Here is a 118,606-nt window from a genome sequence, read left to right as displayed (position 1 = left end):
CTCACTTCTCCCTATCCCTCATAGATGTAGCACAGTCTCCTCATCCTTCCCTACTATTCCTAAATGACAAGGAGGTCACCCCAGGGGGAAAACCCTCCAAAACCTTGCTTTCCAGTAAGTAAAAAAGGCAGCATGACTTGGATGGCAGTTGGAAACTGGTCAAGTTATATCTCCTTAGACTGAGGTGTGTGTATCTGGGAGTGTTGGTGTGCAGATATACATATACAGTGAGAGTATGAGCAGGTGGGGCTGGGGGACTCTGAGCTACATCCATTACCAAAAACGGCAATTGTCAGTGGAAGAACAGGATGCAGAATCTAGGGGTCAGCTAGTGCCCCTACCCAGCCCCTAATAGGATCCTGAAACTTTACCAGAATGACTAAGTTAAAGAAAATGTTTTCCTAGGTACCATATGAGATAAATACAGGGGGCAGAGGGGCCTCTTAACAAACTTAGATCAACTTCAACATTACAGACCCAGTTTAGCATAGCTAATCTCAGTAACTCAGAAAGGAGAATTCAGGTTTTGTGGGCCAGGTGGGCCAGGGGAAGGTGGACAGGAAGGCTGCAGAGGGCTAGATTGAGAACATTTTGCAAGGAGAGTTGCACATATCTCCAACAGCAGCAGAGCAGGGAAAACGTCATGGGGTAAAGGGCCAGGGGAAACCAGGGACAGTCTTGAGGGAAGGGAGAAAGCACATCCTCTTCCTAGAAGGGGAGAGGGCAGTGGCATTGCCTCCACCTCCTCTGTCTTGCAAGAAAAATGGGGAAAGAAGCTAGACAGTATGGACGAGGGCCCCAGGGTGGAGTCCATGGGGTGAGTTCAGGTCAAGCCTTTCACCCTAATGTGCCTCAGTTCCCTCCCAGCTGTTACACCAGGCTCTTGGTTCTTCCCAGGCAGCTAATGAATGTTTACAAGAGTTTGGAGATCCTCAGATCTCAGCTGGGCCACCACTACAGTTATAAAGCTCAATAAGCACTGAGTGTTATTTGGGGAGGGGAAGAGAAAGCCAAGCGGGAAACAGACTACTCTCTTACAAACTAAGGATACAACCAAACTCAGAGCAGCACAGTCCTCAGCTGCCACAGGATATCCTTGTGCCCAGGGATGAAGGTCACACACCCTGGTACCTCCAACCACCACCAAAGGCTGGTCTCCAGCTAACTGCAGGCAGAACCCAGACTAACAGCTGGTCTTCATTAACTCCAGCTTTTTTCACCCCCCACTGTGAACCCACAGCTTCTACAGGCCTAGGCCAGAGGGGGCTGCCCTAGCTGACCTTGCAGCTGACTCCGGGTTGGGGGACACTGCACCAAAGTCCAAGTTACCAGCTGAAAATAAAGTTGAAGTAAGTCTCCTTTTTCCCACTGGGAGCAAGAAGAGAGGAAAGAAAGGAGTGTGGGGGTGAGAGGGTGGAGGTAGGGGAATTTAGGGCAAACAGCAGGCAGTGAAGTCAGCTGGATTGAGGCCCAGAAACCCCCACACTCTGGGGCCAAGTCTTACTCTAGCTTTGCTTTCAGCTTGAGTCTTGGCTAGGCCCCAAACTAGGGAAGGCCCTGGCTGCCCCTTTCCACCTCCCTACCCCCGCCCTTATTAAATACACATTTTATCTCTCAGCATCTTCATTATCTTAACTGAAGGAGACAAGCGGTGGATGGCGGCAGCAGAGCGTCAAGAGGGGGGGCGGGTGTGGGGAGCAGGCGCACCCTTGTTATGAAGTGCTGATCTAGCTCTTTCAGGCGGTGTGGGAAACAGAGGAGGGATCAAAGGGAGCGAGGCTGATTCAGAACTCAATTAGAGCTTTTTAAAAAAGGAGCTGGCTCTCTCCTTTCGCCAGTCTTCAGACAGCCTTTACCCAGGCCCCTTGCACCCAATTAGCTTCTACTGCCAGTGCCTTGGGGCTGGGGTTGAAAATGAAGGGGAGGCCAGAGGGCACGCCTTCTCCCCTACAGAATGTACCTCTTCTGAGAAGAGGGAGACCTACCCCGTTGGTAGCTTAGAAGACAATGTCTTAGAGGGCACCTTCCTTATCTTTTTAGGAGGAACCTGAGATCAGAACTTTCCCCAAAAGTGAAAATGTGGGACATCAAAGGTGGGTTCCTCCTTAATCCCTTGCCAACTACAGGCACAGCTCCTGGCCAATCTCTAGGGACATAGGTAACACCCAGACAGGCACCCCTCTTCCCAGCAGGTAGGTCTCTCTCTCCATAGCCAAGGCTTCCTGGTAGCAACATGGAAGTTGCCTCAAGCAAAATACCACTACATCAGAGGGAGCGATTGGAACGCATCTGTGAGGCCAATAAATGCTCCACATTTTATAAGACAGAGCACGCTTCTTTTACAGGGGCCTGCTCCACCTCAGTGCAAAAGCATCAGCCATGTCTACCCCAGATCAAAACTGTCCTCAAGACGGAGGGAAAGGCAACATCTTGGTTCATTTATTAGTTCATTCAACAATTGCTTATTGAGTACCTACCAGGTACCAGGGGCACTCTACTAAGTGCTGGGGACAGATACAAATGTAAATAAAATCTCAGTCTAGGGGCTGGCCTGGTGGCACAGCTGTTAAGTTTATGTGTTCTGCTTCTCAGCAGCCAGGGGTTTGCTGGTTCGGATCCTGGGTCTGCACATGGCACCGCCTGGCAAAAGCCATGCTGTGGTAGGCGTCCCACATACAAAGTAGAGGAAGACAGGCATGGATGTTAGCTCAGGGCCAGTCTTCCTCAGCAAAAAGAGGATTGGCAGTAGTTAGCTCAGGGCTAATCTTCCTCAAAAAAAAAAAAAAAAAAAACCTCAGTCCAGGTTCTCTCCTGGTCTTCCTCAGTAGTCAAGCTAACACCTTTCAAAAGATATTTTTAAAAATCTCCAAGTTGTATCTCATTCCTACTTCCCAATTCTTACTGGTGTATCTTAAAAGGGCACTTAATAAAAGCAGGGAGCAACGAGGGGAAGAGAGAACAGAGCTCTGCCAACTTTTTTTGATCTCTGGGTAGCTTGGACCTCACACACTCTTGCCAGTTATCTAGCCACAGGCAAGTCTTCATTGAGCCAGAAATGTTAGTGGCAGCTCTGGGGTTGAAAATCACACCAATTTTATTGTGTCTATGTTCTTTCCATAGCAATACCCACCAAGACTCTATGGAGGCTTCTTTGAAGAAAAATAAATAAGCCAGGATACAGACACACACCCCACCACCTTCAAGAGGAAGAATGTAGGTCAGCATCTTTGCCACTACTCTATGTGAAACAGCCTATGATCTTGGCAAAAACTAGTAACCACAAGCCCATCCCATCCCACTAAAAATCCCACCACCTTCCCATAGCTCTCAGCTTCAGTAAGAAAAGCCAGCAAGAAAAGGACTTTCTTCCTCCTTTCAATCTGCTCCCCGGCTGTTTGAATTACACTTAAGACTTCACTGACAAACATACATCAGCTTTTGCTCCCACAAGGGCAGCGGAAGCCAAGCAGGGACTCTAAGTCTGCTTCACGCATCATTGACAGAACCAACCCTGTTCCAATTGCTGAAGTCTTAAGAGCAGCAATGACCTAGAAATTGACAGTGGGGGGAGAACTGAAGGAAAGGAAACTGACAAACCAGTACACAGAAAACCCTATTTCCAAATACCAGGGGAAAGAGAGAGAAAGGAGGTAGAAAGGGAAGAGATTTGGCCCCTTTGAATCTGCAAATGTGATCTTGGCTCAGAGCCATGGAGGATACACAGCAGCCCCATTGCGAGTCAAGCCATGTTCCTGACTCAAACCCTACAGTTAAGAGGAAGGCGCCAAGCCTCAAACACAACGAGGTGGGGAGGCCGCTCCTTTTTGGGCAGGATCCTACTGTGGACACAGAACAGACAGCAGCTGCCCACAGTGTGGAAACAAACTGTAAAGCAGTCACGTCTCTTAAGGCTGCAGCATCCAATAAAATGTAATTTAAATCAAGCCTTGCATCTGTTCTCAATCCCATTCAGTCTCTGCTTTCCATCAGCCTTCGGACAATCTTTGCAATTATGCTTGTTAACCCTTATAGCCCCGGACACTTTCCAAGCTTCTAGGTATAGAACTGTGTTCTCCACTCACACATTACCCTCTCTCCATAGCCAAGGGAGGGAATGAATGCTCTAATAAAGGAGTGTGAGGGTGAGAATGACATTCAGACTCCTGTCTACAGACTATGCTCAGCTACACACACCAGTGGGTAGTTTTCATTTCAGAGGGCTCTGTGTGCCCTTCTATCCCACACCACCTGCTGTAGCCCAGATCACATTGCAAGGATACAGTGGGCAGCATGAATGAAACAGTGGCCAACAGATCATTTGTACATGTATCAAGTTCCCAAACTCAAGTCCATATCAGAAAGACAGGAGTCAGAAGAGCTCAGGGAGAAGCACAGACTTGGTCACTGGCTCTCAGACCATTCAAATCACACATAGTTTACATTCCAAGCATTTGTTTGAGTTATAAAAGTACAGCAATCTCCCAAACAAATCAAACTTAAGCTTTTTTCCCTTTCCTCAAGACTACCCCAGCCCCATGTTTGTGCTTTCAAGGCACTCAGTGCCCTCTGGTGTCCCCGTCAGTAATTGCCATTTAATGCCACTGGAAACCAAACCCAGAAAAGGGGACTTGAGTAACCATATGGATTGATTTATCTATTAAGATTGGAACAATATGAGGTTTAGATGAAAATCCAACCCCAAACTAAGGTGTCTTGAAACAAGTGGTTTCATCTAGGGCAGCTAAGACTGTGGGACAGTTTGGGGAGGAATTTTCACATTGCCTTTTAAAAGTCTGAGCTCTCTTGAAATGTGATTGCTTAAAAAGACAAAGAACACAACTTAAAAATAAATATATTCACAATCTGAAGAATTACATTCTCCTTATCACCCCCACAACTTTGGGAGTACCCAAGAAACTGAAGTAGTCTTTAAAATGTCACAATGTGGAAGTAAGTGAAACATGAACACAGTATACTCCAAAAAGAAAGAAATTCTTTGACCAAAGTGTCCTCCAAATCTCCATGTGGACTTGCTTATTTTCCTGTCATCCTTTTTCATTCTTCTTACTCTAGCCTCAAACTTCTTTAAAATACACCAGTGTTTGAGGAAACTAAGAGGTAAACATATGCACATTGTACAAAATAATCTGTATACTTACAAGCATATTGGTTAGCGACACTGAAGTGGTAGAAGTAGTGAATGTAATTAAAAAGGGTCTACTCAGTAATTTTTAATGCATAAAAATAATAAGACCCAAACATATTATGCTGTGCTAATATTCATGAATCTATAGATTAAAATTTACCAGTTTCATGTAAAAAAGATCATATTTGTTTTCAGACCTGAGTGTATAAAGCACTAAAATGAAGACTCCACAGCTTTCTAAATGCCAGCTGGATGCTTTCAGATGGGGCATTAGTATAAAAGAATTTAAGGCAATCCAATAGCTAAGATATTTCCAATTAAAGCTTTGTCTTTCAGAGCACGCTCTATTTCCTTCTCTTCAATCTTCAAAGACACCTGGAAAGAAGAGAAGAGGACTTTTCACGGTAGAGAACTCACAAAAGCAAAGTTTTTATTACATAAACTTCTACCATGTTAAACTTTTGTTACAAGAGGCTAAACACTGCTTTTTCAATGGCCTGCAAAAAATATCTCATTCATACTGCAGTCCCGTCCTCACAGATCTTAAATCCTACCTAACAAAAAACAAATCAATTGTGGTCATTTTTAAATCTTTAGCAAAAGATAAGCTCTCCAAAACACGACAATTAAAAGCAATGTCACAAAGAAGCAGTTAGTTGTACCTTTGTGAAGCGGGTTTCCTTGTTTTTCTTTAATCCTAAAATGCCCCTGGCCTCCAAGAGCCCTGAAAGTGATAAACACTCTGACTGGTCCACAGCTGCCACCTGCTGTTTGCGACAGACGTTGCTATAGGCTTCATATAACTGAGAGGAAACAAGGGAGAACAAATGTTGCTTAAAAGTCATAGCGCTTGTCACCTTATAATCCCTTTTAAAATGTGAGTTTGGGTTTGCAAAAAAGATATCTGAATACTCTAATTCTCCCTCTTTTCAATAAAATCCTTGAACAGGCATTCTGTAGATATTGCCAAAACCCTAAACTGTAATGCAGGAAAGGGACTTTATATATTTCACAGGGAGAGGCAGAAATGAAGGGGAGAAGATTAATGGTAAATTCTCAACCACAACCCAAGGGAAATAGAGTCAGCTGCCTTTTATATGGTACCAGTATTTATTCTTACTGTTAAAATCCATTTTTAATTCATATCATCTGGAGCTTGACAGACCTTTTGGAAAATATCTGCTCTGCAAAGCAGATTCTCATCTCCACCCCAGCTCCATCTGCTAAGATTCCCAACTAACCTTCCCCAGAGTGACCTCCTTAATCTTCAACTGCCTGGTCAAGAGCAACAAAGAGCAGACCAAGATCTTCTGCTGAAGAGGGAAGGAGTCTTGTGCTCCTTCTCGGCTCAAAGTCATTCTGCTACCATCAACTTCTGAAATGACTTGGGATATGTGAACAAGACCAACTTGCTTGGGAACCAGTGACTCAGAGGGCGATTTACCTATAAAGTAAATAAATCAAGCTTAATTAGATTTTAAGATATTGTGTGTACTGAGACAGGTGATACGAAGTTTTAGCTGAAGGAAATTCAAGTGCAGTCATGTCGCACCAAAGCAGAGGTTCCAACTCTGTAACAGAAACTAAGGATGAGAGAAAATGCTATCCTCAGAAAGATGCCCAAATAATGTGGATAACTTGTAAAGCAGGGTTATCCTTTTTCTGGCAGAATGGTGAACTAGTCTGTCCTATAGAATGCAACTTAATGTCAAAGAGTCAAAATCCACGTCAAGAAAGAACCAGACAGAGAACTGAGTTCTGCCTTGGAAGTTCCTCATATCTCAAAGGTAAAAAAGAACAGAATCTTGAAGCAAAGACAACCATGCTTGGTAATTAAGAAAGGAAAAAAAAGTTGGAAAAATTACCTAATGTTTTGAATCAAATGAGTGGCTAAATGTGGACAGGCAAGTCAATCCTACGTAAGTCCTCTAGATAGCCTCCCCAAATGACCTTTGAGCTTTCGTTCACTTGTCCAAGCTGATCTACAGTAGAGCAACTTGAGAAAATGTCATTGGATATCTTAGCAGATAGTACCATCCCAGAGGCCGGAGGTTGGGAAGCTGCCAACAGCCGCACAGGACTATGGACTCATTGTTTGGAGATGCATGAATTGCAAGACAGAGGAGGGATTTGCTCTGAAACAACCTTTGCCTAAAGTTACTTCCTGAGACCACGTGCAGTAGCCCCACAACAATTTGCTTCTATTTCATTACCACAAACAGGATGCTGCAGAGGACTAAAAGTGGAGAAACTAGAGATCACTGATCAAGTAGCAGAGTCTTAAAGTTGGAAGGAATGTAGAGGTCTGTTCTTGCTCCCTACCCAATGGCTGAATCTCCTCTAAAACAATCCCAACCAAATGGTCATCTATCCAGCTTTTGTTTGAATGTCTTCAGTGCTGGAGAAGTCACTGTGTGTCAAAGAAGCCCAGTTAGTGCTATTTATTGAAAGTGTCTTCTTATATTTAGCTGAAGTCAGTCTCCCTATAGCTTTCTAGAGCCATTAAAAGCTAATCACAAATACCAGAGATCAAATGACAAAAATTAGGTTCTGTCTAGTAATTTATGGCCGGAACTTAAAGCCTCTTTCAGCTATGTGTGCCAGTGGTGCTCACAGGGACCACTGACAAGCCTAAATGTTATTGGGACGGGGAAAAAAGGGAATAATCTGAAAAGCTGAAGAGAAACCAGTATCTAATCTATGCATTGGCATATATTACCTACCATCAGCCTAAGCACTAAGTGCGGCTACTTCTGAAAAATTTTTATTTATTTATTTTTTATTAAGATTATGATAGATTACAACCTTGTGAGATTTCATTTGTACATTATTGTTAGTCATTTTGTGGGTACACCACTTCACCCTTTGTGCCCTCCCCTACTCCTCCTTTTCCCTGGTAACCACCGATCAGTTCTCCTTGTCTATATGTTAACTTCCACCTATAAGTGGAGTCATATAGAGTTCGTCTTTCTCTGTCTGGCTTATTTCGCTTAACATAATACCCTCAAGGTCCATCCATGTTGATGCGAATGGAACAATTTGGTCCTTTTTTATGGCTGAGTAGTATTCCATTGTGTATATATACCATATCTTCTTTATCCAGTCATCAGTTTCTGGGCATTTAGGTTGGTTCCACGTCTTGGCTATTGTAAATAATGCTGCAATGAACATAGGGGTGCAGGGGACTCTTGGGATTGCTGATTTCAGGTTCTTAGGATAGATACCCAGTAGTGGGATGGCTGGGTCATAGGGTATTTCTATTTTTAACTTTTTGAGGAATCTCCATACTGTTTTCCATAGTGGCTGCACGAGTTTGCATTCCCACCAACAGTGTATGAGGGTTCCTTTTTCTCCACAACCTCTCCAACATTTGTCACTCTTGGTTTTGGATATTTTTGCCAATCTAATGGGTGTAAGGTGATATCTTAGTGTAGTTTTGATTTGCACTTTCCTGATGATTAGTGATGATGAACATGTTTTCATGTGTCTATTGGCCATACTTATATCTTCTTTGGAGAAATGTCTGTTCATGTGAAATATTTTTATTAATTTTCTTTCAATAAGTTGATGAAAAAAACAAAGTGTGTTCTGTGAAACTACAGTGCTAGAAACAATTTTAATAACTCTCAACCACTGCAGGAGTTAAGGAAGAAACAATCAAATCAGACTGTCCTGTTTCTAAAGATTAACGCTGGATATTAAACACTGACAAGATAAGTATGTAGTTCATGGCCATTTTACATCTGGGATAACTAAGAGAACAAGGCTGAGGGAAAGGAAAATTAAATGTTGTTTTTCTAACAGCCCATAGTTTACTGTAGCAATATCATCTTCATACCTTGACCCTCCTAGCATTGTTTAAAGTCTTGAGACATGGCACATTGAACTCAATTCTTTCACTGTCTGACTCTCTCCTATTTACCAGGCTTTGCTTTCACCCATACGGAGACCTGAAGTGCACTCAATATAAACACCCAAAGAGAAGCTGATCCAACCTTATTGTCTACAGTTTTCATTCCTAGAGCTTGGAAAGAAAACTTACTCTGTCCCAGCCATTTATGTAACACCCTGGGGAACTCATTTCCAGTAATGGATGGACTATAGTACTGGCAGGCAAGATTGAAATAAAGTAGATAAAATTGACCAAAAACACAGGCACACACACAAAAATGGGTGAGTGTGGATTTAACTATGTTCATCTTTCTCCCTCTTTCCTAAGAAAAGTTAAGCTTCTAATTATAAAGGAAGATGGGAAGGAGATAAACTACTTACATTCAGACAGTGGTTTGAGGATAGTCTGGCTTTTGACATCCGACTCTACAATTTCAATAGCTCTCCTATAAAAAAATATTTCTAAAATTAATTTAGACTGAGTCACACCAAACACTACATCAAACCACCAAGTTCAAAAACAGATACATTAACAAAAAAAACAGCATGTTTTATAATTTTAAAGCCACCAAAACAAAACCGGATTATGTCTCAGCTAAAGGGGACTTAATTGCCTTGAAATAATTCATGGACCAGGGAATCTGAGAAACTTCAACACTACATGGTTTCCTGTAATAGATGCCAAGTAGGTCATCACACATCAAGCCAATGATAACATTTTGGATGAGGAGAAAATGTCATGGATAGGAGAGAGGTTATGTAATGTGGGCGACTGACTAAAGAGAGCCAGTACCACCCATCTACACCAGACCTAAAAGGGGAGTCCTCAGTTTTATATACATAGAATATGTGTAGGCTAAACCACACCAGCCCACATGACTATTGCTCATAGCTGCAGTCTTTACCCAAGTAGTTTGCAGACTAGGGGAAACTTTCAAATCCAGGATCATGCCATCTAGCAACAGCAAGAACTTACTCTCCCACTGCTCTCTCCAAAGTACTTTGCCCACAGGAAGCCATAAGCCAGACCTGGATCTTGTGCATGGCAGTAGGGGGAGGTTAGACCAGCAGGCCAGCACAGCAAGTATCATTTTAATGGACCCAGTGTCCCTACTGGGAAGGAAGAAATTTCATCAGTCAGCACAGAGGCTTTCCTCAGCAGGAGGGGCTGGGGGATGGGAAGGGAGAGAGGTCTGGAGTACAACTGTGGGGGACCACCAAGTGGAGGAAGGGGTGCTCACAAAAGCAAAGAAAGGGGAAAAAAGTCTCAAGGCAAAGATGGTTCAGGTCCATAAATAAACCTGCTTGAGACCAGCTAATGGAAAAGTAAACTGGAGTCTTTTTTAATACAAATGTAATTAACCAATCTATAATCACCACAGGGAGTGCCAGCAACATCTCATTTGTTTCTCCCTCTGTAGGTAATGGACTGATAATGTTTCAGACATTAACACGGTGGAAATGCAGAGCTCCCCACTGAGAAACAAGTCCTCCTTTCTGAGTGTAAAAAGTGGCAGAATAAAGCCTCTTAAGTTACAATCATTTGAGTTACAAGAGACAATTAACAGCATTTCTTTTTTTAATAAAAACAGCCAATAGTGCCATAACTCACCTGCAAACATCTAGCGCTTTGCGAACATCTCCTGAAACAGCAGAGACTTTTCGGGCACAGAATTGAATTGCAGCATCGTCCACAACCCAATCTCTAGATACCTTTGGACAAGACATAGCAGATGACAACTTGAACTATAAGATTCCCCCTCTCTGTAATTTAGGTCCCAGACATAAATATTTTCACACTTAAGTCTAAACTTGATGGGTACCCTTTAGGGTCTAAAAGATACTTTTTCTACTCATAAGTAAAGGGAGATTTCACATATTTAAATATTTTGTAGGAATGTGGTAGAGGTTCATAAACGGGAAAAAAGTAATCAGAACTTAAATTAGCAAAATTAAACTAAACTAAACTCTATCTGGTCATTTTCAAAACAGAAAGTTTTTTTATAGGCCCTATTTTAAATGCCATTAAAGAAGCATTTGAGTAATTCCTCTAACTTTTATTTTTATTCCAACACTGAGGCATCCAATAAATGGAGCCATGGCTGGAAATTCACATAAGATATTCTCACTATGGCCCATAGGAACTCCCTGCTTAGTAAAGCAATCAAAGCAAAATATTTTAGAACTATTCTTACATTTCCCCAACACAGGTGATCCAAGGAACGCATAATTTGGTACAATGGTTGGCACCTACCTGATTAAGTCGATCTTGCAAGATAGTGGCTATCTGATTTTTGGTATAAGGTGGGAAGTTCAACAGCCGTGGCTTACATTTTTCTCTAGCTTGAAGCCTGGGCAGAATTCTGTCTGTGAGATCCAGGGTATTAGCAATACCTGAGGAGGAAATAACACTAACCATCACTGGTCACATCACCCTAAAAAGAAAACTAAACTAAACTAAAGCTGAACAGAATTTCCAGTCATAATCCAGCATTGCAATTGTTGCTTCCCACTTGCCACCCCCCCCACCAACACTCATCAGGTAAGATGTCATCATAGAATGCTTTTTTCAAGTTAGGTTACAACTGTTGACTGATAAGCAAGACAAGATACTCTCAAATTCAATTGTCTCTGAAATGCAATACTATGTCATTTCTATTCAGACTTAAAAAAACTGATTTGCCTTAGATTAAAATTATTATTTTATAGCAACTTTCTTATTTTGACAAACAGAAAGCTGGTTAAAGATAAAATAATAGGTGATAAATAAGCTGAAGAGATGAAAGAAAACGAATTCTTTAGAACCACCACGTAACATTAACAGTTGAGTACTAACCAATCAGCACCAATCGAGAATTGCTTAGCCATGGCCATTCAAACAGTGTGTACAATACATCTTGCCCTTTGCTGTCCAGCTGATCCATCTCATCCAACACCAACACACTACACATAAAGAGAAACAATTAGTATCCATGTTCACCTTCTAAACTCTCCAATCTGTTTGATCTGGGCTGACTGTAGGTCACATTCCTACAAGTGAGACCAGTTTGAAGATCATAATGTGTCCTACCTCCATTCACTATTATGTAATACCCCCACCATTACGAAAAAGTAACACAATCAAGCAATTCGTTTAAAAACATTTTTTCCAATTTAAAATTAGAAGGTGTATTTTTCCTTTCTTCTTTCCCTTTAAGTTTATGTAACCACCTCTCATAGAATATAGGAATTGTTCTCTTTATGAGCAAACTGATAAATTCAAGAGATTAGAATGTGAGTTTGTGGGCAATAGATCTTGCAGATTTTCACAGAACAACATGCAACAGAGCAATACTTACATCATGGGGCCCTTTTCCGCAGTCATATGGTTTTCTAGTTTTCTCATCATGTCCTTCCCAGCTGGCCTGGATACTCCTTCCTGACAAATCTCCTGAGCAATAGCTGGGAATACAGCCTGGGCACTCCTCAAGGACATGCAATTCAGCATGATAGTTTTAAAGCCTTTTAATTCCTTCTAGAAAAACACAAACATGGGCATTATTTTGGCTTCAAATAAAGATTTGATGGAACCTGAAGGGTCATTGAGGAATTAACAGCACATAAAAGAATAAGCTTACTTTCATTTGGGAAGATTTAGACAATGAAACTAAAGACGTCTTATTTTGGGCAAACCTTCAATCCCCTAAGCACTTCTACTCTTTCTTAACCCTTAATAACAAAGTGTCACTTTAGCAAGAGCATCATAATTCAGACTCAATGTACCTTGAGGTCTTGCAGAATTCGGCTTAAGCAGGCAGTTTTTCCAGTCCCAGGAGCACCAGAAAGATAAAGACTTCCAGCTTTTTTCCCACAGATGTGCTCTCTCAGGAAATTTCTGATGACGTTCATCTCCTTTTCCCTGGCAGGTAGCCGATCTGGGACAGCCGTATTCAGGACCAGCTTTGCTTGCTGGTAGCAAGTACCTGTGCCAGATATAAAAGGACAATAAGACACAACAGTGGTGACTGAGAAGACTCACTGGGTTTCATTTGGAGTCACCAGCCTTCTTTATGAGGCTGCACTAACAGCTGCCATGTAAGAACGAACCTTCTTGCTTGAACAGTCTTACACATGCAGACTCTTTCTCCAGTGGACATCTCTGCTCAGAATTTGTTGTGATGTCTTGACCTTTTTGAACTGAGGAATGAATTTTGTTTTGGCGACCTCTGGCTTGTTCTCTTTTGCTAGGAGACTTAATTGTCAGCTGATTGTCAAATACCAATCTGCGCCCCTTAGGTACATGTGAGCGAGGGGGACCATTCTCTTTCTTGCCTTGCTTTGGTGGAGAACAGGGAGGTAAGTGGGGAGTGTTGCACAGGTTGTCATCACCTGAAACATTAAAATCAAAATATGGTAATTCATAGCAAAGGATATTAAAATGACTGGTGAAGATCTCGCAACCCCCAGAAAGGTGAATTTCTAACACTTCAGAACCACCAAAATAAAATGCCTCTCATCTAGAAGCAAATATTGGCCACCAGATGGCACCACTGCCTCTTATATGGTAGAAACCAAATGGGTTTTAGTGGGATGAAATTCTGTGATTGTTCTAAAACAAGGTTTCTCAATCTTGGCGCCACTGACATCTCGGACCAAATAATTCTTCATTGTGGGGACTGTCCTGTGCATTGGAGAATATTTAGCAGCGTCCCTGGCCTTTATCCATTATGCCAGTAGCACCAGCTAAGTTGTGACAACCAAAATGTCTCTGGATACAACCAAATCACCCCTCATCAAAAACATTTGATCTAAAACAAGAAAGGATTACCAACCACTGTTCTAAAATAAGAATGTCACCTGTTTCTCTTATTCACAATTACTGAGGCAAGTTTCCAAATACTTTATAACTAACCGCAAGGTCATTTAAAACACTGACAAAACCAAGTTCAGTGTTTAGAACCGAAGATCAAATTTACGAAGTAGTTCAGAAAATCATCTCCATAAGTGGCTTAACTCTGAAGTTCAGTTAGCACTTAGCAACCATTCTGAACATAACCAAAGCGAATAAAGTGGTCTTAGCTGAATTTAGAAAGCTGCTTCAAAGGCCTAGGCATCTTATTGAGGAAAGAGAAGTCGAGAGCCACCAGGCAAAAAGTTGTACTTATATAATGGATAGCTTACCCAGACGTTTTCTGGGGCTGAGAGGCAGAATTTTTACACAAGGAGGACGGGGTGTGGCCTGGACATTTGTCAGTGCTACCTTGGTGTCACTAGAGTTTTTAGCTTTGTCCAATGTCCGAGACAGCTTCTTTTTTGGAAAACTGATTGTAGCCTGTGACTGGGATCGGGTTTGAGGCATGATGGCAACACAGCTGGGTACAAAAGAGAGAACAGGACAGCCGGTCAACGGGCAAAAGCGAAAGGAAAATAACTAACATGGAATTTATACAGATGATCAACACTCATTTCATGCGAAAATTATGCTATAACAATATTTTCGCATTCAGTGCTGCTTCACATCCTAATCTTTGCAATAACAGGGAACACCTGTTGTCTACCTACTATGTGTAAGACACTGTTATAAGCATTTTAGGCATTGACTCATTTAAGTTCTACACCCACCTTAGAGGTAGGTCCTACTAGTACCCTCATCTTCCAGATGAGAAAACTGAGAACACAGCGGCCCAAAGACACAGCAAAGCAGGGATATAAGCCCAGGCCTTCTGGCTCCAGAGCCCAAGTTCTAAACCAGCTGAGCAATGAAATAAGAAGTTTATCTTAATTGACTTCTAGAACACTCCTAATGCCCTCACTCCAGGGACGGGACCTATCTTTATCACCAGCTTAGCCCAGCAACCTTCCACATTCACAGTCTGCCCCAAGTCCTCACTCTGCACGGAGTCCCCACTCCACACAACTTTCGGCCCCCGCCCGGAACACCGCCTTCCTACCACATTGAGCTCCTTTACCCCACGCACACTGCCAGACTACTCCGAGGGCGCGCAGCCCCCTGCCCTTGCCGCGACCCCAGACCTCCCGCGATGAGCTCTCCTCCCCTCGCTTCACCTCGGGCCTCGTCGGAACCCGCGGTCCTCGCCGCAGGCCCTCACCCCACTCCGCTGCCTCCTAGACCCCAGGCCTCCCCGAGCAATGCTCTCCTCTCCACCTCCCCGGGCTGCGTCACCTCGGCGGGCTGCTTCCTGTCTCTCGCACACGGCTTCAGGGATTCTCCACGACAAGCTCCTAAGCAAACCACACACCCGCAGCGGCAAAGCCCAGACGCGCTCGCGCCAAATCTCCACAGCCGCAGCTTTCCCGCCTCCCGCCAAGGCCCGACCAGGCTTCTGATTGGGTGTCGCCAGAGCGCCGCGCGCCTTGGCCAACGCCCCCTCCTTCGCGGCCAATCCAGCTGGAAGGCCCACAGCCAATAAGAGAGCCCCAGGTCTCAGCGCCACGGGGAGGCCACGCCCTCCAAGCAAGGAGATCATCTACATCCGGGGCCTCGGCGGAAGGACGCGCGGTTGCGGCTCTGGGTAAGGAGGCACTGCTGCGCCGCAAAGCCCGGCGGGAGATGTAGTCTTTGCCGCACACGACTCTTATTTCCATGCCCTTCTTTCGAGGGGAGGTGTAAAGATGTGGGTTGCCCCTTCTCACGGGTGCTGGAACCCATGTTTACTACCCTAATTGCCTAGAATATCAAAGAGCTACCACATAGTACCTACCATTTTGGGGGTGGTGCAGGGCGCCAGGCACCATGCTAGGCGCTTTACTTCCTTTTTTTTTAAAGATTTTGTTTTTCCTTTTATCTCCCAAAGCCGCCCCCCCCGCCCCCCACCGTACATAGTTGTGGGTCCTTCTAGTTGTGGCATGCGGGACGCCGCCTGGCGCGGCTTAAAGAGCGGTGCCATGTCTGCGCCCATGAGCGAACCGGCGAAACCCTGGGCCACCGAAGCAGAGCCCCCGAACTTAACCACTCGGTCACTGGGCGGGCCTCAGGCGCTTTACTTCTCTAATGCTCAAGCCTGCAAAGCTCAAGGCATATGTGCGGAGGGTTAATTAGAGGTTACAGCATGTTGGTAGCAGTGACGGGCCAAGGACCCAGACACCCTGACAGCCAAACTAATGTGCTTTTGTAAAGTTCTACACATGCATAAAGAAATAGACTACACTTCATCACAGTATCCTCCCTGATTTGTATTTCGAATATGAGAAATAGAGCTAGACCTTTGCTTTTATTTTGTTAAAGGTTAAAATATTATATTCTGTGCACCTTATCATTAATCCCATTAATCCACACACTGGGGGGGGGGGGTATAGAGAATTATGACCCCTTAATTTTAAAATCTTTTTTATGGCTAAACACCAGGGTTTCAGGGCCAGAGAAGACTGCTATAGAAGAGGCAAGCTGAGCTTTTAATGAAAAATATAAATTAGAGCAGTAATTTACAGGCCAGTATCCAAAGCTAATAACCTAGTTAAGCCTCAAGTTCTGTTAAAGATCAGGACCCAGCTCTAGGTAATGGTAAGCATTTATCTTTCATCCTTCAATATCAAATGAAACAGAGCAATAAAGCTAAGAAGTAGGAAAACAATATTACAATTGTCAGTCAATTTAGTTAGTTCATACAGGAGATAAGAGCCAATATTGAGTACTTAAGTGTATGCCAGGGGCTGAGTTCAAGTATTTCACCTATATCAACTTATTCTCACAAGCACCCCATGAGGTTGGTATTATTTCCATTTCACAAATGAGGAAACTGAGAGAGAGGTGGTTGAGTAAATTTGCCCAAGGTCACACGACTAGTAAATGGAAGAGCTGTAATTTAAACTCAGGAAGTCTGACGGATCACTCTTGACCACTTAAACAAAGGGGAAGGATTAGACAGACATAGGTTCTAAAGTGGCCTATAGGCCTTCCCTAAAAGAGGAAGAGATGGTAAAGGAGCACATTTTGGGAAGGCTTTGCAGGAGCTGAAAACTACATCCTGAAGAGATTAGGCTGCTGTGAATGGAAAAAAGGGTTACCACAGAATGAAGGCTTTTTGACCAAATGTTATTTCTGACTTTTTTTAAGGAAGATTAGCCCCGAGCCAACATCTGCCACCAATCCGTTTTTTTTTTCTTCCTGAGGAAAGCTGGCCCTGAGCTAACATCCGTGCTCATCTTCCTCTACTTTTTATGTGGGACACCTAACACAGCATGGCTTGCCAAGCGGTGCCATGTCCATACCTGGGATCCGAACCGGCGAACCACGGGCTGCCAAAGCAGAACGTGCGCACTTAACTGCTGTGCCACCGGGGCCAGCCCCTATTTTTGACCTCTTAATAGGACAATAGAACCCAGGAAGCAACCCTTACTGTTCATATTTATTTTTATAACCTTGGCACCTCAGCTTTAAGGGATGGAGGTGAACCACCTCCCTCACTTACGGTGGGATAGAGGAAGCAGAGGAAACTATGAGAACTTAACATGTGTGTTGGAGCCTATGAACACATTCACCAGGAATACAGCACTAGTCCAAGAGAAGCCTACCAATGTAAATGACCACTATAAAAGCAGGCAAAGAAATCAGAGAACGTCGGGATCAAAACATCTCTAAAAGGTTACCTACTTGAAGCTTTCCCTTTTCAAAACTCCAGTAACATGATGCACATACCACCAGACTGTTTCTTGCTTCTCTTCCTCTGTCCTCGCTGTTTCCTGTCTGGAATGCTACTCACCAAGCTCTTTCCTTGGCTAATTACCATAAAGCCTTTTAATACCCTACATAGGTTTCTCCTGGTAGCTGTCCTGAAGTCTTCTACTAGACTCTGAGTTCCTTGGAGGCAAAGACCGTGTCCTATTCATCTACATATTGTAGGTACCTGGCACAGAGTAAAGTATGCAATAATGCTTGCTGAATGAATAGAAAGGACATTCCTGCCAAGTGGATATCCACCTTTTTCACGAACACTTTTTGTGGTCGGATAGCATATAGTCCTTTAAATCTTACACCCCTACACCCAGGAGTGGAGTATGAATTCAATTATGTGTAAAAACGACCCCAACTGGGCTCCAGCGGTATCAGAGGCAAAGCATTTCCCCACAGTGTATCCTCTGGTGTGGTCAGGATCCTGAAGTTGACGTTTTAGTTCTCTTACCTCTGTCTGCAGAGTAACAGGAAGTCAGAGAGGGGCAGCTTCCTCGAAGTGAGTCACACAGTTTGTGGCTGGGGTGGGCCAGGAAATACTTAAGAGGCACATTCACAATAATGAGCTGCTATGTTCCAGTAATAATTAGAGTGCGTAAACTGGTGCCCTTATCAGCTGCTAATTCATACGAAGTATCATGGGGGAAGGAATCAAATCACACTGGAAGGACCCATTCAGCATCCTTTTTGTGTGTGTACACACACACACACACGCGTGTGCAGACTAGCAATACCATCCCAATAGGGCATAGAAAAGCTTATAGGGTTAGGAAGCTGAGGGTCATTTAGGCAAGCTCCATTTGAAGGCTATTTAAAGTCACAGGAGGAACAATTAAATCAATAAATAGGTAGTTTATTTATCATATTAATAACAATGATGGGTCAAATAATCAGGAATTCATCCAATCTGGCATGTACGGATGATGAAAATGAAAGGGGGCCTTTTTCCCCCCTCCCTCCCTCACCTTCATAAGTTTATATCTAAATTATGTGAGAATGATTCATACACACACCCATTATGAATCAGTATGGGAAATAATTTCAAGACCTTTGCTAGTCATGAAAGTGCAAGTTAAGCTCATGAAGTCTTAGTGGTGATTAAGTCAGCTGACCACAGTAAGCAGAGAATGTCTGGTTCAATTTTTACACCTAAAGTCAAAGTTCAAGAAAGCCAGCTAAGATTTCAACTTAAAAAGCAGTGAAGACAGAAAGGCAACATACATAAAAATAGACACACACAGTCTTGTATGCTCTGCCCCCCAAACTTCACTTTCACACCCCAGTGTGAGAATCTGCCATGCAACACGGAGAAAGAATCATAAGGGATATAAAGAAAGGACACAGGCCAGAGGGTCTCCTGGGTTCCCTGAAATCAGGAGCAAAGGAGAGTTAGGTGGCAAATATAAATAATGACCAAGTCTATCAGAATCACCCAGTCAGCATGGCTAACTAGAACTGTGATTTTCAAAACACAGCAGGAAGGAAGGAGAAAAAACCCTCAGGAAGCTACAGATGCTTCTGCCCAAGTCAGTATATCTGCTTTCACAGAGGACCTGGAGACAAGCCCCTACACTAACCTGAGGCAACAGATTTTCTCCTCTCTATGCCACCACTTGGGGTGGTATTCCAGACAAGAGTACACAGTTTTCAGTTTTGTGTTTTTGTTTTTAAGCAAGATTTAATTAAACTGCACGGCATCCAGAAGAAATGTAACCAAAGAATCCAACCTGAGACCAGATTATACATTGTAGAGGGGTAAAAAAATCAATGCTAACTGGGAGAGGGAGCGCTGTAATCAGAAATATAACTCCAAAATAAATCATACAATAAATTATTTTTTTAAAAGAAAAGAAACTGATCCACATGCAAAGATGGGCACACACATACGCACACACGCTCTTCACAAATGTCACTCTGGTCTTTTATTCAGTGTTGACTATGACTTCCATGCTGGTTGCCATGGGGAAGGACAAAGGTTAGACGTGAAAAAAGAAGGCTCAGCCCCTCTGTCACCAGAGGAATGAGATTTAAGACAATTAAAGAGGGAACCCACTAGCTTGTTGGAAACAAAAGCGGAAAGAAGGAAACAGCAGTTATCAAGGAAGATTTTAATTGCTTTAAAGAGGGAGAGAGGAAGAAAGCACAGAAATCTAACACAAGTAAAGGCACAATGAACGCGGAGTTGAATGGAACCAAACCCTTCCTTCGGTTAAACAGTTACCCTTTTTTTATATGTGTTTTGAAGGTGGTTGTAGTTTTGTTTCATTTTGTTTTTAAGAGATGAGTCTTGAAGGCAGAGTTGTAATGCCTCCTATTCCCTAAATTAGGGTGGTTTACAGAAAACCATCTTGACCACATAGCCAGGGACTGAGATTCAACAGGGAAAGAAAGACTACAACTGGAATGTGAAGAATTTGATTTGCAGTTGATTGTAGGTTGGGTTTCCAGAAAGACAGACAGCTCAGTGTAGTGTGATCAAAGGGCCTCAGATGCCCTATACTCCACCCCCAGAACGTCGAAGAAGGGAAGGACCCTGGAGTCACACTTCTCCCCCACTCCCATAAGCACTCAGCCTACAGATTCAAGTGATCAGGAGAATTAAAACACACCCCAACCCTGAGTTGCTCCGTAGCAAGTCTATTTACAATTTTTTCTCACCTCTCTCTGGAGGTAAATCTGGGTTTCAAGTTGGGAAGCTATGGGGTGAGAGGATGCCCCCAGTGCAATGGCCAATGGCTAGTCTCCTTGCCTCTGCCGGTTGGGAGGGCTGGGGTGAATTGCTGGAGACAGCAGCCTCACATCCATTGGGTGGGGTAGCCCTAAGTGCTCTCACTCTGCGGGCCCAGGCTGTGAAAATGCCATCATTTTCTCTGCAGCAGGAGTAAATCCCCACAATAGAGAAAATCACACCTGGAATATCAAAGTGTTTTGATCCAGGTTTGGTGACTAGAGAAGAGGGGGAAGAGGGGCATCTAGCTCATTTAAAAACTTGGAAGCCACTGCCCCCCTTCCCAGAAAGGGCGGTAAGAAATAATTAAGCTTTTTCCCACTGGAGAAAAACATCATAAAACCAAACCCACACAAGGGCTTTTAACACAGCTTCCTGATGCTTAGTTGGGCAATGTCTCTTCCTTCTAGGAAAGGATAAGGGGATTAATGGGACTGGGCAACAGCCTCAACATGAGACCACCCAATCTGCCACTGAAGAGACGATATTCCCACAAGCAGATAAAAAGAGCAGTTTAAAAGGTGAGAAGTTTTAGTGCTCTTGCAGCCAGCCCACCTTAAACCTATATTACAAGCTTTTTACAACATACAAAATAGATCAATAACTATGAGGATCACATTCCCATTCTTCAATAGTAAATATACATGACAAATCTGTTACTAACAGAGGGACCAAATAATGTATAAGGCAAAGACATTTAAGTAGGTACTGTGTCATCAACATGTTCTGAAGAAGAAAATCCACCTGACTAGATCTAGGCTAGGCCTTTTCTCATGAGGCCCAGAAAATGAAAATACAATCAATACCCACTGACACAGTCCAAATGTAGTGGAGTATGAGGAGCAGCAGGTCATAGGGAAGATAGCCCCAGTGAAAAGCTGGGGTTTGGCTTTTACTTGTGATACTTATTTTGATGCTCTATGTCTGAGTAAAGGGGGAAAAAAGATACACTTTGATAAAATTGTACAAAGGCATCAACTCCCATTTAAAAAATAAATGGGAAGGTTTCACAGTCCAAGTTCAATAACTGGTCAGTATCTACCCTGGAACTCTGCTGCACTATCAACTCTGTACTCTCTCCTTTTCCCTCCACCAGCATCCCCTCTCACAGCTCTACTGGCTTCAGGATGCTGGGGATACTGCTGGAAGATAACTGCTAACGGATTTTAAAAGTAGAATAATAAATAAAGAATGACTGGAAAAGTTTGGTGACAGACCTAATCATGGTTTGCCCCAAGAGTCACTGTGGTCCAGGGGATGGCAAAGGATAGCAGCCCCACACAAATAAGCCAAGGTGAGCCCTCTCTCATCTAGTATTGGGAAGACTTGGGGTTCACCGGGCACCGTGCACAGATCCTTAGTCTGCAATCCAATAGACTGGAAAAGTGCCTAAGGTGGTTTAAGCCTGTGATGTATCTGGCGAAGTTTTTAAATTGACTTTCCCTACCCATTTCAAGGAATAGCCATGTCCTCTCTGCAAGCTTGGAGCAGTCTCTACACTTGGCAAGAGCTGTAGCAAACCAAACCATCTGGTGTGTGGAGCTCAGGAGCCTCATCCTGCTTTTGGAGAAGGAGAAGTCCTTGTCCCATCATTCAAGCTCAGTTCCTACATAGGGAACCTCCATTTTCTCTGTGCTCTTTACCTAGGAACTTGGAAGATGAAGAAACAACATACTGCTGGCTGCCAAGGAAGATCAATTGGACTAGGCACACCTCACCAAAGTCTCTGTGCTTCTTGGCACAGAGGAATCTTTGACTACCCCCATAGACTTCCTCGCCCTTCTCTATTTCTGTGTTGTTAACCCCTGCAGTCTTGCGAAGGCAAGGGTGGTAGAGAAAGGAACAGCAAGAGCCCGCCCAGTCAGATGGGCTGTGAACTTCAGAATGAGCAGGCCTTAGTTAAAGTCTTTCGTAGCCCACAGAGCTGCTCCCTTCCAGGAGGTGCTTCACTCTTCCCTTCGTTGTCATCCTGGAGCACCCACCAGGGGCTGAAGTTTCTAGACAGGACTGAAAGGGCCAGTGGCCTTCAGGGCCAGTCAGAAAAGACTGAGGAAGGCTCAAGATTAAGGCCAAGGTCCTCTTCCTGTACCCCACTGGAGGTTTTTTGGATTTGTGAATCTGGAAGGAATGAATGAATGAAAGTGACTTTTCTCTTGGGAGGTGAGGGGAAGGAGGAAAAAGATCCCTCAGTCTCAGCACCCTGAGGAAACGGGGCAGGGAGGCCCAGAGGACTCAGATGGCCCCTGGTCCCTTTGCTTCAGAGGAACTGACTAGCTCCAAAAGGATCCCCAGTTTATTTCATCCTCTCTTTTTATTAGATGTTTAGTTCAACTGATTAGTATTTAGTGTTTATATCCAACTTATCCCTGGGGTGGAGTCATGGGGTGAGAGCAAAATCAAAACACCCCTAAAAATAAAGCAGACCCATTTCCTTGAGCTTTCTTCAAACTTGACCTTTAAAACAGATCACTTCTCTGCAAACTCCTTTCCTGTTTCACTAAAAATGCCCACTCCCCAGAAGTCCTGGCCATGCCAGCCTCCAGCCTCCCAAATGATGAAATCTAATACATACCCACCAAGTTCCCCCCACAGTGGTAGGAGGATGTAGGAGTACCATTCTCCATCCTGCCCCAACAATGAGTTAATTCATCACAACAAGGCACCTTTCCCCAAGAGGAAAGCAGGAGACATGGAAGCTTTTTCCTCATCTGGCTAGCAGGGCTTGCTAGAGGAGGGATGGAGGCAGGGTTTGAGACCCTACTGTCAATATAAAGAGTCCGATCACCAAGTCGAGAGACGAGATGCATAGATGGAGGTGAGCAGGGAGGAAGCCTGGAGTCTAGAGGTTGGCTGCACTGGAGAAACACGTTAGGAGCTCTCATGCAGGTTTCAGGGGAATGGAAGGGACCATCTGAGAAGAGGAGAGGGTCCATCCTTTTCCTGAGGAACAGGACCAAGCCAGGCTTCACCTGAGAATGGGTGGCAGAGGCGGGGCTCCACGGGCAGCTGAAAAAAATAAAATAAAAATAATGCACACAAGGTCACTCACCAGACCCTGAATAACCCAAACATTCCTGAAATGAGCGACAGGCTCTTTATGCTAACCTTTACAACTTGGGGACTATGTTTTGTTGTTTTTTTAAGAAAATGAAGATGAGGAAAAGCAATTTTTAACCTAAGAAAAGGACACCAATTCTACATTCTATGCACTTATGGAAAAATTTTCATCACTACTCCTCTCACCTCGGTTTGTTTTGCTGGGATATATTCTCTGAAAGTGTTTATATTCTTCTGGAGCAGGAAAGTCTTCTACTGGGTGGAAAGAATACTTTGACTCAAAATCATCTGTGAAAGGAACAGAATATTAATTCCTATCACCCTTTCTTGTGAGCCCACACGCCTCTGTACCACTTCTGATCTTCCCTTTACTAGTCTCTCATGCATTCGGATGTACTATGAGGGCCTGCCTTGCCCTGTAAACCAAGGTGCCTGAGGACAGTAACAGCATCACTCCATGTGCCTCATATGCAAAGAGGACGTGCTCAAAAGCTCTTTACATTAAAGAATGAGTCTTTGAGCTGATTCTTTAAATCCTCCTATCAAAAATCAGGCACACAACAGGAAAGGAGCCCAGCTGTTTGCATGAGAGCAGAAAGAAATTATGGTTCTGTGTTTCTATAACATAGTCATCTTACAGAATATCACCATGGGAAACCAAATGAACTGAATCCACAAATTTGTAGAAATTAACCTAAAATGGGAATATTTGTCACCAGCCAGTGAGAGATCTGATTAGATAATTCTCTTTTTGGCCCAGGTCACTCTCATTTAGGTCTGCAACACAGTTGGGAGAGCCATCCCATGACCCCCACTCGCACTTTCCACAGCTCCTCTACAGGAAGGCTCAAATCTTCTAGTTGTATAGCTCGATCACATTCCAAAGGACATATCTTCAAAGCAAAAACTCTGGTCCACCTAATAGGAACAGACTAGAGCAGGGGCAGAGAAGAGTCAACTATAAAAGAATCTAGAGTGTTAGGGCTGACAGAGGCCATATAGATCTTTCCAGGGGTCCTCAACAGAGGGTCTAACATACCCTCTGGACAACCTTTGCCTGGGGCTCCATCCAGGATCTAATGAATTAGAATCTCTTAGGTGTAGCCCAAGCTTCATTTACAACTTTGGAAAATTTAAGCTGATACACTCATAATCTAGTCAACCTCCTTGTTTCACAGATAGGGAAGTGACTTCCTCAAAGTAACCCAACTAGTTAGTAGCTTTGGATTACTAGATAAATGTTGTGCACAGTGTTTAGTTTTGTTTTTAAAGGGTCAGAAAGGAGCTCTTCTTCCTAAGAGAATACATAAGTCCTATCTGAATAATCCTAAAGAGGATAAGTCTCTGACCTAAAAGCTAACCACAGATATGGGTGGCTTTAGAGTTAGCACGACACTTGCTGATTTTACTTCAATCTTTTCCAAAGCCTATTCCATGCCTAGAATTCGCATACGGAAAGGGATGTCAATAAACAGGGCCTGGAAGTCTGAGGTGAAGTCAGGAGAGGAACAGCTGTGAATGGAGGATACAGAGTGATCATCCCACTCTACAGTAGCCACTGGAATTAGCAACGTCACCACTGGAACTATGAGACTAAAACAGCGAACTAGCTACTCACCCAAGAAAGATCGAACAGTGGTAATTGAATCTCTGTGGCCATTCCTCAGGGGTGGTGGAGGAGGAGGGGGTGGCCCAGCTGGCGTCCTGGAGGGCGGAGGTGGGGGCTTTCCTCGGCTCAGGGGCTCTGACCCATGCATTCGGTATGGTGGCGGGGGAGGAGGAGCGTCCCTGGCACCATTTCGGATCATGGGTGGAGGGGGTGGAGGAGCTGCAATTAAAATCCAGAGCAGTTAAGTTTGGATGTAGAGATGGTGAGGAGTAGAGGGATTTGAGAGACACGGACTAAAAGAGTGCCTGGGTGCTTTCCCAAAGAACTGGGCTCTGTGAGCCTCTGTGCAGCATGTTAAATAGCGTATTCACACTCCTCTCATCCCCACTTCTTTAACAGCATCACTATTCTTCCAGAAACCGAAGTTCAGAATAAAGGTATGACCCTTTTTCATTTCCCATGAGAAGTCAGTCAGGAACTCTACCTATGTTTTTTTTTTTTTTGCTTTTCCTCCCCAAATCCCTCCAGTACACAGCTGTATATTTTAGTTGTGGGTCTAGCTGTGGCACGTGGGACACCGCCTCAACATGGCCTGAAGAGCAGTGCCACGTCCATGCTCAGGATTCGAACCAGTGAAATCCTGGGCTACCGAAGCTGAGGGTGTGGACTTAACCACTCAGCCACGGAGCCGGCCCCTCTACCCATTCTTGATGATTTTTTTCCTGCTTTTCCATGCCTTCCTCCACAGTTCAGGGTCTTCTCATATTTAGCCTGTTCCACTGCAAAAAGCCTCCCAAATGTTCTCTTGGCTTCTAATCTCTTACCTTTCCAATCCACTCTGCATACCACCAACTCACTAATCTCCCCAAAATAACTTGCCCAAACTTTTTCAAGGCCTTTGCATTTCCTACATCCCCAACTGGGTCTCATCCAATTATCCTCCTTTTTTACACTGTAACCTCCCCATCGGTCAGCCTGATCTCACCTTCTCTTATTCCTTTCTTAATTCCTAGGCTGGGCTGGGTAGCCTCTTCTGCACTTCCACTGTCGCCTCTGTAACTCTCTACCACTCTGCTATACTGAATTATAATTATTCATTACATGTGCTTCTTTCCCAGTACACTGTGTGTATTCCTTAAAGTCAGGGCAGTGTCCATTCATTGGTGTTCCCAAGCTTAGCTGAATGTACAGCACAAGGGAAGTACCCAAACGACGTTTGCTGAATAAACCAAATTAGATATGTTTTGCTCTTGTGACTCCCTCACAATACTCTGAAATAGCGTGCCTCTTCCCTTACTACCAAATCCTACCTATCCTTTAAGGTTCAACTCAAGTCCCATCTTCTCCAGGTTTTCCCAAAGCAATCCACTCTATTCTGAGCCCCTCCTTCTTTGCTCTCCCACAGCATATATAGGTTACGTCACTTATTCTAGCATTTAATAGCACAGACTAAAATGAAATACATTTGAGGAAGTTACGTATCTCCAAGGAAAGTCATGTTGCTCAAAAAAATTGGCAATACCTCTTTTGGAACTGCCTCCAAACCCAGTTCATCAGACAGATCCATAAATATTATTATATGATAGCTAGACATCTCTGAGGTCGCCCCACCAACAACAACAAAAATATTCGTACCTACGTCTGACTCTGCTTTTTGGCCATTTTCAAAAGTCACATTCATCCATAAAAGAGAAAACTTTGCCACCAAGTTGGAGGTAATGTCAAAAGCCTATTTGAAGAAATGGCGGCATCATTGGAATAGGTTCTAATGTGTTTAAGTTGTATTACTTCTATGCTCTACATTAACAATAACAGTAGCTACCACTTGTTTGGTATCCATTATGTTCCAGGCACTCTCCTGGGTGCTTTATATGCATTAAATCTTAAAAAATTCTGGGGCCTGCAACGTCGGACTGAACGAGGGGACGCAAGAGAGGCAGGCCGGAGCCACTGCCGTCGCCATGACGCGCGGTAACCAGCGCGAGCTCGCCCGCCAGAAGAATATGAAAAAGCAGAGCGACTCGGGTAAGGGAAAGCGCCGAGATGACGGGCTTTCTGCTGCCGCCCGCAAGCAGAGGGACTCGGAGATCGTGCAGCAGAAGCAGAAAAAGGCAAACGAGAAGGAGGAGGAACCCAAGTAGCTTTGTGGCTTCGTGTCCAACCCTCTTGCCCTTCGCCTGTGTGCCTGGAGCCAGTCCCACCACGCTCGCGTTTTCTCCTGTAGTGCTCACAGGTCCCAGCACCGATGGCATTCCCTTTGCCCTGAGTCTGCAGCGGGTCCCTTTTGTGTTTCCTTGCCCTCAGGTAGCCTCTCTCCCCCTGGGCCACTCCTGGGGGTGAGGAGGTTACCCATTCCCAGTGTTTTTTATTCCTGTGGGGCTCACCCCAAAGTATTAAAAGTAGCTTTGTAAGTCAAAAAAAAAAAAATTCTTACAGTCACCCCTGCAAAGTACGTGGTATTGTCTCCACTTCACAGATGAGGAAACTGGGACTCAGGTTGTCTAAGGTCACAGAACTAATACAAACAGACTCAGCACATGTCTGCTCTTCCCCTCCCCCACACTGCTCTTTCCATAACTGCCACAAGTATTATGTATCTTATCTCCCCAACAAATTTACAGCCCAGTGAGAAGGCAGTGCATCTTGTGGTACCTAGGCCATGTCCAATAAATAGTTGTTACCTAAATAGTACATGGAGAGACTACTTGGCGTAACAGACAACACCATTTTAGTAATAAAAGTACATCTTATTATTCTTCCTGAATTACTATCAGAATCTCTACAGAGTGACTACAGTTAAGCATGTAACAGTAATGGGATGATGCATATATATAACGGGTCCAGCACTGCAGGCTAAAAAATTTTAGTTTTTGCTTCCTATAAGACACACCCAAAATGTCAACTCTCCCTCACTCTTTTTTTTTTTAAAGATTTTATTTTTTTCGTTTTTCTCCCCAAAGCCCCCTAGTACATAGTTGTATATTCTTCGTTGTGGGTCCTCCTAGTTGTGGCATGTGGGACGCTGCCTCAGCATGGTTTGATGAGCAGTGCCATGTCCGCGCCCAGGATTCCAACCGATGAAACACTGGGCCGCCTGCAGCGGAGCGCGTGAACTTAACCACTCGGCCACGGGGCCAGCCCCTCTCCCTCACTCTTTTTAAGGTCTCTTTAAGTATGTACAGTGGCCATTAGAGGCAATAATTAAAGAGAAATCTCCTTAACACCTCCCAGCAGCTCTCTGAGCCTTGTTTTCATTCCAAATCTGCCCAAACCAAAGGTCTTTCAGGTCATCCTCAAAATATCTCCCTAAAACCCAGATTTCTCAGGATCCTAAGAGCTTGTCTGTATTGCCAGGGCAGGGCAAGACAGAGTAAGGCAGACAGAATTAGCTAGGCTCAAAAGGATACCAGCTGGACACTTGGCAGGTGGCAGTGATTAAAGCCAACCTGGCCTGGCAAAACAGAGCAGGGCCAGTCATCCCAACCAGGTTCCACCATCTCCAATAAGTTTCTGAGCTCTTTGCCATATCCAGTTTTAAGACTGTTTCAAGTGACAGAATCAGAACCCAAGACCCTAAGAAACCAGTTTGTAAAAAAACCTTGGGGTGGGAGATCACCTTTTGTACTCTAAGATAAACCCAATTTTGAGGAAAGCATGATGGTATTGATTCTTTTGGAAAAAAAAAATTCCTTTAAAAATAGACAGTGTAGGAGCTGGCCCAGTGGCATAGTGGTCAAGTCCGCACGCTCCACTTCAGTGGCCCGGGGTTCACAGGTTCGGATCCCAGGTGCATACCTAGTGCTGCTTATCAAGCCATGCTGTGGCAGGCGTCCCACATATAAAATAGAGGAAGATGGGCACAGATGTGAGCTCAGGGCAAATCTTCCTCCGGAAAAAAAAAAAGATAGTGTTTTACTCTCCAAAGGAAAAAATTCAGGAACCAATTCTATGAACCAATAATGTGGGATTTCTTTGGTCCCTACGTACCCTGAAAAGACAAAAGACTCCCTACTCTTTCAAATGTAAATAATTCATATGAAAACAAAAGTATATTATCACATAATATTGTCATAACATTATTTAATAACAGAGATAAGTCCATGAACTACCTGGAAGTCCTTTGCATAAAACCACTCACATTCATCAGTATACTACAAAGCACTTTCATATATACTTTGATTTACAACCACCTCTGAAAGTACTATGAACACCATTTTACAGATGGGGAAACAAACTCAGAGAATCAGAGTGATCTTCCCAATGTCACACAACAAAGAGAGCCAATACTCAAAAGATCTGACTAAAATAACTCAATTTCTTTCCAGTGTGTCATTCTTAAGAATTGCTGCTCTGGTTACTGACGAGGAAGCAGACTGAGGCCTCTACCAGCCCTCAAAGTTGGAGATGCCCAACAGACAGAAGAACAGGGTTCATAACTTCACATTTTCCTAAAGAAACCACAAAGAAAGAACTGAGAAATGGAAAGCAAGAAGTACGCAGACATTTAAAACTACTCAGTTCAATGCAGAGAAATTACATTTTTCTCCACTTCTAGTCCTGGATAGCGTTGGAAAGATATGGGCACTGCTCGGATAAAGGGTCTTTCAAAAATCCCTAAGTTAAAATCAAAAAACTTGATTTTAACTTTTTTTTAAAAAAAGTTAACAAAAGTTAACAAAAGTTAAGGTGGTGCAGTGGTTAAGTTTGCACATTCCACTTCAGTGGCCCGGAGTTTGCTGGTTCGGATCCCGGGTGCGGACATGGCACTGCTTGGCAAGCCATGCTGTGATAGGTGTCCCACAGATAAGGTAGAGGAAGATGGGCACAGTTGTTAGCTCAGGGCCAGTCTTCCTCAGTAAAAAGAGGAGGACTGGCTGTGGATGTTAGCTCAGGGCTAATCTTCCTCAAAACGAAAAAATAATAATTTTAAACCTAAACTTTGTAGAATCAAAGTCCACTTTAGGACTGTATCCTTACAGCTAAAGCCAGGGAGACACGGGATCAGGAACACAGCAGGCTACTGCACAAGTGCCTTATGTTAGACTGCCAGCTCCTACACTACAAATCTCTATGTACCTAACCAAGCAGCAGGACAAGTTAATGCGCTTTTAATACAGGCTTCTTGAGGACAGAACTTCTTAATCAATGATCTATACCTGCAGTGACTGATTGTTTAAAATAAAAGCTCAAAAGCCATTTGTGGAAGGTGTGGCTCAAAGCCCAATGATACAAGAGGATATGGAAGCCAAAATTCCTGGTTCTAAGAAGGTCCTAGACAGCCGTCATGGTCTCCTTCACCCTCTAATTTGTCATGCTATTTTGTAAAAAGATTATACAACCTCGTCTACCTTTTCTAGGGTTCCTTAATCCCCTCCTCACCCATTTTAGGGCTATGGCCCATTGTTACAATCACTCCCTTACACACTCCCTTGCCCAACTCTCCCCTAAAAAATGCTAACTCTGGTTAAATACAACTCTGCCCCTACTCAGTACCTGCACATGCACAGCTGAACACACACCTCACTTTAAATGTATGGTCCCTAATCTCGAGTGGCCCTTCCTGTGGCTGGTTATCCTAGTACACTTCCCTACTCCATTCACTCTCGCACACTTCCAGATGACCACTTCATGCCCTTTTCTCTCTCTCACATCTCCCTCTTCTTCCCTTCCCTCATTCACAGCAGATGTCTTTGCTATCACACCAAGAAAACAGAAGCAAATCAGAAGAAACTTTCCACATGCTCCTATCACTACGTCCACCTACCCACTTGCTTCTATGCCTCTATGCTTTGCCTTCCCTCCTGTTACCACAGAAGAACTGTGTTCTTATCTAAGATCAACCCCTTATCTATGAATCAGATTCCATTCCTTCTTGCCTCCTCAAGGACATTACTCAGGAAATTTTCCCCCTCTCTACTGGATCATTCCACCAGTATACAGATGGTGAAGTCTCTTTCCTCTTGGAGGGGGGGACCCAATCTTCAATCCCACATCCTTCTCCAGCAACCATTCATCTGCACCCCCACTCCCCTCTACAGCAAACTCCCTAAGGGATGTCTATATTGCTATCTCCAATTCCTCTTCTCCTATCCCTGCGTTCTTGAGCCCATCCCAATTAGACTTCCACCATCACCCTTCCTCTACCATTCTACTAAAACTACTCAAAAGGGTCCCATGTTGTTTGGGGGTCCCTCAAAAAGACTCCCCTGTTGCCAAGATCAATGTCATTCTTAGTCTTCAACTTACCTGACTCATCTGCAGCACTGGACACAGTTGATCACTCACTCTATCTTGGAGTTTTTCCATCACTCTCCTGGTGTCCCTCCCTCCTTCCTCACTAGAGACTCTTTCTCAGCTTCCTCTGCTTGCTGTTCTTCACCTCTGTGACCTCAGGTCTCAGATCTCCTCTCTATTTATATTCACTTCCTAGGTGATCTCACCCAGTATGTGGCTTTCAATATCATTCAAATTTCTCTCTCTAGCCAGACCTCTCATCTGAACTTCCCTTCTGAGTTTGATAGCCAATCACCAATTCAGTATTTCCTCTTGGATGCCTAACAGGTATCTCAAATTTGACTTGTTCTCCCTTCCCCCAAACCTGCTGTGGTCCTACCCACCTGCCCAGTTTATTGCAACAGCCTCCTAAGTGGTCTCCTTTTGCCACCTTTGTCCTCCTGCAAGTCTGTTCTCAATGCAGGAGCTAGTGATCTTTTGAGAAGGTCAATCAATCCTACTCCCCTATTCCAACCCTTCCAGCGGCTCCTTATCTCACACAGAGTACAACCCAAAGTCTTTACAAAGTCCTACAATGTTCTCCCATGGAAATCTAGCTCTTTGACCTCCGAGTCCCGACACTCTCCCTCTCCCTCATTCTAGTCCTGCCACAATGGTCTCCTTGCTGTCCTCAGTCTCATGGCCTTTGCGTTTGCTTTCTCGATGCCTGCTTAGCTTACGCCCTCACTTTCTTCAGGTCTTTGCCAAACTGTCACTTTATCAGTAAGCCCTTCCCTGACCCTACTTCACTCCCCACCTCTGCAACTGAAAATATCATCACTCCATCCCCACCCTAGTATATCCTAATCCCCTTCTCTGCTTTGTATTTCTCTAAAGCACCTACATACTATGTATTTACACATTTTTTTACTAATTTATTTGCTTGACTGTCCAAGAGAACAGGAATTTTTTGTCTTTTCTATTTATTGCTGTTTCCCTAACAACACAGTCCAAACACATAAAAAGGCACTCAATAAACCTGATGAATGAGTAAGTGAATTCTTATTCTCTTCAGTCACTGAAGGAGAGCTTTGGGGAAAAGGTTGAAGAGAAAAGATAAACTCAACTTTCTGTAAGAAAGGGAAAAAAGGTGTCTCCAGGCACTTACCTGCTCCCCGACTGGGAGGGTCTCGGGCTGGAGGAGGAGGCCTATTACTCTGTAAAGAAGGGGAAGCTGAGGTGGGTGGAGGAGGTGCCGGGCCTCTGACAGGCCCTGCTGTCTTCCTATGCAAAGAATTGTGTCTCTGTGGCAGCTCAGGGGCTGACTCATTAGTGGGACTGGAGGGTCCATTGGGGACCCCAGGAGGCTGGCGGTAAGGCGGAGGAGGAGGGGCCAGAGACTGGCCACTTGGTCCCGTTCTGATATTCACAGGGGAAGGAGGTGGTTTGACTGGGGGTGGAGCAGGAGGTCCCTCTCGACCAGGGTGAAGCCTTTGTCCAGGCGTGGGTGGCAAGGGTTTCTCTCTGTTGTAGGCTGGGGCTTTGTTGCTGTGCATAGGCAGAGGTGTAGAGGGTGCATTGGCACGCCGCCCTGGGGGTGGCGGAGGAGGAGCAGAGGAGCTGTGCTTCATGCCCGTACTGCTGGTAGTATTAGGCCGGGAGAGGTCTGGTAATGAGGGTCTCTGCATCCGGGGCAGTTCTGGGAGAGAGGCTCGGCTGTTGTCAGTATCATCTTGAGGGCGCCCGCTGGCTGTAGACACTGGAGGCCTTGGAGCAGCAGCTCGAGAACTGGGGACCTGTAGAGCTGGCTTACCAGCTAGGTTCTCTACAAACACACCAGACAGCACTGGGTCAACAGAGCCAGATATATGTTGGTCAGTATCCCTACTTCACCCAGCCTCCTAGAGCAATCAGCATGGTAGCAGGGAAAGTACCTGTATAGTTCTGGGTTTTAATCTGGTTTTAGGCTCAGGGCCCATTAACAAATACTGCTGATATAAGCTGAATACATTTTTATTTAATTCCTCAGCTTTTGCTTTATTCCATTCTATAACTCCTCCCCTCCTTCCTTGCCTCCTTCCTACCACCTCTACCACACTCCTCAACCCCAGATGGCTCACTTGGGACCAGTCAGAAATTAATGTGCCAAGAAAGTACTTATGAGGTACCTGAAACATCCTTGGCTCCCACAGGTCGGAGCTTTGGCACCCCTCCTTGGAAGAGACCTCCCTTGGGCTGCAGGGCAGCTGTTCCAGAGCCGTAACCACCACTGCTTCCTTTGGGTTCTGGAAAGCATACCATTAGGGTTTTCACTTCATATGCTCTGAGCTGATGACCAAGTCAATTCTGAGGAGAAATCCCTCCTCTATCTGGGCTTTAATTTGCAAACAAAGCAATCTTGCTTCTGCCTTCCCATTAATAAATAAAGGCTAGGCCACTGCTCCACAACTTCACGTGGAGATGAAACTCCTCACTGTGATGAAAGAGAGACAACAAAAGAAACAAGAGCCAATCTTCCCTTTTTAAGGCAGAGGGATAACCAGGACAAAGACATGTTCGACAGAGTTCTCTGGGCTCTCCTCTCCAAGTACCAGTTGGTAAGGGTGCCAATGACTCAGGGGACCCAGGTGTGAGCAAACTCTCCATAGGCCTATCAGAATGGACACTTGTAGCAATTAGAAAATCATCATTGGCTTTAGCTTAGCAGTTTTTGGGAATGTGGTAGTCTCCCCAGAGAACAGCCAAAGATGTGCCCTAAACAGCACTAATTACAGTAGGAGATAGGAGTCTTCTTCCTGAGAATGCTTCCAAGGTAAAAAAGAAATTTCTAAGGTATTCAAATGAACAGATAAGAAGACAGGCAAAGAAAACTCTCCCAAAGCACAAAACTCTCCCACTCAAGCCCCAACAATAAATATGACAAGCCAGCTAAGTCTCCAAGTCAATCCTGGGATGCTGGTGGTTCACTAGGAAATGAAGCTTAGACTCACTCTCAAGGATGGGAGCACTCCGATCGTTAATGTTGGTCACCTTCTTCAGCTTGGTTCCTTTGCAGATGTCCTGTAAGAGGGCACCTCGACCCCGCTGTTCCTCTCTACTCAGCTTGGGCAGCTCTGTGTTTGCCTGGAGGAAGAGGGAAATATAAGTTCATCCTAAATAGTTCCCTTCATCAAAAGCTTGGGATAAATACCTTAAGCCAAACTGGATTCCATGAGATGCTTCTCTAATCTAATCAGATATATGTGCCAAACGACAGTAACAATGTGCACTATCGCTCTCTATCCTTTTTCTCCTATTGTACCTTCTGTGAAAGTGATCAGTCTCCCTCTTAATCAGCACCTTCTGATAGGAGGCCTATACTACTATTTACTGAGTACCTACGTGCTGGGCTGTGTGTTACAGGCTTTACATCTACCATCATCATCATGATCATCATCATCAGGACAAACATTCATTGAGTCCCTACTATGCCTCAGGCATTGTGCTAAGAACATTACTTGCATTATCTCATTTAAATCTTGCAATATTCCTGTGAGAAAGGTACTATTATCATTATTCATTTGGAAAGTGTGGGCCAAAGGCTGACAGTTTACTAAAGCCATGAATCCAGTAAATAGTAAAGAAAGGATCCAAACCCAGACAGTGACTCTAAAATTCATATCTTATCCCAACTAACACACCTGATTGCCTCCCTATTACTTCAATTTATCCTGTAAACAATGTTATAAAATAGACTGTATTATTCCCATTCCAAAGATGAGGAAACAAAGGTGAGGAAAATTAGCCACATGATTAGTAAACGCAGAGCTGAGATCTGAAGGCTGGTCTGACAACATCAAAGCCCATGTCTTTTCCACTTTCCCTACTGTCTCTTTCAACAACATTCTGTTTCTTTTCAAGTTCTTCATCCTCTACCTACCTCTTAAACGTCATTTCACAGAATTCTATCCTCAGCCTCCATCTAAATATCCCTAAGCAAGCTTATCCAGTCTCAGGGTTTGAATACCACCTATAACCCCCAAAATCTCAAATCTTTATATCTTTTCCCCACTCCTTGATCTGAGCTTTATACCAATATATGCCAATGCCTATAGGACATCTCCAAATGAATATCCTATACATACCTAAATACAACACATCAATACCATGTCCCTTACAAAGTTTTTAAATGTAGAACTTTTTAAATTAAAACACCCAATGGAATCTTTTGGAAACCATTAAAAAATTCCTCTAGGGGCCGGCCCGGTGGTGCAGCAGTTAAGGTCCCACATTCTGCTTTGGTGGCCCGGGGTTCGCTGGTTCGGATCCCAGGTGCGGACATGGCACTGCTTGGCCAGCATGCTGTGGGAGGCGCCCCACATATAAAGTAGAGGAAGGTGGGCATGGATGTTAGCTCAGGGCTAGTCTTCCTCAGCAAAAATAGGAGGATTGGCAGGTTAGCTCAGGGCTAATCTTGCAAAAAAAAAAAAAAAATTCTTCTAAAATCCATCTGGAAGACTAAGTATTTGGAAAAAACTATGAAAATGGTACTTGCACCACTAAAGGCTAGGACCAACTACAACAGGAGCACAGGGACAGACAGCTAGATAAATGGAACACAGCAGGAAGTCCATAAGCAAGCCTAGGTCTATATAAGAAATAATAAAAGTATATTTCATCAGTGCAGAAAGCATAGATTACTAAAAACAAGCTGTTAATAACAACTTATTAATTTTTGGAAAAAAACAAAGTTAAATCCCTACCTCATAGCTTACTCTGAAATTCTAGCTGAATTATAAAATGTAAATTAAAAATACTCCAGTAGTCCCCCTTATCCACAGTTTCATTTTTTCACAGTTTAAGTTACCATGGTCAACTGCAGTCTAAAAATATTAAATGGAAAATTCCAGAAATAAACAATTCATAAGTTTTAAACTGCATGCTGTTCTGAGTAGTGTGATGAAATTTCACGCTATCCCACTCTATCCTGCCTAGTACATGAATCATCCCTTTGTCCAGTGTATCCATGCTGTATATGCTACCCACCCATCTTGGGTTATCAGATCGACTGTTGAGGTATTGTAGTGCTGGTGTTCAAACAACCCTTATTTTACTTAATGATGGCCCCAAAGTGCAAGAGTAGTGATGTCGGCAATTCAGATATGCCAAAGAGAAGTTATTGTTGTTAATCTCTTACTGTGCCTAATTCATAAATTAAACTTTACCATAGGTATGTATGTATAGGAAAAAACAGTATATAGAGTTCAGTACTATCGTGATTTCAAGTATCCACTGGGGGTCTTGCAACATATCCCCTGCACATGAGGGGGGGATTAATGTATATTAAAAAACTAGGTAAGGGGAAGGACACAACTGAAAGGAAAGCATGACAACTAAAATACAGGAAAAGATTGACAGACTTGCCTATTACAAACTATTTACTTAGGAATATAAGTAAATAAGCAGATGACATACAGGAAGGAAAAATCACATGTGACGAATGTAACATACGACAGACACAAAGGCAGTGTCCTAAATCTGTAGAGCATTAACATATAAATATGACTTATGAATCAATAGGATAACAAGCAAAGAATATGAACAATACTGCATAAAAGAAATCAAAGAGCCAGCAAATATGAAAAAATTTTTCAATTACAATAAAAAATGCAGGCTAAAACACAGTATCATTATTTACCAATGAAACTGGTAAAAGTTAAAATTGTAACTAAAGAGACTGCTAGCTTCATGAAGGCAGGGTCCACCGATCACTGTTGTACAGTGCCTAGCACAGTGAGGATATTAAAAAAACGTGTAGAATAAATAACTGTCCTACGGTAGTCAATAAGGATCCAGGGAAACAAGTACTCTTGTACTACCTGGGGTAAGACAAGTTGGGTGATCTTTCCAGAAGGTAATTTATGTATCAAACACCCTTATAAAAGTCTAGCACAAGAATTCTACTTCTAGGAATTAACTTTAAGAAAACTGCAGGCGGCCCAGTGTTTCCTTGGTTTGAATCCTGGGCGCGGACATGGCACTGCTCATCAAGCCACGGTGAGGCAGCGTCCCACATGCCACAACTAGGAGGACCCACAACGAAGAATATACAACTATGTACCGGGGGGCTTTGGGGAGAAAAAGGAAAAAAAGAAAATCTTTAAAAAAAAAAAAAAGAAAACAATTGGAGCAGTGCACAAAGATGTTAATAATAGCAAAAAGTTTATAATAGCATAAAACTGAAAATAATCTAAAAGTTCAACCAAAAGGAACAATGATGGTATAACCATACAATGGGATGCCAGTTAAGTTCTTAAAGATGTACAAGTAAATATCTTTACGTAGCAGTAAATGTTTAACACAATCAAGTAAGCATAAAACAATATATGCAACATAATTCACTTTCTATTCTATAGAACAGGACCATCAAGAGAACCTATCAAAACTATCTAGGGTAGTTTTGAGAATAAAGTGAAATATAACACTTTTCAAGAGCTTAATTAGCACAGTGCCTGGTGTATAATAGGGGCTCAAAAAACAATACCTAGGTTATTATTTGGAAGAAAAAAGGTACACACATATAGAAAATTTCTGGAAGGATATACACTGATAATAGCAAAAGTTAATTTCAGGTAGTAATTCTTTACATTTATTTGTATTTTCCAGTTTTCCTACAATAAATATATATAACATCTAAAATGTTAACAAAGGTTATAGATAGTTTAACATTTTCTATTTTTATTGGTATTCTCTAATTTTTTCCACATTTTCAGTACAGTAAAAAATGTTCTAATGGTATCACTAACCATTTAATGATATGAGAAGTCATTCACGATGTATTGAGTAAGAAGAGATTAGAAATCAGTATGTATATATAGCATAACCTCTTTTTTAAAAAAGTAGATAGATAAAAGGGAGGGAGGAGAGGAAGGATACATATAAAACTGTTATGAATGGTTGGATTATGGGTAATTGCTCCCTTTTGCTCATCCATAGTTCATAAATTTCTTGAACATATTACTTTTGTAAAGAGAAAAATATTATTAAAATATTACCAAACGTGTCGAAAGTTGAGCTCGTATTCTCTTTGTAAATAGCACCGTCATTCAACCAATCCCCCAAACTAGAGTCATTCAAATCTCCTTCCTCTCCTCACTCTTCTAGATAGTGCCATCAAACTCTAAGATAAGTGTTTCTCGTCTCCACTCTCCATCCTCACTGCTTTAGTCCAGACCCTTAATTTTCAATTGCAATAGGCTTCTGTCTCTAGTTTCGGCCTCCCTGTCTCCAGTCTCAACCCACAACCTACTCTCCACACTGTTAAGAAAGATCTTTCCAATACAAACTCAACCAGGTTACTCCTGCTGCTGAAATACACACCTCCCTATCATCAGAAGAAGAAAAATCCAAACTCCAGCCCATTCCTCTCCAGCTTCGTCTCTCACCATAGCTCTTCAAGCAATAATCTAAACCTCTAGGTGCTTTCTCACAAATCAGCACCCTTCCACAGGCTACTTCCTCAACTTCGAATGACCTCCCTCCCTCTTCTCTTTCTGGCTAAACTCTACCCACCTTTTAAGACTCAGCTCAAGTATCACCTCCCTACTGGAAGCCTTCTCTGACTGCCTCCTCTCCCTCCAACCACTAGGTGAGGTGCCCTTCTTTGTGGCCCTCTTTATCTCTGCATAGCAGAGAATTTGCCTGTTGACTTGTCTGTCTGACCCACTGCACTGGGAGCCTTGAAAACAGAAACTGTCTCATTTCTGGTGATGGTATTACAGATGATTTTTATTTGCTTCTTTTTGCTTATCTGCATATTTTTCCTCTCTTTAATTATATAAATAAGTTATCACTGTAAAAGAGTGAAGCAATATGTAAGCACAGAGTAAAATTACCTGGACTTTCTAACTGTATGCCTAGCCAAGTCCCTGACACATAGTAAGCCCCCAGTAAAAGGCTGTTGAGTAAATCACAATGTAGGGCAGTAATCCAAGAAGTTATAGAGATCGAAGCACAGTCTTTGGGTCCTTGAATGCCACTATAAGTGGAGCAGCTATGCTTTTATCTACTTCACTTATTGCACTTCCACATAAAATTTCATCCAAAAAGGGGGTTCATACATATCCTCAAACAAAATGTCTGAAAACCAGAAGTTAAGGGGAAAAAACAAGTTGGTAGACCTGAACTCTAGTCCTAGTTCTGAAATAAATTAGCTATAGAAGTCACTTTTCTTCTTTAGGGAACCATTTCTCATCTGTTAAACACCTCACACACACACAAACACACACTTCCAGGATATTCATTCTCTAAAGTTACTCTTGCTTCTAAATTTTACAAAAATGAGAAAAAGCATCCAGGTTGCTTCTTTTTCATGTGACACTAGATATCACAATCCAGATATAGTACAGTTGGCCCTCTGTATCTGCCATTTCCGCATCAACAGATTCAACCAACCGCTGACTGAAAGGCCTATGAGGGTTGTGTCTGCACTGAACATGTACAGACTTTTTTCCTTGTCATTATTCCCTAAACAATAGAGTAGAACAACAATTTACATAGCATTTCCATTGTATTAGGTATTATAAGTAATCTAGAGATGATTTAAAGTATATGGGAGGATGTGCACAGGTTATATGCAAATACTATGCCATTTTATATACGGGACTTGAGCATCCTTGGATTTTGGTATCCACGGGGGTCCTGGAACCAATCCCCTGTGGATACGGGGGGACAACTGGAAAAGTGGCTACCTCCTTGGTTCAGAAGCCACACTGCTTTTTTTCCGCCCATTATCGAACCTTTAAGTCTTTTTACTAATATGTTCCATAAACTCCTTTCTTTCTTGATGGTGTATTAGACTTGATGGACTTGGCTGTAAAACTAACTGATCTGGAGTAGAAGAAAAGGAGATGAAACGGCAGCAAGAAACAAACACCAGGAATTGCCATACCTTTTCTCAAGGATGCCAGAGAAATGACACACTGACCTTTATAAAATAGTTTAGGGGAGAAGCACTAGTTCCCACTCTGATATCACCTGTACAAATCTCCCTTTAGACTGAACCAGGACGAGAAAACTAGATAAGCCACTATGGTTCTAAGATGACCTCTCAGGAATCACAACCTAGTTGATGAGGACAGACTTGACTTGTTAATTCTCCATCGTCCTACACCATATGTCTTTGAGTATGCTGTCTTATACTAGGAAGCCCCAAGTATTCATTGAGGTTTTGAGACAGCCAGGTGGAAGGATTACCTACCTGGTTAAAAGTGGGAGGTGGAGGAGGACCAGGCGGGGGTGGAGGGGGAGGAGGAATTGGCATCCTTGCCCTGCTTGCAGTTGGCACTGCTCTCTCTCCCTTTTAATCTGCAGCTTTAGGTCACTCATATACCTGCAAATGAAACAGAAATTCATGAGAACTTTCCCATTAGAGACACTGAGTACCTAGGAGAACTAGAGGACCAGGCATGACAGTAGAGAGAAACTAAGCACCTCATCTCCTAGTTCCACTGGGATACAGTCCAGGGTTTGGTAAACTTTTTCTGTAAAAGGCCAGATAATAAACATTTTAGGCTTTGTAGGCCACATATGGTCTCTGTCACATATTATTGTTTTATTTTGACAAAATTTTTTAGATTAATAAATGTTTATTTTTTAGAGTAGTTTTAGGTTCACAGCAAAATTGAACAGAACATACAGAGGGTACCCATATACCCCACACACAGACACAGCCTCCTCGACTATCTATATCCTGCAGTAGTACATTTGCTACAAGCGATGAATCCACATTGACACCTCATTATCACCCGAAGTCCACAGTTTACATTAGGGTTCACTCTTGGTGTTGTACATTCTTTAGGTTTGGACAAATGTACAATGACAACTACCCACCGCTGCGGTTATCACACAGAATAGTTTTGCTGCCCTAAAAATCCTCTGTGCTCCGCCTATTCATCCCTTCTTCCCCCCTACCCCTGGCAACCACTGATCTTTTTACTGTCTTCATAGTTTTGCCTTTTCCAGAATGTCACATAGTTGGAATCATGTAACATGTAGCCTTTTCAGGTTGGTTTCTTTCACTTATAATATGCATTTAAGTTTCCTCCATGTCTTTTCACAGCTTGATAGCTCACTTCTTTTCAGCCCTGAATAATATTCCATTGTCTGAATGCACCACTGTTTATCCATTCACCTACTGAAGGGCACCTTGGTTGCTTCTAAGTTTTAGCAATTATGGATAAACCTGCTATAAATATCCTCGTGAAAGTTTTTGTGTGGACATAAGTTTTCAGCTCACTTGAGTAAATACCAAGGAGCATGACTGCTGGATCATATGGTAAGCCTATATTCTGTAATAAACTGCCAAACCACCTTCCAAGTGGCTACACCATTTTGCACTCCCACTGGCAATGAACAAGAGTTCCTACTGCTTCACATCCTTATCAGCATTTGGTGTTGTCAGTGTTTTAGATTCTGGCCATACAGGTGTGTAGTGGTATCGCATTGGGTTTTTTTGTCTTTGTTTTTTTTGAGGAAGATTAGCCCTGAGCTAACCTGCCAATCCTCCTCTTTTTGTTGAGGAAGACTGGTCCTGAGCTAACATCTGTGCCCATCTTCCTCTACTTTCTATGTGGGACACCTGCCACAGCATGGCTTGACAAGCAGTGCATAGGTCTGCACCCAGGATCCAAACCGGCGAACCCCGGGCCACCAAAGTGGAACATTCGAACTTAACTGCTGAGCCACTAGGCCGGGCCCTGGTATCTCACTGTTTTAATATGCAATTCCCTGATGACATATGAAGTTGAACATCTTTTCATAAGCTTACTTGCTTGCCATCTATATATCTTCTTGGTGAGGTGTCTGTTCAGGTCTTTTGTCCAGTTTTTAAATGGGCTGCTTGTTTTCTTATTGTTGAGTTTTAAAAGTCATTTGTGGGGGCCGGCCTGGTGGCACAGCGGTTAAATGTGCACATTCCGCTTTGGTGGCCCGGGGTTTACTGGTTCGGATCCCGGGTGCGGACGAGGCACCGCTTGCCAAGTGGTGCCATGTCCGTACCCGGGATCCGAACCGGCGAACCCCAGGCCACCAGAAGCAGAACATGCACACTTAACTGCTGCACCACTGGGCCGACCCCAAAGATGCCTTCTTAAAATAGGCTCAATTCAAATGCCAATTTCAAAATAGATCCATCCAAAAAAAAATCACCTTCATCAGGTGATAGACTTTAGTGTTGACAACCGGCAATGGCCTTCAATCTTTCTTCTGCTTCTATAAGGACTGCATGTATGACACGCTCCTATCAGTGACATTTAGCATACAATGGTACACAACAGAAGAGTATTATCATTTCTCATTTTACAGGTGAGGACAACAAAGCTCCAGGAATGGCAATGCACGCATGCTCATTAGAAAGACTGACTGAGGGGCCAGCCCCATGGCCGAGTGGTTAAGTTCACGCACTACGCTTCGGCTGCCCAGGGTTTCACCGGTTTGGATCCTGGGCACGGACATGGCACTGCTCATCAGGCCATGCTGAGGCGGCGTCCCACATGCCACAACTAGAAGGACCCACAACTAAAATATACAACTATGTACCTGGGGATTGTGGGAGAAAAAGTAGAAAGAAAAAAAAAAAGACTGACTGATCTAAGGGCAACCGCCCAAGAGCGCTCAGGAGTAAACTGCAGTTAGGACTCAACCCTAGGTCTCCTGATCCCTTTCTATTTCGCTAACCACTACGAACAACATCTCTACTAGAAACTGGTTTGGTTTAGCAATTTTCTACTATTTTTCCCCAAATGGAAATTCACCCCATTCCAAATTTCTACCTTAGTGAGGGAATACAAACAGCTCTCTTTCTGTTCCAAGAGCAGCCCAACTTATGTAAATTTAAATTCATACAACTTTCCTTTCCCTTTATTCAAACCAATTTAGTATTGATACTTAGAATCAGTAATCCAACGCAGAGTGCTGTTTCGAGAACTGCTTTTAGTTAAAGACAAATGAACCAAAAATAGTTTATAAAGTTTTATGACAGAAAGACAAATTTTAGTGACCAATTTTTAATCCAAAGACAAATTCAGGCCTTCTGGAAACACTGTCTATTAAAATTGTAAGATTCTTACATTCCTGAGGTTAAACCTGAGATTAAACTTAAAAAGAAAAAAAGAGGACCAGCCTCGTGGCCTAGTGGTTGAGTTCGGCACCCTCTGCTTCAGTGGCCTGGGTTCGTGGGTTTGGATCACGGGCACCCTACACCCCTCATGAGCCATGCTATGGCAGCAACCCATATATAAAATAGAGGAAGACTGGCACAGAAGTTAGCTCAGGGCTAATCTTCTTAAGCAAAAAAAAAAAAGCGGGGGGGAGTTCTCTACAGAATTGTTTTTCCTTTCTGATCTATTACATCAGAACTACAAATCTCACCATCTGTGCTCTTCAGAGTCCTTGATTTTCAGAAATATTTTGGGTTGCCTCTAACATCTGCCACTAATCCTCCTCTTTTTGGCTGAGGAAGACTGGCCCTGAGCTAACATCCATGCCCAACTTCCTTGACTTTCTATGTGGGACGCATGCCACAGCATGGCTTGACAAGTGGTGCATAGGTCTGCACTCAGGATCCGAACCAGTAAAGTGGAACATGTAAACTTAACCGATGTGCCACCAGGCTGGCCCCAAGCCCTTCCATCTTAAAAACCATGATATAATAAGCTTTTCACATCCTCAGAAGTTAGTTTCTTTGAAATAAAGATCAGGGAGCATTATTTCAAATCTTCTTGACGTCAAATTTATCACAAAATTCAGAAATAAGTCTTCACAAAACTCAAGCAATGTACTTTTAACAAGTGCTTTCTTCTGTTCTTCAAAAGGCAAAACCTATTTTTCTATTCAATTTCCTAACATTTCATTCCAAATATTCCTAAATTTTTTTAAAGTTAATTTTCCAAATATTCCTAAATTTTAAGAGCAAGAGACTTTCTGAATGCAGAGACATCGACTATTGCTTTTTACATTTAATAAATGAAAAATCGAATTTAGTTGCTGCTTTTTTTCATATATTTAAAAATGATCTAAGAGACATCATAGTTACTACTACAATTTGGGGCCTCTTTTCAAATAGCATTCTGCTGTTAAAAACTCAGGTTTCAATTGCAAGTTATTAAACAAAATTTTTCTTTAATTCTAAATTTTAATGCCATCTACTTTCATGCTAAGAGACCTCAGGTAACTACACTTTCTTTTGATCTCAGCTTTGATTACAGAGTAAATTACAGGTTTTGTATCGAAGTATCCAACAAAATCCCACAGGGGAAAAAAACTGAACTTAAAAAAGTAGGCTGCCTCCCTCAGCAAAGTCTCAAGGGCCTTAGTTCCGCCTTACAAGAACCAGTCATATGAACAGGAATTTGGGGTGTCAACAAAAAAATTACAACTTTCTTAAATACATGTTCAGTTCTTTAATATCCTATTAAACCTCTTCCCAACATAAAGAAACAGAGAGAGAGGTAAAAGAGACATTTCAAGATCTTCTCTGAAAGACCAATAGCTCTGCCCACCCTGCCTTCTAGATAATCTAGACAGCTGTGTCTTCAAGAGGAAATGGTTCCAGATATTCTCCCAACGGAATTCTTCTGATCCCACAGTTCAAATCAAAAGAAAGCTTTCTAACAGTATCAGAGATGGAACATAAAATGTTTGGCAGAAAGAGAAAGCCAGTTGCTCCAGGACAAAGAAAGTCACATAATAGAGAATGGAGTTTTTGTTTGGTATATTTTAATCCCAGCCAGAAGGAACTCCAGCCTTGCCTAATGTGGCTTCAATAATCCAGGTAGGTGGGGTGGCAAGACTTTCCAAGCACGGACATTAAAAACTCATTGATGAGTCAGCTGTTCACAATCATAAATAAATAAAACCACCAACCCTACAAACCTTCACATCAGACAAGCTCAAAATGAGCAAGTCCATTTTGTACATTTCTCAACCAGGTTTTAGACAAATAGAATGAACAGCAAGAAACCAAGGGTAACTGCAACAAATGAAAATAAAAAGTGAGTGGGTAGGTTTTTGTTAAAACTAGACTCCAAATTCAACAGCAATTTCACCCCATTCTGATGAGCACTTAACGACTACTGACTCAAATACCCCATGACGGCCCATTAGTATAGTTTAGACAGTACCCGGAACTAAGAATTAAACTTGAAAGGAACATTTCATTTATCTATGTCCATTTAACCCAATGAGCTCTTAAGCACAGACTGGACCGTATCTTTCTACAGCTTTTTCCTATTATTTTACAGCACAGAGTAGTTGCTCAATAGTCACTTGCTGAACTGAACAAAAGTAAATTTAAGCTCAGCACTGTCTGAAAGAGCAAGCAAGTCTGAGTGGAGTAAAAAAGCAACAAAAGAAGGATCAATGTGCCAGAAACAGAAAAGACAGAAGAATGGATAACTACGAAAAGAGGAAAGGAAGAAACACAGGGCTACGTGCAAAGTTCAGTGTTCCAAGAATTTTTAACTTGCTGAGGGGCTGGCCCTGTGGCCGAGTGGTTAAGTTCACATGCTCTGCTTCAGAAGCCCAGGGTTTCACCAGTTCAGATGCTTAGCACGGACCTAGCACAACTCATCAAGCCATGCTGAGGTAGCGTCTCACATAGTAGAACTAGAAGGACCTACAACTAGCATATACAACTGTGAACTAGGGGGCTTTGGGGAGAAGAAAAAGAAAAAAAACAAGATAGGCTACAGACGTTAGCTTAGGGCCAATCTTTAAAAAAAACTTGCTGAATTCATTCATTCATGAATTCATCTACCATGCAATAAATATTTATTGAGCACCCACCACTTAATCCATTCAAAAATATTTACTAAGCACCCACTAGGTGCCAAAGCATTGTTCCATAACAATAATTCTGAGCTGGGGTGATTTTGTTCCCCAGGAGACATTCAGCAATGCCTACAGACTTTTCTTTTTTTTTGAGGAAGATTAGCCCTCAGCTAACTACTGCTAATCCTCCTCTTTTTGCTGAGGAAGACTGGCCCTGAGCTACCATTCATGACCATCTTCCTCTACTTTATATGTGGGACGTCTACCACAGCATGGCTTTTGCCAAGCGGTGCCATGTCTGCACCCAGGATCCGAACCAGTGAACCCTGGGCTGCTGAGAAGCAGAACGTGCGCACTTAACTGCTATGCCACCAGGCCGGCCCCCTACAGACATTTTTGATTGTAATGACTGGGGCTGCTACTGGCATCAAGTGAATACAAAACAAGGCTCCTGCTAAACATTCTATAATGCATAGGACAGCTCCCTATGACAAAGAAATTATCTGGTTCAAAATGTCAATAATGCTGAGGTTGATAAACCCTGTTCTAGAGGCTGCACAAGACAAGTTTCTTGTCTTGTAGCTTACATTCTAGTAGAAGAGATAAACAAGGAAACATATAATCTCAGTATCTCAGTTACTGATAAAAAGAATTTAAGAAAGAGAATCATAAAGGGAGAGTGCAGGAGTATGGTGGAGTATTCTTTTAGATAGGGTTGCAGTGAGGGGGGCTTGCGGGGGGAGGTGGCTCTCCAAAGAAGCCTCTCCATGAGCAGAGCAAGCCCTATGAATATCTGGGATAAGAACATTCCAGAAAGAATGAACAAACAGCAACTGAAAACCCCGAGATGGGAAAGAGTTTGATGTGTGAGAGAACTAGTAAGAAAGTCAGGGTAGCTGGAACACAGTGAGAGGGAGAGTGGTAGGAGATGAAATCTGAGGCCTTACAGGCCAGCCTCCAAATCCAAAAGCAGTATCCTTCTCTATCCAATATGCCTGTAATACCAAAGAAGTCTAAACCAACGAACAGCTTCACACCCAAAGTAAACAACTTCAATCAGTTACCTCATTAATCCCACAGACTTTACTTGATCTCTTGGCTTAAGCACAGCTAGGGACCTAGGTACTAACTGGAAGCCTTCCAGGGTTAAAAGTCACCTGGATAATCTGCCTGCCTGTCCACCTGCCCATCAACTTTGCTCCTGAAAAGAAGTACAGTATGGGGAGGTAGGAGCTCATTATCCCAGTGGCATAATGGCATCCAGTTCCTAGGCCAAAGAATCCCAACATGGGAGAAGAGCCAGGCGCTAAGAGTATCCACATGCCACCCCAGGAGACTACCAAACAGCAGGAACCAAACAGGTTCCTATAATTACGTGGAAACTGATGTCAACACATAATTATGAACACACCTCCATGTGTTGTAGGACAAAATACAGCAGAGGGTTTCTACTAAAGCATTTTTGGTTTCTCTAAAATACAAGGAAACAGATGAGAATAACTTTCATGTTAAACATATTTTACCATCGCCCCTAAAGGCTGTATACAGTTTAAAAATATTCCACAGCCCTCTTCTCTCAATGGAGAAGGTGCTACCCGGCCCCCGAAATTAAATTCAGTCAAACCTCTGGTGAAACAGATTTCTATCATGTGTCAAGATGGAATGAATTAAAATTCCAATGTTACTCCATGAACGGGAAAAAATGATCTTTCCAACTACAGGCATTTTCCATCATGGAAATTCAACTATGCAGCAAATCTGATTGATCCAACAAGTAATAAAAAAATTACATACACACGATAAATATTTAAACTGAAAATCCTAGGACTTCTACAACTAAACCTGGATGTTTTACTCTTTACATCAATGATTGTCCACTGTAATAGGCAGCACACAACCCTGGAAGAGAAAAGGAAGGAGGCAGAAGAAAAATATATAACTATATGATGAAATCCTTTCAAATATAATTTCTCCCAATACAACAGCTTTTCCCTCAAACATGACTCTTTCCTCTTGTCCCAGATTATTTTTGAAAAGCCCTAAAAACATAAACCCAGAAGTCTACTTATTCATATACTACTTGATGTGGTAAATATTAGGTACCGTGGGTTATTCCCAGATACAGGGTAACCAGGAAGACAAGTCCTCTCATCTAATGATGGCAAATCAATGAGAAGTCTTCTCTTGTGGTCAATTAAATAACCACAGCTGCAAAGAATGGCTTCATAAGAAAGATAATGAGAGATAAATGCAAGAGCAACTGTAAATTAAATGTCCCAAAATCATGCCAAACAGAGATTAGGGAATGACCTCACCAAACATCCCCAACCTCTACCACATCTCTACCACACTTAGAGCAAAGAGAAAATCCTGTTATCCTGAAAACTGAATATTGGGAAGGTAGGGAAACACGTACAGCAAATAGATAGCAGTAAATCAGTAATAGTTCAAATTTGTGCCTTATAACATAGTCAGCGATCAATAATCAATGACACAATAACTTCAGATTTAGCATTGTTTTGTGACTTAATATGCTCAAACCGTTTCAACGGAACATGTAAAAACATATTAGGGCTATTTCTATAGAGCTGCTCATCTTAGAACGCAAATCAGCTCTATGTCAGAGCCAACACGGTTTCCTCAGGCTGTACAGTCAAGCTCCACATAACAACGTTTCAGTCAACAATGGACTGCCTATACGACGGTGGTCCCATAAGACTAGTACCGTATAGCCTAGGTGTGTAGTAGGCTAGACCATTTAAGTTTGTGTAAGTATACACAATGATGTTCTCACAACGAAGAAATCGCCTAATGATGCATTTCTCAGAATGTGTCCTTGTCATGAAGTGACAGACGACTGTACTTTAGTTAATAACAGCCACAAGACTTCCAAGAACTAAGAACTAGGGTCCTACACTTGGCCTCTACATTACTAAGATAGGTACCATTTGGCTCCTGACCTCCAAGCAATTTATAGAAACCAGGGAGCAGCTGCAAACGTCTCATTTCCAGATGCTTCACAGACTGGCAGTAGAATATACAAGTTTTCCTTTCTAGGCCTAGGGATCTATAATACAAAAAGGAGAAAAGAATATGCCCTTTCATATTGTCAAAGTTAAAAACAAACTTCAAATCACAGTACTTTAACATCGCCAAAAATGATGCTGCACAAAGCCAAGGCAGATAATTAGTACATCTGTTTCAATTTTCCATTTCACCAAAAAAAATTAACAAATTCCTGGATTTGGATGTGAAATGATGCAGAGAGTAGCTCAATGTTCATAACTAATGTTTCTGCCCCACCCACACTTCTCAGGAACCAGTGGATTTAGAAATGTTGGCTAAAAAAATAAAGTCACACAAGGCCAAAGTTATTATTACCATTAGCCAGCATTTAACTAGAGAAGAGAGTTAATCAGATGAAGGACACACATTCTAATTTAAAAATCCAGACCAAAGCTACACAGACTAAAACGCAGTCTGAATACAAAAGTGCTATTAGAGGAAGCCTAAAGAGTCTGCCTTGCAGACTTACGACAGCAATAAATGGTTTAGAAGACTCTTCTAAAACAGAGTTTCCAAATTTGCCTGAAGATAAGACATATCCCAGGGCATTTGTTTAAAATACAAACAAACAAACAAATACAAAAAGACTCCTGGGCCCTAATCCAGACCTACTAAAATCAGAAATTTTCCAGGAGAGGGATCTAGGATTCTACATTCAACAAGCACCTTAAGTGATTCCCGGTATTAGGGAAGTCTGGAAAACACTGTTCTAAAGGAACATTAGTAATCAACTACAGAGATATTATCCGAATGGATATCAGCAAGAAAAAGCTGATGAATATGTTGGTTAAACATGAATATGATGCATTTATCAGTGCCCCCTCATAAAATACCATTAAAATTACAGCAAAAGGACTTTTTTTAAAGACATAAACCTAAAAAAAAAGTGAAGAAAATGAGAAAGGAGAGAACAGCAGAAAGAGAGATGTCAAGAAAATTTTGGAAGCTGGAAAGCAGATGCACTAGTGATAAATAACTTCACAGAAAGGAAAAGGCTAAACGCATGCAGTGGAAAGAAGCAAGCTGATTCCCATCACAGAATCTCAGAGAAGGTTCAGAAATTAGAGGCACCTGGTACCTTTGTACGAAAGAGTGTAGGAGGAGCTAAAACAGGAGAATCGGTTGAAAGTCTGCACAAGAAATAGACTCCTCCATCCCTTCTTTCCCCTCCCCATGCTGCAGGCAGAAGACTGGAGAAGACGAACCACAGGGGAGGGCCTCTGAACCAAGAGATCAGTCACAGCTAAGGGCAGGAGTGCCATACTGAAAATAGGGTATCAAGTGAAAGTCTAACCTTTACTCACCTTACTCACCAATGAGACTTCTCCCCGCTCCCCAGTTCTTTTCTCCCACTTGGCTCCAAAAACACCTGCTGCCAGACTTACACTCTCTAAGCAGGAGACTGGAGAAGTCCTCGCTGAGGAAGCTGACCAGCTGCCAAGTCACCCTAAAGTGGTGCCCACCACTTGATGAGCCAGGGCTCCACACTCAGAGCTTTTTAGTGCCTCATTCTTAAAAATGAACAGATGGGGCCAACCCAGTGGTGTAGTGGTTAGGTTTGCACACTCTGTGCGGCCCAGGGTTTGCAGGTTTGGATCCCGGGCGCAAACCTAGCACCACTTGTCAAGCCACACTGTGGCAACATCCTGAATAAAATAGAGGAAGATGGGCACAGACATTAGCTCAGCAACAATCTTCCTCAAGCAAAAAGAGGAAGATTGGCAACAGATGTTACTTCAGGGCTAATCTTCCCCAGGCAAAAAAAAAAAATAGCCAAGAACTATCAGACACTTGAAGAAAACCTCTAACACAAAAGACAGGAATAAAAGTAAACCAACAAAATAGAATTCCTGACCAACTGAAAATTTACACATAAAATTCTGAGAGTAAAAACAGCTCTTGGGGGGCCGGCTCAGTGGCCAAGTGGTTAAGTTCGCACACTCTGCTTTGGTGGCCCAGGGTTTCACTGTTTCAAATCCTGGGCACGGACATGGCACCACTTGTCAAACCATGCTGAGGTGGCATCCTACATGCCACAACTAGAAGGACCCACAACTAAAAATACACAACTATGTACCAGGGGTCTTTGGGAGAAAAAGGAAAAATAAAATCTTAAAAAAAAAAAAAAACTCTTGAAAATCTAAAAATTGATAGCAAATATTAAAAACACAAAAGTCGAAAGAAAAAGCTAAGGATATCTGAAAACTGAATGAGAAACAAAAAACAAAAAATTCGCAAGGAAAAACAAATTAGAGGACCAGTATAGGAATTTCATCATCTGAATAATAAGGATTCCCAGAAAGAGAGAGGAGAGAAATAATTATCAAAGAGGGAATACATTATCAAAGAAATAGCACAAGAAAATTTCCCAGGATAGGTGGAAATAAGCTTCAGACTGAAAAGGCCCACTGAATGCCAAACATGATGAATTTTAAAATATCCACACGGAGGTACGACATTTTGTATTTCAGAATACTAGGGGTAAAGATAAGACTCTAAAATCTTTCAGAGAAAAAACAGATCCCATACAAAGAATCCAAGTCAGAATAACATCAAACTATACAATATTACTATTGAAAGTTACAAGACCAGAGAGCAAGACTTAAACTTCCAAAGAAATATGATCTCCAACATAACATTTTATTTCTAGTCAAATTAGTAAGCAGCATAAGGCTAGAAAACAGACAATTCAAACCTGCAAGACCACAAAAAATGCACTCCCTCCAATGGACTCTTTTCCATAAGGCCTGTGGAAGAAGTGCCACTAACATGTTTGTACTAAAAGGAGATTTAGGGGCCAGCCCCATGGCTGAATGGTTAAGTTCCCCATGGCCCAAGGTTTCGCTGGTTCGAATCCTGGGTGCAGACATGGCACCACTCATCAGGCCATGCTGAGGCGGCGTCCCACATGCCACAAATGGAAGGACTCACAACTGAGAACATACAACTATGTACCGGGGGGCTTGGGGAGAAAAAGGAAAAAAAAAATCTTAAAAGGAGATTTATACTTCTATCAGAGTTTAGGGATGAATCAAGTGAAAAAAAGAAAAGAATAGCAATTATTATATTTAGGGGAAAAATTTATAAGGAAGGAAATATAATCATAGTACACACAGTCATTATATTAGATGCTAAATTTTTTTTTCTTCTTTTGGTAACAATCACCTCTACTCCCTTCTGGACTCATGGGGGAGGGGAGAGGAGGCTGGAACTAAATTTCCCAGAATCCCCTGTCAATAGGATTGTGGTTTAAATTCCACCAATATGAGTCATTCACTCAAGATCTGGAAGATGGTAGAAAGGTAGATGCCATTATTGCTCCTCCAGTAGCAAGGAGCAGGTGTGTGGGCTCCAACAGATGGCAGACGTGCTTTGCAGCATTTTCCAACAGTCTACAAACTGCCTACTTTGGTGTTTAAGGCAGCCAAGATTATTAATGGTAGCAGTTTCTTGTAACCCCTTTAAGGTGGCTTTCCCTGACCTATGCTCCCATTGCCTTCCAATGGTTTTGTAAGTATCTAATATTCTCTTTGAAATATCAAGAATGGTTTGTTTTTCTGATTGAACCCTAATATATAACCTAAAAACACACAACATGTTGATTTAATCAAAATTGTGATGTATGTGTTTTAGGAGGATAGCAGGAAGGGTTGAGGGTAGACAGTAGTATAAGAACGCAAAATCATTTTCCATAGTAGAAATTCAACAGATAATATCTAAGACCAGAAAAATCAAGAAATAACAGTATAAATATACCATGTAGAAATATGGAGATAATATACATCAGAAAAAACACCGAAAGTATTAAAAGTGATTGAAGACAAATAAGGAGAAATGGACCAGCTGGTTTTTTTAATTATAAGCCCCAGAGTACTATTTGACTCTTTAAACTCTGTATTCTCACTATTTTTTTCCTTTTTTTTGAGGAAGATTAGCCCTGAGCTAACATCTGCCACCAATCCTTCTCTTTTTTGCTGAGGAAGACTGGCCCTGAGCTAACATTTGTGCCCACCTTCTTCTACTTTCTATGTGGGACGCCTGCCACAGCATGGCTTGACAAGCAATGTGTAGGTCCACACCCAGGATCTGAACCAGCCAACCCTGGGCTGCCGAAGCGGAACGTGCGAACTTCACCGCTGTGCCACTGGGCCAGCCCCTCTCACCATTTTCATAAAAAACATTTAATTACCAAAACCCAAAAAATCCTAACACTGCATAAGCAAAACCAAACTTCAGACTGACCAAAATTTCAAAAAATAAGGTCAATACCAGATCTGTTACCAATGCAGTTAAGGACAGTAGAAAATCCCAAACAAACCAAAATAACTACAAGGCCATTACGCTTGATTCTAGAACCTGTGTCTCAGATTCAATTCTAATAGGAGCAGGCTATCTAATATGACCCAAATCTCTGCCACAGCCTGGGTGTAACCAAACAACGTTCACCACCCCAGAGCTTACTCTACCACAGGTCAAATACATGAGAAACTTACATGCCACCATAAGAAAGCACAACCAAAATTAATTGCAAAAGAAAGCACAAAAATAGAAGGAGAAGGGAGCCAGCCTGGTGGTGCAGCAGTTAAGTTTGCACGTTCTGCTTTGGTGGCCCGGGGTTCGCTGGTTCGGATCCCAGCTGGGGACCTATGTGCTGCATATCAAGTCAAGCTGTGGCAGGTGTCCCACATAAAACAGAGGAAGATGGGCATGGATGTTAGCTCAGGGCCAATCTTCTTCAGCAAAAAAAAAAAAGGAAGGATTGGCAGCAGATGTTAGCTCAGGGCTAATCGTCCTCAAATAAATAAGTAAATAAATAAAAATAAAATAAAGAATTGGATCAAATAAATAGAGAGATAAATCTTAAAATCAACTACCTTAGCTCCTTTTTAGGTCTTGTTTTCAATTTAATGCAACTAACCGAAAAACAAAAACAACCAGGGGCCAGCCTGGTGGTGCAGTGGATAAGTACGCACATTCCACTTTGGCAGCCCGGGGTTCGCCAGTTCAGATCCTGGGTGCGGACCTACGCACTGCTTGTCAAGCCATGCTGTGGCAGGTGTTCCACATATAAAGTAGAGGAAGATGAGCATGGATGTTAGCTCAGGGCCAGTCTTCCTCAGCAAAAAGAGGAAGATTGGTGGCAGATGTTAGCTCAGGGCTAATCTTCCTAAAAAAAATAAATAACATTAATAGAAAAACAACCAACATCTATTGTCAAAACATCTTCAAAAGTTCTAAGACACTGTTAATTAGATTAAAAGGTGATTACAAGGTAGGCTGAAACCTAGTCACTGATGACAAAAAACAGCTCTTCTCCCTCTAGGCTAGCCATATCTAATATTACTAACCCTCAACTTCCATGTGCCATCTGCACTTACACACCCCAAATATAAAAGTAGAAAAGCATACACAGAGAACAGTCAGAAGTAAGGAAAATCCAGTGATGACAGCTGCCATTAAGAAAAGGCCTGAAAGATAACTTAAGCAGATGCTCCATAAAATGTTGATCCAGACTTCACATGGAGAGAAGTGTCATGCTTCATTTCAAAGATGATATATTAAGTCCCAACACACCACAGATAATCTAATAACAAAGCTGTGACTTTCATTGTCGAGGAGTCCCTTCTTTCTCACTCTAATACCCTTAAGCCATCAGATACACAGATGCTCCTTGCTGAAATGCAAGAAAAATATGCACATTTTCATTCCCTGATCACCAGTGATGGGCTGCTAAACCAGAAGTCTACTTTAAGTTATGAAAACAGGGCAAGCTGATCCAATTACACAAGAAAGGTACTAAATCAAACAGGACCATCTGGCTTTGAGGAAGAGTGCTGTGATTTCTGAACAAAAGTCAATATACTTGCAGATAAAAATGCTTTCAAATATTCAGAGTTATACTGGCCCTTAGGCTACTGATTCATTTGCATGTCCAACAAGAGTTACACGTTGTGTTAAGACATATGGCCTAGATGGCGGGTATGAAAGAATATCACATTCACCAGTTCATACAAGAACATCTGTGCACTCTCTCTAGCCCTATGAGACTTACAAAAAACAGTCAATATTCCCCAGAAGTGAAGAGGTTTTCTGTTTCCTGAATAGCAGTTTTGGTAAACTAACAATCCACCATCCCCCATAAACTAAGAACTGTTCCCCAACAATCACTAATCTCCAAACCAATTTCCAAGATCCTAAAATTTTAACACCTAACCCAACCATGTAAGTTTAATTTGCAGGACCTATTTTAAAATAGCCTTTATTCGGGAAAGTTCGTATAGAAAAGACGTTCCATTGTACATGCATCAAATTTCTTTATGATATTGATGGTTTCAGCATCAACACTAATACATTAATATCTGTGGAAAGAACTGACAGAAAAAATCTCTACTGTAAATGTTGAGCTCAAAATTCACTATGCTTTTTACCTGGTTTTTGGGAGAGCTCGCACGCTCTGAAGCCTTGCCTCCTACCTCTCTGCTGCTCACTCCCTAAGCTCCAGACACACGGGAACTTCCTTCAATTCTTCAAAATAGCCATGTTCATTCCCTCCTCCGGACCTTCACCCATGCCATTCCCTCCATCTGGAAGAGTCTTTTGTCCTCCCCTCTCATCCGTTCGGCTTCAGCCTAAAAGTCAAGTCCTCAGGAACCTTCCCTGACTGCTCTCCTTCCCAACTGACCTGCGTTAGGCTTCCCATTAGCTGTCTCCACAGCATTTAGAGCAACAATAATTAATTACTCGTTTAATGGACGTCTTCCCCACAAGACCATAACGGCATGAGTGCAAGGACTGAATCAGCTTCTTTCACTGCTGTATTGCCAACACCTAGCAGTGCTCAGCACAGAGCAGCAGCTCAAAAATTCTTGTCAAATAAATGAATAACAGGGCCAAGAGAACCATCAGCTCCAGCGACTCTACTTATAATTTACCCTACAGATACAGTCACACATGCAAAGGGCCAAATATATATGGTTATTCACTGGAGCACAGTTTCTAATAGCGAAAGACTGGAAACAATTTAAAATGTCTACCAGTATAGGGCAGGTGTCAAATCTCTTCATTGCTTATACAGAATGATTGCCAAAATAAGTTTAAAAAAATGCAAATAGTGAAAAAGCAAAAAATATACATATATTTACTTTACAAGTACATGGTATCTTCAGAAAGAATCTTTTTTTTTCCCTGAGGAAGATTAGCCCTGAGCTAACATCCATGCCCATCTTCCTCTACTTTATATGTGGGACACCTACCACAGCATGGCGTGCCACACGGTGCCATGTTAACTCCCGGGATCTGAACCGACGAACCCCAGGCGACCGAAGCAGAATGTGCGCACTTAACCGCTGCGCCACCGGGCTGGCCCCATGAAAGAATCTTAAGAAACTGATCATTTTAGTTACCTCTGAGAAGACTGGCTTGAAGAACTTCTCTGAGAAGAACTGGATTGATAAGCAGACAAGGGTAGAAGGTAGACTATTCACAGTACACCCTTTTTATCTTTCGAATTGTGAACTATGTGTATTTAAAAAATAAAATTTGCGGGACTGGCCCCATGGCTGACTGGTTGAAGTCTAGCTCTGCTTTGGTGGCCCAGGTTCACAGGCTCAGATCCCGGGTGTGAACCTACTCCACTCATCAGCCATGCTGTGGAGGCATCCGACATATGAAATAGAGGAAGACTGGCACAGATGTTAGCTCAGGGCTAATCTTCCTCACCAAAATAAAAATTAAAAAATAATAATAATAAAATAAAATTTGCTGAAGACAGTCCTGTCCTTATTTCTAAGACAGTGATGAAGAGTTTAAAAATCTCATACCTGGATCTTTAATGACAAACATCCTGCCTACAAGCTGAACACTGGGAAGATGGAAGTGGAAAGAAGAAAAACTCACCTATCCACAAAACTCAGACAGCTTACCCCATAGTAGACTGTACCATTTTAGAAGAAAATTCCTTTTTTTTTAACTACCAATTGTCCCAATGTGGACATATGGAAAATGTTTTCAAAGTCGGGATTATTGGGAGGAAAAAACGGAATTATTGGATTCAGCATTTCTATAAGCATAGAAAGCAGGTTGATGAATCTGTCCTGAAGAAATATCATAAATACTGACTAAAAAAAAAATTACTTCCACTGAAGGGCCACAAAATCTAAATGGAGCTTAATTTGGCCACAAAGTGTAAGAAACTAAAATTTTTTTGAAAACCAATTATAAGAACAGGGAGGAAATCTACACACATTCCTTAGATATACAGATTTGCCAAACTTTAAGACAATCTTCAGGAAAGAAAGATCTGACACTAAACACAACTCCAGCAATCCTATTTGTTACCACAATCAAAGCCCTGGACCAGAATCAAAACCTTTACATCTGAATCTATGAGGTTCCCAAACCTGCACATCAGGAACAGAACACTCTGGACTAATGATGGCCGGAGAAAGCTGAATCCAGGGCCACCAACGAGAGGATCTGTGTCGGGGTTATCTCCAACATCACACTGTCATATAGTGCAAGAAATGATCTTCATAATCCATCCCAAGACCTACTGGAGACACACTTATCTTCAACTAATTATCCCCTGAAAAACAAAAGACTACTTACTAAGTAGAACACACTGGAAAGCGCAGTTACTAAGTAGAACTAAGTATTTAGTGTAGCCATTCTAAATTGTTACAACTTTACCAAGCCCGAATGGCAAGTCAGAAGCCGATTCCTGGCTCCCCTATTTGATAACTTATTTGCCTCTCCTGGCTCTCTCCTCTTAAGAGATCTAAGACTGACACAGACATTAGCAAACTTACGGCCTTTTTCCCCTGTAACACTATTTTTCTCCATAAAGTTCTATTCAGCATTTTTAAACACCCCTCTATAATAATACCGAGAAGCGCTCATGAGTTTAGCCTATGGCTCCCAAGGCTCAAAAACCTGGGGGGGGGGGGGGGGGGGCAAGAAAAAAGTCAAAAATACTCTCTCTCTTCCTCAATGCCCTGGACTTTCAAAGCCAGGTAAAGGCAATGATTCTGCATTTAACCACCAGATGAATAAGAAACAGGGTTGAATTCTGAAGAACCATAAAGGAGTGCACACACATTCAGTAAAGAGCACTGCTTCTATTTCCCTGCAGGGCAGCTCTCAGGATCTGCCAATGAACCTCATTTTGACATGGAACACCCCATCCACTCTAATCCGGGGCATATCCCTCAAGAGACGGTCAGTCAAGCGGAACTCTGCCAACTCCTGCTCGGGTGTTGTGTGAGGAACAGTAGCAACAAGAGCCTACTGGGAGAAGGAGATCAACAATCACGCTCAAGAAGAAAAGAAGTTATTTGCCAAAGGGAAGCATGTTGCCAAAATGTTAGTCACAGCTTCAAGGTCCCAGTTCGTGTCTCTGCAACTATTCTTTGCTTTGACAGAGTCTATTCTCTGGCCCAGGAAACCCAGCTTAGCTTCTGTTACTTTCCCCATTTGAAGCAGTCAAAAATCCTTTCAATTTGGTGGTATCAAACTGTGACACAGACAAGATGTCCACCAGAAACTAAAAAGGAGGAAAAAAAATGTGTAATTTGCCGTTTCCCACTTAGGACTGGCTCAAGTAGAGCAATGGAAAAACGTGACAGGATAGGAAAAATGGAAAGTCATTATGTTACAGAAGCAGGTTATATCAAAAGCTTGCCCAGAGCTCTGAGCCTCCATAATTTATTTCAAAACCTTCTTGAAAACAAACCAAAAAGACACACTGTAGGTTGAAATGACGGCAAAATATTAAGCAGGTTTTTACCTCCAAATAAGTGTCTATACTTCATAGCCTAGAGCTCTTCCCGGGATTCGTATGAAGACTGTGGTTGCTGAAACAACCGGAACCAGCAGCCCATGATTTCCAGAATTATTTCAGAGCGACAGGAAAAGAGACTCAAGTGAACCAATCAAAGAGCCTAAGAAGTCAAGAAAGAACATCTGACAATTTTCTCTTCAATAGGAACAGCACTCCTCTCTTCCCTTCTTAAAAGCCATCAGTAAAACCTGAAAATTCCACTGTTCTCCACCCCTTCCACCTTCCCCTGCATTTCATCTTTGTGCTGACATAACTAATCACTACCAACTAAGGTAAACACTACTCTGATACCAAGTGCGAGGCAGAATTAGAAACTGCCCCCTCTTAAGCAAATCCACGTCAGACCTCAGAAATGCCAAGACTTTCAGGAACATTTCTTCTAAGCTAAACAAGTTCACCTATGTCCAAAGAAAAGCTAGAACAGTCAAGATTTCAAAAGATTAACAACAAAAAAGGTAAAACTGTCCACAAGCACACTGGTCCTCCCCAACTGGCAACTAACTGGTCCAAAGTGACTGGACCAAAGCCAAAGGTTCAACTGTCTAAGACACTACTTTTCAGTGAATTCTCAAAGAGTTCACGAGGAAAGTCAGTGTTTGTCAAGAGTAAAATACTGTGGTGGCTAGAAAACAAAACACTGCATTCTTCCGCATTCTCTATCAACCGACCTCATTCACCCTGAACTCTTAAATTCCCTATCTCCATCTTGTTGGCTACCAATACAAAGTAACACAATAATATGAAATTTTTGGCTACTAAAAGTTGACTCTCAGAAAAGTTAAAAAATTGGACATGTATCAAATCAAAATCAAGTATTCCCTGATACAAAAAAAAATGCAGCAAGGCTGAGAGGAGGAACCTGAGAAAGACACATCTTCTAAATATCAGTATCTCAGTCTTGTTTTCGGGGATCACCTTTTTGCAACCACTTTAAATATTCCCTTTGGTTAACAATCTTTTAGAGGCAGAGAGGGACCAAACTTGTATTTCAAAGGTGAAAAAAATGAGATACGGGCGGCCCCCTGGCAGAGTGGTTAAGTTCGCGTGCTCCACTTTGGCGGCCCAGGGTTTCGGAGGTTCGGATCTTGAGCACAGACATGGCACCGCTCAACAAGCCTTGCTGAGGCAGCGTCCCACATGCCACAACTAGAAGGACCCACAACTAAAAATACACAACTGTGTACCAGGGGGCTTTGGGGAGAGAAAGGAAAAATAAAATATTTTTTTAAAAAAGAGACAGTTTAATGATTTGCCTCAAAGTAAGTAAATCTATAGGTGGGCTAGGACGGTCCTTATTCCCTGAGGTTCTCTTTTGGTTTGTAAAAGGAGAAAAAAGTCACCAAAACATTCAGTAAGTCATTCAGAAACAGAAACTGTAAGGCAAAAATAACCACATGAAAAAGGAGGTGGATGCTGGGGGTGCCCAAAGCAGTAACAGATTGTTCAAATCCCTTGAAAAATACAAATTCCAGTACATACCAGTTTCTTCCAGTTCCTCACTCTAGTATTATTTTTTACAATGTTTCCTTCCTGATCAGCAACTCAACGACACACTGCCCAGGTTTAACAGGTTAAGATTTCCATCTTTCCTCACTTCACACCACTCCAACCTGAACTCTCAACTCTAGGTTGCTCCCATGCGCATCTCAACATTTCTCAATCCGACCTTTAACTCGACTCTGATTCCTTCTCAACCGACCCTCTTAAGATTCCCTCTAGTGTAAGCAGTTGTCCCGAGTTATCCTCTCCACCATCGGTTTTCACTCAACTCAACCCCCAAAATGTCACAGTGGCCTCCTCACCCGGGGCATCCTGTTAATCACCTGTTCCCAACAGGTCCTCCCGCCCCATCTCCCTTTTGGCGCACGGTTACCTCGTTCCTTAGCCTGAGTTGCCGTCTTACTCACCTTACCCAACCCTCCAGGATCCCTTGTTTCCTGTCTCTCATTAACCTCCCTCCCCATTTTCACAGTCAGCGCTCGCCCCACACCAATTCCCGACCAGCCCTCCCTACTTAGATTCCCCACGCCCCCTTTCCTCCTGGTTCTTCAGACTCAGCCCCAGTCCCCTCACCCCTCACGCCCCGCCCCCAGGACCCCTCGCTCCCTCAGGTCCCTCCTCCAATGTCCCCCCCTCTCCTCAAACTCCGCCCCAATCCCCCCTCCCCTAGCTCTCCCTCCCACTCGGGTCCGCAGGTCATCTCAGCGCCAGACCCAGCCTCCTCGGCCCCTTTCCGACCTGGCCGCAGCGGCTCCGGGAGCGAATCCTCCGCCACCTCCGCTCCGGCTTCTGCCGTCCTGCTCGCCCCCCAGCAAGCTCCCTTTCTCGCCGCCGCCGCCCCTTTTGCCAACCCGGAAATGGATCTGCTCCCACTGTCCCCAGCGTCCGCGAACAAAATGGAGGCGGGGGAAAAAGGAGGAGGGAGCTAGGAGCGAAGAGACGCTACACGCATGCGCCCCTGGAAAGCCCGCCCCCGGCCGACGGACGTTAAGGCGGAAGTGGTCGGGTGGCAGCCATCTTGGGAAGGTCACAAGGGTTCCGTTTACCAGCTAGAAGCAGACTTCTGGCTACAATTGAAATCATCTAGGAAGACTTAAATAAATAGTGATGCTTGCGTTCCACCCTCAGAGGTTCTGATTTAACTGGTCTTGGGTACGGCGTAGGCATCGGAACTTTTAAAATTGCGCAGGAGATTCTAACACGTTGTCGAGGTGGAGACTCGCTGAGCTAAAGATTTCTTGAGTACGCCTCTTTTTCCTCTTTATTCCTCCGCGCACGAGCGCGCGCCCACACTCATCCTAAATGTCTTTCCCTAGTTTCAAGTTAACGAAGAAGGCCTCAGTCAACCTCGTAAGGGCCGGGTAGTCAAGTTCCGGTTGTCATAGCAACCGAGAGACAGGCCCCTGCTAACAAATCATCTTTAACGTCATGTTAGCTACCTAAGCTGAACACCCGTGAACACCCGTCTTTTTGGCGGCCGGGGGCTCCCCAGCTTCCAGGGCCAGGGGATGGTGCTGTGGATTCCTCCAGCTGCTTGGGTCAGGGAGAGGAATCCTGTGCCCTTCCTGGTGGGGCTGCTGTTACCTTTGTCCCAGCTGACTAAGGGTCCCTCTCTAGTCCCCCCACAAAAGCGATTTTCCGCTGCAGCCAATCTCACTGCCTTATATCCTCAAAATGCTCTTCAGGTCTCTCTATCATCCTTCCTTGCGCTGAATCCAGAGTAAGTTGACAGGTTTGGGACTTAGTTCCCATTACTTAGTGTGTACCATCGGGCCTCAGCCACCCTATCTGTAAAATGGGGCTAATAGCGCCTGTCCCGACTGTTTCATAGGGTCGTTGGAGGGCTCAAATCAGGTAATGAATGGGAAAGCACGTGGTAAGCCATAAGTTGTTATTATTTTTGTTTTCCTTCTGCCATGAGTAGTGCTGGGCACCACCCATGAGTCAAATAAATGTCACAGTGTTCGTTGAGTACCTGCTGTGGGCCACCTACTGGGCTAGGCACCAGGAGATGGCTACAGAGGTGACTAAGACAGAGCCTCTGCCCTCAGGGAACTCACTGTGTGGTGGGCAGACTGGCATGTAAGCAGCTAGCTAAGATACAAGTCAGCCTGTGATTAGTGTCATGGGGACATATCTGCTGTGGGACATCAGACAAGGGAGTGATTAATTCCTGCTAAAGGATGGGAGAAGGGGTGCTGGCCCTGTTGCATAGTGGTTAAGTTTGCATGCCCCACTCCGGCAGCTGGGGTTCATGGGTTCAGATCCTGGGCACGGAGCTACACAATACACCATTCATCAAGCCATGCTGTGTCAGTGTCCCACATACAAAATAGAGGAAGATTGCCACCAATGTTAGCTCAGGGACAATCTTCCTCAAGCAAAAAGAGGAAGATTGGTAGCAGATTTTAGCTCAGCGCTAATCTTCCTCACCAAAACAAAATAAAAAAAAAAAAAGAAGAAGAAGAATGGGAGAAGTTTTCATAAATGGTTTTGAACTGGGCCTTGAAGGATGAGTAGGATTTTATTACCAATCAGAGAAGGCCAGAAACACATTCCAGACATAAGGATCATAGATGCAGAGGTGAAGATTTTCAGGTATGTAGTCCCGTGTATGTGAAGGCAGGGTGATTAGGCCAGGGAGATAATGGATCTAAACTCTCAGCTCAGGCCAATCCTGGTTAAGTTCAGTGTGCTCCACTTCAGCCGCCCAGGTTCAGTTCCTAGGCGCGGACCTGTCAGTGGCCATGCTGTGGCAGTGGCTCACATACAAAAAGAGGAAGATTGGCAACAGTTGTTAGTGCAGGGCAAATCTTCCTCGGCAAAAACAAAACAAAACAAAAAAAACACCTCCTAGCTCTTCAATCTCATCTCCATCCTGTCCACTTCCTCACTATACACTGTGTGGACCTGCTTTCTATCACTGCAATGCACCAAGAGGTTCTTGAAGGCCTTTTTATTGGCTTTACTCTGTGTCTTCCTCATTTGTCAGCTCTTAGCTCAAATGTTCCCTCCTCAAAGGGCATTCCCTGCTCACGTTAGTTAACGTAAGCCCCCCATTCTCTATAACATCACTCCATGATAAGGGCAGCGGATGGGGTGGAATACAGGGACATCTCAGCCAGACTTGGGGAGATAGGCATGGGCTTCATGAAGAAAGTAATATCTAAGTGAGGGCTGAGGGCAAAGTAGGAATTGGCCAGAGGCGAGGGAAAGCATGCAAGGGCAGAGGCAGAGTATATGCGAAACAGAAGAAACATGGCACGTTCCAAAACCTGAAAGCATTTTGATGTGGTTAGAGCTAGAACTTATGGGAGAAGCAAGAAATTAGGTCAAAGAAGTAACCATAACATCTGACATTTATTAACCCTTTCCATGTGCCAGGCACTATCATAGCTTCACATGTCATAACTCATTTAATCCTTGCAAGAACTTTCTGAAGTAGATAATATTACCCTCATTTTACAGATGAAGAAACAGATGCAGCAAGGTTAACTGTTTTGCCCAAAGTCACATACCTACGAAGTAGCAGAACTTTCTCCGGAGTCTGTTCTCCTAATGCCCGTACTGTGACTCTGCACCCTACCAGACCCAATGTCCCTTTATTATAACAAATATTCTGTAACTTAGTTTCACCATCCTGAAGTGAAATTAACAGATAATAGAACCTATCTGATTTCAAAGAAACAAATCAATAGAACGCCCTGACTATAAAAAAGACAAGAGGGAGGCATTTCAATATGGCAATGCTCAGGCACCACTATGCTGGAAGATACACAGTAAAATAGTCACATGCTTGCACTCATGCCTAGAATCAATAAGAACATGACAGGGACAAAAGCAGACTGACCTAAGGAGTTATATTGGGCAGTGTTGTCATTTGTGATTTTCCAAAATGGTGAACGACTCTTGTTAAAGTTCTGAACAACGCAGTAGTTGTATTCCTAAAAAAAGACAGTTTATGTTAAACACGTGCAAAAAATATTTGGTGTCTGTACTTTCCTTTTCTGATAATATGACAGGCTAAGTACCTGGGAGAACTTCTCCCTAAAAACAACTAAAAATCCTGGATGCAACACTAAAAAGTCTTAAATGCTTTGACGAAAAAAGTAAGGAATTTTCAGGGCAAAACAAAGTAAGTGAAGGCAGATGATGCAGAGAGAGGTAAGTGGAACACTGAGGCAGGCTTTGTTCTGAGGACGCTGCCTAGCTGGGTGAACTTGAGCTTCTGTCAGGGTCTCATGGGAAAAGGAAATGCCCCATGGAGCTCCTCCACAGGGGAGTTTAACAGGAGAGTCTCCTTCATAAAGATGGGACCTCAGGGGCCGTCCCAGTGTCCCAGCGGTTAATTTCGCATGTTCTACTTTGGCAGCCTGAGGTTCACCAGTTCGGATTCTGGGCGTGACCTACACACCACTTATCAAGCCATGCTGTGGCAGGCACTCCACGTATAAAGTAGAGGAAGATGGGCATGATGTTAGCTCAGGTCAACTCTTCCTCAGCAAAAATAGGAGGAATGGCAGCAGATGTTAGCTCAGGGCTAATCTTCCCAAAAAAACAAAATAAAATAAAAAAAGATGGGACCTCAAAGAACTACATCCTCATGGGAAGGGTGAACCAGAAATAAGCCTGTCCCCTTTTCCCTTAGGTGTAGGGTTAATGGAGACAGATTCTAGGCTCAGATGTAATAAATACATTTTTCATGTAGAATGTCCAGTGGGACATTGAAAGTCATGTGGAACTCAGATTCTTGGTTGTGTGGAACCATCTCTTGCCTTGCAGCCTCTAGCATCCCTGCCTGCTAAATCCTTTATCGTTGTGATCAGCAAAAAGGCCTCCACAAATTTCCAAAATGCCCCCGTGGAGAACCACTGCCCCATGCTACACTGTCAAGGTGACAGGGGACAATTTGTGAAGGACTGTATCATGTATCGTGAAAAGTTAGATTTTATCTTGAGGACAAGAGAGAAACCATTGAAAATTTTAAGCCAAGAAGTGCCATGACCCACTTTGCCTTCTAGAAAGATTACTCTGAGTGCAGCAGGGAGGATGGCTCAGATGGGGCCAGGTTGGAGGCAGGAATGCCAGGCAGGAGGCTGCTGTGGAAGTCTAAGTGTTAGATGATGGTTGCCTGTACTGACTGAAGAGCCCAAGGCCTCAAGTCTAAGTTCTCCCCACTACTGAACAGAGTGAGACTTTGGGCAGGTTATTCAACCTCCATCAGCCTCAGGCTCCTCATCTGCAAAATGGAGATAAGACTAAATAGAATGCATCAGAAGTTGTGTCCAGGGGCCAGCCCGGTGGCACTGAGGTTAAGTTTGCACATTCCGCTTCTGCAGCCTGGGGTTCACCAGTTTGGATCCTGCGTGCGGACATGGCACCGCTTGGCAAGCCATGCTGTGGTAGGCGTCCCACATATAAAGTAGAGGAAGACAGGCACAGATGTTAGCTCAGGGCCAGTCTTTCTCAGCAAAAAGAGGAGGATTGGCAGCAGTAAGCTCAGAGCTAATCTTCCTCAAAAAAAAAAAAGAAGTGTGTACATACTTGGAAAGCACTCACTAATCTTAGCCATAATCATTATTAGGGTATCAGCAGTAGAGATGGAGAGAAGTAACTCTAGAGATAGTTAATAAATGGAAATTGAGGGCTGAAGAGAAGGAGGAGCCAAAAATGATTCCCAAGTTTCTGGCTTGAACTCCTGTGTGGAGTTCAAGCTTGGCTGGAGAGAGTTGAAGAAACCTGAGGAGCCTGGAGGGGAAGGGAGGGAAGAGAGGTCCAGTAGGCCACTGGATGTTTGGGTCTGGAACTTAGAAAAGCAATCCTAGTAATCTGGGACTCAAAACTGCGGTAGCTAGTCTCCAAAGACAGCCCCCGTCAACCCGGGACTCCTTGTATTCATTGAATCTGGGCTGGCCTGTGACTCCCTTTAATGCAGTAGAAGCTTCCACTCTTTTGCTTTTGGGACCCCTAAGCTCCCATGTGAGAAATCATTTACTGTGCTGCAGATACCACCTGGAAGGAGCGACCTTGACCTGAAGAAAAGGAAGTCCAGCTGTGCCAGCATTCCAGTTGTTACCACCAGGGTAAGCCAGCCATCTGGGACATTCCAGCTCCAGTCACCTTCTGAGTGCAGCCACATGAGACACCCCAAGTGAGACAGCAGAACTGTCCAGCTGAGCCCCAATCAACCCGGAGGATCATGAGAAGTTATAAAATGGTTGTTGTTTTAAGCCACTTACTTTAGAATAGTTTGTTCTGCAGCAATAGATCCCCAAACAGAAATATATTGATGAAGTCTAAGCCTGGGTGTATAGCGGGAAGAGAAGAGGGCTTAGGACAGAGCCAAGGAACTCCCGGCACAAGGACCAAGCTGATTGAGAAGTCCAGCAAGGGAAACTGAGAAAGAGAGGACAGAGGGAAATCCTGAGAGCATAGTGTCCTGGAAGCAGCGATCAGTGTTCAAAAATGAAGAACAGTCAAAAACATCAAATGCCAGAGAGAGGAAGAGTAAGATAATTGTCCTTTGGATTTAAGATGTGGGCATCAGTGACCTTGACAAGAACAGTTTCTGTGAGTAATAAGGGCGGATGCCACATGCCCTGGGTTGAAGAATGAAAGGGAAACAAAGAGCAACAAAACCAGACAACTAGAGTTAGACATATTTTCTTTTAGAGTTAGATAAATTGACCTGGATGAATCTCACAAGCATAGTGTTGAGGTGAGGGGCCGGCCACGTGGGCGAGTGGTTAAGTTCGCACGCTCCGCTTTGGCGGCCCAGGGTTTCACCAGTTCAGATCCTGGGCGCGGACGTGGCCCACTCATCAAGCGATGCTGAGGCGGCGTCTCACATAGCACAAGAAGAGGCACTCACAACTGGGGGGCTTTGGGGAGCAGAAGAAGCGAAAAAAAAAAAAAAAGAAGAAGATTGTTGGGGCCGGCCCGTGGCTGAATGGTTAAGTTCGCACGCTCTGCTTCAGTGGCCCAAGGTTTTGCCGATTCAGATCCTGAGTGCAGACGTGGCACCGTTCATCAGGCCACGTTGAAGCGGTGTCCCACATGCCACAACTAGAAGGACCCACAACTAAAATATACAACAATGTACTGGAGGGATTTGGGGAAAAAAAAGCAATTTAAAAAAAGAAGAGTTTAGAAAATAGCTGCCATCTATTCTCTGGGAAAGGAAAAAGGACACAGTTACCATGAAATAAAAACAGAGATTTTTAAAAAAAGAAGATTGTGCCAATCTTTAGGGGAAAAAAAGTGTTGCGGCAAGAGAGTTGCTGAACACTACATCCTGTAGGACAATATTTGTATAAAGTTTAAAAACATGCAAATATAAAAATCTCTTAAAACTCAATAATAAAAAGACAAGTAACCCAATTAGAAAATGGGCAAAAGATCTTATAGTGGGTTGAATAGTGTCCTCTAAAAATTCACATTCACTCAGAACCTCAGAATTTGACCTTCTTTGGAAATAAGGTCTTTGCAGATGTAATTTGTTACATTAAAGTCGTACTAGATTAAGATGATGTCATACTGGACTAGAGTGGGCCCTAAATCCAATGACTGGTATCCTTATACGAAGAGGAGAGGACTCAGAGACACACAGAGGGGAAAACATCATGTGAAGACAGAGGCAGAGATTGGAGCGATGTATCTACAAGTTAAGCAAATAAAATTCATATAACGTGAAGTCATTTTAACTACCTTAAAGTGTACAATTGAGCTGTTTTAGTATATTCACAATGTTGTGCGACCATCACCACTATCTAATTCCAGAACATTTCCATCAGCCCTAAAAGAAACCCTGTACCCATTAGCAGTCTCTCCCAGTTCAGCTTTCCTCCCACCCCCTATTCCATTCTATGTCTCTGTGGATTTGCCTGTGCTGGACAAATTGAATCAAATAATATATGACCTTTTGTGTCTGGCTTCTTTCACTTAGCATAATGTTTTTGAGGTCCATCCATGTTGTAGCATGTATTAGTACTTCACTTGTTAAATGGCCAAATAATATTCCATTTTATGGATATACCACATTTTAGTTTATCCATTCATGAGCTGATGGACATTGAGTTGTTTCCACTTTTTGGCTGTTGCAAACAATGTTGCTATGAACGTTCTTGTACAGAGAGTTTCTTTTTGGGGTGATGAAATTGTTCTAAAATTGACTGTGGTGATGGTCCCACAACTCTAGATATACTAAAAGCCATTGAACTGTATACTTTAGTGTGTGTAAATTATATCTCAATAAAACTGTTACCTCCCAAAATGCAAAACACTATATTGTTTTGAGATGTATATATGGGTAGTAAAAGTTGACAGAAATGCATGGAAATGATACCATACTCAAGAAAGTCGTTGCCTCTAGGGAGAAAGGAAGAGGATGTGACTGGGGACCAGTACCAGAGGGCTCAGCGGTGGGTAGGGTTTCATTTCTTAAACTGAGCGGTGGAGACACGGGTATTCATTATATCAGTCTTTAAACTTTTTGTATGATTGAAATACTACACAACACAATTTAAAATAACTGTTTAACAAGAGTGAGTGATTGGGATGCACAGGATATCACAAGATGCAAAAATCATCACACACTAACTGCAAAGAGAAAAAGAAGTGTTTTTTTTTAAAGATTGACACCTGAGCTAACATCTGTTGCCAATCTTCAATTTTTCTTCTTCTTCTTCTGCCCAAAGCCCCCCAGTACATAGTTGTATATTCTAGCTGTAGGTCCTTCTGGTTGTGCTATGTGGGACACCGCCTCAGCATGGCCTGGTGAGTGGTGACATGTCTGTGCCCAGGATCCAAACTGGAGAAACCCTGCGCCACCGAAGCAGAGTGCACGAACCTAACCACTCGGCCACGGGGCCGGCTCCTCTTCTTACTTTTTTAATGTAACTACTAGAAAAATTTAAATTACATCTGTGGCTCCCATTAGATTTGTATTGGACAGTAATGCTCTAGACAGAACTTACATCTTATACTCTATAGAGCGGATGAAGGTGCAAGTAAACAGGGGCATGGGGAAACAATTAGAACAAGTCAAAATTTGGGATATTTTACAAGACATCTGTCCGAGACTACAAAAAGTCAATGTCATTGAAAAAAAGAAAAGGAGCTGTTCTAGATTAAAAGAGACTAAGGTGACATAACCAAATGCAATGCGTGGAACTTGATTGAATCAGGGTTTTTTTTAAAGTTCATTAAAAGATATTTTTGAGACAACCTGGGAAAATTAAATATAGGCTGGATATTAGATGATATTATAGAAACATGCTGATTTTCTTATGTATGAGAATGGTGTGGTGGATATGTAGGAGAACGTTCTCGTTGTTAGGAGATTCCCGCTAAGGCATCTAGGAGTGAAGTGGTATAATCTTCACAACTTACTTTCAAATAGCTCAGCAAAAGAAAAAGTGTGTGCATGTGTGTGTGTGTGTGTGTCTGTGTGTCTGTGTGTGTGTAGAGAGAGAGAGAGAGAAAGAGAGAGAATAAAAGCAAATTTAGGGGCCAGCCCGGTGGCGCAGCGGGTAAGTGCGCACGTTCCGCTTTGGCAGCCTGAGGTTTGGCGGTTTGGATCCCTGGTGGACATGGCACCGCTCATCAAGCCATGCTATGGTAGACACCCCACATATAAAGTAAAGGAAGATGGGCACGGATGTTAGCTCAGGGCCAGTCTTTCTCAGCAAAAAGAGGAGGATTGGCAGCAGATGTTAGCTCAGGGCTAATCTTCCCCCCCCAAAAAAAGCAAATTTAGCAAAATGTTAATTATAGAATCTAGAATGGTTTACAAATACTCATTGTACTAATCTTTCAACTTCTCTGTGTATGAAATTTTTCATGATGAAAAGTTAGGGAAATGACAAAATTAAAAAGAATGAATGGGAGATGAGGAAGTGGAGACAGTTTGTGGAGCCAACCCTTTTAAGAAGTTTGGCCATGAACTGAAGTGAGGAACAGGGCAGTAGCGGTAGCAGGTATGTAAGGTCAAGGAAAGTGTTTTTAAAAATAGGGACTTGAGAGCGTTTAAATGCTAAATGGGAAAGAGACAGTAGAGAGGAAGAGAATGAAAGATACAAGTTATTCTGATCAGATTTCTGACTCATGCCTAGGGATAGACCCTCTGAGAGAGATTCAAGATACCCCCTAAGAAATGCTCTACCGCACCTCTCCCCGTCCCACGCCTCCTCGCTATCCCCAAGCGTGGTGAGAAAGTAGTCTTTGTGGTGACATCTAGTGGATTCAAAGGGCACTGCTTAAATTCTTCACACTCCGCTCTACGTACACCCGCAACCAGGAGAGCATTACGCTGGTCTTCTGACCACTCCAAATTATTTCAATTGTTATACATATATAATTATGCTCATATTATTTTGTTCATTGCTAGACCAGCCTAGGAAGTACAACACTACTAAGTAAGCTCATCCTCTCCCTCACACAGCCCACAAAGCCCTTTGACCACCTCTGGTGTCTCTCCGCCACTCTCCTCACAGGGAGGCAGAACACAGGCGGGGTGGAGGAAGGGACCAGGAAAGATAATCCTCCCAGTTGCAGTCAGGTGGCCACTGCAGCCTGGGGAGCGCAAGGTGGATGTTCCTCAGCTATATAAGCTTCCAGGATTGTGCAGAGCTTAAACTGTGGGCTCTGGAGTCAGAATAACTGGGTTCAAATCTCTGCTAGCTGTGAGATGAGGGCTGAGGACTTGGCCTCTCTGTGCCTCTGATGAGAAATCTCTCGAGACCTCAATTCTCATCTGGAAAGCAGAGTTGATAGAACCAACCTCCTGGTTTTATTGGGAAGATTAAATGAGAGAATGCACGTAAAGCCAAACATAGTGAGTGACAAAGGACACTCTTCCAAAGGTCAACTCTTATCGTCAGCCCTGAAAGGGGGCAGATGACTAACCAGTCTGGCGGTGGCTGAGATGGGGATGAGGGGAGAGCCCCATACTACTTCCTCTGTCCTCCTGACTTCCCACTTCCACATTTTGGCTGTCAAGCCCTATGCCTGCTTCAAGGCCTAGGTCATCTCTTCCAAAACATTTTCTCTTATTATGTGTCAACTCCCATCTCCAGACCAGTAGTGAATCGCCTGGGCTTTGTTCCTAGAGCACTTATCATCTTGCGTCTAGTCCCATTCTTACAGCTCCTACTTCAACCAACCTAATTTATTTACTTTTGCTGAGGAAGATTAGCCCTGAGCTAACATCTGTTGCCAATCTTCCTCTTTTTTTTGCTTGGGGAAGATTAGCTCTGAACTAACATCTGTGCCGATCTTCCTCCACTTTATATGTGGGATACCACTACAGCGTGGCTGACAAGTGGTGTGGCTCTACTCCCAGGATCCAAACCTATGATCCTGGGCCACTGAAGCAGAGGGCACTGAACTTAACCACTACACCATGGGGGTAGCCCCCCCAACATAATTTATTCCCCCAAAATAATTTTACCTGTTTTTGAACTTCTCCTAAATGGAATCGTAGAGTGTATAGTCTTATGTGTCTGGCTTCTTTTGCAGAATGTTATATCTATAAGATTCATTCATGCAGGTAGTAGTTGTCTTTTTTATTGTTATATAGGATTCCACCATAAGAATACACCATAATTAATTTATTCATTCACCTGTTGAAAGTCACTTGGGCTTTTCCCCAAAGAAACAATAATTTCTTTATCATTAATAAAACCACTATGATCACTGTTGTATATATCTCTTGGTAGACATAAGCACTAATTTCTCTTGGGTATACACCTGGGAGTAGAAATGCTAGGTCATAGTTTAGGTGTACATTAAGTTTTAGTAGATACTATCAAACAGTTTTCCAAAGTGGTTGCAGCAATTTACACTTCCCCAGCAATGTATAAAAGTTCCAATTGCTCCATTCCTCACTGAGGCCTGGTATTGCCACTCTTTTCAATTTTGTGCATACATAATCTGATTTAGGCTTTTTAAAAGAACACCCAACTGAAGAGTAAAGAACCAAATGGTGCGATCAGGGGTGGGTCAGAGAGAGGAAGCCGAAAGCCCAGGTAGGAGGCTAGTGTGGTTGTCTAGGGAAGATATGAATGTGGTTTGGACTGGTGGTAATAGAGGAGTCTCAGAGAAGTGGACCAATCCAGGATATATTCTGGAACTGTAGCCTATGGGACTGGCTGATGAGTGAGGGAGGAGAGAAAGAGGCATTGAAAACTTGGGCGGGGGGCTGGCCCCATGGCTGAGTGGTTAAGTTCGCGCGCTCCGCTGCAGGGGGCCCAGTGTTTCGTCAGCTCGAATCCTGGGCGCGGACATGGCACCGCTCATCAAACCACGTTGAGGCAGCGTCCCACATACCACAACTAGAAGGACTCACAACGAAGAATATGCAACTGTGTACCGAGGGTCTTTGGGGACAAAAAAGGAAAAAAAATAAAATTTTTAAAAAAAGAAAACTTGGGGCTGGCCCCGTGGCTGAGTGGTTAAGTTCGCGTGCTCCGCTGCAGGCGGCCCAGTGTTTCGTTGGTTCGAGTCCTGGGTGCGGACATGGCACTGCTCATCAGACCACGCTGAGGCAGCATCCCACATGCCACAACTAGAAGAACCCACAACGAAGAATACACAACTATGTACCGGGGGGCTTTGGGGAGAAAAAGGAAAAAAAATAAAATCTTTAAAAAAAGAAAACTTGAGTGGATGAGAGGACTGTTTTTTTAAGATGCAGCAGATTGGGGAATAGCAGATGTAGGGTGAGGGAAGGTCAAGGGCTCGTGTGTAGCTGTTTGGGTACATGATGTCTCCTGCAGCTTAGGCTCTAGATGCCCCATACTTTAGTGTAAATGGTAAATACTGGTGGTGTGAATAATGCATGCTGTCTGCAGGGGACAGATCTGGGTTAGGGGCCCAGTCCTACCCCCTCACTCACCCTGTAACTTGGAGCTTATGCTGGGACTGCCCAGCTTCCGTCTTCCACCTTACAGTGTTAGAATTAAACAAGATCACATATCTATGGCACCCGGAACATGGAACAACTAAAATATTCACTCTTCCAAGTTCCAGGCTCCATGTGACATGTCTCATGAGGTTGGCACCTTTTCCTCTCATCCACATTTTCAAAGTCACTCCAGAACAGTCCTGCTGAGGAGCCCAGCACAGTCCCCTCTTGCCTCCTTCAGCCCTTCCCCAGGCTCAAAGAAACAGAATGGAGAACAGCAGGCGGGTTGATTCATAGACTTTGTCGGCTTTTACTCCACCCAGAGGTTTCTGCAAAGACAACCGAGCCTGTACAGTACACACGGTTCACTCTGTTAAAGCTGTGGGGCACGGGGTGGGGAGGAATGGGGTCCAGGGGGGACCAGGAGGCCCCTTGGAGGCAGCAGGGCAGGCGTCAAGGCTAGGGGCGGGCAGCAGCCAGACTGAACCAGTGGGCCCCAGTGTTCGAGGAGGGCTGTGGGAGCTGGAGTGAGAAGGCTGCTGAGGGGGGTTAGGAGGAAGGGTGGCAGCAGGGAAAGGAGGGAGCATTAGCAGTTGCAGGGAGGAGGCAGGAGCAGGAGGGGGGCCATGGTCATTGTCTACAGGGGACAAAGTGGGGGGGGGGGACAGCGCCCATGTATGTGTGGGTGGGGGTGGGGAGTCCATAGACGTTTTCTGCAGCAGGAGCAAGACAGACCGCTGTATAAAAGGGACTGTACAACATAACCTATGATACATTGTTTACATATGATACAAGGCTCTTTCTCTCTTTGAGTTTTAAAAAATAAATTTACAATTCCAGAGCTTTTGGTAAAAAATATATACACCTCCAGAGCAGGAGCGGCAGCTGCTTTTGCTGCTGCTGCTGCTGCCTCTTCAGAAGGGAAAGAGGTGGTGCCAGAGAAGAGGGTGAGGCTGCGCCAGGAAACCCCACCTAGTAGCTGCCAGGAGCCCCTGCACCCCTCAGCCCTGGAGGCCCGTGATGGGAGAGGGAAGGGAGACAGAGAGGTAACAAAGGCATGGCCAGAGTCCAGTTTTGCCTTTACAGTCTCCGCCATTTCCTCCCCCCACTTTTGGGGGATGCCCTCCCCAGGTACAGGGGTCCAGGTACAAGGGCCCGCTCCACCCAAGCTCTGATGAAGAGGACAAACGGGGAGTCAAGACAGGGAGAAGGAGGGGCTGGCCTGGTGGCGTAGGAGTTAAGTTCATGTGCTCCGCTTCAGTGGCCTGGGGTTTGCCAGTTTGGATCCCGGGCGTGGACCTGCATATCGCTCATCAAGCCATGGTGTGGTGGCATCCCACATACAAAACAGAGGAAGATTGGCAACAGATGTTAGCTCAGGGCCAATCTCCCTCACCAAAAAAAAAGAGAGAGAGAGAGGGAGAAGGATAGAGACTATGTTGTTGGTGTCATATACAAGAGCCAGAAGGGGATGACAGCTCCCTTCTTAGCAGTGAGACACCCCAAAAGCAGGAGTGCAGGCACCCCTGACTCCTGATACCGCCACACCCTACCTCACTGCAGTGCAGAGGGAGGGTCCAGTAGGAAGCCTAGGCCCGTGTTTCCCTGAGCTTCTTTTACCCTCTCGTGGGAGCCCACCCAAGGACCTTCAAGAGGCCTGAGTGGGGAGCTTACAAGGGCTGATGGGTAACCCCTCCTACCTGCGGCTGCTCCCTGACCTCACAAGCAGCTTCGCCCACAAGCCTGGGCATGCAGGGCAGCAGAGGAGCTGAGCAGGGAGTGGTGCGGGTGGGGAAAGCAGCCCGCACTGTCCCAGGGGCAGAGTGGACAAGGGTAGCACCAAACAGAAGGACTCCCCCGCAGCACATACAACACCCTCCCTGAATTACCAGATGTGCTCCTCCTCCTTAAAAGGGGACACACGCACATACACACGCAGACACAAGGGCAATATAATATGCAGGGGGGTACATCCAGGGGTCCCAGCCCTGACCAGGGAGATGGTAGACAGGTGGCAGAGAGGAAGGCTGCCAATCCCGCCCACAGTTCTGTTCGATGAGACAGGAGGGTGGGCAGGTTTCCTCCCTGCTTGGGAAGAGGAGGTCGGACACTCCATCTCCAGAACAGACCTCCATGGGAGGGGACAGAGGAAGGAGCTCTCTGCCCCCTTTCCCTTCGAGGGCAGGAACCAGCAGAGTGGTTTTGGCTTGAAGGAGCCAGGGGGAGAGGACTTCAGCAGGATGAACAGGCTTATGAGTCCAGGGGTAAATCCAGCCAACTCCTTCCCATGGGGCGGGAAGCTGCTCCAGGGGAGAGATGTCAGAGGTGGGTTGGGACATCATACAAAGTGCTTGAGTGCCAGGTGCCCGAGGACCCTGGTGGGGGGCCGACCAGAACCTCTGTTCTCACTGACTATTAGCCTCCAGCTTGTAGGAGAGCTCGAAGAGGAGGTTCTGGTTGTCGATGACCTGGAACTGGCGCACGTAGGCCTTGGTCTGCAGGTGATGGGGAGATGCCTCCATATCCAGGCCTGGGGGCATAAGAAGAGAGAGGCCCATTGGGTGCCTAGCCTCCCTTCTTCCTCTACACACAAATGGGCCAGAGGAGAAGGGTGTGAATTGGGACAGGTGTCGGGCAGGAGGGCCCCTAAGGAGGCCAAGGAGAGAATGGAGAACATTTGGGCAGGGAGTTCTCCCCGGAACACTCCACTGCTCTGCCTATAATGCACTCAGAGCCCTGGGTACTCACAAAGGGGCCGGCTCCGGTATCTGCGGATTGTCCTCACTTTTTCGGCCACTGAATGCTGGGAGATAACAAAGAATGAGCCCTAAAAAGGACACTGAAAGACCCTCCCCCTCTCATGCTCCTCTGCCTCCATTCTCAAACTCAGTTGATTTTACTCCCTCCAGTCCCCAATTCTGGACGGTCTCAGGAGGACCAAAGAAGGAGGTGTAACAGGGTGCCAGGTGAGAGGAGGTAGAGTTGCCCCCAACTGCCTGTCAGCTTGGCCACCTGTGGGCGGGGTGACAGTCAGGGAGATAGTCAGGCATCTATCTGCCAGGCAAGCTGGATGCCAAGGAGGAAGGCTGCTGTCTCTAGGGGGGTGCCAGGAGAGGGGGAGGATGCCAGCCCCCCGCTCATGGGACTGGAGCTGGCAGTGCCACTCACCAGCTTCTCAATGTTCACCAAGCCATCCACAAGGGTCTTACTCCCCTCGTGCAGAAAAGTCAGGTCTAGGGGATGAGGAGGGAAGTAAATGGATAAGAGAGGAGGTCCAAAGGGCCCTTCCCCTGCCCCAGAACCCACTCAATCTAGGGGGTTCCTCTTTAGGTAGGCACTCAGAGCTCAGCTGAGAGGGCACTGAGAGGCAGAACTGGGGCAAGGAGAAGTGGAGAGGAGAGCACAGCTTGGGAACGACTCACCTTTGAGGACCAGAGGCACGAAAGGAATCACAGGGGGTTTCATCTTGGAGATCACTTCTCGGTAGCTTTTGTGGTTCCTGCAGGGGTCCTAGCATTCCACAGAAGAGGGATAAAGGGACAGACAGGCCCAAAGGATCCCAAAGACATCCCGTACTCCCTCCCTCATCCACTTGTCCTAGACACATCTCCGATCAGATAGGGGTGGGTATGAGTGTCTAGCTGGAGGGACCTGACTGCTCTCCCCTTTCCTCCAGGGAAAACGGGGTAGCATTGTTGCACTCTGCCCCTCCCAGGAGGGTGGGGCAAGGAGGAGGAGGGGGAGTCCCAGGCACTAACAACCTTGAGAGGGAAGCCCTAGAAAGAAGGTTTAGGGGAACAGAGAGTCTCTGGGGTACAAGTCCAGAGGCAGATCAAAGAGCCAAACCTACTCACTGTCAAGTTCTCAAATTTGCGGAACAAGTTCTTGAATTTCCCTGGCAGCTTCTGCAGAGAGTTTGAAGGAAAGAAAAGGAATGTCAGAGTGAAACTCCTTGGGTTTCACGGGAGCTTCTGGCTAATCCCCAGGTGTTAGAGGTGGAAAGGGCCTAAGTGTGTCTCCCAAGGGGCTGGGAGGCTGGTGGTGAAGTAGAGTCAGCCCTTAGCTCAGTCTGGGGAGCTTGCAGTAGCCCAAAGGAATACATTATTCTGGGGGAAATGGAGGCTTCTGCTTATACACGTGCCACGGACAAGGTGCCTCACTGAACGTTGGCTGAAATCCAGTAGCCGAGTCTGTGACCTTGCCTGGGCTGTCTGACCCCACTCAGGCTGAGGACTCCGCCTCTGGACTAATCTGGACTAGGCCAGGGTCCATTAGCCAAGCTGTGTGCCCTAGGGCCGGATCTGCCAGAAGAGGGCGCCTCCTTCCAATGGGCACAAATGCTCCCTATAGGCTAGCAGCAGCCCCAGGAGGTCGCATCGGGTGAGCCCAGGGTGTCAAGACTGAGGCTGGAGGCCAAGATCCCTGGCGGGGGGCCAGCACAGACGGGAGGAGAGGGAAGAGTTCTCATCACCTCCCAGGTGAGCCGCAGGCGGCTGACAGCAGCGTTGTCCAGCCCCATGACCACAGCGTAGAAGGACAGCAGGTCCTGGTTCTGCTTGCAGCTGTAGGGGTGCGAGGCCGGGTCAGGGGGCGGTCAGGCGGCGGCGGCCGCCCGTCCTCCGCGCTCCCCCATCGCCAGCCGGCCGCACTCACATGGCCGCGATCTTGATGAACTTCTTGAGCAGCTGCGCGCGCTTGCCCGGGGCCTCGCAGAGCAGCACCTCGGTGGCCACCCAGTGTGTGACCTCGCTGCAGCGCTGCAGCAGCAGCTCCAGGTTGGCCGTCTCGCGGCGGCCGCGCTCCCCGTGGAACACGTAGTCCACGAACTCCAGCTGCACCCACGGTGGCGGAGGGCCAGCCAGGGCGTGGGGGGTGTGGGTGGGAAGATGGCAGCGCAAGGCGGTGAGGAGGGAAAGGCAGGAGGGCGGGGGCGGGAGGGGTAGAAAATAGAACAAACCAGGACAGGACAGGATGCAGCAGAGATGGGGAAAAAAACAACCAACATTAATAATACTCTACCGTCTATGGAGCACTCACTAGGTGCCCCGCCCTTGCTAGAGGCTGACTTGTTCTCAAGACAGCCAATTGATAGACATTATTGTCGCTGCCTTATTTGATGTCTTTAATAGTGAATATTTTAAAAATACTATGGATCAGGTTCTGTGTAAGCTTCACTTGGGCCCTGAACTACCCTGCTAGGGGGTCTATCTGTTTATTGTTTTTTTCAGAGGAAGGGACAAAGGCTTAGAGAGGTTATAACTGTGCATTGCCCAAAGGCATGCTGCAAGTGAGCACTCCTACTAGGAAGTTCGGCTGCAGACACTGCCTCCCTCCAGGCCCCGGCATTGGCACATTTCTCCCTCCAGGCCCCCAGCCCTGCACCAGGCCTCAGTCTCTACCTCGTGCACACATCGGAACAGCTCCCAGTGGAAGGCAGTAAGGTGGTTGGCAACGTCCTCAGGCTCCACCCGGTGGATCTCTGTGTCTCCAGGGGAGACCTGGATCTCCTCAGGGAGGGGCACCTGGTGGCAAGCAGGGACACAGGGGCTGGCTCCACCCTGGGCTTGTGAGTTTCTGCTCCCAGCCCCTCCCAGCCCTGGCTACCAGCCAAGGCCTTGTGAACTTCTTACCAGGGCCTCATAGCCGTCCCGGGTGCAGGCAAACAGGTGGCTGTTGATGCCCAGTGTGGTGAAGACACAGTCTTCATGCGGCTGGAGAAGGACCTTCTCTGAAGAAGAAGGAGCTGCTCTGCCTCAGCCCGGGCCACCTGCACCCCCACACACCCCAGCCACTGTCGCCATCCCATGCAGATGCTCCTAACCCTGCATGGACAGGTTCTAGACTAACGGGACTCGTACTAACACCAGGTTAAGCTGTATTTATATGAAACTTTTCAAATGATTTCTTCTGCATTTATAACCTCTTTTTTGCTCCCAACGTTCTTTCATAGCTCTTGATTCATTCTATCATCCGTGTGACACTGGGAAAGCAGGAATTTTTTTCCCATCTTAGAGGAAAATAAGGCTATGACTACACTGCAGGCTTTTTGCTTTCCCACAGGGATTGGAGGCCTATCCTGTGTCTTTAGCCTCAAAAACGTAGCATCCTTAGGTATTAGAGGAAGTTAAAGGACCAGAACACGATCCCAAAGTAAGAGGCAAGCACCCAGATTGGAATCCACGTGTCCTGGACCAGTGCCTCACAAATGTTAATGTGCATAGGAATCACCTGGGGATCTTGTTAAAATGTACATTCTGATTCAGCAGGTCTGGAGTGGGCTCTGAAATACTGCATTTTTATTTTACTTCATTTATTTTTTATTTTTTTGTGAGGAAGATTGGCCCTGAGCTAACATCTCTTGCCAATCTTCCTCTTTTTGCTTGAGGAAGATTGTTCCTGAGCTAATATCTGTGCCAATCTTCCTCTATTTTGTATGTGGGATGCTACCATAGCATGGCTTGAGCGGTTCATAGGTCTCCGCCTGGGATCAGAATCTGTGAGCCCCAGGCTGCCAAAGCAGAGCGTGCGAACTTAACCACTATACCACCAGGCCGGCCCCAGAAATACTGCATTTTTAACAAGTTCCCAGGTGATATTCACGTGGCTTGCCCAGGGATCACACTTCAAGTAGCCCAGGCCTAGAATTCAGTCTTCACCCCTGCCCCAGGGCACTGGACTTGTCAGTTTCTCTTCTTGTGGCCCCCAGCCCAGCTTTTCCTGACCCTCACCTCCTGAGGAGGCCACAGCTACCAGGATGAGGGAATCCTCACGCCCTGCAGGCTCCTCCGAGTACTGCAATTTCTCCGTCACAGAGCCCAGAATGTCCTGCACAGACGCTGACAGGCGGCTGCGTATGGTCACGTAAGAGTGGTCAGGCATGTAGACCCGGCAGAAGACTGGACAGACAGAAGAAGGTGGCTTTTCATCAGAGGGCAGCATGGCAACACTGGCACAGTCCCCTCCAGGGCACATCTGTTCCCCACCCACTCCACCCCTAACCCTAAATTGATTGGTCTCTGAAAAAGATGCTGTGAAAAGGACTGGTTCTAGTGCACAAGGAGACTCCACAGAGGAGGCCTAAGAACCAGAGACCCCACAGGGCCCCTGAGCCATTCAGGAAGCCCTGCCCCTCCAAATGCCCATACTCACTCTCATCTGAGCCCCGGAAGGCCACTCGGGTCTGCAGACAGGAGTCTATCCGGCGGAAGTGGCGGAAAAGTGGCTTCACCTGCTTGCTGGGTGGCTGGCTCTCCTCTGGGATCCTGGCATGGACACAGCTGGGCATCAGGGAGCCCTGCCAGGCATATGGAGCACCAGGCAGGCAACATCAAGCAGGGATATCAGAACTGGGTCAAGGCTGCACCAGCACCAGGTTCAGAAAGTGGTGAAGGAGGTCAGAAGAGAGGACAATGACCAGCATGGCACAACTGTCCAAGTGACCCAAATCAAATGCCACCTCTTCCATGAATTCTTCTCTGATCCACCCCACCTACCAGGAAAGGTCACTTTTTTGCCTCAACTGCTATAGGACATTGGGCTAATATTTGTTTATGTGTTTGTCTTATGTCTTCTACAGGATTGAGAAGTTTTAAGGGCTGGGATTAGTTCTTACTGAATTTCTTTTCATCCTCCAGGCCTAGCACACTGCTTGGCACATGGTAAGTGTAGGTCATCAGCTGTTTGCTGAATTTTGCCAACAAGAACTTCACAGTCTGCGAAGGAGACAGACGTGCATACAGCTACTTCTAACACAAGGCAGGAGGTGTTAGGTGATATAACAAAGGTACAAGGAGAGTTATGTTGGGTATGGAGGAGGGAGAAAGCTGCTCCTAAAGGGAGGATCTGTGGAACTTTCATTAAGAAGATGGCATTTGACCTGGGCCTTGAAGGACAACAGGAAGAGAAGGGGATGGGAGGAGGTCCTTCTGGAGTGGACCATATAAATGACATCAGGGAAGCTTGGAAAGCACAGGAGTTCAGAGAATGGTGGGGTGTATATGGAGGGTCATGGGTGGAGGGGGGTGTGGGAGATGAGATGGGAAAGATCAGCAGAAGGCAGAAAGCGAAGGGCATTGAATGCTGTGTTAGGATGTTGCAACTTTGTCTTGTAGACAATGGAGAGCCATGGATGTTTCTGAAACTGAAGCATTCTGTTGTCGAGTTTGAAAGATCTCTCTGGTGTCAGCGTAAGAAGGGAGAGAAGATACAAGACCATAAGCTGAAGCCCTTGATAGGAGGCTGTGGCAATAATCCAGGTGAGAGATAATGAGGCCTAACGAGGGTTGTGATGGTGGGGATGGAGTGGAGAAAAACCAAAAGGGCCAAAGGAATGGATGGAAGGATGGATGGATGGATGGATGGATGGATGCAGTGGTGTCCTGAAGCCACTGACACTGGCTCATGAGAGTAGATTGTTACATTTTGGGGAATTTTGCCAACTGGTTTTTAAACACAGCCATTAAAAGTAGTAATAATAAATAAATACACATATATATCTCATATATTATCATATATATATCAAAGCCATTAAAATATATATATATATATATGTTTTATAAACGTACAGTCAAATTATTACCAAAAAAGTAGTTTCCTAATTGTTTTGTACTATCTGTGCTCTTCAGGTTATTTACATCTATTGTACTTATATGGTGAAAATACTATATAATGGCTTGCAACTGCACAGCTCTTCCCAACTTCACATGCAGTGATGGCTCGTTGGTAGCTTGAAATCAGAGAGTTTACACCATGGGAATCAGCAAAAGCTACAAATCAGGGTTCTTTTTCCTGAAGTGCTGGTTGTTAAATATTTACCAGTACACCCATCAGATTGACAAATAAATGGATAGGAGAATGGACAAAAAACTGACTGGAGACAGTGCTATTCTCCAGTAAGAAAAGGGACTGAAATAAAACCATATTGGAGCTCAAAGCCCAGAGGCAGGCCCTGTAATAGAAGAACATGGGGGCCCTCATTCCTGTCCCCTCCCCCGACCCATTCCCCTCACTTTAGCTCCACTGTTTCCACAAGCTGGTGCAGCCTCAGTGTGTCCTCTCGGAGGTCCTGGTAAAGGGACTCATCCTTCATAATCAGCAGGTACAAATCCTGGGGAGAGGAGGAGAGAAGGTGACGGCAGGGGTCTCATTCTGAGCATCACTCTCTGCAAGGGCTGGGGCAGGGTCCCCATGCCTTCAAGCGTAGAAGAACCATATAAGCTAAGGCCTACTGGCATGTTTTCCTTCCAGATACCCAGCTTGAGGAGTATGGCTCCTTCAAAGGGCCCCTTTCCAGAGCTAATAGCCCGCTCACCCACACGCCCTCTTCCCCCAGGCCCACCTTGATGATGCAGCCGGCCCCCTCTTCCTCCTGCAGCAGCCCCTGGTAGGTGTCCAAGAAATGAAGAAGCATGGCTAGGCAGGCCTGCTTCCGGCCCAGCCCCTCGGGGCCCTCCATGTCTCCTGCCCAAACAAAGCTGACCCCTAAGTTAAGAAAAAGCCTTGGGCAAGCAGATCTGAGGAAACTGGGAAGGGGATGGGAGGCTAAACCTCCTAGAGATATTCTCTAGGTTTGGGGCCAGGGAGAAAGAGGCCAGGGATTCCTGGAACCAAGACCCCCTCATGCCCCAGCCCAGGTTTTTGCTCGGATTAGGTAGGGATGGCACCCACTTGACCATATCCAGCTCCTGCCTATTTGAACTTCACTTGAGGATACCCTGCCTGGACCCACCCAACCTCTGGCCGGCCCACAGCCTGGAGCTCACAGCAGCCTAATGAAGGCCAATGGTGCTTACCACAAACCTGACCATACCTCAATGTAAGGCCTGGCATTTCTAAGAAAGCCTATGATATTCTATTCAGCAGACTGACATTTACAATTAGGTCCTAAAATAACTCAATGAGAGGCCCTATGCTTACATGAGACCCTATGAATAGCCCAGCCAGTGGCTGGTCTCTAGCAGACCCTACTACAGCACAGCCATGACCTGATGTTTACATCAGACCCTGTAATAACTCACTGGGCAACCAGATGTTTAGAGCAACAATTCAGTGGGGAAACAGGCACTCTTAATAGAATAATGACACCTTACATTTGTACAGGGCTCTGCAGTCTCCAGAGCACTCCCACATCTGCTATCAGATGGATCTGCACAGCATTCCTGTAGGTAGGCAGGGCAGGTGCTATTTACCCCCATTTTACAGAAGAGGAAATTGAGGCCCCAGGAAGTTAGGTGATCTGCCCAAGGTCACAAAGCTGGTGAGTAAAAAGCCTGGAATTGAAACTCACGTGTGCTTTCTAGGGAAGAGCTTAGGGCCTGACATCACATGTGGGGTGGGCAGGGTGGCTCCCTCCTGACCTCCCCTTTTGCAAGCACTACAAAAGGATATTACTGGTGTAGCTCCTGCAGAAATTTCTCCGTGGGGAGGAAGAGAGAATGGGTGAGGACGATGTCATCCAGCAGTATATCTGTAGAGATCAATTGGTGCCACTGATGTCAGGAGGGCACTTCCAGGACCCAACTGGACACTTCCCATCCCCCTCTCTTGCCTCTGAGGCTGAGTTCTCATTAGCCAGGCTGGAGCCCCAGCCACCTGCCCTGTCATGCTTCGCACAAGCGCACACACACACGTGTGAAGGTTCTGGGCAGCCGCTGCGGGGGTGGGGTTGGCAGCTGCCAAGGCAGCTGGAGGGAAGGAGGGGGTGCCCTTCCATGGCCACGCCCACTTCTCTTCAATGTGTGGGAAGCTGGTCAGATAATACACCAAGCTCGAGATCTGCCTGAAAAAAGAGGTAGCCCACAGAATTATCTCTAGATAAAGAGAACGTCCACACACAGAGGTTAGGGTCAGCAGGGTGTGTGTGTGTGTGTTTATGTATTCCTCCTCTCCTCCTCACTCCCTACCTAACAGCTTTGAGTTCCAACTAGGCAGGTGAGAACCAGCCCATTAAAAGGGAGAGGGAGCAACTGCCATCTCTTTGATCCCAAAGCCTTTAAGTAGAAAACCTATGTCCTCTGAATGCCCAGAGATGGAAGGGTTAATGATGGAAGGGTAGATGGGAGTGGCTCTTCTCACCACCCTTTTCCCCACCACACCTCCATCTGGGCCTGGCTCAGCCAGTCAGCCAGGTACAAGGTCGCCCTGACTTGCAGCCTGCCCTGGGGTGGGGCTGGGCAGCCTGGCACACACAGACAGGTAGGGCACAGAGAGGGAGCCAGGTGTCCTCACCAGGACAGGTTAGGGCCAGGTCCCCAGGCACTGCCCCAGGACAAAAGCAAGGCTTCTGACGGCCCGTGGCTCACCATCTCCTGGCCTCCAATTCTAGCCATGAAGGTGGAAGAGGAGAACCAACACAAGATCCTCTCCTTCAACTATTTCATTTCACAAATGAGAAAGCGAGGCCCAGAGCTGGGAGGTACTTGCCTGGTGCTGGAACAAGAACCCAGACTCCTGAGTCTTTGTTCTTTTCTCAATATGCCTGAGACAAGTAGAGTGTCAGGGTAGAGCCCAGTGGTCATATGGGGCTGCTTAGATGTTTCAGAGACTTTGGCTAGTTTGGGGGTACCTTCTGGAAGTTCCCTTCTCCCACACACCCTGGGAGGAAACCAAGATGGCTTGAGAACATTGGTTATATTGGAGAATATCAGAGTAGCAGGTTAAGCTGATTCTCATCCACTCTAGGACTGGTTTGGGGTTTCCTAAACCAGTTTCTCCAGGGATCCAGCCTGCCAGGGCAGATAATACAGTGACAATCAATTCAGGAGTCCTTCCCCAGGGGAGACTGAGCAGAGTCTGTGGCACCAGGTTCCTGTAGAAGGGGAAAGACAGTTTCTCCTTTTTCCTCTCCTTTTTCCTTTCCTGCTGTGATCATAAAGTGAATCTGAGAGCCCCCGCCCCAACCTCCAGCTCCAGGGTTGAAACTAGAAATAGGGATGCCCAACATCCTTCCTATACGGACTCTTTAATTCACAGGAGAGCAAAGCCAGAGCAAAGGAAGAGGAACATGGGGCAGGGTTGGAGAGATGCTGCTATGGGGGCTACAGTTTGGCATCAGTCCCTTCCAAGGCAGGCTCTGGTCCAACGCACAGCCTCCCCAGGGAATGTGTCATAGAGATACAGGGTGTATGGTGTAGGCGGGAAGTTATGGTTAGGAGAGCTGTGTGTGTCTGATATTTTTCTAATTAAATCCAAAAGGTGTCAGCTCCCCAGGGCAACTACAGCCTGAGCCAAGGAGAGGACCTGGGTTTTGAGAAAAATCTAGAGGAGTGGAGCCCCATTCCATACAACTAGGTTAGGGCTCCCTGAAGAAGTCTGAGAGCCAAGTGTGAAATCCCCATCTTCAGGCCCTCAACCAGGGCTCCCAATCCTCAGACCCTGCTGCGTTTGGTGACATGCCAAGAGCTAGACCTAAAGACCCGAAAGTCTTCTATGCTGGCCGCTAACCAGCAGTTTGGGGCCTCAGTTTCCTCAAAGTCCCCTTAGTAGGGGTGCTGGTGAGGAGTGATGAAATAGCATCATCGTTCAGGGAATAAGCCTCTCAGGGTGTGGTTTTTTTTAACAGGCCCTGTGCTGAGGCCTGCCACTGGAAGGGCGGGAGTTAGAGAGGCTCAGACCCCCCTGGATGCTGCAGGGCTCTGATGTCTGCCCAGCCAACTCTCCCCCAACTTACACCTTCTGAGTCAGCCCCCAATTAGAATGCCTCCCTCCAGCCCAAGCTGCTAAGGACAATGCATCCCTTTGCCTGAGCCCAAAAGGCAGCTTGAGCCCTGTGCCTGTCTGGCACTGCCCCACTGAGGGGGCCAGCCCTGTGCTCTGAGGCTTCTAAACAGAATCAGGCTCCTGGAAGATCTTTCAGGGGTTGGGTACTCTAGGGGGGGTGGCGCTGGGCTGCTCTGGGCAGCTTCCATCTTAGTGTGTCAGGCCCTCATTTTGGGCCACAGAAGGAGGTAGTCAATATCTGAGACCCATGAGAGTCTGCATAAAATGCCCAGGGGAAAGGAGGGGTGACTTAAGGAGAGAAAGAGGTTCAGCGTCTTCTCCAGCCGTGGGTGAGGCTGCTACAGGGAGGAAGGTGGCACTGCCACTTCTCTTCTGCAGAAGGGTCTGTTCCTCCTATAGGCCCCCACCCCACTTCAGCTGACCACTCAACCCCACACCGAGGCTCTGCTTAGAGCCACTCCCACTCTCCAAGGGCAAGGAAGAGGAAGCAGGTGGCAACCCCCTACTCAAGGATGGATGAGCCAGCCGACTCCTTACCTGAGGCGGCGCTGTCCCTGGTGGCCCCTCCGGCCAGCCTCTCCAGAACCCGGTTCAGAAGATGCTCCGGCCGCTCGGGGGCGCCCAGGGGGGCCCAGGGCGGGGAAGGCAGGGGCTCGCCCGGGGACAGCTCATCTGAGGAGTACGAGGAAGGGGAGCGCAGGGGCCCCCCTCCCCCGAGCGGCCCAGGCCCTGGTACCTCCTCTAGCTGCAGCCAGCAGGGCCCCCCACTGCCTAGCTCTTCCGCGACTCCCGCGGGCTCTGCCCCTTCCTCCTCAGGAGGCGGCTCCAGCCCCGGCTCGGCTGGGGGCTCCCGGAGGAAAGCTGGGAGCAGCAAGCGAGACACGCTCTGACGCCGCTGCAGCGGCCGCGGTCCCCCAGCTGGACCGCCTCCCCCGCCAGGTCCCCCACCCCCTCCAAGCCCGCTGCAGCTCCCTGGACCCCCGCCGGGACCTCCTGCCACCGTTCGCCCCGCCAGCTGCGACGTCTGCTTCTTCAAAAATTTCTCCAGCGGCTTCATGCCCCCCCCCCCCCGCCCCTCTCCTCGGGGCCGCCGGGGGACCCAGGTGTCCCAGGCGCGGGCGGGGGGGGCGGGGACACGATGCTCAGAGCCGGAGGGGCAGAGCGGAGGGCCGTCCCAGGCGCTGGACTGGGGGCCAGAGGTGCCTGAGGCTCGCTGGCTGGAGTCCAGTGGCCAGTGGCCGGGGGAGGTGCCAGAGCGAACGAGCGCCCGCTCTTAGTGGCCCCCCATACTGGCTGCAGCCGGCACGCGGCCCGAAGGTGGGTAGGCTCGGGGCCAGTGCCCCCGGCTTTGCGTTCCTGGGCCGGGCTGCGGCGGCAGAAGGAGCGGGCGGAGCGCAAGACTGAGAGGACGCGGCGGCGGCGGCGGCAGCGGCGGCTGCGCTCCTGGCCCGGGGGAAGGTAGCAGAACTGAGGCCGCGCCCCCTCCTCCAGTCCCCGCCCAGTCCCCGCCCCTGCCCTTCCTGGGCACGCCCCCTGGCCGCGCGAGGCTTGAATTTGGGTGCTGGGGCTGACCAAGCGGGAAACAGTAAGGGGTTGAGTGCGCTTGGGTTCAGAGCAGACCAGAAATTAATGGCAAAGGTGAGGGAGTGATTTGCTAATGGAGGGGGACTCCTGGCTCGGGGGCTTACAGGGACCCTTCGTATCGTTTCAAAGAACCAGGGCGGGTCTGTGGCCTGCACTGCTTAACTCACCTACCTGTACTCAGGTGAGGCCTACAAAGATTGCTGATTGGATGTCCATCACTCTCAACCCCGATAGTGTGCTCTGTTGCCATACTCACAGGAATATGTGCTCTTTATCTTCCGTAAGAAGGACTGGGAAGGCCCCAGGTGGATTGGCATTGGCACTGGGGGCAGTACCCATCTGCCCTTTCTGGTAAGGCACGGTAGGTGGTGAGGGCCTGGTCTGTGAGAGGCAGGTACTGGCAGGCAGATAGGAGCTGGGCAGGGAGAAGCAGGTTGTGGCAGGTCTAGTTGGGGTGAGGAGAGAGACAGTAGCAGGGGGGAGGAGACCAGGAGCACAAGGGCACCTGAGCCCAGCTGGCAGCAGAAGGAAGCAGGGCTGTGGAGATAGGTAAAGAGATCCAGAACTGCCAACCAACATCTTCAAACATAGAGAGCCCCTCTAGAGTTGACATAGCCATGGAGTGGGGAAAGTGGTGCCAAATTTGCACTCCAAATAGTTCTTATTCCTGATGCCTATGCCAGGAGCATTGTGTACCTAAGGGTACACTGCCCCCAGAAGGAGGAGGAGGGGTATAAAGACATGCTCAGTGTAAGCACATCAAGGTTAAGGTAACAAGGTGGGGAAGTGGCACCAGGTTCCAGATGGGTTGAGGCTCCTTCAACAATGCCCCACCCCTGTTTACTGTGCACCAACCAGGCAGGGACAGGAATGCTAAAGGCTGGGAGTGGTGTTAGAACTGAACAGGGTGTGTACTACACATGTGTCACTGTGTGTGTATATCTGGTCCTATGTGCTAGAGCATGTGTTCACAGAAATAAAGATTTGCACACCCATCTGTTTGTGGATTTGGAAAGGGGACAGTGAAAAAGAGAGAGCACAATTTTGGCTAAGAAGCTGGAATAGAGATTTGAGTATCAGTTTCTTGGGTTCCCTTTATTGGATACCCCAATATCACTGGGGTTAAGAGTGAAACTAGCTGGAGTGGTTTGGTGCTCCCCAGGCATTTTATGAACCGAATAAGAAGAGGGGAGGGCTCTACTCCCAGCACATGCCACAGTTACCAGATTAAGCTGGTTGCCTTGGTAACCTCCTCTCTGGGCAGGATTTGGGATTGTCGGTTAGGAAGGGGGAAGAATTTGGGAGTGTGGAGGGTGTGGGGGGGTGGAAATAAAAGGGGCAGAGAGACTTCTGGAAACTGGAAGCTTGGGGAGAAGGACTCCAGCACCCCTCCAATTACTCAAGGATATCAGGCAGACACTAATTTCTAGACCTTGAATCAGAGAGGAAAGCCAGCCTCAAGTCATGGTCCTTGTAGAGCAGCAGTAGTTCTCACCCTAACTGCATGCTGGAACCCTGGGGGAACTTCTCAGAAACACTTGATGCCCAGGCCACACCCCAAATCAATTAAATCCGATCTTTGAGGTGGGGCCAAAGTTTACGGTATTTTTTAAAAGATGCCTAAGTGATTCAAATAGCCAGGGTTGAAAATCACTGCCCTAGAGGGACAACCCAACCCAAGTGGCTGGAGATGCTGGCAGACAACTTTGAGATTCTAAGACCTTGCTGTTCTCAGTTGTCCACAAGTTAAGCTTGTGTGCTGACCACAAGGGGGACGGGGGTTGGCAGGGCATCATGGAAGAAGTAGAGGGAGAGGGTATGATTCAGAACTGTGAGGAGATCAGGGCAAAAATTTTTAACTGAGAGCCCAGCCCATGGACTTCTAGAAGAGGATTGGGCAGGGCTACCCAAGGATGATCCGTCTGCCCCTTAGACTCCCCTTCTTTTTGCCCACCGAGAGGCAGACTGGGGCGAGGGGCAGAGAGAACCTGGGGGCTTTGCTGAGCTTGAGTTTCTTCTTGCTGAGCTGGTTACCAGGGCAACAGAGAGCAATGGGATCTAACTGCAGGACTGGGGAAGCAAGAGGCAGGGGTGAGGGAGGAAGCATCTTAACATACTCATTCCTCCTACTAGTAACCCACCCCCAAGGCTGGCTGGCATTCTTTGCATGACCTCAGAGATCAGGCCCATAGTTACCCATCACCCTGTGGGGGAGGAGAAAGGAAGCAACATGACTTGACTTGAAGAGAAATTAGGGATGGGGGTCAGGAGAGTCACGGTCCTCTGGGTGTAGCAGCAGTACCAAGTGGTGTAGGAAGAGTTGCAACTGTCATTTTAAGATGCACCACGATGCCCATGCCCCCAGTGTACAAGGATTTGTGGGACCCAACAACAGATGCTGCCAGCTCCACATTAAACTCAACTGCTCTCCCGTACCAGGGACAGCCTCTGTAGTCAACTTCCACCCCACCAAGGACCTGGAGGAAGAAACAGTCAACTCAAAGCTAGGAACTGCCCTGTACACATGGAGGCCAAGTGGCCTAGGTAACCAGCAGAATGAGCCCAGCTGGTGGTCTTTCAATTGCCCCTCCTCTATACCTGTACTAAGATTGATAGGAGCCTCTCTTAGACTGTCCTGAATACTTCAGTGCCAACATCTTTACTTTTCAAGAAAGATAGGGGCCAGCCCAGTGGCATAGCAGTCAAGTTGGCACACTCTGCTTCAACAGCCCAGAGTTCGAGGGTTCAGATCCTGGGCATGGACCTATGCACCACTTATCAAGCCATGCTGTTGTAGACATCCCACATATAAAATAGAGGAAGATGGGCACAGATGTTAGCTTGGCGCCAATCTCCCTCAGCAAAGAGGGTTAGCAGTGGATGTTAGCTCAGGGCTTATCTTCCTCAAGAAAGAAAAGAAAAAAAGCTAGCTACCTACACCTTCTCCTCACCCAGTTCCTGGTAAGAGTTGTATTGACACCTGATAAATTACCCTGGTAAACTTACTTGTCAAACACAAAGGCAGGCATGAGGGATGCTTAGATGTTCATGTGGGTAAGCAGCATCTCACCAGTTTTTCTGTCCTTGATACTTCCAATCTAAGGGACTCGTGATATCCTGGTATCTATATGGCAAGGTGGTTAGGAAAGATAACTGATGGGGAGTGCAGGCACACTTATGGCCTCAAAGGTGCTCCTCACCTCTTTGGGCTTCCACTTCACAAGTCTGACCTGACTCGAGTAGTAAATGTGACTCTGGGGGATCAGAGTCCTCTTCCCTCCCTCCCAAATCAAGATTCATGCAAAACACTAGCAAACGAGCCAAGTTTACAGTCTAAATTTTATTATTTCCAAGTCACAATGCTGATCACAAATGTGCACCCTTTAAAACAGTAACAAAAAACAACACACACGGAAAAATCTTTGCAATGAAACACAGCAGACCAACAGAGACAACTGTCACAGTGTCTTAAGGTCTGGGAATCTGGGCATGCTGCCCACAGGCTTGAGGAGACATCTTCAGGTTTAAGGCAAAGGGAACAGCCTACAAAAGGCACAACCACCAGCTACCCCTAGAAGAATGTTTTAGGTATTTCCTCCTTGGGGGTTACAGCTTGAGTGCCTCTCCCCTCTCCCCATCCCACACCTGTGACTAAGAGTGGTCAGGCCAGCTGCTGGAGAGAAGGAATAGAAATACAGTGACACTACTTCGGGAGAGACACAGCCGCCACCTTCTCCCTCAGATTCTGTAGAAGGACAGGGACAGGGGCCAAGTTACCCCTGGCAGACACAAGTGCTGCAGTAACAGTAATCTCTTCCGCAGAGGCATCAGGGAAGTGGTTCAATGCCATGGAAGGGAAGGAGGGAGGGAGGAGCCCTTGCCCCAAAAGTGACCAGCTTCCTTAGGCCTTAAGCCCAGGTGTGGTATCTTCTTCTGTTTCCAAGGACAGAAATAGAACTTGGGAAAAATAAGGTAGTAACATCTAAAACATTTGTAGCAGGAAAGACATGAAGAGCAATTGCAAAGGACAGGAGAGAGTGCTTGCTGGGTAATATCTGCCTCTAGAGATGCATTGGTCCACAGCAACTGGAAACGGGGTGTGGTAGGAGGGATGGAAAGGAGAGGAGCACGGCCCTCTAATTCCACTTACCTCAAAGACTGAGCCCCGAGGACTGTGTGAATACATGTCCCTAAGATGCAAAGGCTCTCAACTCTACCCTTCCTTTCTCATCAAAGCATCTGGTTTGCCTTCTCTCCCCACAGTAGAGACTTTTCCCTCAACAGAACACTGAAGCCGACCAGAGTACAGGGACTGATAGAGGCTCAGACTCCTAGAAACCAAAGGCAAGAAGAAAGGCTCCTACCACAAACTTTGAGCTTTTCTCCATAACAGGACACTGTGCAAACAGCTATGTTTCCATAGGGTTAAAGAAGTTAAGAAAATCCAAGTATACAATAACAAAACCAACCAAAAATGAAAGGCCAGCTCTTTGTAGACTTAGTGGGAGAAGACTAGCTGGTGCATTCTCAATTATCTGGGATGCAGGAGAGAGTCAAAAGGGAACCCAGAAGAGCTAGCAAACCAGAAGGAAGAACTTGTCTCATTTAAAAGCTGAGAGAGAAAAAGAAACAGACAGAGAGAAAGAAACTAAAAGAATATTAAGTTAAGAATAGCAAGCCAGGCTTTAAAAACGAACATCTCAGAAAACAAAACAAACAGGAAAGAGCTTCCCTGGGAGCAGAAGACACTTGAATTTCCCAGGAGAAAGTGTAGAAGAGCAAAACACATGGGCTTCTAGATGCAGAGCTAGAAGCCTGGGCTGTCTGGATCTCTGCTCCTCTGAGCACAGCCAACTCAAGTACAGAGTGGAGATGGGAAGAAGTCCACTTGTTTCTCCCTTTCTCCAAAAAAGCCTGTCCTCAGAGAAAGGCAGGGGTTCTCCTCATTCAGCTGCTTGCCAGTAGGAGCAAGCCCTTATCTCTGAAGCCCTCCTAGTAGCAGACAGCCAGTTGTATTTCTCTTCTCTCCTGGGTTCTCACCTCTGCTGTTCTGAAAGGGGTGGGAAAAAGGGAAGAACCACCAAATTATTAATGGACCTTCTAGGCATTTCCAAGTTGTTTTCAAAAAGCTACACTTCTATGGGGCCGGCCCTGTGGCCGAGTGGTTAAGTTCATGCACTCTGCTGCAGCGGCCCAGGGTTTCGCCGGTTTGAATCCTGGGCGCGGACATGGCACTGCTCATCAGGCCACGCTGAGGCGGCGTCCCACATGCCACAACTGGAAGGACCCACAACTAAAAACACACAATTATGTACCGGGGGACTTTGGGGAAGAAAAGGAAAAATAAAATCTTAAAAAAAAAAAAAAAACAGCTACACTTCTAAATAACCTGTTTTATTAAAAAAACGCCCTCCTGCATTTTTTCCTTGCAGCTTCCCAAATGAAGTTCTGCCAAGTTATCAATGGTTTCTACTTCAGCCCTGCTCAATGCATTCGCAAAACAAAGAAGCTGGCAAATTTTGGGGCTCCTTTGAGACTTCCCCCAAGACATCCCATGATTATAACTTAAAAAATCAGACAATTGTTTGTTTGTTAAGCATTAGTTTTAAGAATGCTGGGGAAAAAAATGAACATTGTAAGAGTCATGGTTAAGTTATTCACTTACTTTTATATGATGTTAGATTTAAAATATTCAGAAACTCATATTAACTGGAACCCCTGCTTACAACCTGAAATAATAAAGTTGGAATTTGTTATCAGGTCATAAAAAAAGACTGTTTTCCACAGAAACACACCCAGAAAAGGAATGCAATCTTCTGGGGAAAAGGAAAACCCACTGAGTAGGATGTGCCCTAAGCATAGGAAGGAGCTCTCATACCTCAGGTGGTGGGGGCTTGATGGTGACTGGCTGGGGAGTCCTCCGGGGTGGGGAGGGCTTTGGCTGCACCTGCTGCTGGGCAGGGTTATAGTAGGTCACTCCTCCATACACCTGCGATGGGGCCTGGGACCCCAATAAGCCAGAAGAAAAAGTCAGGAATTAATTCATCCATACTATGAAGAACAGGAAACACTATTAAGGCACAAAAGTAAGAGTGTTAGGGAATTTATAATTTTTTAATTCTCTAAGTGCCCCTCTTTAAAATAAAGTGATTATTCATTTCTGCCTTAATAATGTCATAATTATGCTCTGGTTCCTACTTCTTCAAAGTACTGCCCAGCTTTCTCTAATTCCTATCATCAACTGACAAATGGAAGAGGCTGAGCTTAGTGGTGACACTCCAGATACAAGATGGTGTCAACCCGCTGGGAGTGAAGCAGTACAGGGAGGGGTAGGGCTGTTAAGCACCATACAGTTTCTTTATATGCAGGTGAATAAATATGAAGATGTGACCACCTAAGATGTACCAAACCACTTGAACGAAACACCATCAAAGAAACAGAAGAGAGTAAATGGATGATGGGCATTACGTAAGCTGCATTTCCAGCTCCACACCACCAAGAGGCGTCCTGGCGCCACATGTAAATCAGTGGCATTGAAATGTTCTCTCCAGTTCCTTGAGTGTCCTCCCCATACCACATTCCTCTCTGATTTAAAGGATGTGTACCTAGAAAAATCTGCTCATTAGCCATCTCACCTGTGTATTAGGATACAGATGAGGCGGTGGTGGGGGAGGCAGTGCCCCTGGAGCATAAGGGTAACTGGGATTACCAAAGTTCATGACTCCTGGAGCAGAAAAGTAAGTAGGAGCAAGCAACTGCTGAGGTGGTGGCTGTCCTGGAGACATGGACACGGGTGGGGGATAGAGACCTGGATTGGGCAGAGGTGCCGGTGTCTGGTGGGGATGTAAACCTGGACAAGAGGAGGAAAACAAAAATTGAAATAGAAGATAACACCATTTCCATGGGATGGCCTGGCTGGGCTGCTCAGCACAAACAGGCTCAGGATGGAAGTCCTCAGGATGGACCCAAGAGGAGTTTGTTGCCCAAGCAGCAAGAGTGGCTAGACTCATAGGCAAGCAGCACAGAGCTCAAGAGGATGGGATCTGTGAAGCCCCAAACACACATTCTCCCGTACTGGAAGCATACAAGCAGAGGTGCAAAGCTTACCTGGGTGGGGAAGGTGCATTTCTGGCTGCACAATCATGCCCTGAGGAGGCAGTGGGGCAGGGCTGTCACCATGGGTATAGATTGGTCCCTGGAACTGCACTGTAAGATATCACATTGGGACTCTCATAAACCCTCACTCTTCATATCACACAGACAAGTCTCCTTGTCCCCCAAGCTCTTTAAAAGATGTTCTCAACTTTCCATGTGAAGAAAACAGCAACCAGACAATGATAACCACTGTGAGAGGTCAGAAGAGAAATTCAGGAGGCAGGAGGCTGGCCTCTTAGTTCACTTCACCCTGCCAAGAAAGGTACCCCAACAATAAGAAAAAAACTCACGTGCATCATAGTAATGTCCCTCCATGATACTGATGTGCACAGGAGGGGCAGGGGGCTCTGGCACAGGTCTTTGCCGCTGAGATGAATAGCGTTTGGCTCGCCCACCCTGGACACCCTGAAATAAAAAGGTCTGAGCAAGAAGACTTCCAGAGGGCTGACTCTTGTATCAAGCCTCCTTTAGGTGCATAGCACCTTCCTTTAGGTGCTGCAAAACACTTACTTGGGACATGGCAAGTCTTTAAAAAGCATTTGCAAAATGAAGTGAAAAACCATTGAAAAACACCAAGATCTGAATCACCTAACCCCTCTATCCTAACTTTCTGGAGACCCAAATTAAAAGAAACATGGGTAAACAATAGGAAAACTGACTTCAAGACCGTATCTTGGTTTAAACAGTGCATAAGCTATTACATGCAGCCCCCTCCCCATCTACCCACTTTTCCCTTTCTGTACCATTTCTTCCATCCGGTTAAACTGAGGTGGAGGTCCTGCTCCCATGTGTATGTGGTTAGGCATACCTGTAATACACCAAAAAAGTCACTGCTGCAGAGCAGACACATGTGAGTGGGACTAAAGATAGCATCAAGAAAATGACAGGTTGAAGAATCCAACATGGGGAATAACTTTCTTCTTTTAAATTATCTCTGCTTCCTGTCAACACCAGCATCTGGAAATTTGCCCCCACTGCCTGCCACCTTAATATAGCAATAACATGAAAAAAATTACTTCAGTGAGAAAATCCAAGTTCAAATTTTTCCCACCACATACTTCCCTGTATAGAATCCCTGGGAGGAGGGCTGGCCCCATGGCCGAGTGGTTAAGTTCACGAACCCCGCTGCGGCAACCCAGGGTTTTGTCAGTTCAAATCCTGGGTCCGGACACGGCACCGCTCATCAAGCCATGCTGAGGCAGCGTCCCATATGCCACAACTAGAAGGACCCACAACTGAAAATACACAACTATGTACCAAGGGGCTTTGGGCGAAAAAGGAAAAATCTTAAAAAAAAGAATCCCTGGGGGGCTGGCCCCTTGGCCGAGTGGTTAAGTTCGCTCGCTCCGCTGCAGGCGGCCCAGTGTTTCGTTGGTTTGAATCCTGGGCGCGGACATGGCACTGCTCATCGGACCATGCTGAGGCGGCGTCCCACGTGCCACAGCTAGAAGAACCCACAACGGAGAATACACAACTATGTACCGGGGGGGCTTTGGGGAGAAAAAGGAAAAAATAAAATCTTAAAAAAAAAAAAAAAGAATCCCTGGGAGGTTATAATTAGCATATTACATTATCAAACATATTGAAAAAATCTCAGCCCCAAAGTTTCTGAGCAACAACGGGACAGGGGAGGACTGTTCTCTAAATCCACATGATTATTCCTGACCACAGAAGTCTGGGCTTCAAGTGTAGGAAGAGATTCCCCTCTGGCTGAAAATGACTAAAGACAAAAAAGAAATATTCTAGAGACTATCTTCCAACGGTAATAAGATATTGGTAGGAGTTGTACTCCTCTATCCAAAGATCAATTCCAGGTCCCATTTAGACTACCATCATTTTTGGTTTTCAAAAATCACGCACATCAGAGAAGGATGCTGAAACTCCCAGTCCAAACGAGGATTTCTAATCTTTAAATTCAAATTAAGACTTCAGAAACTAAAGAGGGGCTGGCCCAGTGGTGCAGTGGTTAAGTGCGCCCGTTCTGCTTTGGCAGTCCAGGGTTTGCCGGTTTGGATCCTGGGTGCAGACATGGCATGGCTTGGCAAACCATGCTGTGGTAGGTGTCCCACATAGAAAGTAGAGGAAGATGGGCACGGATATTAGCTCAAGGCCAGCCTTCTTCAGCAAAAAGAGGAGAATTGGCAACGAATGTTAGCTTAGGGCTAATATTCCTCAAAAAAAAAAAGAAACTAAAGAAAAAATCCTTTGAACTATCTGATTGGAGGAAGACAACGAAGAATGGACAAGAGGGATGGTAAATAGGTCCTAGTCTCTAGAACTATGCTGTCCAATATATCCACTAGCCACATGTGGCTACTTAAATTTCAATTAATTAAAAGATCAGTTCCCCAGTCACTCTGACCACATTACAAGTCCTCAAAAGCACCATCATTACAGAAAGTTCTACTGGGCAGCCTGGTTCTAGAAGATTAAGGAAATTAGAGAGGTTTTACCTTCAAAGAGATTAGAAGATACTCATCCAAATTCAAATGAGTATGTTTCTGCCTTCAAATGTTTAACCATTAGCTCAAATAATAAGAACACTACCTTTTTCTTCCAGTTTTTCTACAAAGTGGTAAATGATTCTGCACTCAGGAGGTCCATATTGATGACTGATCAGTTAATAGAAGGCAAAGCAGTGGGGTAGATAAAATTGCTCTGAGGTCTTTGGAAGAATATACCTATGAATCCATCTGTTTTTTTCAGTTAATGAAAATGTAGTTATTCGTCAATCACCAGCTCCCTCAGAGATATAAGTCACATGCCACTAAGCTGATGATACAAAGGGAAAAAGGCTAGTCATTACCTCTAAGGTACCTACCCCGAAGCTCACGTGGTTGCAGGAATGAAGGCTGCCCTGGACTCCAATTTTGTTCGGTTATATTTAGTTGTGCCACGTCTTGCTCAAGTCCACCTGTACTAGAATCCACTGGAGGCTCCCAGTTACCAGTCTTAGCAGGTGGAGGAGGGGTAGATTCTGGGACTGAAGGTGCTGGGGTCAGCCCTTCGGGTGGAGGGGGCACCTCCTCTGCAACCTTGACAGCATCTCCAGCTTTGATTCTGGTTCTTCTTGCCCGGGAATAAGATTTCTTCTCAACAGGCCTATCAGGGGCCGGTGGTGCAGTGTCAGGAGCAGGAGCTGGTATCTCTGAGGCTGCCTCTTCCTTCTCAGGACTGCCAAGCACTTGAGCATCTGCTTCGGGAGACGGATCCCTTACAGGAGTCTGCTCCAGGCGCCGTGACCGGTAACTAGTCTCATGTTTAACAGTCTCACCAGACCGGCCACCATACTGCCCACCAGCCTCCATAGGCCTAAAACCAGCACGACCTTCCTTGAAACCCCCAGATCGAGAGTAACTCCTAGGAGCAGACATGCGGCCAGTCCCTGCAGCATTCCTATTGATAAATGTTCTTGGTGGTAGGGTGCCCCCAGGACCTTGGTGGCGATGGGACTTGTTCGGCCGCTCACCAATCCAGTTTGGATCTCTTTGTGGAGGACTCCCAAACCTGAATAAATGGAATGGAGAAAGTCTTAAGAAAAGAAATAACAAAAGGACCAGTAGAGATATAAACTGAGGGTCAGGGACTTACCATATTCCTCACCCATTCAATTACGGGCTAGAAAGGCATTTTTAAAAGCAGAGTTCTTTCTACAAATACCAACAGAGTAGGCTCCCAAATTTCCTCACCTGGGTTTCCGGATTCTCCGCGGTTTGATGTCATCGGGGTTGTGAGCTGAGCGGATGTCATAGCCATAAAGAGCAATGAGCTCCTGTCGAGACTTTGGAGCCTGTTCGTCTTCCCGAAACTTATCGTGTTCCCAGCGACCCTCATCCTTCCACAGCTTTCGCTGACGCCCCTTGGGTCTGGATAAAACCAGGGAAAAGTGTCTTAGGTTGACAGACTCTGCCAAGTAAAAATGTTCATGAAACACACATGGTTGGGCAGGGAAACAGTAGCAACTTCATGTAGTCTCCCCATCTTCCCAGATTATACAAAACAGGCCTTCGAAAAGCAAGAGTGAATCATAGCACCGCAGGTCTGATGGGCTCAAGTCTAACAGGAATAGAAATGAAGAAAGACTTCACTTCAAACTACTCGGCACTTTGGAAACACCTCTCTCCTATAAGGCAGCCTATGCAAGCACTTCATATCCCAGGGGCCTTGAGCCTCAGATTAAGGAAGGCAGTGGAAGTGTGGGTCTGGACCCCAACTCTTTCACCAAGAGTTACCAAATATTCTAAGCCTCACTTTTCTCATTTGTACAAGAGGGAGAATCATAATGCATACCTTAAAATGTTGTGAGTAGTAAATGAGATAATACACATAGCACTTAGCAAAGTCCTGGCATATAGTAAGTACACACTACTATACTAAACACATACTAAATAGCAGAAAATGGCTGTTACCTGACTTCTTCCTCCTGAGTTTGCCCTCGAAGATCATGCTCAAAGAAGAGTCCTTTCCGGGGTATGTATGCTGGGTTCTTCCGATCTTCATCATCATCCAAATGCTTAGGGCCCTTTTTACCCAGTTTGTTCTCCACAGGCTCTGTGCTCTCCTAGAGAACATATAAAGGGCTCCTTACTTCCTCCAAGGTTAAAAGCCACTATACCAGCCCCCAAATGAGTGGGTACTGACCTGTCCATCCCCACTTTGCCTCTCTCCAGTCACAGTGCCTTTGGTGTCAGGCTTTTCTTCTCCTTTCTCTTCCTTTGCTGAAGAATTAGCAGCATCATTGGCCTCTGACTTCAGCTCCACTTTGGAGTTTTCCTCTTCACTGTATTCCCCTTCTTCACCCTGAAAAAAATTTCCCCATCAGCTATGGAGATAAGATCTGAATGGTGCATTTCATTTACTTTCCATTCTTTAGGAAAAGATTTTCCAACAAACTTTTACTACAATGTAAGAATTAAAAGCAAATACATCAATATGCTTCCTAAAATTTTTAGAGGATAAGGGCACTATTTAAAAAAGCACATTAAAAAATATATACACACATACACGTGCTTATATAGATCCATGTACGTTTTCCAGAAAGATATGCAAAGAGCTCTAAACAGTGGCGGCCTCTGGGGAAAGAGCCCAAGGGATATGGATGGGAGGCTTTAAAGTGCCTAGCATAGGGGCTGGCCCCCTGGCCAAGTGGTTAAGTTCGCACGCTCCGCTGCAGGCAGCCCAGTGTTCCGTTGGTTTGAATCCTGGGTGCGGACATGGGACTGCTCATCAAACCACGCTGAGGCAGCGTCCCACATGCCACAACTAGAAGGACCCACAATGAAGAATATACAACTATGTACTGGGGGGCTTTGGGGAGAAAAAGGAAAAAAAATAAAATAAAATCTTTAAAGTGCCTAGCATAAAGAAGGAGCTTAATCTTTGTTGATAATTTCTCTCCCTTTCCATGAACTCTCTCTTAAACATTAATGCCTAATAACAACACTCTAACTCAAGTTGTGAATTCTCTCATCACAAAACAGCTTACAGCAAAGATTCCCAACCTTTCAGACCCCTTTTAGGATCTAATATTTTCATGGATTCCCATGAGACATACCCCAGAAAGTATACATGACTGAGAAAATACATAATGAAAAACAACTGCTATACATTTAATACTATAAAATATATTTACATTTTATTAATTTATATATATTCAAAATAGCAGTACATAAAGGTGGGAGATAGATATTTAGTCTAAAGAGAATGAGAGCTGAGCTAGCAAACTCCTTGTAATAAATAACTCCATGACTTCCCAAGGCACTACTTACCCTCAAGCTGGGAAATAGTGGCTTACACATTTTTGATGTCTATGATATGCATACTAAATTTTCTGCAGCATGAGATCCCTTTATCCAACAACTGTCGAAAATTATGTAATTATGAGATTTTGACTTGGAAAACCTTAGGGAACAACTTGTAAAACTACTGCCTCTTAGAAATGAAAAAAAGCCCAACTGCTCTCTCTCCTCTCCACCATCTTCTTCCCTCTCTTACCACATCGAGATTAGATAACCCTGCCTGTGACAGAGAAAGTGTTGGGTCTGTCCACACAAAGGGTGTCCTTAGGGCATCCTCTAGGGAAATAGGGGCCACTAGAAAGGATCAGGTAAGAGAAGTCTGGCTAGTTCCAGGCAGGGAAAAGGAGCAGCTAAGGCTCACGCTAGGGGGCCTGGCTTTAGAACAGAGCTACTCTTATCTCGTCCTCCCAAGATTTGGATCTAAGTAGGCAGAGAACTACAGGCTAAGGAGATAGGTTTAAAGACCTGTAAGAACATAAAGAAACAAGTTCAAGGGAAGGTGGTCTAGTCCCCACTGCTGGCATAATATGTCAGGGTAACAATACACCTCTGCAACCTGGTAAATATATGTACACTGGGCTCTTATTCTCCTACTGGGTTCTCATTGACCTGAACCAGGCCCTCTTGTAACTCCAGACCCAGGAATCTGATCAGAGACTCTCTGTGAGATTCCTGATAAAGCAAGAAACTTTCAAGCTCAAAGTTGCTGCCCTTTCTTCAAATAGAGCTGAGTCCGCCTGATTGGCCCAGATAAGCCAATTAATTCTTCTTTCCCATTCTTCCCTATTCAGCATCTGGGTATTTAGGCCTCAAAGTGTTTTGGGTTAGGATTTCCAGAAAGATGAATCTGTTATGAAACCCACAGAATTGAGGGAGACTGCTTGACCACAGCCAAACTATGAGAATCAAGCCTTTATCCACGACTTTTTTTTTTTTGAGGAAGATCAGCCCTGAGCTAACATCTGCTGCCAACCCTCCTCTTTTTGTTGAGGAAAGCTGGCCCTGAGCTAGCATCTGTGCCCATCTTCCTCTACTTTATATGTGGGATGCCTACCACAGCATGGCTTGCCAAGCGGTGCCACGTCCACACCCGGGATCCGAAGTGGCAAACCCCAGGCCGCCGAAGTGGAACATGTGAACTTAACCACTGCACCACTGGGCCGGCCCCCCGCAACTTTTTTTTTTTAAAGATTTTATTTTTTCCTTTTTCTCCCCAAAGCCCCCCCGTACATAGTTGTATATTCTTAGTTGTGGGTCCTTGTAGTTGTGGCATGTGGGATACCACCTCAACATGGCTTGATGAGCGGTGCCATGTCCGCGCCCAGGACTCAAACCAGCAAAACACTGGGCTGCCACAGCAGAGTGAGTAAACTTAACCACTTGGCCACAGGGCCGGCCCCCCCACCACAACTTTTTAACAACCAAGTACCCTTGATTCTTCCCATTTTCTCTCAATCATAAGAAATTTTCCCTCCTGAGAAGGGGATAGGTATGTGGTAAGCATTCAGTTTTTTTTTTTTTTTCTTGAGGAAGATTAGCCCTGAGCTAACTACTGCCAATCCTCCTCTTTTTCCTGAGGAAGACTGGCCCTGAGCTAACATCCATGCCCATCTTCCTCTACTTTATATGTGGGATGCTTTCCACAGCATGGCTTTTGCCAAGCGGTGCCATGTACGCACCCCAGATCCGAACCAGCGAACCCTGGGCCGCAGAGAAGCGGAACGTGCGAACTTAACCAATGTGCCACTGGGCTGGCCCCTCAGTTCTTTCTTTGATCCTATGTTCCCTGGAGGTTCCGAAGCAGACATTGCAAGAATCCTGCTTGGTGTGTACATGTGACCTTAATTCATTACACACTACCCGCCCCCCAGCCCCCAAACAGTGACTGAATTCAAACATCCTAAAATAGTATCACAGCATGATTAACGAGGGAACTTTGTTTTATGCCCCACCCTCTCTGGTCTGTGGTGGAATGTCAAATGAGGCAACTCTTTTATTCCAAATGAGAACTAATTTTGTTTCTAGGACAGGACAGAAAGACACTAATAGCATACTGCTGAGGAGACTCCAAATTAGAGTCAAAGTCTGGTCTAATTGAAGCCAAGGTGCTACCATAGGGTCACATATCCCTATAAACATGCCCTTGCTTTGGCTAAGGGCTGATATCAAAACCCTATTCCAGAGAGAGCTCCTCTGCTGAGTCTACTATTCAGCGAACACTCTTCCCAATTCTAAAGCCAGCTCTCCCCTGAAGCAACTGCTTCCCCGGCAGAATTCGCACGCAGAGGTTTAGCTCATTCTTCCACTCCTTACATATTTCAGAGTAAGAGTTGGAGCTGGTGTCTTCCTCGTTCTCAACGTCGCTTCTATTTTTTTTTTTTTGAGGAAGATTAGCCCTCAGCTATCTACTGCCAATCTTCCTCTGTTTTTGCTGAGGAAGACTGGCCCTGAGCTAACATCCATGCCCATCTTCCTCTACTTTATATGTGGGACGCCTACCACAGCATGGCTTTTGCCAAGCGGTGCCATGTCTGCACCTGGGATCCGAACTGGCGAACCCTGGGCCGCTGAGAAGCAGAACATGCAAACTTAACCGCTGCGCCACTGCACCGGCCCCTCCAACTTCTTAAGACATCCACTCCCTTGACCTTTCCACCTTCTCCCGATCAATCAGTCCTTTCCCACATTCAATTTCCTCTCTCTAGTCTCCGCGGCCCATTCATTTCAATCACTACCAGTAACACCCTCAAGTCCCTTGCTACTCCCAAGTACCAGGACTGGACCAACTAAAATATATGCTTTTTCTAGGCCTACAACCAGACCACTGATCACCACCAAAGGTACTTCAAAAAAAAAAAAATCATAAAACTTAACACATCAGGGCCACCTCCAATCTCAGCTACTCAAACCTCCTTTAGTCTCACAATTCCTACCCCACCCCAACCCCAACCACCCTTCTTAATGTCTTTCCTTTTATTTCACAAGGAAAACCAAACAAAGAAGGAAACACAGCTTCCTCCCCACACACCTTTTCTTCCCACCTCTCTATAATTACAACGGTTGATGTTTCCCTTGTCTGGTTCCTATTTCTTCTCACAAACTCAGTTAAGGACACTAGCACACTTATTACCCACCTCCTCCCTTTTCTTTCCCTTTCTACTTGTTCCTTCAATCTTTAACCATACTTGATTCTCCAACTTTAAAAAATAACCACCAAACCCTGTCTTTATCTCATAGCCTCCATTCCAGCTACCATCTCTCTAGCCCCCCTTTCAGAGTCAAATTTCTTTTGAAACTTTCCTTGGAGGATTCTGGGAAAACAGCAGTGTAGCTTTTGATGTCAAACCTCCACATGAAGTAAGATCTTCTAGACAGCAAAATCAAAGCCCTCTGGACAACATTTACAACCAAACTAGGTTACAAGGTATCCCCCAGACCCCAAAATACAAGCACATAAGAACAAAGCACCAACAGCCACAGGATCTGCGTCAGATTGCTGTCAGTAACGGCAGGAAGCAGAGAGTAGTAAATAGACCTGAAAACAGGAGAACTGTGAACTAATCAACAGGTATTCAACAGAAGGCAAAACTAAGAACAACAGGTGAAACTAACTAGGAGGGGTTTTACTGTCACCAATAGCATGTGAGCACAAGGGTTCTGCAGGGACCTGAAGAAGGCCTGAAGGGGCTAACTGCTCTGAAATCTTGAAACTGACCTGGCTGCCAGGGTTCCCTTCTAGGATAGGGTCCCACACTGAAGAGAAACTGTTGAGAGGAGAATGAAATTAAGGAGGAGAGTGACAAAAGGAATAAAGGAAAGAGAAAGTTCAAAACAGGTTAGGGAAGGGAACGAAAGCAGGAAATCTCAGAAAGCAAGCCACCATATTTTTTTACTGCTGTAAGAGAAGAACAGAAGGAGCTTTATTAAGTTAGAAAAAGCTACTCTGAGCCACACTTCCTTCTAAAAGATCAGGAAAACTGATTTTACACAAAAATCAACGACAGAAAAATACAGAGATCAAATCCCACAGAAACTTATGAGGAAAAAAATAAGTAGAAAACCATTCCTACAATGAAAGCATTTCAGAAAGACATGCACATATATCAAAATTGTAACTTCTATTTCAAAATGAGCTAAAAAGACATTTTAAAAAAAGTATATAAGACAGAACATCAATCAGAATTGGAAAAACTCAAAAATGAAATGAAAGAACTCAGGAAGGTATCAGAAATTAAAGAAAAAAATCATTTCAAATACAAACTCTAAAACTAGAAGGAACACAAGAGGGACATACAATAATAACGCCTTAAGAAAAATACAAAAGTGAAAAGGAAAGAAGTATTTAAAAATCACAAACAAATGAAGAGAAAGATAAAAAGGATTAGTGAGAAAGGATCAAATACTGAAGAGAGGCAAAGAAATTATTTGGATAAGGGTTCCATGATATACTACAGAGCACATCTAATACCTGTGAACACTGACCCAGAATGACCAACACCAAGACAATTCTAACAGAATTACTGGGCCTTAGAGAAAATATATTGGGACTATCTAGACAAAAACAGCAAATGACCGGGGCCACCCCGGTGGCACAGCAGTTAAGTGCACACGTTCTGCTTTGGCGGCCCAGGGTTCACCGGTTCGGATCCTGGGTGCGGACATGGCACCGCTTGGCAAGCCACGCTGTGGTAGGTGTCCCACATATAAAGTAGAGGAAGAAGGGCATGGATGTTAGCTCAATGCCAGTCTTCCTCAGCAAAAAGAGGATTGGCAGCAGATGTTAGCTCAGGGCTAATCTTCCTCAAAACCCTCCCCCCCAAAACAGCAAATGATTTATAAGGGAAAGAAAATTAGGTGATCAGGCCAGCCTGGTGGCGCAGTGGTTAAGTGCACACGTTCTGCTTTGGTGGCCTGGGGTTCACTGGTTCGGATCCAGGTGCGGACATAGCACTGCTTGGCAAGCCATGCTGTGGTAGGCGTCCCACAGAGAAAGTAGAGGAAGATGGGCACGAATGTTAGTTCAATGCACATGTTCGCTCAGGGCTAATCTTCCTCAAAAAGAAAAAAGAAAAAAGAAATTAGGTGATCATCAGTCAGTTTTGTTCAAGATAAACTCTTTGACTCCTATTTATCTTTCCACGGATCTGGAAATACAAATTTGCAGGAAATACAACACACAAAGGGAGCACACTGAGTTGTACCATGAGTGAGCAACCATCAAAATCTTTTCAAAGGATAAGTTGTAAGGATAAGAAAGAGACGAAAAACTAATCTGGAGACTAAGAGACAGAAAATCTTAAGAAATACGCAAGACTAAACTGTAATGTCTAGGTATATACAGTTAGTAACAGAGAAGAAACGCAAGCAAGAAATGGACTACTATGAAAGTCAGGATATAAAATGTTTTTCTGGGGCCGGCCCCGTGGCCGAGAGATCTAGTTCTTCTCTGTTCAGTACACCAGCCAAATGTGGCTAAATTTAAATTAATTAAACTTAAATTAGGGGCCGACCCAGTGGTGGCTTTCCTCGCGCACTCCGCTGCAGGCGGCCCAGTGTTTCCTCGGTTCGAATCCTGGGTGCAGACATGGCACCACTCATCCAGCCATGCTGAGGAGGCATCCCACATGCCACAACTAGAAGGACCCACAACTAAGAATATACAACTATGTACTGGGGGACATTGGGGATAAAAAGGAAAAAACATAAAATCTTTAAAAAAAAAAAAAAAGTTTTTCTCTACCCTAGACAGGTGCTGTCCCAAAGGACTTTCTGGGATGATGGAAATGTTTCATCTATGCTGCCCAATACAGCAGTCACTAGCTACATGTAACTATCTAGTACTTAAAATGTGGCTATTGCAACTGAGGAACTTAAGTTTTAATTTAAGTGCTTTTTGTTGTTGGTTTTTTGTTTTGTTTTGTTTTGAGGAAGATTAGCCCTGAGCTAATTACTGTCAATCCTCCTCTTTTTGCTGAGGAAGCCTGGCCCTGAGCTAACATCTGTGCCCATCTTCCTCTACTTTATATGTGGGACGTCTACCACAGCATGGCTTGCCGAGCGGTGCCATGTCCGCACCTGGGATCCGAACTGGCGAACCCTGGGCCACCAAGAAGCGGAACGTGTGCACTTAACCACTGCGCCACTGGGTCGGCCCCTAATTTAAGTTTAATTAATTTAAATTTAGCCACATTTGGCTGGTGTACTGAACAGAGAAGAACTAGACCTCTCTTTTAAAAAAATTTTTTTTTTAAAGATTTTATTTTTTTCCTTTTTCTCCCCAAAGCCCCCCAGTACATAGTTGTATATTCTTCGTTGTGGGTCCTTCTCGTTGTGGCATGTGGGACGTGGCCTCAGCGGGCTGTGATGAGCAGTGCCATGTCTGCGCCCAGGATTCGAACCAACGAAACACTGGGCCGCCTGCAGTGGAGCGCGCAAACTTCACCAGTCGGCCACGGGGCCAGCCCCTAAAATTTTTTTAAAGATTTTACTTTTCCTTTTTCTCCCCAAAGTGCCCCCGGTACATAGTTGTATATTTCAGTTGTGGGTCCTTCTAGTTGTGGCATGTGGGATGCTGCTTCAGCATGGCTTGATGAGAGGTGCCATGTCCGAGCCCAAGATCCGCACTGGCGAAACCCTCGGGTGCTGAAGCGGAGTGTGTGAACTTAACCACTCGACCACACGGCCAGCCCCCAAGACCTCTCTGTTAAGTTTCACACAGTATATACTAGATATCACCACTTCTTCAAAGTCCCACAGGTTTCTCAATCTCAAAAGATCCAAAACTTAACCCACCACTGTCCTTCCTGAAATCTCCTCCTCCTGTGGTCCCTTTCTTAGCAAAAAACACCATTCATCAAGCTGGGTATCCCTTTGACGCCTCCTTAATTCAGGCTCCACATTCAATCACTCAACAACTTCTGTTAGCACCACCTTAATCTCTCTCAAATATGTCCATGTCTTGCCAGTCCCACAGCCACGTCCCTTTACGGCACCATCATGATCCTTGGACTACTCTCATAACCTTTGTTTTTTTTTTTAAGATTTTATTTTTCCTCTTTCTCCCAAAGCCCCCCAGGTACATAGTTGTGTATTTTTTGTTGTGGGTCCTTCTAGTTGTGGCATGTGGGACGCCGCCTCAGCATGGCTCAATGAGCAGTGCCACGTCTGCGCCCAGAATTTGAACTGGCGAAACCCTGGGCCACCGAAGCAGAGTGCGTGAACTCAACCACTCGGCCTCAGGCCAGCCCCGGACCCTCATAATCTTTTAACAGTTCTCCTTGCCTCCAGTCTTGCCTCATCCACAATTCATCCTCCACACTTAAGCTTTCGGTAGCTTTTCTTTCCTTGCTATTGGGATAACATCCAAACTCATTTACATGCAGAATGGTAAGTTACTATAAATTCACAATCACCAAACCTCAATGACCACTCTACACTGCCTGAAAGACTTTCCAGTGTTTCCATTCTCTAGTGACTACTGTAAACATTCCTCATCCCAAAATCTCGTCTCCCTTCTACTCTTTGCAGGTAACTTTACTGCTGACTTCAGAGAAAATAAAGCATCTCATCAATCACCACATTCCGTCAATTCCATAGCCTAAACAACTTTCAATTCTATCCACTTCTATTTTCACTGCCACCACTCCACCCATTCTGCACTTACTTACTGCTTGCCTAGACTTGCACAATAACTTTTTCTTTCTTTCTTTTTTTAAAGATTTTATTTTTTTCCTTTTTCTCCCCAAAGCCCCCTGGTACATAGTTGTATATTCTTAGTTGTGGGTCCTTCTAGTTGTCGCCTGTGGGATGCCACCTCAGTGTGGCTCGATGAGCGGTGTCATGTCCGCGCCCAAGATTCGAACCCACAAAACACTGGGCTGCCTGCAGCAGAGTGTGCGAACCTAACCACGCGGCCATGGGGCCAGCCCCTCAGAATAGCTTTCTTAACTAGCTTTTCTGGCTCTAATCTTGCTCCCCTCAAATCAACTCTCCCCATTGCAGACAAAATAACTGTTAAAAAAATAATTCTCGAGGCCTGCCTGGTGGTGCAACAGTTAAGTTCGCACATTACACTTTGGCAGCCAAAAGTTCACTGGTTCAGATCCCGGGTGCAGACCTATGTACTGCCTGTCAAGCCATGCTGTGGCGGGCATCCCACATTTAAAATAGAGGAAGACTGGCACAGATGTTAGCTCAGGGCTAATCTTTCTCAAAAACCAAATTTAGGGGCCAGCCTGGTGGTGCAGCGGTTAACTGTGCACACTCCTTTGGCGGCCCGGGTTTCGCCACTTTGGATCCCTGGTTCGGACATGGCACCGCTTGCTAAGCCATCCTGTGGTAGGCGTCCCACACATAAAGTAGAGGAAGATGGGCACAGATGTTAGCTCAGGGCCAGTCTTCCTCAGCAAAACGAGGAGGATTGATAGCAGTTAGCTCAGGGCTAATCTTCCTCAAAAAAAAAAAAAATTTTAAGTTTAAAAATATATAGTAAAAAAACCCAAAAAAACAAAAATAATAATTCTCAAATTTTACTGTGCACAAGCATCACCCTGGGAACTTGTTAACATATAAACGCCCGAGTCCTTCCTCCATCTGTAAGATTCTATTTCAGGAGGACTGGCCTACTGGATTTCCTGATGCATATGTCCCTTGGATCTGACAAACTGCTTTAAAAGTTAAGTCTAATCCTTATCACACTCTTATTTAAAACCCTGTTATACTCCTTCACTTCCTTAGAATAAAATCCAAATATTTTTTTTTTTTAAAGATTTTATTTTTTTCCTTTTTCTCCCCAAAGACCCCCGGTACATAGTTGTTTATTCTTCGTTGTGGGTCCTTCTCGTTGTGGCATGTGGGACGCTGCCTCAGCGTGCTTTGATGAGCAGTGCCATGTCTGCGCCCAGGATTTGAACCAACGAAATACTGGGCTGCCTGCAGCGGAGCGTGCGAACTTAACCACTCGGCCATGGGGCCAGCCCCAAAATCCAAATACTTTTTAACCTGGCTTATAAGGTACTTTAAGATTTAGACTCAGACTCATCACTTACCACCCGTCATACTAAACTTTTCACATCCTCCAACTCGTCACGCAGTCCATCCCTTCTAGCCCTTCTTCTCAGTGTTCCCAAAGCACCCTATGCTTCCAATATCATGGCACTCACCAAACATTACTGTAATTACTTTTTAACTGTCTATTTTCTCCCTCTGACACAGAATATAAATTCAATGAGGGCAGAATCATGTTTGCCTTTTATTCCAGTGCCTAATACAGCTCCTGGCACAGAGCAGGTACTCAAGAAAGAGAAAGAACAATCGGGCACCAGCCCTGTGGCCGAGTGGTTAAGTTCGCACGCTCCGCTGCAGTGGCCCAGGGTTTCGCCGGTTCGGATCCTAGGCGCGGACACGGCACCGCTTGTGAGGCCACGCTGAGGCAGCACCCCACATGCCACAACTAGAAGGACTCACAACTAAAAATATATAACTATGTACCCAGGGGGCTTTGGGGAGAAAAAGGAAAAATAAAATCTTAAAAAAAAAGAGAAAGCACAAGTAAGAACCTTCATGATCTGGCCTCTGCTCATTATCTGCCTTTATTTCTTGTATCCACCTTGTACCAACAATATTCCAGCCATATCAAACTACTTTCAACTTTCCAAACATTCAATTTCTCTCCTATCTCTGGACTTTCCCAGCTGTTGTTCCCTCTGCCTAGAACACAGTTTGCCTGGCTAACTCCAACTTATTCCTTTCTGACTGCCTAAGATGGATTCAGTACCCAGCCATCAACACCCTACTTAACCCTATCCTCCAGCAGTTGTCACTAAGTCCTTTGACTGTCTGAATATCTGTGACTTCCTAAGTTGTAACATTCCTAAAGATGGGAATTTTGTTACAGTGTTCATTGTTGCATCTCCAGGGCTTAATGAAGTTTTAATATGTAGTAACAGTTCAATAAAATTTACAGAAAATCCACAATCCAATTTCCCTGGATATAACCCCAAGACCAAAATCCAGAACTCAGGACTTCATTTAACAACTCCAGCAAACAGTCATTCTGATAGCATCTCTAGCAGTTCATCCAATCAAAACAAGTAAGCTAACAAAAGACTGGCTTAGGGAATCTTTCTCCCAGACACAGAGAAAGCCCCATCTTTAAACTGAGGGATGTTTCTGGCACAAACCACTCAGAATCCCACCCCTTCGAGGTCTTCAGATACATGTGGAAAAAAATATGCAACCAGATGGCTTCACTACTTAGGCAGCATAAAATAAACTGTCAAACGTCCTGTGAAGGGCTTCAGGATGTTCTCATTCTCTTATTTAGAATCTTACTTTCTTCAGATACGGTGAAAAACCACCTTTTAACAGTGCAACACATGTGGCCTGAAGAGGCTTACACCAAAACTTTCCCTCACTCTAACTGAACAAGACCTTTTGTAGCAGTTTTTCAGAAGCATAAATGAAGAATGCACAAGAGGAGTAACAAGCAGGTCATGGTACACGTCTACATGTTTTTAAAGTACATTCCGCGACCTACACCATAGGAAAAAGAACCTATTACACTCACTTCTGAGTCTTCTGCACTTTCATAATCTGAGAGAACAGCTGAAAGAAAACAGAAATACATAAAGAAAAAATGCAACACAAATTACTATAATTACATTTCCCCACTGCTTGTTATAGGTCAGGCTAAGACTTTCATTTAATTCTGACATCAAACTATGGGACAGTTCCATTTACACACGGGAAACAGGCTCAGAGAGTGACCTGCCCAAGATCTTACTGCTCAAACGTATTCTCTTAAGCGCTACGCTACCAAGAGCCACTTTGTGACACCCGCCCCCAATTCCTAACAGGCCGAGGGGACGTCAACTGCTGGAAGTTGATGACCTGAGTTTACGGGCAAAACTCTCGTCGTGATGCTACTCACCATCGCCCTCGATGCCATCTTCACTCTCCTGAAGGAAATAAGACACGGGTTAGTTCTGTGATTTCCAGACGGCAGAGAGTGGACGATTCAATACAAAATGGTTGAAAAGGGAGATGAGGAGAGGTACGTCTTTAACAAGTACCAACCGAGGGAGGTCTAGCCTCTTCACCTCCAACCCCAATTTCCGAATAAACATCCGCTTTCCATCCGCGACAGCTCTGCCGCCCCCTAAAACCCCCCAACCCCTCCTCTTCCCTTGGGGCTCCGGATGCAAACCGCACTGGGATAGCTCCCTTCTCTAACACAATATGCCCCGGCATCGACCATCAACTCGCAGCCTCCCACCATCGCCTACGCCCCGCCCGCGCGCACTCACACACTCCGACTCCTCGGCGCTCTTGGCACCCCCGCTCTCCAGCCGCCGTAAATGAAGGGCCCCGCCTCGGCCTCCGCGCTGGGAAGGCAGAGAGCCGCTCCCGCCGCCTCCAGCGCTGCCGCTGCAGCTCCCGCCGCCCCGCGCCGGGGAACCGCCGCTGTCGGAGCCCGAAGCACCAGACTCTTCGTCTTCGGTGTCCTGCGAAGCGCGCTGGCGCCGCCGGTCCGCCATCTTACGGAGAGCGGCCGCCGTCGGCCAGCTCCTTACGTACTGCGCCCGTCGCAGGGACTGCCGGGAGGCTCCAGAGCTAGTCCCAGCATGCTTCACGTGCGGCGAGCCGCTCCTCTTTCCAGAGGGCGGGGCTGGGGGCGGGACTGGCGCCCTGCGGCACCTTTGCGGGCAAGCGGGATTACGTAAATCCATGACGTGTGGGGGGCGTGGCGCGGCTCTTGACTTCCTCTGGGTAGGCCCCGGGCAAGGGGAGCGGCGCTCGGCAAGCCTCCTCCGGTTCCTCCCCCGGCCATCTTGGGCTTTCTAAGTGGAAGGCGTCCTGCACAGCTTTACTGCGGCATTGTAGCTGCTTCATGGTTTTCTCTTTCGATTTCTCGTTTCTACCTACGTTTGAAGCAGATTTTACTGCATTCGTTTTCTTGGTAAAATCACGAATCAAGGTAAATCTCTAAAGCCGTTGTGCTCCATCAGATTTGCCACACCGGCCCATCTTAAGCTGAAAGGCTAAGGAGAAACCACTTGTCTACAGTGAAGCCCGAGGATTTGGTGTTGCAGCACTACACTGTTTTCCCTGTATTCTCATTTCCCTCTTCATGTGTCTTTTCTCCCCGGCCATCACCTCTCCCGAAGTGCAGGCTGGTATGATGCTAGTCTTACCAAGATTTTAGAACGGATTTAAAAAGAAGAGATTATCATAGGAACCGGCGTGGTTCAATATTCTCATATTTTCATTCTTGCTAAGGATTACCAGACGGATAGATGAGGGATTTTGATATTGACCTTGGCAAGACATTTGTCACTAATGAAAGAAATCAGTGTATTTTCTTTGGACCGTAATGAAGACATGCAAAATGCGTGAGCTAAGTTATTAGTGCACCTACAGGAGTGCATATTGATAATACTCATCAAACAGAGAAAGGTCACTATAGCATAGCACAGATTCTGTCCTGTGTGATATTTTTACAAATTAGATGGTTAAGGATCCTGATGCTTAACAAATTCGTAGACAATTTGAAAGTAGAAGGCATTCTGAATGCCTTCAGAGATAGAATCAGTATCTAAACAGATGTCAGCTGGTTAAACAAGTGGCCAAATGTGACAACTTGTAAATCCAGCTCCAAAAACCAATCGCCTAAGTTCAAAACGGAGGATAGATGATTTAGTAAATTAAAAAAAAAAAATCTGCAGGATCTTATCGATCACAAAGTAAATTGATGCAAATAAACTTGCCAAGTTTAGTGTAAATAAGGAAAATAATATGCTGCCACTTTGCCTTTCAGCTGTTGGGTCTGGGTTCAGTTTTTTAATTTTTTTTTTTTGGAGGAAGATTAGCCCTGAGCTGACTACTGCCACTCCTCCTCTTTTTGCTGAGGAAGACTGGCCCTGAGCTAACATTTGTGCCCAACTTCCTCTACTTTATATGTGGGACACCTACCACAGCGTGGCTTTTGCCAAGTGGTGCCATGTCTGCACCCGGATCCAAACCGGCAAACTCCGGCCGCCAGAAGGGGAACATGCTCACTTAACTGCTGCGCTACCGGGCCGGCCCCCAGCTTTTTAAATTAAAAAAAATTTTTTCTTGAGGAGTAAGGAAGATTGGCCCTGAGCTAACATCTGTTGCCAATCTTCCTCTTTTTGCTTGAGGATTGTCGCTGAGCTAACATCTGTGGTAGTCTTCCTCTTTTTTGTATGTGGGATGTGCCACAGCATGGCTTAATGAGTAGTGTGTAGGTCAGTGCCCAGGATCTGAACCCACACCCCCGGCCACTGAAGCAGAGGAGGCCAACTTAACCACTATGCCACCAGGCGGCCCCAAGGGTTCAGTTTTTAAATGGACATGAGCAAATTGTTCACTCATCCAGAGAGAAGTGAAAAATTCAAAATCCTTTCTTTTGAGGAACAATGGTAAGATCTCTGAATGTTTACCATGTAGACAAGACTGGGATAGCCATAGCAATCTTTATTCCAGGGACTATGAGGAAAAGGAGGGATTGATCTTTTTTTTATCATCATGGAAGGCAAAGCAAGAACCAATGGGCGTTGAGTTACAAGAAGTTAGATTTTTATCAACAAGGAAGAATTTTCTAACATTCAGAAAAAAAATGTATAGAAAAAAAGAAGCAGGACTTCATTTGTCTGGAATGTTGACAAGGGCAAATCATGTATTGGAGGTCAGACTAGATCACCTCTAAGGTCTTTTCAGCTATGAGGTTGTAAAAATTTGGACACCAAGCACCCTATACTCTATTGTTTTTAAAGTTGCCAATTATGTGTGTAAGGAAGAACACAGGACAAAGAGGGATGAAATGTTGTGTTCACATACAAATGGAAGTGAATACCTTATAAAAAACGAAAATGGTGTGTTTTCGTATTTTGTGAAAATTGATTTATTTTTCTAATCTTTTAAAATATACAAGCAGAATTGTTGGGGCCGGCCCAGTGGGGCAGTGGTTAAGTTCGCACATTCTACTTCAGTGGCCCAGGGTTCGCCAGTTCGGATCCCAGGTGCGGACATGGCACCGTTTGGCAAGCCATGTTGTGGTAGGCGTCCCACAGAGAAAGTGGAGGAAGATGGGCACGGATGTTAGCTCACGGCCAGTCTTCCTCAGCAAAAAGAGGAGGACTGGCAGCAGATGTTAGCTCAAGGCTAATCTTCGTCAAAAACAAAAACAAGCAGATTTAATGCTTCCCAGTAGATCTAATAAATTGAAGCAGAAGTTCAAAAATTAACAGCCACAATAGTTTATTTACAATTGAACTCTTTATAAGATATTTACAAGACAACCAATTTTACACATCAGAAATGGTATCAAAAGTATGAATTACAACACAGACAACAATATGAAATGGGCATAAAACAAAGCTGAAGTGGACAGACAAGCAATTTCTCTTTTTAATTTATTAACACTAGCTTAAACTTTGTTAAAGAAAGAAACAAAGAACTATGTTTTAGGAGAATTTCAGGGCCTTCAGTTGAAGATTGAATTTCACAGTGTTGTATCCCATGTAGGGAAAAAATAAGACTAATTTTCCCCCCACACTCTAACACACTGTAATTTTGCTCTTGGAACTTTGCTAATCTACTCTCCAACCTCCTCTCAACAAACCTCAACATATCCAAATCAAAGGAGAATTGATCTAGAAGAGGGGACAATAAAATAAAAGGTCCTAGGTAGAGGGAGAACCAAGGAAACAGAATCCACTTAAGTCTGGCCAGATAGCACCTCATGAATTCCTCTTAGTCTAGCTCAAGTTCAGAATCTGGGTAGTCCCCTGGGTAGGTCACAAACACAAAGGTTAAATTTGCTAACCCATATCCAAATTAAGAATCTGTCAAATACTGGAAGTCAAGAAGAAACTGAGAGGAATGAAGGAATAAAGTAAAGAGACACTGATTGGTCTTTTTTTCTTCTTGGGCACATTACAAGGAGTATAACATAGGTCAGAGTAGGAAAGCTGAACAGGTTGCCATATTAAAATGATGGAGAACAAAGAAAATCTGGCCCAGTTTTTCTAGAACTCTCCTTTCTCTCCTTAAGGTGTGAGATGAGAGCCCCTAGTGGAATAAGTCCTATTTCTCTCTACATTCTTGCTGCAAAGAAGTTCACAGCAGGTTCCCTTGTGGAGAGCCCACTCTCCTAAGTAGATGGAGTTACAAATGAAAACCCATAGCCACACACACACATAAAAGGAGAAATAAGAGCAGCAAGATCATCCAAGAATACTATATGTGCTGCCGGAATAATTCCTTTATAAGTCAAACCCAGGGAGCACAGATCAACATCTCACAAAAAAAGCTTTAGCAGTGGGAGGCCCCTGAGGAACTTTTCATTTTTTCCCACAATGGTATCCCATTCTCTCATGCTCCACTGATGGGCCGGCCACACACCCTACATACCTTGGCTTCTCCTCTAAAAGTGCTAATAATCTGGGGACATAGTCTCTTCAAGGATAACAGCCCCTACCTTCTAGGAGATTAGACCCCTACTTGTTTTCACACAATAGTCCTGAAGACTAAAGAAAGGCAATTCCTATATATTTAAGACCAGAGGTCTTGGCTCTATTTTCCTTCCAGATAGTTACAGGGATCTTACACTGAGACCAAAGTGGCCTGGAGTGCTGTCCTGAAAATTTTTAACAAAATGGAGGGGGGGGGGAACCAAGATGGTACACATATAAATCTACCTTTACAAAGTGAATGGAGAAGCTCATTAGGTACATCTGTTTGTTTCAAGATGTAGACATTTGCCAGCCAAAGGAAGCACATATTTCCACATACACCCCCCACCCTCCCTACATCTCTATCCCACCACCAAGAGCTCAGCTAAAAGGATAAAGCCCAACTAAGGAATACTTGAGAAGTGAAGTGATGCAAGGACATCTATACAGGTTCTGGCATGCCATCCCCAAATACCAACTGCTTTTGTTTAGGAGCCATAACTTGTCCAAAACTAACCATCCCCATTCTCTTTTCCAAATATTTTATTTTTTGAGGGATGAGGGAAGAAATTCAGTTACCCATTAACTACGAAAATAATCACAGCCAAACATCCCTTCCCACATGGCTATATCACAGAATAGTTTTAAGAGAACAACTGTCTTTTCAGACATTTATCTACCAACTCTCCAATCTCTTTTCTACCCTGTGAAGATGACTTGCTTCATCACTTGACTTGTTATTCCTCATCTGGTCCTTAAGCTCATGGTGAGGCTTTTTTGTTTTCTTTTAGGGTAAAAACCACTCTATGCAAACTATAAGGAAGGGTATACCACCGTGAGAAGAGTGCCATGCAGGCACAGCTCTAAAGGCAGGGGTTGCTTCATCTTCCACACATCTAATGAAGAGAGCCCTTTTACCCCTTTAACACAGGCAAATGTATAGAAGCAGACCCCTGAAGCTTCCAAATCTGCCATCCTATAGATTTAGCTTGAGAGCTCATTTCCCCCAAAAGGGAAAGGAAATCCCAATCACCCTCCATAATTCACAATTAGCCCAATGAAAGAGTCTTTGTGAAATCAGAGTGATGAAAACAGAACCAAGATCAAGGGAGTATGGAAGGGCACTATCAGCGAATGATAACATACATGAGGACACAGGTCACATATACAGGTCTCTGCCACTCTCTGGGAGTGGCATGCTACAACTATCTGAAGACAGAAGGTTCCTGCCAGCACAGCTATTTCCTACACGTCCGGTGAGGTGTTTGTTTCTTCTGGATCTCCAACCTGCATCGGCTACGCTCATCCAACCAGGGCAGTTCAAAATTCCTGGCAAAAAAGAATAAGCAAATCAACTTTAAAGACTAGAAGGGATTCAATGCGGGAATGAGAGTAACTCCAAAAAAGACACTATGCCCCTCACCAATCCTAGCCCTGATTCCCAAGTCCCAAGTTTGTCATCTTTCCTGCCTCATAGCCAGAGCAACAGTGTGCTATTAAAGTGACTGAATAATCTATTTCTAACTCAAAAAGCAATCCTCCTAATTCCTGGCTTGGGAATCTTATCATTGTAAAAGTTGCCCCAGTAGCCTCACTTCTGTTGAGGAACCATGGCTATCTCTAAGCCACTTGTTCCACCTTATATGTAGGCTTTCATGAAATCTGAAAGGGAGGTGAAGGGCAGGCTACCTGAGAGAGGAGGGAGAAAAAACTTTATACTTACTGTGGAGTTAATTTTGGTAATGGTCGTCCAAATGCTACAACAGGCAAGAAGGGAGTAATCATCAAACTTTCAACTATGGAAAAAAGCCAAATGGGACCTCGTTAGTGACACGGATGGGAAATGTCTAGCAACTGTACCTGCTCCAAAATACTGTTCATTCATTCACAGCAAGTTGTATCCTGGAGCCTCGCACCCTTTTTCTTCTTTGAAAAACCACTCTTTTACATGAACAAAACTTACCATCATCTGGCTCAGGGAAAAATGAGGTAACCTCAGGCTCAGATTCCTGAATTCCTTTCTTTTTATACATTCTGAGCTGCAGTCGCTGTAAAATTCTTTGTTCCCTGATCCTCTGAATATCCCATCTGGGAAAAACAAATCAGACAAACAAAACAAACAAACAAACGCAACATTACTGAAAACCTGCTCTTTAAAAGCAACTCATACAATCCAGATGATAGGAAGATCTTTGTTGACTCTTCCTGATGGGGGAGTAAAGAGAACTGCCTGCCTGTTTAGGGAATTACGCCTAGCAGTCTAGATCACGTGTTGGTGTTCCAGAGAGTGGAACTGAAGAAGGGCATACATGAAGAAAAAGAAGCCAAACATCTTCACCTACAACAATGACCACTTCAAACTAAGATACTCAACCAATTGGGAAGCCAGTGATTTAAGAGTGTGAAGAGCTCCAGGACTCTCCACAGCATGGATGAGAGAGGTCAGGG

General features: G+C 45.0%; 5 protein-coding genes across 10 annotated transcripts in view; all 5 read right to left on the bottom strand.

Annotated features, from left to right (window-relative positions):
- Positions 1 to 4,836: 4,836 nt before the first annotated feature.
- Positions 4,837 to 15,738, bottom strand: CDC6 (cell division cycle 6). The gene is made up of 12 exons (XM_046676129.1): positions 15,201 to 15,738; positions 14,198 to 14,388; positions 13,124 to 13,405; positions 12,800 to 12,999; positions 12,376 to 12,551; positions 11,874 to 11,980; positions 11,292 to 11,431; positions 10,650 to 10,750; positions 9,419 to 9,483; positions 6,388 to 6,590; positions 5,809 to 5,949; positions 4,837 to 5,521 (listed from the first exon to the last, which is right to left on the bottom strand). Exons 2-12 carry the CDS (start codon positions 14,373 to 14,375, stop codon positions 5,432 to 5,434), a joined length of 1,683 nt encoding a protein of 560 aa, XP_046532085.1. The 5' UTR covers positions 14,376 to 14,388; positions 15,201 to 15,738; the 3' UTR covers positions 4,837 to 5,431.
- Positions 15,739 to 19,604: 3,866 nt separating this feature from the next.
- Positions 19,605 to 61,415, bottom strand: WIPF2 (WAS/WASL interacting protein family member 2). Of its 4 annotated transcripts, none has more exons than XM_046675166.1 (9): positions 61,263 to 61,414; positions 58,971 to 59,124; positions 40,551 to 40,682; positions 34,303 to 34,435; positions 33,481 to 33,597; positions 32,481 to 33,137; positions 25,109 to 25,318; positions 23,677 to 23,778; positions 19,605 to 23,439 (listed from the first exon to the last, which is right to left on the bottom strand). In XM_046675166.1, exons 3-9 carry the CDS (start codon positions 40,611 to 40,613, stop codon positions 23,399 to 23,401), a joined length of 1,323 nt encoding a protein of 440 aa, XP_046531122.1. In that variant the 5' UTR covers positions 40,614 to 40,682; positions 58,971 to 59,124; positions 61,263 to 61,414; the 3' UTR covers positions 19,605 to 23,398. The 4 variants fall into 4 exon arrangements, with proteins under 4 accessions (XP_046531122.1, XP_046531123.1, XP_046531121.1 ...); XM_046675167.1 differs by lacking the exon at positions 58,971 to 59,124 and adding an exon at positions 40,784 to 40,833 and having other exon boundaries at positions 61,263 to 61,403; XM_046675165.1 differs by lacking the exon at positions 58,971 to 59,124 and having other exon boundaries at positions 61,263 to 61,415.
- A 13,361-nt stretch (positions 61,416 to 74,776) lies between these two features.
- Positions 74,777 to 87,537, bottom strand: RAPGEFL1 (Rap guanine nucleotide exchange factor like 1). 2 transcript variants are annotated; one of them, XM_046676234.1, is made up of 15 exons: positions 86,683 to 87,530; positions 83,815 to 83,893; positions 82,766 to 82,901; positions 82,437 to 82,534; positions 80,578 to 80,690; positions 80,157 to 80,324; positions 79,059 to 79,156; positions 78,828 to 78,950; positions 78,082 to 78,260; positions 77,900 to 77,990; positions 77,283 to 77,333; positions 76,851 to 76,938; positions 76,597 to 76,661; positions 76,177 to 76,231; positions 74,777 to 75,958 (listed from the first exon to the last, which is right to left on the bottom strand). In XM_046676234.1, exons 1-15 carry the CDS (start codon positions 87,200 to 87,202, stop codon positions 75,834 to 75,836), a joined length of 1,989 nt encoding a protein of 662 aa, XP_046532190.1. In that variant the 5' UTR covers positions 87,203 to 87,530; the 3' UTR covers positions 74,777 to 75,833. The 2 variants fall into 2 exon arrangements, with proteins under 2 accessions (XP_046532190.1, XP_046532191.1); XM_046676235.1 differs by lacking the exon at positions 74,777 to 75,958 and having other exon boundaries at positions 77,279 to 77,333; positions 86,683 to 87,537.
- Positions 87,538 to 91,050: 3,513 nt separating this feature from the next.
- CASC3 (CASC3 exon junction complex subunit) lies at positions 91,051 to 112,259 on the bottom strand. Its single transcript, XM_046675690.1, has 14 exons — positions 111,989 to 112,259; positions 111,613 to 111,640; positions 111,250 to 111,287; positions 99,526 to 99,684; positions 99,294 to 99,445; positions 98,574 to 98,750; positions 97,706 to 98,391; positions 95,628 to 95,692; positions 95,175 to 95,289; positions 94,837 to 94,935; positions 94,365 to 94,579; positions 93,608 to 93,730; positions 93,395 to 93,458; positions 91,051 to 92,779 (listed from the first exon to the last, which is right to left on the bottom strand). The coding sequence occupies exons 1-13, from the start codon at positions 112,217 to 112,219 to the stop codon at positions 93,435 to 93,437; spliced, it is 2,112 nt and encodes a 703-aa protein (XP_046531646.1). The 5' UTR covers positions 112,220 to 112,259; the 3' UTR covers positions 91,051 to 92,779; positions 93,395 to 93,434.
- A 2,678-nt stretch (positions 112,260 to 114,937) lies between these two features.
- MSL1 (MSL complex subunit 1) overlaps positions 114,938 to 118,606 on the bottom strand; it is an 11,814-nt gene continuing 8,145 nt past the window's right edge. For both annotated transcript variants that reach the window (XM_046675676.1, XM_046675677.1), the window contains 3 exons: positions 118,122 to 118,246; positions 117,882 to 117,954; positions 114,938 to 117,487 (listed from right to left, as the gene is read on the bottom strand). In XM_046675676.1, the coding sequence (XP_046531632.1) occupies positions 117,397 to 117,487; positions 117,882 to 117,954; positions 118,122 to 118,246 (289 nt within the window). In that variant the 3' untranslated portion in view covers positions 114,938 to 117,396. The remainder of the gene's footprint in view (positions 117,488 to 117,881; positions 117,955 to 118,121; positions 118,247 to 118,606) is intronic.

This window comes from Equus quagga, chromosome 11, assembly GCF_021613505.1.
Source record: "Equus quagga isolate Etosha38 chromosome 11, UCLA_HA_Equagga_1.0, whole genome shotgun sequence".
Classification (NCBI taxonomy): domain Eukaryota; kingdom Metazoa; phylum Chordata; class Mammalia; order Perissodactyla; family Equidae; genus Equus; species Equus quagga.
This window is presented reverse-complemented; position numbering and strand designations above follow the sequence as displayed.

What these genes read in the sequence shown, in the direction of transcription:
- CDC6 (XM_046676129.1), bottom strand. Translation starts at nt 14,375, where the DNA reads ATGCCTCAAACCCGATCCCAGTCACAGGCTACAATCAGTTTTCCAAAA. An exon ending in TTCTCGATTGGTGCTGATTG is followed by an intron (nt 11,432 to 11,873) that starts GTTAGTACTCAA and finishes TTTCCTCCTCAG; the next exon opens with GTATTGCTAATACCCTGGAT. An exon ending in AGGAGGTCACTCTGGGGAAG is followed by an intron (nt 5,950 to 6,387) that starts GTTAGTTGGGAA and finishes GTTTCCTCTCAG; the next exon opens with TTATATGAAGCCTATAGCAA.
- WIPF2 (XM_046675165.1), bottom strand. Translation starts at nt 40,613, where the DNA reads ATGCCAATTCCTCCTCCCCCTCCACCCCCGCCTGGTCCTCCTCCACCT. An exon ending in GGGAGCCAAGGATGTTTCAG is followed by an intron (nt 33,138 to 33,480) that starts GTACCTCATAAG and finishes GTGTGTTTGTAG; the next exon opens with AGAACCTAGCTGGTAAGCCA. An exon ending in CCCTCCCAGTCGGGGAGCAG is followed by an intron (nt 25,319 to 32,480) that starts GTAAGTGCCTGG and finishes TTTTAATTGCAG; the next exon opens with CTCCTCCACCCCCTCCACCC.
- RAPGEFL1 (XM_046676234.1), bottom strand. Translation starts at nt 87,202, where the DNA reads ATGAAGCCGCTGGAGAAATTTTTGAAGAAGCAGACGTCGCAGCTGGCG. An exon ending in CTGCAGGAGCTACACCAGTA is followed by an intron (nt 82,902 to 83,814) that starts ATATCCTTTTGT and finishes CTTAGGGGTCAG; the next exon opens with CTTTGTTTGGGCAGGAGACA. An exon ending in GGGACGGCTATGAGGCCCTG is followed by an intron (nt 78,951 to 79,058) that starts GTAAGAAGTTCA and finishes GCTTGCCACCAG; the next exon opens with GTGCCCCTCCCTGAGGAGAT.
- CASC3 (XM_046675690.1), bottom strand. Translation starts at nt 112,219, where the DNA reads ATGGCGGACCGGCGGCGCCAGCGCGCTTCGCAGGACACCGAAGACGAA. An exon ending in AATGCACCTTCCCCACCCAG is followed by an intron (nt 94,580 to 94,836) that starts GTAAGCTTTGCA and finishes CCTCTTGTCCAG; the next exon opens with GTTTACATCCCCACCAGACA. An exon ending in ATCTGTATCCTAATACACAG is followed by an intron (nt 93,731 to 94,364) that starts GTGAGATGGCTA and finishes TTGGGGTCCCAG; the next exon opens with GCCCCATCGCAGGTGTATGG.